We start from the raw sequence: 144,179 nt of genomic DNA, 5'->3' as shown, positions 1-144,179 counted from the left end.
AATGAACAGTTTTTAGGTTTAATTTTCAAAACAACTCCAAAATGGGTATTCTTTGGGTTTGCTGTAATATAGTTGCTTCTGAATGAGAATTGCTGTTGCTACTGACAAGAGATGGAGTCAAGATCCCTGTCAGGAAGATGCAGATCTTCATGTTTCCCTCCAATCCTACAGCTAAGAAAATATTTTTATTGAGTAAGCTGTTCTGGGCAAAGAGCTCTGAATCTTCTCCCCTTCCAGCACAAGCAAGCCTTACAGATGGCAATAAACAAACCCTAGTTGAGTCTGGACCCCATCAACCATAAGCTCAGTTGTGCAGCAGGATTCGCCTGTTTGGACAGAGAAGGAACCCTAATTCATCCATACTTTCAACCATTCAGTCACAATGCTCGTAAGACATTATTTCAAAGTGTAGGAAAGGAAGTGAAGCCAGTGATTCCTTTCAAGTCTCTCGTTCAAGCGAGTTGGTAGATGTTTCACTAGAGCTCTACAGTGAATCAGCAACTCTACAGTGAAAAGATTAGATATTGGTTACCTTTTGTCGGTATTCCCCAAAGGCGTGATAGCTCCTTTTCTGTCCCCAGGCTAGTACATAATCATCATCCAGTCAGAAAACCTGCATTATGTGGTGCACTGGCATGTATCCACAGTGGGATGGAGAAACCTCTGTTAGTCATACCACAGAAAATGCATCCGTAAGATAGAAGTAAGTTGTGAAAGGACTCGTGAGTTAGGAGCAATAAATAAAATGGTTGTTCTGGTACCTAACGCTGATTCATGCTCCTAAACCTCTCTACATTATCAAAATGTCTATTACACGCAACACATGCAAAAGAAGCATTAGGTAATACCCGCTCAGGCACTATAATAATGTACCTTTCACATCATAAGTTGGTGGCAGGAGAAGCTCTGAGCTTTTTGTCCAGAGCAGTGTATTTGTCAGACTACCCAAACAGAAATGTATCAGCAACTCCATGTTTTTCTTTCCAGCGCAGCTTGCTTAAACCAGTTCCTTGTGCTCCCTTACCATTACATTCAAATAAATTTCACAGACACCCCCCCGCCACCCCCCATCTCTATTCTTCTCATGTTGTGAAGAGTTTGCAGGACTGATTTCATGGGCTGTGCCTACCACAATCACATGTGCTTTCCAGAGGACTTCTGGGTTAGCCTCCAGAAGCCGCACGACTTCTCTCAGTTCATAAGGTATGAGAACAGCTAGTCTAGGAGACAGTTCTTCAGATGGCAAATGATTTTTAGTAAAGCTAATTCCCCCCAAAAAAGCAGTAGACAGGACACTAATACTTTTTCTACCTAGACAAAACTTAGGACTCAGCAAGTGCTTTGAATGGATGCACTCAGTGTTTCCACTGACTCGGACACCCTTAGCATGATCGCACTGGAACCAAACACAAATGTGTTTAAAATAAAATACAGAATGAGGCCAAGAAATTTAACACCTAAGCTATTCCATAGTACAATGAGTATTTAAATAGAAGCAAAAAGCCTATGCTAAGATTACAGCAGACTATTCTTATAGTCTGGTTTAATGGGATTACTAAACACAGTTCAGCTTAATTGTGAAGGTCCAAGTTGTGTACATTTTTCCTGTCCCATTTCCAGCACTGGATTTTACAAATTTCACATAAAGCATTTGCAACACAGAATTTCTTAGTAGTTTCTTGCTCTTCCACAACAGCACTATCATTTATGCGCCATATTGTTCCATTTCTCGCGTAAATGCATCAGATTTTCTTGCAATTTATTTTATTTATAACAAAATTTGAAAATATTTGACAGAATGTAAATGTACCTATACTAACTGGAAAGGATTCTCTATAGATGAGTGATGTCAAATGGTCAAATTAGCATTTCCTTTGTCAATAAGCATTTTCCAGTAGTATCTGCTACATTCCCTGTGATGTTCTGACAGTAACTGCTACTGAATCAGACTATAGGGTACAGGACATTTCATAAAAACAAACTGAATCAATTACTGCTTCTTGCATACGCTGGAGAAGGAAGTTTGAGGTTCTGTACTGATTCACTCCCAGTAGATGCCAACTCAAATACGACTGTGGTTGAAAAAGATTTTCCACCACTAAGGAAGCACAGACAAGTACTGCCAAGAATTTCTTGAGCTCTAAGTAAGCTATAAAATATATGCCCCTCATCTCCACCCTCATGCTAAACAGTCAGCAAATATTCTGGAAAAGTAAATTACCTGCCTAAAATGTAATTTTGGGTTGAGTGAAACAGTTAACAAGTTCAATCAGTCATTTCAGAGGACATTTTTTTAAGTGTATTGAAAGTTTCCATGTTTCTCCCCACAGGTTGAATTTTCCTGCTACTAGCAGTTCATCTAAGAACACACCGTTTTGGAACAAGTAAATAACAAGTGGCAGGTGTGACTCAGCCAACTCTAACTAAAACTGAAGCGTTACAGTAGCTATTGACAGATTGAGGGGAAAAATGGGAGAAAGCAGAGTTATGGTGATGGTCTCCACTAAGAGTCCTAGGGTTATTTCCATGGTCAGCAGATTGACTGACACAGTCAGGTCTAATTCACAGTAGGACTATAGCGGCAAAGGAGTGTGTTTGTAGGAGACAGAGAATGACAAGGCTATGTCAAGATCTTTGCACTGTGCCTGACTGCAGTATAATCAGTCTTGGTCAGTAATAATACCATCAGCTGTCACTGAGAAATAGCTGTGTTTTATTTCTAATGTGAAATTGGAACCTTTCAGATGTAGGCAATGAAAAACCCTGATGAATCTTAAGTATTAATGGAGTCCACAGTATTATGTTGCCCTTTCAAAAGAAGTCTAGATGGAGAAATTCTTGGTGGAGCTTGAAACAAGACATACTGACTAGGCTCCAGGATTGCACGTGCATGGTCAGCATCATCTCATGTTTTCTCTGTTGCTTACTGGAGTTCTTCTGATAAGTCATGTAATTTTGTTCCTGTATACCAACTGATCCAATATTTCAGTTGATTTAAGAATTACAACTGACGTATTTTATCTTGTCAAAGAGCACTTCCCTCTTGAGGAAAGTCAAAACTGGAAGTAAGGTACCAGAGGGAGATTACTTCAGTGCCCCTGGAGCAGGGAGGCCTGCAGGGTGCAAAACCCTTGCTTATCACTCGACATCCTAAGGACAATAGCAGGAGAGAAAGAGATATGGAAGCCATGAAAAATGCCAATCAAAATTTAGACCTTCAGTCAGGTCCAATGTGTCATACCAGTAAAGAACAGATTTTGACCAGCAGGCCGCTGCTCTGCAGCAGAGCACAGCTAAGCTACCAGAGCAGGCATAAGAGTCTGTGGCACTGACAAACCATGTAAGGTATCACTCACTACTGCCACTGGAAATAATGTCTTCAGGAAACTGCAATACACTGAAAAACTCAAAACCAAAAAACCACAGATGCTTTACCCCCCAAGAAGATTACTCACATTAGCGATGCAATTCTGCGTTGTATTTACAACCAGAATTTTGGTCACTGTTCAGACTGGGAGCCTGGAAGCGGCCGTGGGCTGAATCCTGTGAGCAGCATCACAAAATGCCTGAGCTGTGCAGTGCCAATTTACTGCGAAGCATTTTGCTGCAAGGCAGCAATAACATCTACCTTCCTCCCCTCCCCTCTCAGTTTTGCTGATAGTAGTTTTTATGCGCTACTGGATCACTCTACGTAATGACCCATGTTGAAATGATTAGGAAACAGTTCAGGTTTTTCTACAGTAATGACTGACACAATAAACTGTGTCTTATTTAACTGCTCCATTGTCAGAGCTTATAAATGTAACTTCCCAGAGCTGCCTTTATTTTTCACTACTTTTATTTCTAATGGCCTTAGCCAAATCACACGGGGATACTTCCAGTATGAATTAGAAACCTACTTAATTATTCTGTGGAATAATTCTAATATGCATATGGATGATGAAACTGAAGCTACAGGGACAAATTTTACCTCCATGTACCTGCATAGGATGCAAGGTGACTTGATGGAAACCACTAGGAGCGGTGTTGAAGGGCTGAATTTTAATGCATCCGCTTATTATTTTTGGAGTTGTTCTGTAAAACGCTACCTTTCTTTGGGCTAATCACGTATAACAGCTAAGCCCATAATAATATAATCATGTATGTCCAGTCTCAGATCTCCGTTTCACTCTAGCAGTCCTAATAACATACCTCCAACCTGCTCCACATTCAAAATACCCATCAGGGAACCTTGGGTTTCAAGCTGAGATCTGGTACACTTCTCTTTGTCCCCACGCATGAAGGGGGTTGGAGGAAGGACGGGGTCAGGCACTCACAGGGACAGCACTAATGACAACAAACAGTGCTATGTTTTCCAAAACAAAACACACAGAAGAAAGAGCCAACAGCCTCCAGGGCTGTGTTAGGCAGCGCATTGCCAGCAGGATTAGGGAGGTGATCCTTCACCTCTGGGGTACCTGGTGGGGGAATGAAGAAGATGGAGCCAGGCCCTCCTCAGTGGTGCCCAGTGACAGGACGAGAGGCAATAGGCACAAACTGAAATACAGGAAATTCCATTTAAACATAAGAAAAAAAAAATGGTTTACTGGCAGACTGGTCAAACAGCTTACCCAGAAAGTCTTTGGAGTCTCCATCAGTAAAGCTCACTGTCCAACCTGGTACACCAATACTTCAAGTATTTCCAGTGTATTTCATTACTACAAGTTCAGGTGCCAACTTGTACACTGAGGAGGAAGACAGCCAGCTTCAAGGAGTCGTGAAAATGGAATAAACCTTTGCAAAAATGCATGTTCTCTATTTGGCCACAGGCTGCTGTCCCTGTCCATGCCTCCCAGCAGAAGTCACCACAGGAATGGCATGCTACAAAACTGCTGGCTAGAGAGTGGGCTGACTTGACAGAGATAGTGATTATTATTGTTATTCTACAGGTGAAGAAAAGCAAATGCCCTTCTGAAGTTATTTACAAGCAAAGGTTTCCCTAGCTCACATATCTCCCCTCACAAAGTTGGCCAGACCCTTGAACCCTCCACAGCAACCAACTGAGCCAGGCTTGCAATGCCTGGTCAAACATGCCACGAAGCCCACCCGCCCGTAGCTGTGCCTCCATCTGTATCACTGACATGACCTGCCTCATTGCAGGGAAGGGGGATAGGCAGCTCAGCCTCAAAAATGTCCGCTCAGATTGTAGAAGTGGAGAGGACCCGGATGTATACAATTGCAGATAGATCATGCTGGTTAAGATGAACATGTCTTTTTGCTGCTACATGTTCAGGGTAGTTCCCAGGAATGGGTAGTGAGGGAAGGACAGGTTTGAGGGATGCAACAGCTGCTGGGGGACCAGCTTCACCATGGTGGTTTGTTTGTGGCCTGCTCGTTTAGGGATTTCAAACCCACCAAACTGAGATTAAACACCATGCAAGCAACCCTTAAATTCTCTTCTCTGATGTAGGACTTGAAAACTGCCTTCTGGGAAGGAAGCAAACCATAAACAGACATGTTAAAAATAATTTTGCTAATAATTTCACAAACTGCTAAGGAGGGATTCTTGTCTTTGCAGCAATTCTGTGATTTTAAGTTTCATATGCTGTGTCATTTTATTTTGTGGGTGACCTCCAATACTACAAAGGGTTTTAGGTGTGTTATTATAAATTTAAATCTGAAATGTGCTGACCTCCTTAATGAAGATGTCTATAGAGTTTAATGAAACAATTTAGTGCCTCTTTTCTTTCCTGTAAAAGGACCCTGATTTCTCACAGCTACAACAGACATCTAAATACAAATTGCAATTTATAATGCTGTTAAAAAAAAACCAAAAAAACACCACAACAACTTCTGCAAAATTTGGCCACATCTACAAAGCCTATTTCCCACAGTTTCATTCATTTAGAGGAAAGCTTGCTTTGGTTTTTTCCTGGTATCTTCCTGGATATTTGTCAGTCTCTGTGCCCACACTTGTGGGGAAAAAAGTGTATTTGGCAATCTCATGTCTTCAAAAAATGGTGGGCTTGCTTTTGCTCTAGAGCAGCGCCTGTGGTGGCTGGTGTATCAACTGGAGAATGCATAACTTTCTCCTGTGTAGTGCAGGGGCTAGCTCCTGGCAGGGGAAGAGAAAATGAGTAGGTCGTCCATATGTTTCTGAACAATCTTTAGGTCAATTCTTTCTTGCTGGCAGATGCAACTTTCTGTAGAGGACACTATCTTGGACAAAAGCTTCTGTTATTAATGTGCTAACTATTTTTTCCACCTCTGTCTCCTGCTATCTACTGTTTTCCTAAACCTTTTTGAAGCAGTTTCTTCACTACTGCTTTCTTCCAAGCAAGGCAGCAGAAGTCACGGCTGTCATGGCTGAGACAAAGTCCCAGTATCCCTCAGGGTGTTTATGGCTGAGACCATTGCTAATTGCATGATAAAGTTTCTCCTTGTTGAAGGGATTTTGTAAATCTCTGCCTCAGATTCTGTGCAAGGTTGCAGCATGGAGTTATAGTGCAGGTTTGTTATCCTTGGCAATGGGAATGAAATAGGGAAGAGTACAGCCTGTTTTCATTTTAGTGCCTTTTTAAAAAAGAAGTGTTAACAGGCCATTATTAGTATGGTGAAGGGCTCCTCTGAAGTCACACACAGATATGGTATTAACTGTGCCACTGTACATATAGGAATTATGATGCAGGGGACACTCTCCTCTACCTGTTGCTCAATAACCAGAATACTTATGCTCTGCCAGATCATATCTATGACACCTGTGAGCAGTGGGCCACCTTCCACACCTGGGTCTCGCGCATTGGAGCATGGTACGCTGGGATCCTGTTCTGCATGATGCAGTACCTTGCAGGAGTAGGCTGGCAAGGGGAATAGGCAGTCCTTGGTTCTGCATGGGCAAGACCTGGAATCATACATCAATATGACGACTCCATAGATTATCTTTAGAAAATAAATAAGTTATTATTTAAGTACTAATATTCATTCTTTGGACCCGTTGAGTGAGAGGATTGTTGTTCAGGAGAATAAGGTTGTGGATCAGATCTGTCCTGATAGACATAGTCTTGTTATGACTTGTTTTGTTTACCTTTACCCTTTTGTTTCAGTAAAGCCTTTGACACCGTCTCCCTCAGCATTCTCCTAAGGAAGCTGGCAGCTCATGGCTTGGACGGGCATACTCTTCACTGGATAAAAAACTGGCTGGGTGGCCGAGACCAGAGAGTAGTGGTGAATGGAGTTAAATCCAGTTGGTGGCCGGTCACAAGCGGTGTTCCCCAGGGCTCAGTTTTGGGGCCAGTCTTGTTTAATTTCTTTATCAAGGATCTGGATGAGGGGATTGAGTGCACCCTCAGTAAGTTTGCAGATGACACCAAACTGGGTGGGAGTGTCGATCTGCTGGAGGGTAGGATGGCCCTGCAGAGGGACCTGGACAGGCTGGACTGATGGGCTGAGGCGAACTGTATGAGGTTTAACAAGGCCAAGTGCCGGGTCCTGCACTTGGGTCACAACAACCCCATGCAACGCTACAGGCTTGGGGAAGAGTGGCTGGGAAGCTGCCTGGCGGAAAAGGACCTGGGGGTGTTGGCTGACAGCTGGCTGAACATGAGCCAGCAGTGTGCCCAGGTGGCCAAGAAGGCCAACAGCATCCTGGCTTGTATCAGGAATAGTATGGCCAGCAGGAGCAGGGAAGTGATCGTCCCCCTGTACTAGGCACTGGTGAGGCTGCACCTCAAATACTTTGTCTAGTTTGGGGCCCCTCACTACAAGAAAGACATTGAGCTGCTGGAGCATGTCCAGAGACGGGCAACGAAGCTGGTGAAGGGTCTGGAGAGCAAGTCTTATGAGGAGCGGCTGAGGGAACTGGGGTTGTTTAGTCTGGAGAAGAGGAGGCTGAGGGGAGACCTTATCGCTCTCTACAACTACCTGAAAGGAGGTTGTAGTGAGGGGGGTGTTGGGCTCTTCTCCCAAGTAACAAGTGATAGGACAAGAGGCAATGGCCTCAAGCTGTGCCAGGGGAGGTTTAGATTGGATATTAGGAAAAATTTCTTCACAGAAAGAGTAGTCAAGCATTGGAACAGGCTGCCCAGAGAGGTGGTGGAGTCACCATCCCTGGAAGTGTTCAAAAAATGGGTACAGACCCTGGCACTTTATTCCCTTACCATGGTTCCGGTTGCATACCTGCAGGGTAACTGGAAGGGGAACACCTTAGTGAAAGTCGTACAGAATGGATGAGGCTGGCAGGCATCTCTGGAGGTCACTGAGTCCAGCAATGCCCATTAAAGCAGGGTCAACCAGAGCAGGTTGCTCAGGGCCGTGTTCAGTCAGGTTGGAGACTAAGGGTGGAGGCTCCATAGCTTCCATGGGCAAAGTTGGAGCGTTTGACCACCCTTACAGTAAAAACTTTTTTCTGCCAAAGAGAATGATCCTTTGGCACAATGAATAAGCTGAGGTTGTAAGCTATTCTTTTTTGGTAAGATACTATGAAATTCAACAGAGAATGATCTGTTTTCTATAGAACTCTTAAATGACCCTATAGGAATCCACAGAGGGCTTTCTGCTGATCTGTAGAGGTTTTTAGAAGAAGTTTAATTTCTGTAAAGACCACCAATTCCACCCTTCTAAAATTCTGCAGGCCTCATCTCCTGGGGTTCATTATCCCAGAAATCCAGGTCAAGAGCGGTGTTCATCTACTGCTCACTCCAAACCTCAAAACTAACTGGAATAGGTACTCCATAATGCCTGCAAATTGCATGCTTCTCCACAGCATATTCTGCAGTTGAACAGATGCTCTGATCAGCATTAGTGTTACCACTGCAAGCACTGCAGGTGATACTCAGATTTTTGTTTCAACAACAAACCAAAACCATCTAATCTGAGCACAGCAAACTGCCACTGTAGAATTGTTCACTACACTAGACATTTTAGACATATAGACATACAACTAGACATTTTCCAAATAGACACAAAAAACCTAAATACTTACTTAATTTTTGCTGCATATTAATAGACTTTCAAAAATGGCTGATGTGAGCTTTTGATGCACCAGGAAGCTCGATCAGTCAGGGGCAGCCAAAATCACAGCTGCATTTGTGGTGCTAACCCTAGTCAATCATGCCACAAAAACCACAGGAGAAGCATTTTCCAAGCAGGGAAGGGCACTGTTTCTGTTCCTCTGTTTATTGCACCAGTGGCTGAGTCATCAGAACCTCAACAAATATTCTGTAATTAGAGTTGTTCATTTTAACAATACTAAAGAGCTCCAGAGAAATAGCTGTAAATATTTATTACCATTTCAAGACTGAAATACGTTTGCTACACTGCATCCTGCCGGTAGCCTCCTTGGAATGAACATTTCCCTCTAAAAGGAGAACTAACACTGTGAAGCCCTTTGTATAAAGCATCATGAATCATAACCAATTGAAGACTTAAAATGAAGGAAAGGCAGGAAATACCCCACAGTTGATGTACTGGACTGGGACTCAGGAAGTCTGAGTTCAACTCCCAGATCTCATGTACAGCTTTGATCTTGACACAATCAATGTGACAGGTGATGCCGTATCAGGGGCATCACTGGTGGGGACTCCTGTAGCTGAGGTTGCTGAATTCTTCCCGTAATGCCCTATTTTCACTTCCTTGTATGTTTGATAAACTGGAATATTCAAGAGGAGGTTTTTATACATAGATGATTCTTAAATCTAATTTGGAGATGTAGGGATGTGGCGTTTCAATAAAATATTAAGTTTTTTAAGAAAACAAAATTAGGGAGCAAGTGTGCTATTTTGTCCTCTCAAAAATTACTGCAGCTTTTTCTTTGAGAAATACAAGCATACAGATGCTTTGAAGCAGGGGTGTGAAATACAGAAATGGAGTTATCTTACTGTCAGAAAGGTGTCATTTACTATCCCTATGACTATCCAGCCAAATCTACTCATTACAAGACTCTGAAAAGTGACAGTTCACTCATTCTAAAGACCTGTTGGAATTTGGCAGCGTTGTCAAAACTCCCTCTTCTCAATGCGTACTCAAAATTAGGCCTTAGATTCCTCAAACTAGGCAGTCAGAAAAAGACAAGCCTCAAATTTGGTTTAAATTATTTGCATTAGCATCACAAACAACTCTCTTGTGGTCACTCTTTACATTCAAAAGCACAAAGCCTGTCTCAGCTGCCTTGTCCCGAGAGACCTTCCCTTTTCTGCGCTTCATTTTCCACAGCAGAAAACCTCATTCCTAGTGCTTGATCCATTCTTTATTGAAATAAATACTGAAATAAAAACCTTCAAAAGCTTAAAAGAATAAATAAGAAAAGACACTATGAAATTAAAGACTATTCTGTAATGTATAAGCATTCGAAAGGCAACCTTAGCCTACCTATTTCCAGACTTCTGCACCCTCTTTGCAATGTCAGTGCCATTCTGGTTATATGCTAATAAAACAATAGCAACAACAGGTACTCAAGTCTGAATCTTGTGCATTAAGGTAACAGCATTTGTTCTTTCCAAATATATGACCATAAAGGGGCAGGCGAATCATACAAGGGTAAAAATTACTAGTACAGTTGTAATGCATTAATACATCACTTCACATTTTACAACCCTACTGGTCAGGCCACTATAAATTTCATAGGAAATACACATAATAAGCAACCTACTAAACAAATAAACCTATCTTAAACTACTAACTATAGAATGATCCTTATTTACTTCCACATAACACATCAAATAAAATACTAATTTCACATTAAATAAAATAGTAATTTCTAGGAGACAAGAAATGAAAACCTTTCAGACAGATCTAGTTAAATGATTTTACTCCACAATTTGAAATGCTGTCTGGTAATACTATGCAAGCAAGAAAAAAAACTTAGTTATCCAAGCAACCATTAAAAACTCCTTACCTTGGCTATAATTAGTGCAGTTTACTGTAAGCTGTAAATTGTACTGATTACATTTGCAACTTAAAATGTCACCTCACCACTTAATTATCAACATATATAGTTTAATAATAGTTCATCTGTTTCATTTCTATAACAGGGAATTCTGCTTAATATATAAAGAAGACAATAGTAAATCATGATGTATCATTGTAGTGGTAGGACCAAACTGGAGTGCTGTCAACAGCAATTCAATAAAAACAGTAACATGGAGGCTTCTCCTACCTTGATCAGCCATATTTAGCAGTTTTCAGTGAATTAATAGCAAATGAATTCTGCTTGTGATGCAGGAACTCCACACTGGGCACACTTCAGCTGGTGAGAAGCTTCACGGAAGGTGCTTCGTGTGCCTCACCCCACCTGCTCGCTCCACCCACTGAGCCCACCCAGACACTGCCATGAGGAACAAGCTGCCTGAGAGGTTCAAAGAAACCAGTGCAAAAACAGGTATCAGATGTTAAGACAAAAAATTATCAGGTGTGTATCAAGTTCAGATTTCCTAATGCGATAAAATGTTAATAATAGTAACGCTATCAGTGTACAACTTGAGGCATTAGTGTAAACTACTCATATCAGAAATGACACTAATAACACAGTGAGTACACTGAAGGTGAGAAAAATCAACTCTGCAATGAAATCAGTAAGAGATTTCATAGCTGTATTTTGAAATGAACTCATTAAAGATGCAAAAAATGTAATGATTAGTGCTACACTACACATGATTTTCCCTTTTGATATGAATGAGTTTATTATACTGCACTTGTAGTCCAAATATCTGCCATAGCAATTTGATATAATTGTTTTTTCTGTTAATTTCATTAAATTACTTTCAGTGCTATAAGTAATAAAATGCTGATTCCGTTTCACTGCTGACTGACAGACACTGCTCAATGTATCTTGTTCACTATCAAGACTTAAACTACGCTTATATGGTTTAAAAGCTCTGAAAGTCCTAATCCAGCAGAACTGAATATGTTTCCTGAGCATAAGTAGCAGCCTACTTTCATGTCATGTTTTACGATATGTATTCAGAACTCCGGAGTCTCCCAAGAACTAGGAATGCCAGAAAAATAGAGTTTATGGAATAAATTCAAAGAGGTTTGATTAAAAAAATATTAGACTGGCAGAACAGAAGGCCTGTACTATCTCTCCTTTATGTTTGCACAATGATAATTGGAAAACAACCCAAAGCCACTGAGTTTAGTTCCCATGATCTCAATCATGTAATGCAATTTCAACATTAATGGAAAAGATTAATTAGAAAACATCCCATGCAGTTCCCTAAAATAAATTGGCTGTACTTATAGCTAGGAAAAGTGGAAGCCAGACATTTTCTCACTTGCAAATGTGTCATCACCAAAGAAAGAATCACTGGGGAAAGGGAGCAAAAATCAGTTTTGTGGTGCCAGAAGTAAGATGTTCACATTTTATTCCTGAACACTTGATTTAGGAAATACATTAGCTGGATGGCAAAAAATACCCATAGAGTCATTTAGGAATCTGAGCTGAAGAGAAGAGGAAAACTACTCCAGATTAAACTCAGAGCAGGGAAGAAGGCTTTGTACCATCAGCAGCAGACTGAACAGGACACAGAAGCATTATTGGCTGTTGGGGAAGGACTACCTTTCAGTCTGGTATTTGTACAGCAGTCAGTGGTAAGAAGTCTGGGTTTAGAGAGGTATATAATAAATAAATACAAATAAATGAATATAGTCAGTAATGATTCTCTATTCACTACCATGATCACTTCCATGAATGATAATTCATGATTTCAAAAATCTCCCTTTGCTCACCTTTCTTCAGGCTGAAGAATTTTAATATATTTCTTCCTCACAGAGCAAAGGCCATCAGCCAAGCATGATGATGGCGATGGAGACACACAGAGAGTTGAGCAGCCGGGATAAACAGAAGTGTTCACCTATCTCCTCTACCAAACGCGTCGCTGTTTCCATGCTCCTGTCACATTAATTCCATTACTGAGCACCAAGGAAAGAGGTATTAGGAGGCACAGGGAACTACCGGGTAAATGCACACATCCCTTCTATGGCAATGCACTGGTTAAAGCACACATGCAAAGCACGCGTGACACCTTTGGTATGAAATACTGCAGCATCTGCAGTACGCTGCTGCCTATTCCATACACAGAAGCACCCCATCCTCGGAGCAACACCAGCTCTGGCTGCGCGCGCGCGCATGTGTGTGTGTGTGTGTGCAACGTGCGCTGCAGCCGGCGTGCAGGGAGCCAGTGGCTGCGGCTGGAACGCTTCCTCCATTCTTTCAAGTTTTGCAACATAATTTCATGAAAGGGCAAACCAGCATGAGTATTTGCAGGTATTCTGCCCAGTCCTCGCCAGGCAGATGCCTAATGCAGTTGTGCATGGACGAATTAAAGGGTAGTTTGGAAGGAAGACAAAGTCTGGAAAAGTAAAGGAGCAGTATGAGGTTAAATATCCTGATAACATGAAGAAATCCTACAGGCAGTTCAATTTAATATCCTGAATCAGTGTCTTGCAGAGGTGTAATCCTTTGGGCATCCACCGGCCAACCTGGCAGAACAGCCTTGCTTCTCATTGCAGGGTGAAAGGCAAACACACATCTGTGCACAGAGAGCAAGGAGGAAACACGGCCCGATGCGCAGCTGCTGCACACTCATCCGCAGTTACAGCAGCAATCTCGGTATAACCAACCTGCGTGAAGCAGTGTGGGAGGCTCTGAAGTCAAATGCAAACCATGAGTGAATACAAATTTGAGGAAACAGAGACAGGGAAAGAGCTAGTTTCCATTTCTTTCATATATTCTGAAATTGCAGTGATTGTTAATCCATTAACATATAAACCACAGAGCCGGGCACCTTATGTCAGATCAAATATTCACGAAAACAACTTTAAAGCTATCACCTTCAAATAAACAGATGCTGGCCTTACAGAAACACAGGAAAAAAAGGAGGGACATAGAGAAATACATGCATTTGCGTACAAGCAATACATTGACATACAAACACACGTACATTTACTTAATATGCCAGTCTATCATAGCTACCAAAACATTCATTGCCATATGAAAGAGCAAGAAATATATATGGGCACATGCACGGGGCAAAGATTCTTGTCACCTATAAAAGGGCATTTGTGCACCATCTTGAGAGCCATAGGTCAGAGACAGAGAAGTAAGCAGCAGTCTTTGCTCACAGGCAGTGCTGAACAACCCAAGCGTATTGTATCAACACTGCTTAACTACTGCAAAATGAACATCGTTTTGTGCCAACTATTTTTAATTCTTTAGCATTAGCAACACGAAGGGCTGGTGCTTTTGGTATTTAACACTAAAGGCAGATATAGCTACTTTGAGCTGAACAAAAACTACTACAAGCATAACCTGCAATACATAACCTTGCAAACAGGCTCAGAGAAGCCAGTGCCTGCACAGATGACAAAACAAACATGAAACTAATGCAGCGCTTGGAACAATTCATCACGAGTGCCTCAGGGGCAGATTTACAAATGATGCATGTAAGTGCCTCCTAAGACTTGCAGGAGCTGCCAGCTATGAGAGCTGCCTAACACCTACTCACTCGAGAAGCCACCAGCCCCTTGAAAAGGCAAGAAAATTTCTGTGCCTAATTTACTCCAGTGATCTTGCAGGCTCCCGTCTGCAACCGTAGGCACATAAATGCTGTTGTAACTCTCAGCAGTTGGTGCTCTGGTACCTACTGTCTCACCGAAAATTACTGAGCGCTGCTGTCTGATGTACCCGTGGTACTTTTAAAACTGAGCCTTAGAGATCCTTGGGGACTTTTGAGTATTTTTTTCCTTGGCAGAAGGCCATAAAGGGCAAATGTGAGAAGAAATAGGATATTGTAAAACCTCAGCTTATGGCCCATGAATGCCTGGACATAAATCTTATTTGCAATATAATACCCACTAATGAATAGTATTACTCCAATATCTAAACATCTACTATCAGGACACAGGGAGTAACACTACAGGCTGCCGCATCAGTTTGTCACATCAAGAGAATTACAGGGACGTTTCAGCAAATTCAAAAAAGGAGTGAGTTCTCACTGGCATCCTCCCTTTTCTCTCTTGTAGCCATGGCAGCACCTTCACAAGCCCTGACCCAGCTACCAGGCAGTGATGGACAGGTTTTAATTTCATTCCAGGAGGCAGCACCTGGGATGAGTGAGAGACAGAAGCTTCCAAGAGCCTGACTTGCCATTTACTCTTAAGCGATTTCTGCAAGCTCCCACTGCAACATATTGCTCTTTTTGCACCAAACTTTAGTTCATTTCATCTTGTTTTACTATAAAATGTTAAATCATACTTTGTTACAATGTAAATCACTAATCTGAAAACTACAGATTGGACTGTGGCTGCTTTTTTTTTCTCTCCAAAGAAAAGGTTAAGCACCAGTGATCTGCATCACCTCTTTATGAGATGAACCCATAAACTTGATACTAGTTAGCAATTTCTGAATAATCCCTCAGAGAGGGGAAAAAAAAAAAAACCCACCCCAAAACTTATTTTCAGAAAGATGTTGCATGTTTGACACTTGATATCTGGACTGCAAGATACCTTGGAAGACAGAATATAATTTTGTGTCTTCTCTAAAAATGCGCCCTGAGGGAGTTTTTGTGGGTTTTTTTTTCTCTTTTTAATAGAATGTCAATAGCACTGGGGAAAACTGCTGAAAAGTTTCAGTTACCGCCACAGTGATAAATACAGGACCTTGAGCTGCAAGTGAGTACTCAGCAGGACAATGCACATGGAATTAAAGAGGACTGTTGCATGTGTATACGTGTTTGTATAAACAAGACTGTGTGCTGACAGGATTTTTGTTTCAAATAAGAAAAGCCTGGAGATATAGGACAGAGTTTTTAAGAGTTAATTTGTATTTCTTGGTACCTTCTTTTGGCTGGATGAATCAACGACCGTGTTGATGATGTGTTTTGAGTTGCACTTAGAGCGGCTGGTTCCATAGAAGCGATGGCAGATGTTTGTCATCGCTTTCTGTCCCTAAGCCCAGAAGTGGCTCACAGCTCCCTACTCAGCACCACAGCAAAACTCAGGTTTGCTTGCCAGGGTCAGGGCCAGGGCCAGGCTCCTTCTGCCACAATAAACCAGGAGTTGCTGGGGAAGGCATCCTCCTAGCACAGTAATCCCAGCTGCCCCGCCGATACCTTCAGAAGCCCCATCCCCTCTTTTCACCCGGCTCTCCCGTGCTGCCAGCTCCCACCACCCATGCCTCCGAGCCCCACAGCCCCACAGTGTACCCCAGAAACCCCAACCCTTCCCACGTGTTCAGATGGCAGCCCCCGGCCTGCCCCCCGAGACAGCTGGCTCCGACACATCCATCAGCTGGCTGATCGGGAGCATCGGGAAACGGTTGTTAAAGGGAGAGCATTTGTTATCAGCTCCCTTCCATCTTTGCAGGCACAGATTTATATGAGAGCAGGAAGAACCTGAGACGGCAGACATCTCTATCTCTGACAAACCTGATGGAAACCGGCCAAAGGATTAAAAAGTTACTGAGGAGGGCTGTATGTTTGTCAGTGTTTCAAATGGACTGGGAAAAGAAAGGAAGGTAAAATCCATTTCTTTACTTTTGTTTCTCTGGGAAAGCAAGCAAAACATTACAAAATGTTAGCTAGTGTTTCTTTCCAGTTGTATTGAAAATTGATGCATTTACAAAATCCCATAGAATTCAATAATATTTTTGTTAAAGATTTCTGCCAGCACCATCCCTTAGTGAATTGACTAAGGGAGGATAGCCACGTATCAGAGGGCTTTAGGCAGGCTCTGCAATACATCCCCGGTGGTTTGGGTATACCAAAATTCAGGGCCAGCGCTCCCATCCCTTTTCAACGGGTTTTGTGCCAACAACTAAGCAGCACGATCTGAATGTAACTCAAGAACAAAACGCTACATTTGTTTTGATCACATTAAAGTCAGAAGGAGCTATTAAAAGAAGTTGTAGCAGATGACTGGGTCCCAAAGAACCACGGGCAATAAATTCACATGGCAGTTTTGTTTCATAACTTAAGTCCTACTTGTTCTTTCTTTGTCTATTCTAATTACTCCCTGATATGGAATTAATGTAGAAATCAAATTAAATGCTCAGGAAAGTGTACGAATCAGCTGGCCTGAAAAAACACCTATTAAAAACAATTAGGTAAATATGTCAATTTAGAAATGCGTAACGTGTTTCTGCCTGAGTGGATGTAGAAACACAATGCCGAAATGGAAACTTATGATGCCAGGAAAGGAGCAGCCTCTCTGGGTCTTACGGAGATGTTTGATATGACCGTGCTGGTGGCCAGGTCTCGGTGGCCCGCTGCCTTCAGAGAGCATCCCTGCTTGCAGATGGTGCTGAGAAGAAATACATTCAGATCTATATTGCCTCTCCTGCAAAACCTCCCAAAAAAGAGCTATTACACTGAGATGGCTAACACTGTAAACTTGCAGCGGAGATATAGCACTGGGACTACACAGATTGTCCAAACTGAGTCAACCAAAGTTAACATACAGTGGAGATGAAAAATTGATGTTTTACACTGAGATTAACTCAGCGAAAGCAACAGCGGGTAGAGAAATAAGTCACAGTAAAATGGATAGGTGCCTTCTCTCTCCTCTGGTTTTACAGTGAGAGAACTAGGCCTTGATAACTGTTTCACAACAAATACATAAAGAAAATAAATGGTTTTCAATACAGTAAGATCTATGAACGTATTACTAACTCAGCATTGGTGATGCTCCTACAATTCATGAAGTTTTGGAAGCAAAATGCGCAATAACACAGATTTTAAAAGCCCAAGCTCATCGAATGTCACCACTGCCAATGCGGTGAACACAAATGCTAGTTAAAGTAAATGAATTCTTTAAAGCTGAGGATATGTTAGCTCAGTTGGTTAGAACATGGTGCTAACAACGCCAAGTTCACAGGTTCAATCCCTGCTTACTGCAGGGGGGTTGGGCTCGATGATCTCTCAAGGTCCCGTCCAACCCAAAGCATTCTATGATTCTATGATATGAATAAGTGTCCATAATTTTATCTCTTAAAGTCTCTGTAATCAGGAGCTGTGCAATAAGTGACAACTGCACGTTTAAACATGAGGTCCAGTACAAAAAAAAAGATGCCACCCTGCGAATGTTAATCTCTTTTATTCCAAAATATTCCAAAAGTATTTACTATTTCTTCAAGAAGCCGAAGAACCCCGGTTTCCCAGCTGACAGAATACAAACCCCCTAAAAGTGCTGGGGGAGCCACAGGAGACACTTGTTTAAGTGACTTCACTATCTCTTTTCCTGAATATTACTGTGTTTTCTCTAGCAAAGATAGCTTAACCAGCGAGCCTAAAAATACTCCTAAGAACAATTTTTACCACACAATGGGATATGTACACATTGGCAAGTACTTAAAAATAATCCCTATTATACCCCACTGACAAAAACCTGCACCAGAAACCTCATGTAAATGCCACTCTATCAACACTGTCAGTATATATTTTAAGAACAAAAAATAAACTCGTGCGTAAAACTCCATTTAATCTAAGTTTTCCAAATCATATTGCCACCTCAGTTATAAGAATCCACTTGTATTAAATAGAAAGCAAATAAAGTACATTCTTTGCTCCAAAATGAGATTATGCTTCCCTTTTAGACATGGAAATTATCAAAGGTGCAGTGGTAATATTTGTAAAAAATAGTTTCCCTAAGGAGACTGTGGCATCAGCTAAAATGGCCATCCTTCAATTGTTTACAAGAATAAATGCCAATATTATCATTGAGAGGAGTACTGATATAACAAAAGGCTTATAAGTGTTGCTCTGGTGGGAATAAGTCTTACTTCATGCAGGAATAGAGTAATAAAAGAGCATTACTTATAATTATATAATTGCTATCATGGTTTTTTTAACTTTTCATATGTTTAAATAGTATCGAAGAGGAAGAATTACATTCTTCTGATATTTAAAAGACTGTAAAGAAGGAAGGTGCTCTGTAATTAACAAATCTTTCTTTGCAGAAGTACACATTCAGTGCTTAAAGGGCAAAACCATGTTATTTCTACCAAGATAGGCTGGAACGCCCAAATATACACACAGATACTGAAAAGGTGGCATTTGCTGCTCACAGCAGCTTTCACGCACACCAACTGACTTACTGTTTTAAGAACCTGGTAGTTTACTAGTGGATGATGTGAGGTAAGAAGTATGCATTTTTTTAAGTTAATTACTCCCAAACGATTTTTCTACAAAAGCAAAGGGACCAAGAGAGACCACAGAGAGACCTAACATTTTATAAAAAGAGAAGCATGACTCAATATACTTGATTGTCTTCACTCTCAACCAAATCGTATTTGGATTTAAAAACAAAAAAAAGCATGAGTGAGAAGACCTAAAATACACTTATCACTGTATTTTTCTCTTCCTTCTAGAAAGAGAAGTCAACAACATCAAAACAACAATTACATGCCATTCTGAACTGAAATAAAGTTCGTAGTATTCCTGAAAATGTCATATCCACACAGAGCAGAAGCACAGATGTCTCAGTACTGCACCTGTTTGACTAATGCAGGTAACTTCGTACTCTCTTGTCTGGCCAACAATTATACCTACTGAAACAACCTGCCACTTATTTAAGGGGGAAAACCAGTTTTAAGAAGGCATAGATAACTCCAATATCGCACTACAGCTGTTTAGCTTCCAAATTATTGCTTACTGTGTTTTATTTACATTGTCCTAGTCACCGAGGGGCTCAGCAGATTAGCAGCACAACTTGGTGGGCACCTTAAAATGGCAACTTCAATTTGTTTAAGCACGCGCTTTAGGAGAGCATCAGTGTCATCCTATATATTTAATGCCCTCCATAACGGTTTTGCCTTTTGCCTTGGTCATTATTGTAGTACAAACAGGCAAAACTCCCCCTTCTGAAAACCCTTTTCCCAGGTGTATCTCTATAAACGTAGTGGTATTTCACAGGAGAAACAGCCCATACTGCAGACCCCACTCACAGATCAGAGACTCAGTCCACACCCGCTGAGGTCCCTGGGATTCCTCCTTTTGCTTCCTGCGCGAGCAGGACCACGCCAGATCTGAAAGCTAAGATACCCATGGCTAGGTCTAATTAATCATGGAAATACCCAAATAGTTTAAACAATTCAACATCAATATAGCGAATTTAGGCTGGTTACAATGATGTTAAGAATTTTTCTGTGTGTGCGTAAGTAGATAGCATTGATTTCAGCAATAATTGCCTAGAAAGACAATTTTAGAATCAAATTATCAGTTAAATAATTGTAGAAATTATACAGAGAGATTTCGTTGATTGGACAGTTGTAATAATAGCTACAGAAATCTATCCTACATATACTCTGCATAATATGCTACATTATTGTAGCCTACAGTTAATACTGTTGAAAACAAATCGCATTCCGAGAATATGTTCCTGTAAGATTATCTCTTCGGGGTGATTTTAATTATCTGCATTACACTGAAAATATTGGATATATTAAAATATCTGATAAACTTTGAATATTTCATACTTTATTATCTCAGTCCTGTTCCCATTATCTATTACTTTTAATTCATCACTGATTTTTCAAATGAGCTGTTGGCTTTTCAACAAAATACACACTGCCCAGCCAGTTCATCTAACTGGGATCAGCATTCTGCAGCGTGTTGGAGGACTGTAGTCTAATTTCAGATAAGCATTATATGTGTTTCCCTTCGAGCATTCGAAGAGTTTCATTAATTGCAGCGGCTGGCTTGCGGCCTTTTAGAGGACAAAAAGGAGATTAATATTAAAACGCCATTCCAGTCTCCCACCTAGGACACCGAGACCCACGCTGCAAAAAGAAGGAAGCCAATGTCATCACAAAAGGAAAACAAACCAACTGACATCTCACCCATGTGAAAACCAGCAGTGGAGTTTCCGTGGGCTCCACCCGGGCCAGGATTTTCACCAGTGTATTTCCAGCTCCCAAATAAATTATAGCAAGAAGCTCAAGAGGTCGAGCTCTATCTAATACAACCCTAACACCCCAACTCTTTAGCTGCATTCAAGGAATAAAGTCTTAACAGTGCTCACCTAGCATCCCATTACATCTGCCTGAAATACCTACAAAGCAAAGAGTATTAGACAGCTTGCAACTGGAAAGACGATTCAACGCAGTATGTTTGTCCCCTTCTCTTTACCTAATCCCTAATTCCCTCTTCTCTTAAACTCATTCCTATGCACAGCTCTCAGCACTTGGCTTGACAAATTGATCTCAAGTTTCAGCCGCACCGGTGCGGCCGGGAAGGCCGCGCAGCCCTGAGCACCGGTTGTGTGCAGACACCAGGGACACATGGACGTACGTTGACTTCCAGGTGTCTCCATGGCTGTTCATGAAACACGAGTAAGGTATGAAGCCCTCAGGAGAAGTGTCCCCTACAACCAAGTAGTGTTTGGCTTTCCAGGACCTTATTTTCCATGCATCTTCTGATAGTTTTTACTCTTTTAGTGCTAATTATTCAAATTTTGGATATTCTGTTTGTCCATACAGGAATATAGGAAATGCAATCCTGAACCAAACAGGATCCATCCACTCTCCATGAGTCGGTGCAGCCAGGCACTAACAAAGAGTGCACCAGACCTACATTTTGGGGGTTCTTAAAGTACCCATTTTTCTGGCAGTGAGTCCTACAGCTAGAGGGAGTGTGAAGCAGCATTGCCTGGTTTTGAATCAGGCTTTTTTTTTTTTTCTCAATTGCTGATTGTCCCCTTATTCCTAGTGCTAGGAGACAAAGCAAACAAAGAACAGTATTTATCTTTGTTCTATAATATTGTGACATTTAAACAGGGTAAATGAGAATTGTCAAATAGAGATTTTGATATTGCTGATGATGATGGACTGGATTAGCAGAGAAAGAATTTGATTAATGACGAACAAAAAGAGGATGGAATAATTATTAATGCCCAGGCATGAATTTTTATGGACAATGAATCACTTTAAATTAATTTTATATTTCTATCAGATTACAAATTCGATCTAATATTCTTAGATTTCAACGAGGCATTTGACTTTATATTGCACGATTTGATTAATAAAATATAAAATTAATATGGTGCATATGCAATAGATTTTAAATGATTAAATTGAGCAGCAATGCTTCTAATAGACTCCCGTGGGGACTGATTCTCAGCCTTGCACTCAATATTTTTATCAGTAACCTGGAGGAAGTCAAAACTATCTCTGATAAAAGTTCTTGGATAACGACTGGAAAGGTGATGAACAATGAAGCAGGCAGGCTGATGCAGTCAAGTATCAGATCACATATCTGGAAATAAAGACTATAGACCAATTTCACAGGATAAGAGTGTCTACAGAGGGGAACAATGATGAAGGGTTATGTCTACTAGGCAGACTGCAGCTTCCACAAGTAGGAGAAGCATTGTAGCTTCGGGGGTTGTTAATCTTGCTTCTCTCGATTATACCAAAGTCTGCAGAGTAGACTTACTCTAAAAAAAAAAAAAATAAATCTTGGAAGCAGACGTGAATAATCAGATCAATGGGAACTCCTACAGGAGTACCTTTAATTCAATTTTTACATACGGGGAGATCAGCACTACAACAACAAAATTATAATACATCTGACACTGATGTTGATGCCTGTTCCTGATGAACCAGGAATACCAGACCAGCTCTGGAGGCTGCAGTTCCAGAGGGACATCAGACTTGGCAAGACTTCAAAAGAGGACTCACAAGAATGACGAAAGACATGGAAAATATGCCTTTGATTGAACCATCTGAGAACTCAAAGCGAAAGGCATGACTTGATCACAGTGTACAAGTAGCTATGCATGGAAAAGAGATTTTGGAGCTCTTCAGTTGGGTAGATAGGGTAGCTAGAAAACACAGTGGGACAAACTCAGTTTTGAAACTATATACATTTCCAAACATGATAGTAACGCACTTCACCAATAATTGTGGTGAACTGCTCAGCCCCTGAAAAATTTTAATTAGGATCACATGGTATTTCAAAGGTTACCCAGAGCTGCCACATTTGTATCGGTCACTAAACCAAAGAGAAATCTTATGGCCCACCTTACGCAAAGATAAATTCGATACCATGGACTCTTTTGTGACGTAAATGCCTAGAAATCTTTTACCAACACAATTTTTTCCATGTTCTGTACTCCTTCTTATGGCCAAGCACTACCCTTCTCCAACCTGCACTATTCTTTTGGATGTGAGATGACCAGAGGAAATGCTGCATGTGCTCAGGAACAGCCCAAGCTGGTCAAGAGGATTTTTGTATATGGCTTCTCAGTAAAACATAAAGGTGTCTCAGAGCTCTTGGCAGGTGACAATCTGGTAAAATTCCTTTTGAAAATAACTGAATAATTTCACATTAATTATGTGACAGGACTCCATAAGCTTTTTATAGGTGTTTCATTAGCCAAGGAAAATAAAAGGTAGGTATCGAAAATAGTGCTTTTTTTAAATAGCAGTAGAGCCACAAACAGCACCCCATAAAATGTCTAATCAACGCTCCCATTTATTTGCCTAGCAAAAAACCACTGCCTGTAGCCAATTTAGAGCCCAAGCACTAATTCTCCAATAAGTCAAACTTTTCTTTTTAAATAGCAATGAATTTTGGATATCAAACCTGGCATAGGGAAACGTATTGATAAATTCAGCAGGTTGCAGCTTTGAAAACATCTCTGTTACAAACTGCTCTGAGCAAAAGCTGGGCAATTTCAAGTATGTTTATGGACTGCCAGTCAACAATGGACAGTTTTTTTCAAGTCTGCTTTTATGTGAATATCTAATTCAGCAGCTACACTCAGTACAAAAAAAAATAGAGTTTGAGACTTTCCGAGTTGGTGAGCATCAAGAAATTCAGACAAACCTAGCTGAGAATACTGAACCGCTACAACAATCAAGCCTGTATTGGTCTTAAAATCATTCAGCCAAGATGTTTTACCACAAGATCAGAGAAGCATTTTTAAAATTACAGTATCATGGAAGGTGAGACCAGAATATGCTAAATAAAACAAAACCCATCAGTTTTAAGGATTTCTTAAAATTACCCCTAAAAATTTCAGTTTAAAGACCTCACATCAAAGAGGTACTGCAATGATAGAAAACTGTAAAAATGCATTCCCTTTCTTAACTATCCATGACCCCTACAAAAATCCAAATTTTCATCACTGATACATTTATCTGCCAAAGCTACTATTCAGATTAAAAGAAAACTACACAAAGAACTAGGCAAGTCTGTAATGCTTTCTTTTAAATCAGCTTTTCAGAACTTCAGTGACGAACAACATCATATAATCTAAGTCACTTTTTTTATTCTCAAAACAAAGAACAACTATTTGGTAACAAACTGTTCGCAAGGATAAACTTCCAGTTTCAACTCTTTTCTTACCATGTTTGCATTGGTTGCTGACATATTTTGCTGGCCTCAGTTATTTCATTGTTTAAGAAATACCACAGAAAACTAATACATCTTTGTTTCCCATTCCTTTGGAATCTGTTTTTTGACATTTTAATTTCCATGCATTTAAGTGTTTAGCCTTTCTTTTGACTTACTAACACTTAAAAAATCTGTCTCTGTGAGTTACACATATTTATATAACAATCTTCTTTTGTTATCCTAGCTAGTAGCTATATAAGGTTTAATTTAAAAAATCCACACCTCTCAAACACAGGTCACCAATTTATTTAAAGACTTCTTACTTATTTTCAGCTAAAGACACTGCAGTGAGATTATCATATCACTAAACAGTAGAGTGATGCAGGATAGTTCTGTTGGGTTTTTATTACCTGGTATATGAATAGATTTTAATTTATATTGGCTTGCTTCAGGAATTTTTTATCACCACCCATCTGCATGAGCACTTAGGAAAACACATCAGTAGGTATATCGTGTACAAAGACTTTCCTAGAGAGCAACCAAAATCACTACATTCAACACAGAGACTTTTTAGTCTCAAGGAAAATGCATACACATGAAGGCAATTCAGGAGAAGTTTCAAAAGAAGAGCTACTGCTGCTTCCCCAACTGATGCATCAAACCTGATGATAATACCTGAAACCTGGAGAATATGCCCAGAACACTTACATTCTGTGTTTACACTCTTGCATAGTTTTTCCTCTAATTTCTCCCATGTATTCTTCCTATTCCAAGTCATTAGGAATCAACCAGGCTATTTCCCTTTAGAAGACCAACACTGGTATATTGCTAACAGATGCTAAAATGATAGACAAGGTATTGTAGACAGTTTCAAATCTACAGCAATGTGTGTTGGAGAAAATGTGGAAACAGGCACTGTCTTCTAAGTCTAGATTTTTATTTTTTCTATCTTTGAATGTTCTTTCATTTTTCCTTCCTTTCTTCCTTCCTCCTGCTCCCAGAATCCAGAAAGGAATTTTCACTGATTTAACCTCAAGATCAAACAGAAATATTATGTGTGTTACATGGTGCTATACACACTGTATATACCTCACACCTGCAAAAGTAATTGTTATTTTAATAACAATATAATAATTTCTTTTCACCCAAAAGGGGTCCATAGAACTTACATCTTCAGACTTTCCATTTTCTGCAATAACTCCTCTTTTTAAAAGGGAGTAGTCAAAGTGAGTCAGTTATAGCTGCTGCTGAGAGGCTCTTAAGAGCATCATCTGCGGTCAGAGATGCACTTCAGACACCTATTGGCATCGTATCTCCATTTCAGACTTACTGAACATTACTGGCCTTTCTTCTTGTGACAACAGTTAGGAGATGCAGATGTTCCCTTTATAGCCCGCTGCATGTATGTAGGACTGACACTAAAATGTCAGCTCAAAGCCTGGACTTTGCTCTTCTTTGCTTCTTTTTCCATTCCAGATCTTTTGTCACAGACCTTTCCAAATCTAAAACTATTGAAAGTTATGTTTAAGGAGGGAGAAGGGAAGAGCCTGCTGGCTCTTTTTGAAACATTATTTCATTAGTCTCTTGATAAACTCTGAGGATTAATTTATGGAATCTAAAAATCTTTACTGTGGATTCCTGGTTTTTGGGTATTTGGGTTTTAGGCAGGACAGGAAGAGAATGAGCGAGGTATTACTAAGCAATTTATGGGTGTGAGGGTTTAGGCTTCACTAACATCTGAAAGAGAAAGTTCACAGCGGTTGCCCATCTTCTGCTCAACTCCTCTTGGAGCTGCCAACCTAGCCTCAAACTGTGAATGAAGACGACAGTGTGAGAGTGATCACGGATGAGACCATTAACTGTAAAAATAAGTCTTTCCTATCTTTTACATATGTGATCCAGCCACGACTACAGAAGTCTCAAACGCTCTGGTGACAAGGGCCACAAAATGAAGCTGCTTGTCCGAACAGTGGATAAAGGATAATTTAGCCTAGTACGAGCCCAGAGACAGTCTCAGAGGAGGCTGCAGAGAAAGGAGATGTCTCACCCAGGCTACAGTGGTGCAAGTTCCTCATCTCTGGTCCTTTATACGGCTGTGCTCTCCCCTTCCCGAAGGCAGTCTCTGAACGAGCACCTCTCTCACTCAGGCAGGTATAGCGCTATCTGCCATGCTCTGACCCAATCTATTTTACCTGGATTTTTTTTTTCTGTTCTTTTTCTTTTGGTAGGAAAACTCCTGCACGCCTTCAACTCAAGTATACAAGTGTGATTTCCTTGAATTTTTTAAAACTAATTTCTAGAAGACGTGTTTGCCTTTTCTTCACGAACTTGACCCTTAATATTTGAGAGGCAATCTCAGGCACAAAGACCAGCTGTGCCAAGAATACTACAACTACTTCAGCAGCAAATTGCTCTGTGTGAGATGTACAGAAATTGTTTTCCTGTATCCTGTACTTCCTTTAACTAAACACCCTCACTGGGAATGTCTTTCTGTGGGATGTTTTAGCTGAGAAATGCCCTATGTCCAAAGCCCACCAGTGCTATCCCACCTTGCTAGTGGGAACACAGCGTCTTACCCGTGGCCCTCAGGATTAGCAGTAAACGCAGATTAGTTCAGTAAGTGCAGTAGTTCCTTCCTTGGACTCGGCAGAAGGGAGTTAAAAGAGTAAATAACCACTGAAATGCTCTTTTTTAATGAAATGTTGACATGTTTGGACATTGAAGCCTAAATTCATATGTAAATACCATCAGCATTTACTTCAGCAGAAACAACCATTCCCACATGACTAAGGAAATGCCATAAACAGAAAATTACTCACAGTCCCCTTCCTCTTGTTCATCAGGCTGACCTCAAGCAAGTGTAAAAGGTTTCAGAAAATAGTGCAGTGACGATTAGGAGTATGCAACAAATCCAATACACTACTGGATGACTGAACATGACTGAAAATAAGATTTAAAAATTCTTCTCTAACCGTAGGTCTCAAACAGCCAGTCAGCATTCCTTACAGGCAAAAACCAGACACCCTTCAACATCATTTGAGATACCAGTTGCTTACCTTAATCTACAGAGAACAGTTTCATCAAAGCTGCTTCAGTAGATATGAATTTAAAGTATCCTGTATCTCTATAAACACTAAAACCAGATTATTTATTATCCGCTAATGTGGGGAATAACTCAGATCCAGGAATGTAGTGGAAGAAGGTAACTTGTGACTGGTGGATCTATACCAAGTGTACTCATCAAATCCTCAAACCCTCCCAAAGAAGCATCTTTTTGCATGCTCCTGGTGGCCTAAGCTTTCAGCCCATGCTGTAGATTCCTGTTCTGTTTTGAATAAAATGAGTCAGAATTTGAACTTTTGACTGTTCTTTCACAGGGTATCTGAGATACCTGCACATACTTTGTTCTGTTGAGATAATCAGAGCATTAAAAGAGGAACGGGACCAACCTGAAACTATTAATTTCCTAAAATGCTGGATTGGTAATTCTGGAGAGCAACGACTGGAGGTGTAGAGTGCCTTTTTCCATGTCCTCACCAATTTCCTCAACATGGAGCTGGATCCAGGAAAGGGCTTGCAGCCCTCACGCCTGCGGCTGCTCCTTTGGCAATGGGAACACTGACCCGTATCGTTCCAGATGTGCCAGTTCTGGTGCTTTTTGTGGAGTTTCAGGAGCTGAGAGGCATTGAGTCAGTGCTCAGGTAGCTGCCATCCATCGAGAGCCATGGTCTGTAGGAGGTGGGACTGGCAATTTAGCAGCTGGCATGGAGCACTCTCCGAGTTGTTCAATCAAAGCTCCAGCTGCGAGAAGCAGCCACTGCGCTGGAGGTGTCGTTATTGTTTTCAAAATCATTGTTAATTAAGGTGAGATCTCACTGTGCTAGTGTTCAGCAAACACAGGAAGAAATGGACCTTTCCCTGACAAGTTTATCATTCAAACAGGCTACACAAACAAGCATAAAGGATGATGGAAAATGTAAAAGGCATATCTTAAGGTTTCTTAGAACTTTATTTCCCCGGCCCCCCACTGCAGCCCCTCTGATCAGTTGATTAAGCTCATGGGCAACACAGCTGGGAGCAACGTGCCTTCTCCTCTGTTTTACTCAAACAACAGAGCCGTGTGTATTTACCGGCTGAGAGATGGTCCACCGAGACCAGATCAGCTTTCAATAGCTGCCTTTCAAAGTCACACCCATTTCAGAAACTGCCTCTCTCTTCTTCCCCCAAGGAAAATGGTTGCCCACAGTTCACGCCTCTGGTTCACGAGGGAGTTTTACCTGGCTGGAGCACGGTAGGATCAACCCAAAACTGCACATTCCCTCTTTCGTTTTCTGGCTCATTACTTTTTCCTTTCTTGCAAGACACATTCAGTTTGACTGAATTTTTGCACTCATTCTATAATCCATCAGAAATCACAGTTATGTGCTTCTGATTCTGGTGGACAATGTAATTTTATTTTCAACCTGAATTCAAGCGGTGGTCCTGGGGATGACATATTGTGGAAATTAATGATTAACTCTGCATCTCACTGAGCAGTTTTGTATGTATCCAGCTAAAGAAGCATAAAATACTTCTAAAACTAAAAATAAAGCTTCTCATCCGCTATTTGAAATCTATCGGTGGTGAAAGTGTCCCGAGGCACTGACCCGAGGTCTGGTTCTGAGCCCCTAACACAGAGATAACCAATCTCCCTGCTCCCAACGCCTGGTAGCCCAATGCCTCATCCTGTCAGGATCTCTTTTCAGGGAAATCTCGTCCCTTGGTGTTGAATTTTTATTGAGCTCGAAGGCAATATTGTTACCACAGCTATTAAAAATCATCTCAGGGAACAGGAAACTTTTGAATTGTCTTCTGAAGCACTAGCACCAGAGTAAAACTTCTCTCTTTACCCTCCATGCCCCGAGTTCCCTGCTTCGTCTTCATACACAGCGATGCCGTGTTGCACATAAACCCAACAGAAGAACCAAGTAATTATCTGTGAGTGTGTATGTACGAACAGACGTAATTTTCCCATAGATGCAAATGTTCCCCAGTGGAGAAAGCTATGGTAAAAATGGCGCATGACAAATGCTCTTCCCAGTGTTTAATCCGCCACGTGACGCCAGCCAGGCTTCGTGGCAGTAGCCCTGCTGTACGAAGCAAATACATTACGGTAATAATCAGAGAAATCAGTGAAAGCATATTTGCTTAACAGAAATCCAGAATTACATGTCGACTGCCCTTTGTAAACATACAGAAGTTAACCTTCTTAGACAAAACTGATGTTCTTGACTGAAAATCTGGCTCTAGTACGTGTTTGCCCCTGACTCTAATGGGAGAGAGTATTTCAGTATCTCAGTGGGAGATGGAGCTTTCTGTGTTGATTGACACCCAATTTATGCGCTTTAACAATCATAACTAATGATAAACGCTGCATAGGACTAATAAAGTTTTACTTGCAATCTCAGCTGTAATGCTCAAAGCTCTTAACTACAACAGATTAAGTACCTTAACGTAACTACCTGATCGTCTAAAATTCCCAGGTAGTGCCTATTGGTGACAGGATTTTTCACCACGTGTGGTATGCACACTATCATTATATACTTTGGCTTGGCACTGTTGTAGCTTGTCACCTCTTTTTTTGCAAGCTGTAGGCTACAAGATACCTACAAATGTATTTTTTAACTCTATTGGATTTCCTCACTTAAAAGTGCTATAATGGCTGTGTCATAAAGACATACAGACCACAAAGGAAGAAACAGAATATTAGTGCTTTTCATTCTACTCTTGAGTCTAGTGATCAAGTGCAAAGAGGTGTCTTGTTGCACTGTCAGAAATACCTCGGCTTTTAAAATTCAGCTCTGAGAGGCTGGCTACCTCTGAGCGAAGATACGTTTCATAATTTAGACGTGGCGCGAGAGTGCATGTAAAACCCAGACTGAATTGTCAAGCACAGGTAAAAAATTAGCCATTCCTCTGATCACGGGTCAATTACAGAGCTAAATCAAACCGCAGTATTTACACGTTCAGAACAAGTCATGAAGTACGAGGCACTGTTCCACCAACCTACAACCTGCAAAGGAGAAACCTTATTATATCATGGCTGTAAAACTGACATCAATTGTATATGATTACTGTGCATTCACGTTAGCAGCTGTGAAATGTGGATCCACTTCCCTGCTCTTTTCTTAAATCCATGGGATTATTCTAGCCATCTATCAATTCCAGCCTCTCTCTATTATTTTAGCACAGCCTTAGAATTGTATTTGGCATCTGTATCTGGCACATACAATAACTACTGGCAGCAGTAATCACTTCTACATTGAGGTCACCGAGTATATCGGCTGCTGTAAGAAGTCGGGAGAGCGCAGAATACCACCTGACTCAAAAAGTCAAGGGAAATAGGAAAAACATAACCCAGAAATCGGTGGAGCGCTGCGCCGCAGTTGAGGTGTAGCGCTGGGCTCTCAGCAGAGCTTGCCCCCTCCTAACCCCTCCTCACCCTCCCCTCCGCGCCGCCACACACACACGGAGTCACTGGAAATGATCCTGCGGTTTAACAAAAGCCTCTGCCCGTCCCTCTTCCTCTGCGAGGAACAAGAGCTAATCCAGCCAGCCTGTCCCAGCGGCAGAGCTGTCGTTACTGCCGCGTTAGCCGGGGAGAGCAGGGAGGCGATCGCGGCGCAGGCTGCCTACGGGAGAAGGCAGAGACCCGAGCGCGCCGCTCCACAGCCGAGCCTCCGCTCGGAGAGCGGCCACAGGAGGCAGGGGACAATGAGGAAGAGCCGGGGCTTCCCGCCGCTCGCAGCGCCGCGGGGCACGGGGTGCCCTGGCGCTCAGCCCCTCCGCCTCAGGCGGGCCGGGGCCGGGGCCGGGGCCGGGGCCGCTGCCGCAGGTGAGGCCGTTCCGCAGGCGGCGGCGCCCCCCGCCGCGCCGCCCGCGCCCCCCGCCGCGCCGCCCGCGCCCCCCGCCGCGTCCCCCCCGCGCTCCTTACCCGCCTCGGCCCGGGCGCTGGGCAGGAGGGCGGCGATCGCCGCCAGCAGCACGGCGGCCCCGGCCAGGCCCGCTCGGCCGCCCGACGGCGGGCCGCTGCGCGGGGGCGCGGTGCCGGGCGCTCCGCCGGGCCCCGCGGGGCGCGCCCCGCTCCGCCCGCCGCCCGCCGCCCGCCGCCACATCCCCGCGCCTCGCACGGCCCCGCCGCGGCTCAGCGGGCGGCGCTGCCCATGGCCCCGCCGCGCCGGGCTCTAGAGCAGCGGCTGCGCAGGGAGGCGGCGGCGGCGGCGGAGGCGCGGGGGGCACCGCATGCTGCCGGGCGGCTCTGCCCGGGGCGCCCGCCGCGGCCGGAGGACGCGGTGCCGGTGCGCCTCAGCGGCGGCGGCGCGGCCCCTCCGGCTGCGGCGCGGAAGGCAGCTTCGTCGACAAAGGGCTCACGTCGCCGCCAGTCCCGGCCCCGCTCCCCGCCCTCCGAGCGCGGGGAGGCGGGGAGCGGAGGCGGCGCTGCCGGGGCCGCGGGGACCCCCTCCGCCGCCCCGCGGGGCGCCCGGCCCCCCGCCCCGCCCCGCCCCGCCCCGCCGACGGGGCCGGCGCCGGCGCCGGGGCCGCTGCCGAGCGCTCGCCGGGGAGAGGCCGCGGGCGGGCAGGGCGCTGTCCGGCGCCGGGCGCTGCCCGGAGCGGCGGCCGGGGCAGGCGGCGGGGGGGGAAGCCTGCCCGCTCCTCGCCCGCGAGGGCGCGTTGAAGGCCCTGGCAGCGCTCGGCCCCGATCCCCGCCCGAATTGTCGGGAGCGACTGCGCCCAGCGCTGCCTTCTAGGCGCAAATGAAGCTGCGCCCGCTCAGAGCCGTCCCGTGACCTGGCCAGACGAAAAGTCCTTCCCTGCCCGCCTCGGGAGCCGCCTCTTGCCGGCTGATGGACCTGCGAGCCTCCGGGCCAGCACATCTCCAAAGGCCCTGGCTACCTGGGGGGCCAGCGAGAACCTCTTCCTGGGAAGCAGCCCGAGCCCCGCCACAGCACAGAGCACCGCTGGCAGCGTTTCTGTGAGCGCAGGAGCAGCTCTGAGAGTGAAGGAGCTGGAGCGTACCGCAGGGGGTGAGCGGATGGCCAGCCACGGCCTCAGCCGCCCAGCGTGCAAACACAGGGAAGGTCGTCTCCTGTCACCCCTCGCCCGCACCCACTCGCTTGGTCACGCTCTCCCTGCCCGTGACCACGCTCAGACCTCCAAGCTGAAAGGGGAGCTTCAAGGGACAGAGGTTTGCCTCTGCGATGCTTAAAGGTACGCCAGGAGGCCAACCGCTACGTAAAATGGTTTATGGAGATCAGAGGTGAGCCCCAGCAAGAGGCAGAAGCCGCCTCAGCCGCCATCAGGCCAAACATCATGGCAGTTCATTTAGTGTTTTCCATAATTAGTATTTTCAGCAGAGGTAATGTGAATTCCTTATTCTAATATCATTTCTTTCCTGGCACTGCTTCCTCGAGTTCTTTTTGTTCCCAGATCATGCCTGTGGGCAACAGACAGTGACAGTGGGGAGGAGGAGCAAAGCGAAGGTGGGCTCGTGGCAGAACGTGCTCCAGGACCCCGAGAGCTGATTCGGAAAGGGCGCGGTGTCGCTTGCGTGTGGGAAAGCTGCCCTGGCCTCCCACCAATTCCAGCAGCAAGGAAGCCTTTGTTCTGATAAATTCTTAAAAGTCAGGTTTGAGGTAGCGCAAGCCCCAGCACGGGCGAGCCCCAGCTTCACACCCAGCTACTCGCAGCATCCCCCAAGTCCTGATGACCCATAATTACATACTTATCTGACGAGCTTAGCACACTCAGAATGTCACCGATACAATTGCTCCGCCACTAATACGTCCCATTTGTGCCGTTCTACTCACTTTTTCCTCAAATCACTAATTAATTCAATGCAAAATTAGCTTCCACATGATAACTACTAATGATTAGCCACAGAAAAAAGGTTGCAGTCGTATGATTATTACCGTAAAATGGAGAGCTTACTCATCATTCCCGTTCATGTAGGGCCAACGCATTTAGTGCAGGGCCCTCTGGTGGTACCTTTTGTTATCTTTAGGGAATCCTCTAAAACCTATTTCCTTATTTTCCTATTTTTCTAGGTTTTGTCACAACACAAGCTTTTTAATAGATCCATCATTAACTTAATTTTGACAGCACTTTTTCCTCATCTAGCTTTTAACGATTACAGTCATCTCTTAATTTTCCATTATACAGTATATACGTGTGTATTTCATATATAATACAAGTATTTTTTTTCCCCTAGCAGATTTAGTTGTTATTTCAAAGGATTTTTAAAATGCGTATTTTCCAGAGTGATGACTGGATAGGATCTCCTACAGCTTGTGAAAAATCACTGAAGTTTTCCGAAGTGACTGTAGTTAGCTACTTTCTAAACTTACAAGCCTTTCCCAATTCTGTTTGTCTCCATTGTCCAGAATGATAGTTTCAGCCTCTGGGGGGTATCTGTACATCCATACTCGGTGCCAAGATCTGCTTTCCTGCATACATGTTGTCCTCGAGCGTGCATGTGCTCTGTATACTTGATATCAGGTACTTTTTTTTTCTTTTTTTTTTTTTTTTTTTTTGCAAGCAGCACATGCATGTTGCCCATGGGTCAGGGAGGTGGAGTGTACGTACTTGTAACTTGGTTTTCTCTCAGCTATGGAATCCTTAATGCTAGAAAGTAGTCCAGATTCTAGAAGAGATGTCTTATTATGGATAAAGAATAAGATGCTCCATGCCAGTGAAGATCTACTCGTTGGCTAAGATGTATTGAGTATTTCTCCATAGGACCGGTATGTTTCTTGCTGGGGAAGAGTACTACTCTACCATGCTACGTAATGATAAACCATATACAGAGAGACGAAAATTCATGTTTGCTGGATTCTCCAACCATTGCCCCAGAGCAATAGGTTGACATCATCTGTATGACCTTGGCTGAAATGAGGAGTAAAACCTAGATCCAGAATTGCCTTGCTTGCAGTAGACCTACCACAATCATTCTGAGTCTTGCTTGTCTTCATGAAGAAAGCCATAGATGAGAATCTGATTCATGAATGAGAAGAGACTAGTGGCCATGCAGCGACTTCTCCATGACGCAGGTGGCGGGCCACCGTCTCTATCTTTGCAACAGAACAGTTGGCATTTTCATTTTGATGAATAAACAGGCCAAATTTATGAACATCTCACTCCACAGATACAACCACAGAATGGAGTCCAGCCTCCAGGCACCTCTACCAACAGGGTGTAGATGCCCCCAACTTGCCACTTCAGGATTTAAGAATCCATTCAAATGCGTTATTTCAGCCTCTCAGCATCAAGCTTCATTGTTCTAACAAGGAACAGTCAGTGCTGTTCCCCAAGACAGGGGCAGCTAGAATTACCGGAATCTGCTTAAGAGCATGTACCCAACTCTCCTAAGAGATAAAATGCACCTTCTTAGAGGTGAAAGGGAACAAGATATAATTAACATCACCCACCATCAAATCTTATCCATGATTTAATATGCCCTCCTGCACAGCAGGATCTCATTGGTGTCAGACACACCATTTAAGTCACGGTGTCAGTGTGGGAAGAGGCAGGAAGGGCTGCAGCATTCCTCCAGTGTTTCCGAGCTCTGTACCACACAAGACATGCATTATATGCCTATAAGGAAGTTACAGCTCTTTAAGCAGGGAGCAGTAGTATTCCACAACCCGACCAAAACTTTGACTCACGCTGCCTCAATTCATTACAGGAGCTGAAGTCATTGTATGCCTGAGTTGCACTGATTAATGCGAATCTACCATGACTTTCGGGACTGTACTACTTTGTGAGTGGTACCAAACAGTAGCTTCTCTGTTGCCTCCCAGAGACTAATCATCTCTCCAGCTGAAAACCTAAGCTAATTCATTGAGAAAACATTGCATCATCCTGAACCAGTTTGCCCCACTACAGACCTGTAGCACGCAACAGCTCCATTGACTCTCAAAGCTTTTCCTTGAATGAATCTGCTATCACAACTGCGGTATAAATTTGTCCTTTCCATTTAGTAACAAGGAAAATACTCTCCAAATTTTAAACCAGTATTAGTCATCCTAAATGACAGCTGAGAGGAAGGTTACTTACTGATAATTCTTTGTCCTAGTCCTATCCTTCCACAGGACGGGAAAGAGCATGGGGATAGTTGGACATTATTACTAATAGAAAGCAAGAACAGAAAGGACTTCAGAGACGGCGTATTCCCTCTGAAAGGCTCAGGCTGCCTTTCCTTGTTTGCTAGATGTTTCCAAAATCAAGAGTGTAAAATACAGCAAGATAGTGGCCCTATTTTCTATGGGTAATTATGGATATAGATACCAACAGTAATGCACTTTTAGAAGTGCTGTTCTTCATATGCAAGTTCATATAGACATATGCAAGTCTAACTGCAAAGAACAAAAAGGAAGCAGCTTTCACAGCAACAGAGGTGCCTGTGGCATTCGGACAGATGCGTTTTCATGTAGCCTAAGGCGTAGTGCTGCAGGAAGAGCTTTGCAAACAGTACGACCAACTTGCATTGAAGAGCGAGCAGCAGTGAAAGATCACTAACAGCAGCACCTCGTACTTAGCAAAGTAAAGCTTTCTGTCAATTCCGAAATAGTTTGCTATCAAAAATATATTGCACTGTCATTTCAGGCTTTTACATTTCATTTATGACAGCACCTTAAATATGTTAAGCACAGAAACCATGCCACTTCGTAAATATATATAGCCAATAGCCTGCTTCGTGACAGCTTCCAAGCCGCTAGATTTCAGTAAGCACTGTAACCCCATGGCAGAATGAGCACATTTGGCTGGCAACAGCACCGGCAAATGTGCCTTCCACGGACGTCTGGTCCATACCAGGCTGGCCATCTGGAGCCACTGACCGCGTGGGCCACCTGCGGCAGCGGGAGCACCTTCCTGCTGGCCAAGCAGCAGTGGCCACAGGCTTGCTACGAACTTCAGCAGCCGTGATGCATCTGCTGGTATCTGGGCCAGATAACCTTTTCCTAAGGTTGTAAAAATGGGGCAGCCAGAACAAAGAACCTTCGAGGTTTGGCTACAGTAAAGGCAGATTCTTAAGATCATCCTAAAAGCAAACCTTGAAAGTTAATAAAATGTAAAGTTTCAGAAAGAGCAGCAGCTTAGTCAAATGACTATACCAGAATTTTAGAGCCCTCCCATGAATTTCCATTGCCTTTACTTTAATCCAGCCTTGATGTAACACAGCAAAAAATGAAAGCCACCAAAAGTCATCTGCTGCAATATATATTTTAATTCAAAGTGAATCTCGACAGTAATACACCATAAATTCTTATTTTGACACTCACCAAAATAGTCACCTGGAAAACCCGCTTTTTGTGACAAAGTACAGAAGGCTTGGTCACATTTAAATCACTGAGAACTAGAAAGAAATACTATCGCAAACTGTAAGAGACATTACATCCATAAAAAATTTTCCCAGTCCTCATATTGTAATATTGCACAGTGCAATTGCTACATGGCGAACTAGTGTAGCATAGAAATCCAAAGCAAAAAAAAAAAAAAAAGCCACAAGTCTACAAATTGTTAAACAGTAACAGTTCAAACTTATTAATCAAGTCTCTATCACTGGGTATGTCTAGAACAAGTCTTCCTACAGCTTGCAGTGTGATTTAACTTTTACTTAACACAAACCAAGTTAATTAGCAGTAAAACCAGAAAATTTAAAAATTAAAACCAAAAAAAGTTAATACAGTAGCATATTTGACCAATAAAACACCCTGAAGTAAAGTTAAAAACTGAACACAAGAAATTAATATAAAATCTTGCAAATTAAAGTAATATGCAGATACGCAATTCTGTAGTCATGCAGTGTTTTATTTAAAAAAGGCATTAAAACGGTAATGTGTATAAACGCTTCTCAGAGGACGACTTTTTTTCCACAGAAAAGGCCCTCGCCCTGAAAGCTTTTTTTTCTGCAGATGGGCCCCGGACACTTGCAGTGACAAGAGTCCGTTCTCTCAGAGTGTATTGCAGGATGGGGGAAAAGTCCCCAGTATATACTGAATTTAAGCTGTGGCAGGATCCCAAATATTTGCAGACATTTCTAAAATTACAACACACAGAAAGAGCAGCAGATCTAATTTGGGGCGCATTTACAGCAACTTTTTCCTGCATACGATAGGATACTGTTGTGATATACAGATAATTGTGTCAATTTAAGAAGCACGTTAGCTCAAAACCTTAAGCACAGTAAAAAGAAAGTACAGTAAATACATTAGACCAATGAAGATCCCCATGGCCCCAGAAAAAAATGCAGTATTTTTTTGTAATCACAATACAAAACTCATTTACTCCGTTTGCATTGGTGATTCTTGGTGTGTCCATTGCCTGCAATGGAGTAAGCACCAAAAAAACGTCGCTTCCCAACACAAGGGAGTGAACAGAAAACTATCTGCTGGACCATATAGCGCAAGTTTGAAGTGGTAAGGTGGATATCCAATTTGAGCATTTTCTTGACTCCTTACATTTAGGCTTTATATATGTCGATAAGATTTCAAATTCATCAGGATACTCCTAGTTTCTAATGTATACTTTATATACACACACTTGTACAAAATGCATAGAGTTGATTACTAAAAACACTGAAACTTTTGGGAAAAAGTTAGGTTTCTTAATTTTCAGTGTGATTAAAAATGTACTGCTGGTATTTTTATTATTTTTTTATGATCTAATACTGTTGTATTTTAGTTATTACTTAAAAAATAAATCAAATGTAGGCACATTTATTTCATTCAGACATTCATTAAATAAAACACTGCTTGTGTTAGTGGAGTAAAGAAAAAGATTACCAGTTATAGCTTATTGACAGAGTTAAACTCAAATGCTTTGCACTCTTATTCCAGTCAACATTGCAAGGATTGTATTCCAGATTTTGTTTTAAAAAAAAGTTAAGTCAAGCCTGCAAGATGCAGCTTCTTAAGTGTCTACACAATGCCAATATGAAAACATAAAAAAAATTAAGTTACATCAATACATCCACTTATATGCAGTGATGAGTTCAAAGTTAATGGAGATAAAATACTGATGCAAATAACACACCCCAAAAAAACATATGCAATCATCTTCCATCATTTACAGTATAGTAGTTACGACACTTCAAACATGAAAACAAAATTAAAAAAAAAACAACAAAAAACAAACCCAAACCCAAAACCCGGCTTCTATTTCATGTAATTAGACTTGTACAGAAATTAGAAGGCTAAGAAAGAACTAGTTAATCACCTAATTTCACAGCTATCTGAAGTGGCAATCAGTATATAGCAGCTTATCTATGATACATTCAAGATAAATGATACAATTTATTACTTGCCCATAAGCTAAAACACAGCCTCAGCTTAATACCTTCTGTAAATCCCATCTCTACACTACAGTATACTTGAGGTCTATGAAAAAGTAGCTACCTTTTATAAGAAATGGATGATTAAGTCTTTGGTGCTGCAAAAGCAACTTCATTTGAACAAAACGAAAAACGAAAGAGACACACTTCCTAAAGAAAAAAGTAATGCAAAAAGCATGTAATTTACGTCCCTGACGGAATGTATTAAATAAGCAAACACCCGCAACAGGCTAAAACAAATACTATAATGTAAAAAGACTAAAATCTCTCCCATGCATAAATGAAAGATTGCACACAAAGAACTCACACCTTTTCAAGCTTCAATAGTAAATATTCTGCTACTAGTTATTAAATACTGCATGGTTTGCTCAAGCTAAGATGAAACCACATCACGGATCAATGAGCACTTGGCTTTTTCTTTCATTAGCTAGTCAGTCATGCCTACCGCACCTCTAAACATTTTATTATATCCAATTAGACAAACACTTTTAAAATAAACTACTTAGGTTGTATTGCAGTTCCATTTACCAGTATGAAATACTGGGTTGTGTGTCACTACTCAATAGCTACTGAATCAACTTTTCTTAAGCACTACTAAAATCTTGTCTTGAAGCTAGATCATTCTTGGGGAAAAAAGACAGCAAAATTTGGCTACAGCAAAACATGCTGCCTTCTCGATAAGGAAAACACACTCAATACTAAAATCATACCACACAAAACCCAAAATGAGCATTATGCTATCAAAAAATCAGCAGATCTGAATTTTTAAGTGCTGCAGTCCTCAACATTTATATATAAGTAATAACATTAACAACCTCAAATATTTAAGGCACTATGTGTGGGAACAGTTTACAATGCAGCTGAGATTATCAGGACAACAACATTTAAGAGCAATGTTTAGGCTTTTTTTTTGCCCATGCAAAAGACACATGCAATGTGAAGAACAACAGCTCAACTTTTAGATAAGTGACTCAACATTTAAACACCAAGATACGCAATACAAACAAGTTACTTCTACACTGTACTGCTGACATATGTGCATCTGTTGCTCTAGTTCTGTACACTTAATGGCTTCCCAAATGTAGACGTGTCTTGCACTAGTTAGAAGGCAATTTTATAAAAAATAGCAGGAGCAAAACCAGATTTCTGCTCCCATAAGTCACCTGTCTAAAGTTACTATATAAGAAGGTAACATGACCAAAGACAAGTTATACCAAATGTGCAAAACACATTAAAAGTGAGTTTTTTTAAAGCTCAGAGTTGTTTAAATTGCACCCAAGTCTACATGATTCAAAAAAATAATTTTCCTGTTGTGCCATGGCTAATATTTAATAAATACCATGTTTCTTCTTAAATCAAACTTCTGTGTCATTGAGCTTCCTCAATATACTGTACTTGAGTTCTCACATGAATGGATACTGGCTGAGTTTTGTTGGACTCAATGGAAATCCTGTGTAAGCAGGTGATGCTGCAATGTACGAATGTGGTGGGAAAATTGGTTTGTATTGAGTCTGATGAATGGTTGGGGAAGGTAAGAGACGGGGATTTATGCCAACTGGAACTTGGTGTACTAAACCACTGGGATGAGATATATTGTACGTTGGATGTTGTAACAAGGGTCTTGAGGTACATGGCGAGGCAAGGAGGTGGGCAACAGGTGCAGCAGTACTCAGGGGTGCCGACGACGGGTACGGAAGAATAGCAGGCTGTCCTCCAAGGTGGGTACTTCCAGAGAGATGCGCGTGCACGGTAGTGTGATTTGGACTTCCTTGCGGAAGGGAGAAAGCATGACCGGCAACGCTGGCTGGGATGTAAGCCTGCTGCCTCCGATGAGCATAGTTCCCGTTCCATTCCTGTGGCCCAGAGCCAAAATGCTGAACCTGTCCACACACAGAAACAGGCAAGTCTTAATATTTCTAAGTATAAAGAGAGTTTGATAAATGGAATAATGCACTAAAACTAGTCAACTTAAAATCAAGAGGAATATAGAGACAGGAATAATTAAATGCTTAAACAAACAAAAAAAAAATATTAGCTATTTAGATAGTAGCACAGACAGGAAATCTTGACAATAAGAGATGGTAAACAGAACACAAGTTATTTTAATGCTCTTGCAAAAAAAAAAAAAAAAAAAAAAAGATAAAATGCCATGCTGGGCTGTTTTAACAGAAATACCATGTATCACATGAGCAAGGTGCTTATTCCACTCTACTCAGCACTGGCTTGGCATCAATTGGAAGTGCTGCATTCAGTTTGGGCACCATAATGAGGCACAAAGAGGACAAATAGGAGAGAAATTTTAGAGGAGAGCAGAAAAAATAATAAACGGATTGAAAATATCTGAGACAACTAGGCAAACAGAAGTCTAGGGCTATGATCACAGGAAGATGTGGCAATCATTAACAGTTATAAAGAGAAAGACTAAAAATCAATTACTCCCATTAAATGATGGAGACTTCAAACTACACAGGGCATCTACCAAAGAAGGAAGGATCAGCATAAATTTTTTTAATGAAAGTAACATTCTATACTTTCTGCCAAGAGGCCGAGGAGCTGCAGTCATTGAAGAGATTAAAAATTAATACTATGCTGATCATATTAAGGTTTGCTTAGAATTAATTAAACCAATCCTTCTGCATAATCATGCAGAAGGGGAGATTGTGTCACCCACCCAAATGTTTCTTTCATTCTAAACTATTCAAGTCATTATTGGTAAATCCTCTTATCTACATATAGCATGCTTGCATTTAGTATTTCACTTACAATTTAATATTCCCAGTTACTCTGCAAGGCTTATACAAACAGGTACTGCTTTTATATTAAAGATACCTCCGGATATCTAACCAAAAGCTCAATGCAGCTACAGCTCAAAATTAATTAATTAAAAGGGGCTTAAACTTGATGTCATGTGTCAACTTCAGTTCTCAGCCACAGTAGACACATTTACTATGTTGTTGGGTAATGATAAAAGCAGCTTTTAAATTAACTTTGGGTATCTTCCAACATTGGATTGGACTACAATCACAACCTCCTCCCCCCCCAGCTTCACTGCCTGGCAGCAAAGGTAAGGAACAGTTGGGTTTGCTAAACTCTTGTCTCATCTCTGGATACTCAAACTACAAGCATTTTCATGCACACTACTAACAGAACAAGACTGGAATATACCCCCAGTTTTTCAACTGCACACTATGAGCATTTTAGCATTTGGATATAGGGGGAAAAAATGCGCTAACATATTTTTCATTTTGTCTCATGCTTTGATTTTGTGTAGGCATCAATAGTTTTCCCAGTATGGCTTTTCTATCATTTTTAAAAATAAAAAGTCAGCTGCTTTAAAGAAAATGACCATAAGTGAAAGATACTTATGACTTGCCCAGTAAGTTGAAATCCATTTTCAAGATTTGAACACTTCTGCAATCAAGTTGTGGAAAACCTGCAGTTGCCATTTACAGCAATTGAAATTGTGAGCATTCAGCATATTTGGAACCTCAAGACAGAAAAAATGCTTCTTAGATGTGATATAGATGTGTGTACACATACCTGACTGAAGTTTATATGTTGCTGATGGAATGCTGATGTCAGTTTTTGCTGACGGTTTCCTACAATAGAAGACTGGTTTATTCTTCCCAGGACAGACCGACCCTTTTTCAGTGGCTGGCACGTAGCATCTTCCAAGATATAAATGAACAATGTTATGCTTTCCTTGTCACTATTCTCTTTTAACAAAAGTTAGACAAAGTTTCATTTGCTTCAGCATACAGGGAGAAATAGTGAAATACTTAAGAACAGCACAATTCAGAAATGTTTATTACAGATTAAGCAGATATACAAGTAGGTCAAAATCTTCATATGCGTGGCTACTGAATAAATATTCAAATTTCTATTCTTATCTATTGGTATAGAAAGAAAAAAGCCACCCAAACTAACTTACCTGTATTCACTATCTGTTCATCAAGATGTAACCTGTTTTCAAGTCTCATTGGCGGTACTACTACCGTGCAAACAGCTGATTTGGTTTCAGGATTAACAGATGCTCTTGCTTCCTTATTTTTATTGGTATTAGCGACAAAGCCGTTTTCCACAAATGGGCTGTCGTGTCCTGAAGAGTCTGAAGTTGGGGAACCATCCACCGTATCACATCCACTCTCCTGATCATCATCTGACATGCTATCAAAAAATAAAAGCATTGCATTGAAACAAATACATTTTCGTAATATGGATGCATTTTATTAAATTATCACAGAAAACTGATGGAAGTGAAACTAATCAAAGGCGGATAAAAAATGTTACATTTTAATTATACAAGCATGGACATTCAGGTGGCCGTTCAATACTCAAACTCATTCTACCCGTTAATTGCAAGGCTCAGATAAAGGAGATAACTTCTACGTAAAGACTTAGATGTGTAACCCAACTTGCACCCACTTTGTAATTTATTTTTTAAAGAATCCTGTACTTATATACCACCTGAAGTTTAGATTTTTAGGTCAAATAAAAGGTTGAAGAAGATTATTTCGTTTCTTCCCGAATCAAAACATAAAGGTCTCCTGATGGTTATTACACTAGCAAAAGAGAACACACTGATCTAATTGTCTTCTAGAAATCAGCCACATCCCAGAGTCTGTGCAAAGCCATCCCTGGGGCCTGTGAGAGTCAGGATGGGATAGAGCGCGCTGAGGAAGCAATCTGCACACTAGCAGGCAGTTCCCTCTCATCTGCGTATCAACCACCAGCAGCTACACTAGACCTTAAAATTAGGTGTCTCTGAAGTTCCTCCGGAGGCCACTGCCTGGGCGTGACTGATAGCTTCTTTTTCACAGATTTAGACTAAGGAGACAAACACAACCCTCTATTTACACGGCAGCAATTTTGGCACTTGTGGTCTGTGAAATCCACGCTGGTCAAGTGGCGCAAACTCATTCATTCAACCACTGCTTTTACCAAAGCAGCTGGAAGGGGAAAGAGGTGGAGAACCCAAGTCATAACAATAGCCTTTGCTAACATTTATTGAAGTTCTACACTTGTATCAGAAGAAGAAAGGGCTGAGAAGATGGTAAATACCAGCTACCAGAAGCAAGACCATAGTCCAATCAGTGGAACCAGAACCAAATACCTTTTAGGCAGCAAGTAGTAAACAACCTGGGAAAGGAAACTAATTTACGATGAGGTATATTGCCAGAAAATATATTAATCTCATTCATGTATTATTTATTACACAAGCAAAAGGTATATCACAGACCCATCACCAACAACAACAAAAAAGAAATTTAACTAGTCCTCAACTGGGACTGTGGCAGGTATGGATTATATAGATAGCAAGAGACATCCTTCACTTAACGGAGCTAAAATGAACAGTATGAGGTGATGACTAAGTAAGTATAGATGCTAACAAAGTTCCTGGTTAGAGAGGATAGGCATGAGAATTAAGAATTTCTATAAACTAGAAAAACATGAAAACCCCAGTTTGTATTAAAAATTGGTGGAATGCATGCTTTACTTAAAACGTGCAAGTAACAGCACTGAATTCACTAACCCCTAAACATATGGTCAAGTACTTTGGTGATTTTATAACTAATGTAACAGGTCCTTATAGCATGGTGATTAAATTAAGACAATGTAAATAAAACCATTTACAAAATTTAGTTTTTTGTGAAAAGTACTTTGACGCTAGGAGGGCCAGCACAAAAACCTGAAGTCCGAGTCAGCAGAGCTAAGTAATTCTGAATAGTATAAGTAACAAATAGCGATACTGTGCCAACTACTGAGCAATTAATCATATTTCTACATTCTTAACTTTTGATTCAAGTTACTAATTATATGACTTACATCAAGTCGAATGCTAATGAAACCAGAATCTGACACACTCCTCTGATATTGACACAAAGCTAAATTACAGAAGGGAAGTGAATTACAGGTCAGTTCCTGGCAAATCAAAGAAAACACTGTAAAATGAAGCAGGTCTTTATAAAAACTTGTCTGAAGTTTTGAATGTTTTGTTATTAAAGGATATCATAAGCAGGACTGACAATGTTAACTATCAACCAGTAAGACTGCCTGACAGCCTCCCACTGTATGACACATCTTGTTACCTAAATCTTTACTAAAATTTAACCATTTGAATGGAAATTCTTCAAATGCTTCTAGTTATTTTCTTGTTTCACAGTCAGAAATGACAAATGGTTGAAAATAAGGCCAAGGAGATATACCTGGTTTAGTCCATCTATATAACTCTGCAACTTTTTATTTTAGTATCTCCAAAGTCCCAGAAATGGCAGAAATCTGCCTGGGAATATCTTCTACATCAAGTCACCCTAAAAAAATGAAAAAAATCTATCCATGTGCTCCGTAACTATACTTTTGTTGTTGGATCTAGCAGTTGCGTCCACAGAATGATTTGGATCAGTTTAGTAACCTAATAGAAAACTAATCCACCCAAAAACCCGTGTGACTGGATCAAGTGTAACATAAAGCCATAGCTAGAATAAACTTAAAACCTTTCCCTAGTCCTAGCACTCACCAGACTATACATGTCACCTCCTTAGAATATGCCTTCCCAGCCCTGGCCAGTACAGAGAATAACAACCCACTACACCTTTCAGTGTATTCAATGTCCAATACCGCAGAGATTTGTTCACTGAATCCAAAGATTTCAGGCCTTACAGAATACCAAATGGATGTCGAAGTTGTTCGTGCAAAAGTCTTTTCTCCCTGCTTTTTTTTTTTTAGGGGAGAGGGTTGTTTTTATAAAACCAGAATCATTTACACGTATAAATTATCCATTAAAAGCATCATTAATTCAGGCTGTGCAAAATTTACAACAAATAAAACTGCCTGTACAGACTAGCAGTTCCATTTCCTTGTCAATACACGCTGTGATAGAATCTTTAATTAAACTTTTTTTTTTTTCATTAAGACTCCAATCTTACTCATTTTGCACAACGAAACTGCTATGATTTTGAATCACTTTTCTATATAGAAAGCTATTTTACAGAAAATAGGAAGTGAACTGTGGAATAAAAATGGAAGAATTGGTCATGCTTATGGCAGCCGCAGGTTGCTTGAAAAACATGAATTATACCCCTAGGTCACCGAATTTCTATGGGATATTGGGTAAATCATATTAAACCAAACTTTTCACCAATACCAGCAACTATATATCCCAAATGTTTCTTGGTCCACAAACTCATATCTAGGAATCTGATTTGTAGAAATGCCACAAGTAGCTACAATTAAAGTGTCAGCATATTAGCACCAGAAGGGCAGGGACTGAAGTAAGAGGAAAAACCATCTGCAGGTGCCCCAGCCAGAACACCCCAAGCCAGTGGGAACTTCTGTGTCACAGGTCTGTGTTTTACAAGTGTCACAGAGATAGATGCTTTAGTGTCAAGCTCTCAGGTACTGTACAAAAAAAAATGCCATAAAATAGTTCAGATTTACATTGCATGTTTTTGTTAGAGTGGATTTTGAATAACGTGCAAAAATGAAGGCTTAAGCTAGACATCAAGCAGCGAAGACAAAAATACTTAAAAAGCCACTCACAGCAACAGTGTTCATATAAGTGAGGCTTATGTTTGGTAGCAGAAAAAAGGCATCAGTGTCATCAAAGATTACAAGATACACAATGGGAGAACAAGAGGATGTAAAAATTAAAGATGTTCTGGTAACTTCAAATCTGTCACATCCTACTTTGGCTTACTTAAGTTTGCAACCTTAGAAGATTTTTGTTCTAAAGGAAGTTGCATGCAACATGTTTATATTTTCTGCGTAATCATCATTCATTCATTATTTTAATAACTTCCAATGTAGCAAGACGGATCTGTTAGGAACAAGAAAAGAACAGTCTGTGCTGTGCAACTGTAAGCCAACAGATTAATTTTTAAATACACCATTTAGCCTCACCAGATGGCAACATAACAAAACTTTTGCATTTTTTATTATAAACCGAGTCTGCTGTATACTAGGATCTTTCTTTTTACTGAAAGGAGCACAGCTTTTTACCTGTTGGATCTCTTGCAAGGAGACGGACTAGACTGTCCCGAGGAGCTAGTACTCAGAGTGCTATCAGGACTGCTGAGAGAACAAACGCGGTCAATGTTCAGGGTGTTCTGGCAGGCTTCACAGTCAAGGCTACCTTTACACCTACCACACAAAAAGAAAGTGAGCAAACATAACATCTCTCATTTGTTCTTTCCGTATGCCACACACTTAGGCGTAATTATGGAATAAAAAGAGGTCAAATATTACAGAAGGTCCCTTAAATGTAAATTAACATCCAATTCCTTGTTTCTTTTACATCCAAAACATATTTTTAAACCTTTTCAGAGAGTTCTTTTGGAAATTCTAGACTAGACATGCAGTTTTTGAAACCTACTAAATGAATAAACTTTTTACTGAATCAATACTAAAACAAGTAGATAAAAGATTTTACTGCAACAGTTCATAGTCTTGAAACATTTGACAAAGTTTACATTTAAAATACAAGTTCCTCCAGTTCAAAGTCATTACGAGTAAAAATAAAGTCAAACATTAAACTTTTAAGCCCTCATTTAAAATGATACATGCTTCTTTGATAGCTTTGTGAAAGAAAACTCCTTTAGGGCACCACGCTCAGCATCTGCTTTTATACCCAAATGCACACCTTTTCATACTGTTAGAGAAGTATTTTTTACCCATATGTATGTAATGTTATGTACCGGATGCTACTGATAGAATGGTAACATTGACTATACAAAGCCAGAAAACTGATCTTCAACAAATAAATAGGGTAGGACGGTATTAAGCAAAAAAAAAAAGGTATGCTGGACCTAGAAGTATTCTGCTTTGACCAAATCTGTTTCAAAAGAATAATAAACTGTTTCCTGTTGCAAATGCCTAACGTATATAGATCAACGAGGTAGACTTTTGAAAGCATTTTTCACTTTCAAATAATATACTGCTACAGAGTTAACTTCTTAGTGAAATTTGATTAGAAGTGCATTGTTTGCCTTTTTCTAACTCAGCATAGCTACTGTATTTAATGAATCTAAGACAGCTATATTTAAGTAACACCTTAATAAAAGTAAACATCGATACTTACTCTCTCAGTGAATGTGTTCGTCCTATGTCATCTTCATCTGTGTCACTGCTGATGGTGATCACGCTGACTGCTGGGCTGGGGGAACCGGCAATGAAGATAGCCTGGCGCTGTTTGGTTGAAAGAGATGAATCAGGGTCCAGCCTGACCGATGCTTCACAACAGTTACTTTCCTGTCCTTCTGAGTTATGATTGTCCTGTGCTTCTATACAACTTATTCTCTTTACAGCCTTCAGGTTAAGTATCTTTGGAGATATAAAGGCTGAATTTTGGATATTGGTATTTTGTAACACATTGCTCCTGTGAAGAAAACACAGCATTTGACATTTAGTGAATCTCTACCAACAGACCTGAAAACTGTACTATTTTCAACAAAAACAAAGAAAGTAATGTAGGCGAAACCACCAATTTTCTAAACTAAAACAAAGAAAAACATGAAACAGAAAACACAGTCATAAATACTTGGCATATATGATTTCAGACATTAATTAAAAAAAAAAAATCCAGAAACATGCTAATAAGAAGCTACATTGCCGCATCCAAACTAAGTAATACTGAAGACTGAAATTTGCAACAACATTGAATACAATAGATTGAAAATCCCACTTTCCTATAAACAAAAAAAGAAACTAAGATCCCATTTGGGTGAAAAAGGAGCAAACAAAACCTGGCCAGATTTCCTGCAAAGATGGTCCCTGAAAACAAAAGCGGGTAGCCTCTGGATGAAATCCTTGCTTAAAACAAGACTGCTGAAATTGCCCTCTGTAACCCGTGCTTTCGCCTTTATTGAGCTTTATTTCCCCTTTATTAAGCTCCCACACCTTTGCAAATACTTTGTATGGCAGCGGGGCATATTTTCTTCAGCAAGCAGCTAAAGTATTTTTGGTCACCAGTGAAAGACAGACTATTCTTAAGACAACTGTAAGCCATACTTCAACCCTGTTATATAGTATCTATTTTTAGTTGTCTAAAGCTGATATATCCTCACGCACGTAAGTTTAGGAATATCTCATTAGAGCTACCTCAATATATTCTTATACCTTCCCAAAGGCTATAAAGACAACTTTGCTATCATGATAGGCACACACTAATCAACAGGAACTAAAACATCTTACTATTCCAAGTATTTTTCCATCTAGCCTGTATTACCGAAATAACACCGAAAACTTAGGGCAGAAAGAACAAATTTTCCCAAAGACCGTTTAAGTACAATTATTGCTGACAAACATGCCACTTTTACAGGCTATTCTCCTGCCCACTGAACAGCAACTGCAGATACGCTACCTCTGAATGTTAGAAATATTCTACCAACCTGTTCTGACACAGTTTGTTCCTCTTGGTAGCTGCAGGCTGAGGCCAGACGACATGTGCAATGCCCACACTAATTGGCTGAGGGGCAGACAAGGTTATCTGATGTGTTAAAAGAGGCTGCGGTATCATTGAATTGTAATGGGTGCCCTGGGTAATCAGCTTCCTGAGGAAAAATAAAGGAAGTTTGAAATTGCAAGTCATCTGCATCGCATCCGTAAATCTTGTTAAACCAAAGCCATTAAGGTACTGCACAAAAATATGCAGACTTACCCCCAGTCTCCAAGCCTCTGTGGGCCAGCCACAGGATCAGAGGCCAGAGATGTAGCAGGAGCTGCCACTGGCGCTACTTGTTGCCATGCAGGAAGCAGGATTTGCTGGGTCTGATTCGACCACGTCTGTCGTGAAGCAGAGGAGGTTTATTTCATGATGCAAAGAACAACTGAATTTACATTAGCTGCTTGTAGTTCCGCGCAAAACAAAAGAGGGACTGCAACAGAACTCTGCAGGGCAAAAATATTTACCAACTAATAATAAAACAAGTAAGATTTTTACTTTAAGCCAACCTGAGAAAGGATTCCTGCTCGAATGTGTAGTGGCTGAACCGCGTGGGCTTGGGTCACCAACGGAACTGCGTTATCCACCCTCAGGGAGAAACTGGTGGGTTTACTATGGTTTGTAGGAATTCCTATCAGGGAGAAAAACACATACCTAAGCTTTAAGCAAAACACCAGTCTTGCGTATATTTTCTGAGCAGAATGAAAACATAAAGGATAATTTTACAACATTTTACTATTTTTTCCTTGATGTGTTTATGATCTAATTCCATAATTTAGACCAAATAAATCAACACCTAAAAGATTTTTGTGCTATTATGTATCTGCACAAATATTTGATGCTGTAATTTCCAAAGAGCTGCCAATAGGTACTATTTGGAAAGTGGAACAACTTTGGCAGAAAGTTCTGCAAAGCTAAGCATTTCACTCTTCATCACGAGTTACATTAAAAGTATTCAAAAGGAAGCAGACAAAAGTAAGCAGAACTGAATTTCAAAGCTTCTCGCAGCTGACACCTGCACATCTCATGTTCTGTGTTTCCAGCTAGCAGAAACTCATTCCTCTTAGCTTTTATAGCTGGCAACGCCATATGTATAATGCCCTTGTTTGTTACCAGCTCTTTAGTGGGAAACAATGTAAAATTTTCTGTGTATGCCATCAAATATTTGCAGTAGAATCCATAATCCTATTCCTTTATCAAAATAATGCAAACCATAGCACTGTTGGAATATTACAAGAGCATAATAGGAAAAAGATGCATCTCGTGCTCTGTACAGATTTCATTATCATCACAGGAAACTAACAGACGTATAGCAATGCTGCAATGTTTACTACTAATAATAATGTTAAACTAAAATGAGAGAGGATTTTTTTTCAACAGATATTGCAACAGATCAGCTATGCTAGAAGAAAATACTGGCTAGGCAAATATACTAATTTCACCTTCTAACTACGCATCTCGTGCATTAGTCAAAGACTAAGTAATGGGTGTGTGGAGGCAACTACTAAAGAACTACTAAACTGAAGATTAAATATGGTTTGTTGTTTTGTTTTGTTTTTTTAAATCTTTACAATGAAAGACAAAATAAAATCTTCATCTGATATAATTCTCCCATGTCCTAACACAATACTAAGTTATAGCTATGCAGTCCAAAGCTTTTAATTTTGAAACACTGTTGACTAATTTTTTCCACGCAGCCATCTAGAACAGCAACATCTTAACTCTGCCAGAAGTACCGAGCTTTAGCACTTCAGATATTCGACAGAGCAGCCAAGCAGGGAAACCTTGAAGCAGTGCCAGATACCATTAATATCCCCTTCCCTTCGTGCCAGCAACTCAACTTGTCACCTATGTGATGAAAACAATATATTCTCTTCATTCAAGCTGTAGCAGAATTTAAATTTGGAAATTTATCATCATACTAAGAATACAGTATACAGATCACAGATAAAGCATTTGCCTGTACTGTTTCCTTTTCTATAATCACTTTATTCATCTGGGTATAATGAAAACAGGAGGGTTTTTAAATTATGGAATATGTCATTGTGTAAAGCATATATAGAATTTAAATACGAAATCACTTAGCCATACTAAGTGCTCAGAAGGAAGTCTGTATGAAGCTATGCATTTAGCTCATACAGCCTCTGACACTCTGCACAGTGAATACTTTCATGAAGCTTTCATGAATTTCTGGAACTCAAGATAGATGCAGCAGCCACAAACAACATTACTGATAAAGTCTGCCCTATCTGTCTTCATCTAAAGACTTCCTCAGCTCTAAGTTTAGGTTAAAAGTGGTTTGGGTTTTTTTCAGAGTGTGATTTCTTGAACTTCAAACTGCAGAGGGAGAACTACAGAGGAGTTCGAAAGTCATTCTTAAAAATAGCTACTTCCTACAAACTCCATCATTTCAAGATCTGATCTCAACATAAAGCTGAACCATGGCCAAGACAGATAAATCACATTTTTGGAGATGAAGACTATAATCAACTTAACTTAATAAGCAAAAAATATATACTACCTTCCCCTCTCCATGAATGACTTACTAGGATAAGAAAGGCTGTTTTTCATCAGCTCCTCTCTGATCAGCCCATTATAAACAGAAAAAAGAAGTTTTGCTCGGTACGTTCTGAGATCTAAATGAGGTTTTAAAGACTCCTCCAAAAAATAAGACCTACATTTGCATGATGCAAATGCATTTGTTTACGGAAACAGAGGTCAAGTGCATTACCATGTGTCCTTCTAGAGATGCATATGCTTATTTGGTCGTTTTCTACACTAGCATTTCCACCTCACAAGTCTTCCAAATGTTTCTGATAATTGAACCGTCAGCCAATTATTTCTTTCCATAAATACAAAATTGTATGCTTAAAACAATCTTATCCTTTGTAATACAGGAGAGTTCAGCCAAGCTGCCCTTTCCTCACAGCACGATGCAATCAACATTCTCAAAGATTTAGTTACGGGTTTTTCAGCCATCAGAAAGCTGCGGCAGTTCTATCTAGCATTGTAACCATAGGACAGTAAATGTGACACTGTTTACATAGGGCAGCCACATCCTTAAATGAAGCCCTGAGTTTCCAGATGTTTTCTTAAACATTCACTGGGAAGTCCAATTAAAAAAAACCCCAACTTTATTATCCAGACAGATGTATCACAAGAACGGTTACATTTTCTTATCCTCATCCCTAGGATACCCTAGGAATGTAGTTGGGGGGAGGACGGACAAAACAAAACCAAAACCGCAAAGCAACAAAACAAAACAAAAAACCCCAAGTAAACCGCCACAACTGAACCAACAAACAAAAAACCCCAACACACACAACCACCAAAAAAGAAAAAAACCACACCACCAAAAAACCCACCACAACACTGATACTCCCCACGTCTTCCTTGTTTCCTCTCAAATTTAGTTCAGACTACCCTCCTTTCTTGGTTCACCTTCCACATTGTGTCCCTCTACTTTATCCAATACAATATATATAAATATATATATGCACACGTATACACATATCTATATGTGTGCGTGGTATACGAAGATGGGCTCTGGATTTTCTGCAGATGATGATTTGCTATTTCTTTCAGAAAGGTGCAATGTATCAGCATCTGACTCACATGCTAATTTTTTATGACATAATTAAGTTCTTTTAACTATACAGCTTAAGTAGATATAATGGAAAACTCGATTACTGCTAACAGACAGACAGTAACGCTCATACTTCAGGAACTGTAACAATTACACTTAAACATACCTTGAATAGTTGGAGGACATATAATCAATGCCTGCTGGAAAACATCACTGCAACCAAACTGAGCAGTTCCTGCCTGCAGTGGTATCCCTTGGTGCAAAACTGAATGGGCAGATGCAGTTAATGCCTACGGAAACAGATTCAATACAGGCAACATTATAACTGTGAACCTAAATCTCTCACACACTTGTCTGTCCCACCAACTTATATAATAAACAACTAAAGTAACTCATAAAAATTAAAATTTCAAATACATTTCACAGGCAGCAATCCCATTTGGCCACCGGAGGGCACTACAATACAGCACTGCTTTGCTACGACAATGCCAGTTTTTAACTTAATTTTGAAACATACTGAATTCTAAATGGTTCGTTTATTTGTTTAAGAAAACATTAGGAAAAAAATAAGAGTAAAAGACAGAAGATTTTGTCACTTATTAGATATACTTTTTCAATTATGAAATTAATTAGAGAAACTGCATTAACAGAACTTATAATTTTAAAAAAAAATGGGTTTACCTGACTTCTTACTGGACCAATTTTGGTAAAGCTTGCAGTCAGATTAGCTGCACTGCCTGAGGCAACTGGTCTCATAAGCGATGTTTTATTGCGATTACTTAAGTCATACAAATTTGATCTGCATTTGCAAACATCCATGATATGAAAACAGGACTTCACTCTATCAAAACCAGAAAGTAAGTTGCTTTAATTAGAACTTCATGTTGTTAAATGTATAAAACAATTCCCCAGGACAAGGGAAAAAAAAATAAAAACCAAAACAACAACAAACCCATAGTTCAAAGCCCACAGTTCCCAGTTTCACAGAATGGCATCATACCCAGAAGTAGAAAAAAGAAATACTGCTATTATTATGTTCATGTCAAGCCTTTGTAATGCATATTTTAAAATCAAGAAAAATACTGCTATTTCCTGCTCCTTGTATCTAACACCATTTTCTAACAACTGCATACAAGCAGGAAGGATAGTAAACTAAATGGACAGAAAGCTCTTTCTTTCAGTGAAATGCTTGCACTTTAGGAAATCCGCAGTGAAACACAAAATTTGAGAACTGCAAGAAGACTTTCAATACATTCTGTATTAACCAATGCATAAAAGAAGGCATCTTAGGTGTTCAACTCAAGAGGAAATTTCTGCCCTAGCTCTCAATGACTGACAGGAACTAAGGCTCTTCATATTTCCAAAAATCAAGCCCAAGTTTCTGCAGTGTTGGAATTTTATCAATCATTTCATCAAATGATAACTTAGAGATCTATTGCTCTAAATGTTACTTTTCAGAAAAAAAACATAGTCAGTTTCCTTGACCAAGTAGATGTGTCTAACTTGGCAAGCACTTAAAAGAATTCTGTAAGACATTACACAAATGATAAGACAAAAGATTTTTCTCTCTGATAGCAGATGAAACAACACTATCATACACATGAATCACTACAACAGAGACTTAAAAAAAAAAATTTTGTGTGTTACATACTGGTTGCTATGAGGAAAATCAAGGAGGTGCTTCATGGTAACAAAAGAATGGTTCAGGGTCTCAGCTGGAGTGATTCTTAAATCGGCATCGATCAGCAACATTTTCTTCAACAGACTGACAAACTCCCTCCTATCTGCCTTCTCTGCCAACAGGTCACTTCCTTCCAAATCCATCACCATGTTCACCTGGCATTGAACGAAACAGTCAGAAAGAAGACGTGCATATTGGTTTAACTCTTTCTGTTATTGCTTTCTGCTATAAAATACTAATATTCAATGATTTGATCATGTGGGGCAAGGTGAATTTGCTAGCTTGTCCCAGTACGGTTGGCTTGGAATTGGTGACTTTTTTCTGCACACACACTGCTCCCCTTGCACCCTCCCCAGCTAAAAACCCCTGAAGGCTTTATTCCAGTCTGGGTCTTGAAATTTAAGAAGTAAAGTTTGGGATAGATATCTTTATATGGTCTAACTTAAACTACAGAGGTAGTCTTCAGAAAAGAATTTCAATTGTATTAATGCCCATCTTGCAAAAAGATTTGATTCTCTTTTCAGGATATGGAAGAGAATGAAAAATTTCCTTTTGTTTGACTAGAGAGTTACAAAGCTAAAGAAAAGTGCAGAAACAGTTTTGTTTTTTTTTTTAAAAGGAAAAAAACCAATTATATTCAGAATTATATTGTTAAGATAGCAGAATTATACTGGAAATTATACAGTTAAGATAGCAGGATCTATACGCATTCTTTTTTTACCCAGAATGGCAGACAAGGTAGAAGAGAAAGTATACATTATGCATAAAATTAAAGGGTTCCCCTCACCACAAGGACAAGTACCATTGTCTAACACAAGCAATGACAAAGGAAGGTCTTTATAAAAAGCCCAAAGGACTGACGTAGCTAGACGCTTTCCTCAGAGCAACAGATACAGAGAAAAATGGATATGACTGATATACAATAAATAATATTCTAAAAGGTGTTTATTTCAAACTAGTAAAATGTTTTAAAATCACACATTCCTTTTGCAAAGGAAGAATGCTTTAATACTCACATGCACTATATCATCCAAACTGTTGAAAATATACTTTCTGGCTTCTTTAGACTTCATACCTGTCTCTGCCTCGTGCTCTTCCAATGTCTCAAAAAAGAAAAGGAAAGCTGAGTTCAGAAGTTAACCATAAAGGACACTTACAGCTACAAAGTAACTTTACATATTTATTGGCCTAATAAACCTGTTTTTTTTAAAAATAATTAATATTTCAATTGTACATTTGTATGCTGGTTTGCTGACTACTTTCATCTTCTAAATCAAAATACAAGAACTACTGAATTTCACGTCTGAGTGATCCCAGTACTGGATTACAATAGATGGTTTGTAAATCACACAGGAAGTGCTGAAAGCCTAGCAAAACACCGTTTAATGAAACTCTCTCATGTGCTTATGTTCTTATATATCACAGGTTTTCTACTACTTGTATTTTACACGTTTCCTCAGACTCAGACTTTTATCTCTAAACAGCACCAACATCAAATCACTGTAAAAAAATGAAACAAAAACCAGGCAGGTTCTGTTCAATTTCTCTTTGCTTTCTCTTTTCTTTTGTTATTTTTAGACTTTTATTCCTTTGCATACACAACAGTTGGTGTAAGTATTTTAAATAGGGAAGTATGAAACACAGAATTAAATCCCAGAGAATGAGTGTGGTCACCTATCAGTGATTTATGAGCTGGAATACCACTTTCTGTTACAATTTTCCTCCTTCAACACAGACAGCACCAGGAGGCACGTTTGGTTTTAAGAGTCCATGTTGCAGGAGGCAAGGCAAGACTGCAGGGAAAAACTTTTTTTAACACACAGATTACAGAAAAGTTTCCACGATTAACTTCGACAAAAACTGCAAGTAATGACCAATGGTCTGTACCAAAACTCCTTTCTTAACCCCAAAACCAGCATTTAGTCTGCTGTGAGAGATTTAACCTCTGAAAGGTAACAGCTTCGGAAACTGGAGAGGGCTCTTTGCATCAAGAACTCATTCGGGTTCTCCGATACAGAGAGGCCACATGTAAACTGTCACCTAATGATCAACTGCCTGAAAAAACAGAAAACTGGAATAACCAGGATGGTGTAATCGGAGAATCCTTACATAACGACCCGGCAGCGCTACGGCAGGGCAGCACCGGCCTCGGCCGCTCGGCCCAACGCGCGCCGGGGATTTACCAAGTTGCTGTGGAGTTACGCAGCTTGCGCCCTGAGCTCGGCAGCTGATTTGTTACTGCAGACGTTTTATGGCAATTGTAACTGTTTCCTGACTCCCCAAGTCCTCTGTAAATTTGGTGAAGCGGTGCCATGAAGTGGTACAATTAAAAAAAAAAAAAAATATTTGCACAGGAAGTTAAAGCTCTGCTTATGGCCAGTGTGCAATAACGTTGCTTAAAGAGAAGGAAGGCGTGCAGACCATGAAAGTACATTTTTTTAATTTCGTCTGCTTTCATTGTATTGCAGCTTTCAGCCAACGAAGACTGTTTCAGCACAAGATCTGAAGAAAGCGAGCTGTACACAGTCATATTGTTTCTTAATGCCCTTTCTCCTAGGAATTTCTGGTCCTGAAGACACTTTTGAACAAATTTTGACAGAGCAGTTTGGGCCTCAAATTCTTTAAAGTGAAAAGCAGTGACTGAGCCAGAGATAAAAAGAACTCATTTAGTGCCTCTGGATAGAAGGTTTAATCTGAATTCAGTGCTCGCTCTCCACCTGACGCGCGTGCGCTGGCCGCCCAGCCTGGCAGCTGCACCAGACCTGCCTTTGGGCCAGCCGGCGGGGAGGGAACGTGGGCGTGAGCTCAGAGCACTGGTTTGGGGGAATGGGAAAAATGGAAGGGACACAGAGTGGGGACTGAGAAAAACCACAGGAGATGTGGAAAGGAGCTAACAATATCACCGTGCATCTTGGCCTCTCTGGCTTCTCCGGTCACAAAATAATAGCCCGTTTTCTACTATATTACACTGTTTACCTTTAATCTCCAACTAGAATATGGTGCATCCGTTTCTCTACAGAAGAATCTTGCAGTTTTCGTTCCCATGCTCAACAACTGCTCTCCTGGCAAACCTTGAGTCTGTGAAATGTAACGAATCTGAGGAAGGAAAAAAACCAAGCATGGGAAATAATTTACCCGTGATTTTCAAAATCTGATTTCACACTGTTAAGAACTTGTTATTTCATTTAAAAAATGGCAAAATGAACCACCCTCAGAGCACCATAGTTCGACAACTGCATCTTACACAGGAGAGAAACCTAATCCTGAGCGCTCGATACTCCTCTCAGAGAAAGCCATACATAAACAAACCTCTGAAGTGACCTATATAAGCAAGCTTTTAAAGTTCGGTCACAGAAATGAGGAGTTGGGGAGAGTGGCTGTTATTACCTCCTCAACCCATTCAAATCCCAAATGTAGTATTTTCATTCTAAACAGGAAAATCAGCAGGAGTGCTTTACTTGCATACAGAAGTTTGATGATATTTTTTGGCGCACTCTCATTATGCAATGCTGTAAAAATCCTTCCCGCTTGCCGTTTCCAGTGCGTCTGTCTTTTACACGTCTGACACACCTGCATTTCAAGCAAATGTTCCACTTGGAACGGGAGTGTGCGTACAACCTCTAGGCATCCAGCAAAAGATACTGTCCTTGTCTCAGAAAATCTGCTACTGAATGCGATGGGAATGGACAAGCTTGATGCCCAAAATGGCCAGATGCTCTTTTCCACTGAAATGATTAACATGCATTTATTTTAGAAGATAATTTACTTTGCATTTTTCATTACCTTTCTTAGAGTTGATGATACAAAAGTATTACCTAAAATAGTTAAGATTCAAGGCTTCAACAGAAATCTGTTGAAACAACACGTTACGATGTGTTTTTAACTACTGTGCATGCAATGTTAACTCACTGTACAAGGGAGCAGCTATCTCAGAAGTAATACTTCTTTAAAATTAAAGAAACACCTTCAAGAAAGATGAACTGGAAGAATAATTGCCAATGACTGAAAACTGAGCTTGTTGCAGGTTGGGATGGAGGCAGTACGGATTCCAGCAGCCAGGGCTGAAGGTCTGAGGGGAGCGAGGGCCGGAGGGCGTTGGGCAGGGTCCCACGCCACACGCCTCCACAGACGGGCTGCTGGTGTGGGCCAGCCCCTGGGAAAGCTGGAGCAGCCAGGGAGTAAGAGAGAATGGAAGAAAGGAAAAAAATCAAAAGGAGAGAGCAGTGGAATACACCCAACCAGAAACTGGGAGGTAGGATGAATTCAATGGAAGACAGAGGACTTGAGAGCTAGGAGCACCTGAGAATAGAAAAACTGGTGGGCAGTAGAGAGGAAAAGTACATGCGAGGCTTCTGCTGAAATAGAAGTGACAGACCAAAGTGGAGAGGAACTAAACACAATGCTGCCAACTTTCAGTATTTGGTATCCTCCATAATTCCCTACATCAGGGAGTAAAGAGAATCCCACTCTGACTAGAACTCTTTCTAGATCATTCAGTTGTTTTCTAAGCATATTATAAAGCCTTAGAAATTAGGAAAAGACAATGCATGTATTCAAAAATTTAGCTATTAAGCACCTGTGCCTGTTTTTAATGAGTATTAAAAGCACAGAACACATAGCTATTTTCCACTGAGAAGTACAGCTGTCACTGGGTATAATCACAAATGAATATAATAACTAAGAGCTTCCTTTCAAGGGCTAGCATGTTGGTTGCCACATGCCAGGGGGACAGGGGGGAAACGCAGCACAAAGCCCTTGCCTGTTCGTTTACTCGGTGACACACACCACACAGCAGGAGGAAAGGAATTTCCTTGGGAGCCATCTCCTATGACTGCTGTATTCATGAACACTGAGGAAAACCCTGAGTGAAACTTGTCTGAAGCAACTTTTGCAGACCTGCTTGAGCACCACGACAAGGCTGACTAAAGCAAGGTAATTCCTCCTGGTGCAGAGGAGGTTACAGCTCCTCTTCCACCATGACTTCTCTGACATGAAGAACAGACAATATGCTGGACAAGTTATTAACTGATGCTTCCAGCAAACTTGAATGATACGTCTGTCTAAATGTCTTTTAAACTCAGTATTCACTTGTAAAGCAAGCAGAACATCTTATGGGCATCAAGATTAACCCCTAATCCACGTAGTCCTTTGCATTAAGTAGAGCATCTTGGAAGGTGGCTGTCATTGGTGACAATGCTGTTTACTTGCACTGTCCGGCAGCATCTAGAGGTTGAGCCATGTTGGTCCTGGGCCTACAACAGCAAGAAGCAAGTGACAGGAATACGAGACAGCCAGGACCCGGCTGTCTAAAACTGAGAAAAGATGAGCCAACGAGCACTATGAAGGTAAGTGCTCCACACACCATACTAAACTGCCTTCATCTGCCTGGGTTTCGTACATGGGAACATGGCTGCAGTGCAGCAGGGGAAAGAAGGTCTTGTCTTTTCAAATGAGACCCTGTATTATTCTGAAAAACCATCCTCATAATCACAAGATTGAGCTTTACGCTGTTACTGCTCTCTGTACAAAAGTCAGAGGCTCACAGCTATGTAAGCCCGTTGGCACATGTTAACAGACTGGGCTGCTGCCATCATGACAAATCACAAGTTAATTTGAGGAAAGAATCAGGACATGGACAGCATTCTCCACCATTCAAATCCCTACTGCATCGGAAGTGACTGAAGATGTGGTCCAAAGCCATGTTCCACATCCAGAAGCAGCATCTGCCTGTGTGTGAGATCATGATCAGAAGGACAATAAACTGGGCTTACAGGTCCTTCCTCACCCACAGCAGCATCCCTTTTAACAGCTACTTAACAGCAGTACAGGGTCAAAAGTGAAAGTCATTTGGAAAGTATGTATTTTGGCACTTTTTTTGAAAGTCCAGATCTTCTCCTGCAGTTTCTTTCAAAGTAAGAGGTAAACAGATTTGCCAACTTTTTGGAAATTTTTGAGATAGTATTACAGCATCTTTCCAAAACGAAATGCCTTCATTTTTCCTTAAAGAACATAATGAATTATATGGTCATTAGCTGTTTCCTCTTTTGTTCTCCATTTTAACAGCAATACCTTACGCAAAGGTCTTTAAATGCATCAACCCATGTTCCACTCATAGCTTACTTCCTACCCATGAAACACTGAATTTTGTGTAAATGAAGGAAACTGAAATATGAAATGTTACCAAAATCAACACAAAAATCAATATATCCCCGACAGTGGTTTTAACAAAAGGATTTTTAGAAAAGTAGGTCTGATCTGTAAGCACAGGGAGCCAAAAGCCCACCACAGGAAGATCAGGATTTGAATAAGCTGAACAACATGATGGAGGAACTGCCCCTGAACTGAATGCTGAATCAAAGATGCAGAAGTTAGTAACAAGCCAGTGCTGTTACATCTGGGATTTTCAGGAGATTTCTTCACTTTCAAAGTTCAAAACCAGGCAGGGATAGTCAGAATGCTGATTACATTCCTTCAAAATTTCCACATTATGCTAGAAAATCAGACTTCTCCAGAAAGTGTTCTACATCTTTCATTAGAAACAACTTTTTTTAAGTCAGCTCACTAATGCCAATGGTGTCAGCAGTAGAAAACACCAACAAAGCAGAGGCACAGCTTCAAGCTTTACCGTTGCATATGTACAGTATTATTGACAGTTGATTCTCATTCCTTGTGAAGTACAGACTCTCAAATCTTTGAGCTATGCTGGATTTCCAGAAAGCATCAGGAAGTATTCAGAAGGCAACTAATCCTGACATCTGAACATTCATTCCAGTCAACCCCATTTATGGCAAGTGAAAGAAAGATTACAATATAATGATAGTGGCCATAAACTTTGGCTTCCATCAGAAAAAGCAGCTTCAATACTAACATTTATTATGCAAGACAGAGGAAAAAGAAAAAAGGAAAAAAAAAAAAGGACAAATTGAACTTTGATTCAGAAAAGCAGCACAATATACAGTTTCGTCTCGAAACAGGATTTATGTTTCTAGGACAATCAATAAGACTAAATTAAAAGCATTGAGCAGACTTGAAGAAATACTACTTAATAGGGGATCTTTTTAACATTTGAAATCCTGGATTTAATGACCTGAAATTCTAGAAAGTGTGCATATGCTTGTGAAATTTATTCTACTACCTGATCATATTCCAGTGCTCCTGGGTACAGTGGCCATCCAAGAAACAGCTCTGCAATCACACACCCTAATGACCACATGTCTATGGCTTCACAAAACGGCAATCCCAGTATGATCTCTGGTGCTCTGCAAATTAAACATGGTTACTGAATTTTTTTCCTTAGGGGAAAAAATGTAATTCAACAATCCAACATGACAAAAAAACCCCCAAACAAATCTGTTATTTGACAACACAGGCTAATTAATTCAAATAAAATCATAACATCAGAAATTGCATTTTTCTTTATCTAGATAATCTGTGGTAAAGTTTTGCAGCTCTGAATTTTTTTTTTCCTACAAGTATCAGTTTGCTACGTACATGAAAATAATTGGTATGCCCAAAAAACAGAATGTCACTGATTCAACATTTTTGCCTTTCCTCCAGTATATCCTGAATAATTCATTCACTCAATGTCATATGCCTGTAACTACATTCTAAACATAATATAGTCATTTATCTCCAAAACAAACAAACAGTTTTATCTGAAAATATACTCGCACACTTCCCAACTGGACAGTACACTTAAAGCTATTTAAAATATCAATTTAATTACATAACTGCAAATCCCTTAATGCACTCAAATCAGTTCAATGTGATCAATTTTTAAATCACTTAAAATGAAACCATTGCACTTGCTAAAGAGACCAGGTTTTATTTTTCACCTAAAACAAATGTGAACTATTTAACCAACAGTATTTGAATTTATTTCTGTATTCAAGAACCAGAAAAATTGGTATTGACACAGCTGCTGAAGGGCATTTAACATTTCTGTTCACGTGGAACAAAACTCAAGTATTTCACAGATATCCATTTTAATTGCATTTGTTCTTTTTAAACCTTCCCTCCCAGTTCATTCAAGCTATTAACCAAAGGAAAAAGAATTAAAATATATCTGCAGCTAATACAGCAAGAGGCCTGGAGACGTAAAGTATTATTTAAAGCATCATACTATAAAGTGATTCGCTTTTAAAACAGACAATCTGTTGTTAGCTTAACGTGCCACAGAACAGTAGGGAGGTGGTTAAAACTAACAGGGTAACTCCCATTGCAGCTGAGCAGAACAGTAGCGCTCAAGTGACCAGTAACACGCTGGTGGGGAAAATCGCGGTTGTAAAAGCTTGAAAGTCTTATGCTTCAGCACATGCTAGTGTATCATACTGACATTCCACATACAAAACAGAATCTCCGAACATAGCAGATATCTACATATCTCATCTTCTCCTCTGACATTTACCTTTACCGACATATTCTTTTATTCACCAAAATGTACTGGATGGGGAACAAATTCCTATTTTCATGCTACATTGGGGCAGACAAGCTATTTTGTAGTATACAGTAGACCAAGAGCTGAAGCATCTCCATGCCTTTTCGCAAGGAACAGTTAGCAGAAACTGTACATAGGCATACTCCAAGCTCCAAGGATGCACGTTCACCACCGGGGAAGGACTCCTGATGCTCTGCCCCATCCCTGACCAGTGAAACCACACAGGCTTCTGCTACGGGGAAAATCTGAGACTTTCCACAGATAAGAAAGTCTACAGGACAGGATATTCGGTTAAATATTTATGCACTTTCCATTCATGCCAGCGCTTCAGTTCTTCCCATCCTTGTCACAAACTCTTTCGGATGCGATTATATGAAGGATGAATCTTGTCACACTCGCGGTGAAACTGGAGAGGCTCAGTTTTCCACTGCCTTCAAAGATTTGGTTACAATAAACTTCTAGGGATCAAACGTAACATATTTTTGTAATGCAAGATCATGACACTGCAGTAAGTATTAGCTAGTTTTGTTATTCGAGAAATAAATTTAATATATCTAGATGCCGCAAGGCTAGAAATAGCCGTAAGAAACGTCTGCCTTCAGCCGCTGGCTGGGTGCCAGCCTGCGCACGGTTGTTACAGATCTCTGTTAAAATACGCTTCCTTTTGTTGGATTATGTTACAGCCCTGAATAGTTAATGAATATACACACAGCCTATGGATATAGGGGCTTTAACAAATGCTTCTGCTAAAATAAGCTCTTTAAAACCTCTTACATTTACTCAACGGTTAATATGCGCACTGTATAAAAATAGCCACAGTCGGTCAGTCTGTCGCTTGTCTCTTTTGAGGGATAGGATGGCAAATAAAAGAAGGATAAGGGTAAATAACGATGAAAAAAAAAAAAAAACAAACCCCAACGTTTACTGTATTTCACAATATAGTGATCTCTTACTTTTTCATGGGTACCACATAGTTCTGCAATACCAATGAAAAGTGCTACCACGTCTAAGGAAAAGGGACGTATTTAAGGAGAGGCAAGACCAGTCCTCCTCACTTTCCAATGCCTGACCTACCATCTAGAAAGGAAGAGGAAATATATAAACGTGCTCCCAAACAGGGCTACCTGCATCTCACTCCAGTACAGTGAAAAAAATAATTTCAGGCTAGCTTGAAGTGAGGAAGATGAAGAGCCACTGCTCCACAGATATGTCAGATTCGCTGCTTTTCAGGTTCAACATCTCCTACCATGGCCTCATACTGGCCCTTAAAATGGAGCAACTCTTCCACAGCAGACAAAGTTACAAGAGAACTTGTACTGGGTTTGATTATGTTTAGATTGGTTTTAACCAGCTCAAATATTTTTGATAAAGGAAAACAGTTCGTGAGTGGTATGCTCAAAAGCACTTTTTTTCCCCCTCTCTCCTTCTTTTAAACTTCCAGTTAAAATCTATTTGAACAGTTGGGGAGGAAAGGGTTGAAGAGGAGGGAGTCATTCTTCAATTTTTATTTTTTTAAGATGATCCACAGCTCTTTTTTCATGTAAGAAATATTTTTACATAGAGCTTAAAAGGAAGGTATTCCCTTTCCTAACTACAACCATAGACATTAAATTAAGTGGGAGGAACTCCAGATGTCCTAACACAGTCACTTTAACATCAGATTACTCAAAAAAGACTGTAACTTAGTACTTCCCTCCCTCAAAACACCACACACATACACACACTACTGCTGGGTATCTACTTCAGATGACAAGATGCTCAGTAGACCAGAAGCTACTGTAGGCCCCAACTTGGTAAATAGCATCTGTTTTCCCCTGCCAAGACATCAACAAGGAGAACACCAGAATTTTCTAAACTTAAGGATACCAAATCTTACTTAAACATACTTAAATGAAATTAAAAGCCAGATTTTACAGAGAGCGCATTTCCTTCATATCAATGTTAATTTCTTATCAACGTGAATTAATCATTAATTTTTATCAATGTTAAACATTAATTAAAAGAATTAACAGAAAACTTTGTTTAGAATGTTAAAAGCAGTATTACTACAATGGAAAGATTTGCTTTATTAAGTAACAATTCCTAGATTAACACGTCTGAAATCTTCCTTTCTGGCTTGACACAGCACAGCTCAATTCAACTGTCTTGAAGCAGAATTTTCAACTGGAAATATCTAAAAAGATTAAAGACGCAAATGAATAGTTGCTTCAGCTGCTTGTTTGGATAGTCACATGTCTATTTCTTACATCACTGACCACGAATATACAGATTATTCTGTAGATTTTTGTAAGCTTATGTGGAAAGACACCACACAATTTGTTCTGTTAACTTGCTTAAGGACCAGAACATTTCATAAAATAATTTAGCTTCAGCATGTTAGCCAGCTCAGAATGAAGCAACAAAATAAGCACATTTGAAGAAAAGTGAAATAATTCCTTGAGGGAGGTTTAAAAAAAACAAACAAGCAAGCAAAAACTACAAAAAAATCAAAACCCTAGCACACTAACAGAAAAATTCTTCCAACCTCTACACTGGGGGAACAAAGAATAAAGAGCAAGAATTAGCCATATTAAAAAAATAACTCGTGACAAAAATTGTAAGAAGTCAAGCTATTTCTAATGATCACTACCTAGAAGTCTTTGGTCAGAAATCCAGTTCAGAACAAAAGTTAAATGAAAAAGTTAAAATACAACAGTTAATGTACATAATAACAACTGAAGAACAGCATAAAACGGTATGAACAGCAGCTTCCTGGAACTGCTAACTTGATGAAAAATTCTGTTGAATGCACAAATAATTTCTCAAATACGTTCCCACTGAAGGTCCTGTAAAAATTATACATACCCCCTCACATATCAAGGAAATGAGATTAAAGACTGAGCAATTTTTATTTCTATTTCTCTTCTGGCAGTATGAAAGGGTCAATGTATCTACTGTCTACCACATGCCATTGTTTTATTTATTGACCACCAGGTTGCCACTCTCCAGATGAGAGAACAGTATATAAATAGCCATCCTCCCCTCATGTCTCCCACTCCTTTCAACACATCCACATGATTTCTCTCCAAGACCAAAACCTTTAGCCACCACCTACAGCAACTTCCATGACAGAAGCTGAAGGTAACGGTGCCATATGAGGAACACGGAGCTAATTCCTCTCCCCAGGTGCTACTGCCTACTCCAAAGATGCTGGACGTTGGGAATGCTACTATATCATCGGCAGTGTTGCCTCTTTATTACAGGTTTTGCAGTAAAATTTGTTCCAAACAGGCATATAAACCGTATCAAGCCATTGTGACCGTGCAATTTAAAACACACTGAATAAGAATTTTAATACTGTCTCTCCGTAATTTTTGGCTTCTCTATATTCATATAGTTGAAGGTAAATGCAGGCAGCATTTCTAATATGAGCATGCGACACAATATTTATTCTCTTATCATATAAGCCAAATATTACTACCCCTAATTACCACTGTTCATTCTGATAATGCCTAATACTTCATCTGCTCAGGATACAGCACACTGTCATCATTATAACAAACACTTATGCAAAGAAGTCAACAAAAGGGTAGGATGTTTATCTTTTTTTATTAATGACTCATTCAAAGGCATCTCATGGAACAAAAGAACTCATGTAAACTAATCCAATTTGCAAGCGCCCTAGTCAAAACGGATTACAAACCTGACAATAACACTTTTCCCCCGCCACTACCATTACTAGCATAACACAAGCATACACTTTATGAAAGAAATAAATAGACATGGGTTGTGAGATGTGTAGTTCTTCTAAAAAAAAGGAGGTCTAAGAGAAAGATCAGATGCAGTGAAGAAGTTAATGAGAGATGGTAATGGGCATTCTAATGAGTATTCTCATGTACAATTAATTTTCTTCAACTACCAGTCTTCATCATGAATATGGTGGAGTGCAAACCTTTCTGTGAGATCTGCAAGAACACAGGAAAGACTCTAGGCTAGAGGGATCCAATTCAAGGTGGCAATACTCAGAAAAAAAGCCACAGGCAAGTACACTTCAATAATCTGAAGGATGCAATGGGAATGAACCACGTAATGCCAAAATCTGTGGATGATAAAGAATATAAAGAACAGTTGGTTCTCTAGTGCATTTGTGATGGACTTCAGAAGGAATTTCAAACATGCAATTAGATCAACACAAAGACAGGCAGTAGAGCATACATGGTGTATAGTAAACCATAGTGAAAATTAATGTACATTATTCATTCATTAATTAATTACCCGTAAGAATTAATAGGTTATAAATTAACCAACTTTCCAACAAAAAACACCCTAGACAACTTTACAGATTACTCGAGAAAAGTATTGGGAGCAAAAATAATCAGGATATCAGTATTTATTTCTAAAGGACAAAGACATATCGAAAATTATTGTGTCTTATATAAAACTAGTGATATTCCCTCACCTTGAATAGTGTGTGTTCACTTTTGAATTCTGTGTTCAGTTTTGGTCACCCCCATCTGAAAAAGGATACATCAAATAGAAAAGACGCAGAAAAGGACAATATAAATTAAAGACTTGAAGAGACTTAGGTACAAGAAGAAACCCTGGTTAGAACGATAAAGCTTCAGGAAAGAATGAATGATCAATAACATTTCTCAAATTATATATAAAATAATGGAAGAGAAGCAACCAGGTGTTTCCAATGCCCTGCCTCACTATAGAAGGCCAAGGAACCCCCCACCCCCTTTGAGATTGAAGACTGATGTAAATATAAAAGTTTGGGGTTTTTTTTTAAGCCAGGATACAATTAGCCTTTGAATCATGGGCTACTGTTGAGGTAAAAAATATTAAGGGTATTTAAGAATGGATCAACAGAAAAAAGGTCCACAACAGCTCTAGGTTAAACAGTAAGGTTCATATCAATGTACAATAAAAACAGCCATCAGCTGTGGAGAGCTGGAAGAAACTTGCATCAGAAGACACTGAAGTGCAACCTTCTGCTGTGGTAAATTTTCTCCAGCGAGAAAATACCAGAATACATAGACCACGGATCTGATAACATATGTATCTCATTTCCTACATATTAAAATCACCATTGATGTACAAAGATACAAGCTACTCAAGCAAATCCCTTGATCTAAACCAAAAAGTCTCTACAATCTTCTTCATGGTCAGAATCATTTTTATTCATAATGCCATTTTGTTAGAATAAGAATTATGTCAACAGAATTTATAGAAGTCTTTAAAAAAGTCGTGTTACAGCTAAGATGTTCACTTGAGCGATTTCTTCCCTAAGAACACTTTCACAGTTGAATTGTCTCTTGCTTTTAAGCCCACTGAGTCGTTAGAATACAGATCGGTAGTGTCATGTGTTAATGGTCTTTGAAATGCAAGTACAGTACACTATGCCAGACGACAAGCTTTCCTCCCTGTCCTTTGAAAGGATTGTTGCTGTAAATCTATAACGCAAAACTGCATTACAGATTTACATTCACAATCCTGGTTTTTCTTGTACAGTTTTCTAGTGTTCTTTTAACTCTGCTATAATTAGGCATTAGGGAGCACATAACTAGCAAATTCTGAATTTTTGGGTCAGGTTTTTTTTAAACTTTAAGAAGGTAAGAGGATTTAAACTGAAAGCAAAAAATGCAAGTGCTCAGAAAGACTCTGGAAACATTAGTTAAGCTGAATAGGGGCATCTGTGTCTCTGAGGTGGCAGTAAAGAATCAAAAATATTGCTTTGCAACTTAGGGCTATGTCACCATATATCACAAAACACAGGGAGAGCAAACGTGTTCGAGAAGATATGAGAAGTTATCCCCTCATTCATAATTTCATTCCTCCTTTGAAGGAGTTTGTGCACTAACAAAACTCATGTGGCAAGCGACAGCGAAGACAGGAGGAAATGGGTCACCGCATCTCCTGTAAACCTCTACGGCCGCGGTATTGCCGTGCTGGTGTCCACAGCACTGCGCAAAAGGAATTCTCATTTCCTGCTAGAAAAAGCATCATTTTAGCATAATAAAACCCGTTCACAGAACCATGCAACGTTCAACGGCTAGAAAGGACCTACTTAATATCACAGCCTTCCACTGTTATACGTAACGTACAAGACCGACATGCAGCTGCCAGTTTAACTTTGAACCCTGATCTGACCTTCAGAAGAAGACAGGATTTAAAAACCTTACACAGAGAGTAGCCCAAATATGTAACTACTTACAAAAAGAAGCAATCGCTGCAAAAAGAGTTAATTTGAACATAGGGCTCACAACTGAAGGGGGAGGAAAAAAGACAACAGGAAATCCATCCAGACAAATAACAAATAAATCTTAGGTAATTTCATCAAAGAAAACAAAATTACAAGCAAACTGTACCAGCATTCTTTCCTGAAACTGAAAAAGAATTCTGTTTTGAAAGAGCCATCACAAATTTTAAACTAATACACCTTCTCTTACCACTTAGGAGTACAAAAGATAATAGATACTTAGTTATTCCTTTTTGATTTTTTTCAGCTGAGAATAATAAAATAAGTGACTTCAACAGATTCTTTCCCACTTATTCACTATCTCTAGTGAAATGAAATGTTGATCTTATTAAAACCAGAAGATGTTTATGCTTCTGCCTTTTCAGGATTTCGTTTTTCTTCAAAAAGGCTGCAACCTACCAAGTGATTTACTTATGCACTTGATATGCTAAGCAGTTTTTGAATTACATGAAATTTAAGCAAAGCAGATACTGATGTAGCAATATAATAAAGAAAATTGTGTACAGAGAAACTCTTCAGATGTTTTATCGGTAAAGTCTGCAACTTAATACATTTTATTTATACTTTAGGTATCAAAATGTCAATATTCAAAGCGTCAAATGAGATTACTTACCAATAACTGAATTTTGACAATATCCTTTGTGGACTTGCGCTTGTATGCTTTACTCTTAACTGTAAAACCACCTTGCAGTGCTTTATCCTTGAAAGAGTCGAAGGCTGCAGGAGATGGTTGCACAGGCATTGCCCGTGTCCTCACCCGCAGCGGGGGAGCGGGCTCTGCCTAACCATAACCACCGCGCTCCGCACGTACCCACAGCGTCAAGGTGCCGAATAAGGCACACAGTTCGGATGGCACACCGAAGTCACCCGTGACAAGGAACCCCCTTCTTCTCAAACAGGTGAGTTTCCTCATCTCCTGCCTTCCTACGGAGTACGCAGTTGAGCGTGCAGCCTCCCAAATCCCGCCCCACAGTACAGGGGCTTATAGGCTGTTACACGTGTGTATGTATACACACACACAGATGTCTAAATTCCTCTTTTGCACATCTTGTATTAGAAAGACCCAGACACCCTTTCTTCTGCAGTTTTGCAAGCAGTCATACTAACTTCCTGAGCTGCAATAACGGCCTACACATCTCGTCTAACAAGATGGTCTCTATCGTACAGTGTATTGTTCCTGGCATGCCTCCATATATGCTACAATGACCTTCTGGGTTTGGTTTTTTTTTTTCCTTTCTTCTTTCCTTTCTTTTTACTGGGGCAGGACGAGAGGAAGGATGGGAAAGGAAAAGAAGCAACACACAGAAAATGCAAACATCCAAAATCTTGTGCCAAAACAAAAACCCAAGCTGAGCTGGTGAATTGTCCAGGTTATTTTTGAAGAAAACCTAGCTTCAAATTACCTTGCTCGGAAGAGAGATAGAAGTTAGGGCAAGCACAGGTAACTGTGGAAGACCACGGACTGAGGCAGGTGACAACCACAAACTGGCCTCCACCCAAGGAGAGGATCAAACACCAGCAATGACTTCCAGCTCTGAACAAGCATAAGAGAAAAATAAGAACAGCACAGTGTGGGAGATTTCAAGGCCTCACAAATCAGAGATGCCAGATCTTAATTCCCCCCACCCTTTGCTTTGTTATTGATGATTTTGTGGGAATATCAACTTCTAACTCTGTAAGAGTCTGCACAGACTTGCAGTGCTTAAATACACCAGCTGAAGAACAGGTAGGGAGTTACTACAGAAGAGTAGTAAGCGTGGCAGTATTTGCTTGTAGCATCCTCGTCAAGAATAGCAAGACCTTGTTAAGTCAGTTTTGTGTGAAGGCTTCTTATGCTTTCACCCCTGATGATGACACTCCTACAGCTGGACTGAGGGTACAAAGTCATGGTGGTCCTGAAGAAGCAAGCAGCCTGATCCCGCCATAAAAACCCTACCAAGGCACTCCCACCAGACACACGGGAACGGAAAGAGGTAGCAGTTTCTGATATGACCAATTAGCATGAGGATCTCTCTTATTTATTTGTATTTAATTGGATTCTTGCTTTGGCTTAGTTCAGGTAAAACACCAAAGAACGCAAGGATCAGCCTTGAGAACTGCAGCTCAGCCCCAAGAGCTTGATAAACCATGAAACTATTTGAAATAGGTTTCTAGCATACATCCATTGCACAACAGTTCTTCAAGTACGCATACTGCAGTAGAAATGAACAGGCCATACAGATACCTGAGAAGGTAAGAAAATCTGCTCACATCCTCATCCACTGTGAAAAGCTTGGGGTTTTTTTTACTGCTGATGTATGCCCACCTGGATGATGCAAAGTGATATTCTGATGAAATATCGCAACTCAGACTGATAAATTTTGACTTAAAGTTACATTGTTTGAATTATAGAAAGCTCACCAAAAATCAACAGAAATATTCCTGAACAGGCAGAGCAATGTCATGTCATACACCTCTCTGACCTCCAGATCATTCTGTATTCATATGAACTAGTATGTTTATCTATTTACCTTCCTAATAATGTTCTACGTAGTATTGGAATAAGGCTTTCACAGTCTATTATCCTGGCTTGTAGACTGAAGGTTGTTGCCCATGACACAATCCTGCCCTCAAAGAAAAAAAATCATCATCAGAAAAAAAAAAAAATTGTAATTTGAGAAAAATGTCAGTATTTTCGTTACAGAAAATTTATGTAGTGACACTGGATTATAAAAACATTGTCAAATTCAAGAATCAAACACTGACAACATGACATCAGGATAAATAGCTTGTTGAATTTATTTTAGAAAAGAAACAAGCAAAAGACTTGTAAGAAAAATGAACATTTAAAAAGAATTATATCAACAGTGACATTCGATCATTTAAAATGCAAATATTCAAAGCATATACAATTAAAAAAACCAGTAGTGTCTAGCAAAAAGTCAGGTACTGATGCCACAGCTCCACATGGGAGGCTCATGTCCTGTTCACCGAATAAACAGAACACCAGAATCCATTTCACTTTGGATACCCCCCTATAGAAAGTATTATCCAGTCACTTCATAGCTATGTCAGCTGCTAAATGGGGGGTGGGGTGGAAGAATAGAAACATTACAAGAAAATTATGACAAAAAACAGAGCAGCAACTGGGGCAGGTGGGTTAACATACATGAAATTAAAACTGCTTTCTCAAGGTTATACAAGTAGAGACTGTTGGTGAATATTTTTAAACACTTCTAGGTTCTAAAACTACTGCTAGATTCATACCCAACAGATATATGGCTGGCACAATGTCTTACTGGGACCTGTTACTTCCATACAACAACGCAGAAAAATACACCCAACACACAGTACGCACCGGTGTTCAGCAACCTGAATTTTAATTTGTACGCTGCAGTAGTAATTTATGATGCGCTGGCAAGTGAACTGATGGCTGACCTGGTGAGTTTTTCCCGTACAAATTTCTATGGTAAGACCCCTGGTGTAAATATTACACCTCCAGAACAAGTCATACCCTTACCCACGGTTTAGCGATCCCACTAACATAATCATGGGGAAATACTGAAGAGCCTAAGCTTCAGGGTAGTATGGAAAGTCATCTGTCAATGTTCTGACAAAACTAAGAAATTACATTAGAAAATTTAAAAGGTTTTTTTTTTTTTTTCCTCCCTGCTGAATTAAACCTATGGACTGCTAGAGAGGAAAAGTACACAAGTCTATTTTGGTAGGCTGGACTGTAAGACTTCAGCCTTCCAGTATGTCACATCACCTGCTTGCCACTGCACTGCAGTCTGCTGAAAGAATCCATATGCAACGGTCCCTCCGTGTGCGCCACCCCAGCCTGGAACCCCACCAGGACCAGTCTGCTGGTTTTTCCTTTTTTGTTCTCCTTAGATACTTTTTCCTCTCTGCTTTATTCCTGTTTTTCCTTCCCTGGTATCCCATTTTAATTTATTTGTCCTTTCCTGTCGAAAGGAGAGCCTGTCTATTCTTAGAAGAGTTTTGGAACCTAAAATAAACTGCTTAACTATGTATCTATTACATCCAGATTGATGTCATATCAGACCCTGACAACATGCTGCAACAGGAATGCAGCTACAGCAAAGAACCCCAGCATTTCTGCAAGCTCTGCTTTGCAAAGATTTTTAAAGTAACATTACATACAAAAATGTAACACACTCTACCCAAACACTAAAACATAGGGTAGGGTTTTTTCCTATTTATTCTTCTCACTACGTAAATGTTGATATCATTTTTAAAGCAGTTCTTCCCTGATATCTAATACTAAAGCCCAGACCCTCTACCACCACACTAAAAAGGAAGAAAACAGGGTAATCGGATTACACTGGGAATTCTTTTTAATGAAGCAGAATGTTATAATTTTTGCTGTCAGAGCAAATTAATGTTAAAAACAGGTACTGCAGTTTAATGAAAAAAGATAATAATGGGATCTAGATAATAATTGGATAATAATGGGAGCCTTTCATCCGAGTAAACCCTTTGAGTCCAGTCCAGGACACTAATAATTGTGAGCAGCTCATTATTTATAGCTAAAAACTTCATTCTGTTCCCAATATAGACAGACATTCACGTTAGAAAAAGGCACACTTGTTGACAATATTAACAGAAGCAGCAAGGATCAAATAGACAGGGAACTTACCCCTCATTTAATGAAGTGCTACTGCTCAAATAGGGCTGTAGCACACCGATTGCTCAGTGCTTTGAGCTGGTGTTGTATAATAATTTTTGTCTCCAAGAGAAAAAGGAAAGATAGGCTATCTTCACTGGTCGCTATTCCCAGTGTACAGAGAAAATACAACACAGAATTTCACAAGACTCTGCAAGCCACTCTGCTGACAAAGTGTCAGGAGCAATAAATATTTCCTGAACTTTAAAAAATAATAGCAGTAGTTATTTCAAGAACACAACCATCCTTTCATTTGCACTATTAAAAAATGCATTAATATAATACCAATAAAGATTATGAAGCACTCTCAAATATGTCCTGAGAATTGACGTATATACCACATAAAATCCATAATCCATCTAAGTACCATACTATGTCAGGGAGATATTCTACTTTCAACTTTCAAATGACTTGCACCAAAATACAAAACCAAAACACACCAACTAAAAATTTATTCAAAACGCCAATGACTAACAAAAATTGCAAAATAAAACCATTGGGAAGTCTGACTATTTTGCATGTGATATAACCTTTGGCCAAACCCTGAACACTGCCCTAAAGGCTAATGTATTATGAGAATCTACACAGCAGGAGTATTTTCTGGGAACTCCTACTCTTTGAAAAGATGAAAGCTGAAGTTCAGTTAACAAATCTCATATAAAAAGGTATTTCTGATTTCCTTGGATATGTGGAGAATTCACACTTGTTTTGTTTCCAGCATATATGAATTTTCCAAGGAAAAAAAAAAAATCCTCAAACCAAAGTGTTGCCTTTTCTTAGTCCCAGGAACTATTTTTAGCTTATGTTGTCACACCACAAATTGATAGGACAAACTTTCAAAGGCCAGCCCTGCGTTACCGCATCGCTTTTTAGTAAGGCTCCCAACACAGGCCTTGCTGTGCCTTCACTAACAGAGTCAGTACTTCCTTCTGAGTCAAGTTCATTAAGTGTTCTGGGATTTTTACGTTGTGTTTTTCACTTTTAGGAAGAAGTCAATCTAAAAATGTAAGCGTAACCTGCGTACGTTAAAATTGGGAGGGGGAAAAAAAAAAATCTCTTCTTGAAAGAAAAAACCCACCTCCCAAAAGCAGCCCACTACTGCTCCATTTCAGCATGTCCCGAGTTTGCTACCTGCAACCTGAACAGTCCCTGCACACACGCGCGCTTCTACCAGTGGGGGAAATCCTTGCGGTTTTCTTCTATATTCATGAAGTTCCTGTAGTTCTTTTTGGTCACTGACATCAGCCAAAGATCATAGGTGAAATCAGACAGGACCATTATCATGAGCTCAGTGGGATTTTTGTGTAACATGAATTTCCCTGAAGGCAGTTTGTCTGAATGTTTTCCTTGGGAAATCTTGATTTTAAGATTGACAGCAGTAGAGTCAACTTTTTATTGACTATACATGAATAAGAAATTATATTATCCATGAATAGGGTAGCATAAACTAGCAGAAGCAGAGCAACATACTTAACAAAATCCTTGGCAGTAATCCCACTGACAAGACAGACCTATACATTTCTTTAGCATTACTCAGGAAGAACTGCTGTCAACCAGCCTTGAAAAGGCTCTATAAACAACATATATGTTAACGATGCTGCTGGGACATGAGTGGCAAAATTATCCATTATCAAGCAATTGCTGAGATGCTGGAATACTTGAAGCCTTATACAGAAATAACCTCTTGAGAATAAATAGCTGGAAAAAAGAACAGCATCAGCTCTACATCAAAATCAAAACAGGAGAGACTTAGAGGCTAGTAATGTAACCTTATGAGGAAAAGAGTCCATTAGAGCATAATGATAAATAAGAATACTTTCCTTAGTTGCTTGAGAACTAGACTAGATGACAGTGACAAACTTTTTATTATTTTCTGGCTCTGACGCCGCAAATGCCCTTAAGCAAATCAGCTTGTACTATGATTCAAGATTACAGATTTTTAGAAAACATAAATAACTAAGAATAACCAACTGGGAAAGACATAAAACCCAGCAGACATCCAAAAAAATCCCAAAAGCTACATTTTTTGAAAGAAATTTTAATCTGAAGATAAAAATCACTATAGGCTACAAAAAGTATATCAATGACTTAACAAGTCTTGGTACGGTGCTATGAGTACCTAAAGACAAAAAGATGCTTTGGTGAAGTACCAAGAAAAGAGGTCTTTACCTACACTTAGAGGCCTCAAGCAACTGTCTTCTGAAATAAAAGGCAAGATGGTCCTGTTCCAAAACAGAGATCATTACATTCTGCTACTATTGTATGTTCTCCAACGATGGTCAATGTAATACTACAGTGTTCACGTTAAGGCTTATTAAGCATCACGTAGCAATAAAGTGCATTACAATTCCTAAGTTTTCTCCCAAAGGTGGATACAATTCCCTAGAGTAAGTGATCATATATATTTTTGCAAATTATAATCCTAACAGTGGAGCATACTTACAGACCTGCTGCAGTTAAATCCGACGTAAACAGGTTTACATGATTTATAAAACTACAGGTGTGATGGTTTCTCAAAGATGCCAGACCTGTTTCTAAATCTTTCCTATTATTTTAAACATGACAAAAATAGACTTACTATCAATTGCATATGCCTGATTTCAGTTTAAGTTCACATGCAGTCCACACGAACTGGGGCAGATGACCGGTTGCCACTCACTTGCTTCCATTATCTTTCCAATATCAAAGAAGCTTAGTGAGCTATCAGGAACACTAACCAACCACCTAACAAGCATCATCAGATTTTATCTGCCAAGATCAGTGGGGAGGGGGTGGTTCAACTTTGGTTAATTAGCTTCATCAGGGGAAAAAGGAAAACAAAAAAACCCCACCTACAGTCAACCTCAAACATCTGAAACAAAAAGACTGTGCTCAAATGTTTTACATCTGGAAGGTTTAAGGACCTATATAGCAGCATCTTTTAATAAAGAATGGCATGGCAATCTTAACAAGGCATGCTGTTACCAGCTCTACCAACTTCAAGAGAGCTACCGAAAATAGGCTTTGTTCCACAGAATAAGCACATACCTCACTGTGTTGTGCATTTCTTATCCCCCACTGGTGCCAGTATACCCACTGAAATGAGAGACAAGTGAAATAGTAGAGTTTCTTTGTTTCACTCTTCAGCGTAGGAAAAAAAAATAACGTATGTTAAAAATCTATGAATTGAGAGACTGACATTACAATAGGAGTTAACTGAAGTCAGTCATCATGCATTTAACCAGCTATCTTCTTCCTTCTAGTTGATTTGAACCATTAACTATCGAACCATTCCCGTACGCCCAGGAGGAGAAGAGGATGGGAGCTGAACTGTGTTCAGGGGAACTCTACGGTGAAAACTGACCCCTGGAGACACCTACTTATCAGGCAGGTAAAGTACAGAGCACTGGCTTCATAAACTTCTCCAAATCATCATAGTGTCTAAATGCAAGCTTGCTATGATTTAAAAAGCAGTGTATAAAAGCAAGCATAATTACAATTGTCATAATGTTTGGTATTTTCTAAATAGTAAATAGGAATGGGCAAAAACTAGCTGACAAGTCAATGCTTACACTATCAACACAGCTTTAAGTAAGAATGTTCTGAAATAAATACCACCCAAAGCCACTGCATGTGCTACTGCTTCAATAAGGAGTTATTGCTGTGTCATAACCGTGTCAAAAAAAAGAAATCACAAAAATATTGAGGCAATGTTTACAAGTTGCATGATTACTTTAAAGGTAATTATTTAGCTAGAACACATGACTCGTATTTCCCTATGAAAGGCTCTCTACTTAACTGGATTAACACGCTATTGATAGCTAAATTCCACTGCTGGAGGCTACTGTCAAGTCATCATTTCCAGAACAAACCTATAAGCTATTTTCTTTATCCTGTGTTCGACTATTACAACAAGCTCATCATGAATTTGCTCCCAAAGTGCTCTAAAAAAAACGGCTGCAAAGAACATTCAAGAGATGCATGACACAGGATTACCTGTTCTAATGAAATTAGACCGTACATCAGTCATAGGTTGGAAGCCTAAATACATTTGGCAGCCAACTAAGAAATTAACATCTAATTTTTCAATACTGTTTTTTTTAGTTTAAAGACGATTCAATTTTGATGCTGTGAAAATTGACTATTGCCTAGAACTCAACTCCCAGATGATTTCTAGGGAAAGCAAATCCAGCTCTGCATTGTCAGCAAACATTTCTCATGAAAACGTTTATGTTTTTCCTATCAAAAGCAACACTCACAGCTATGTACGCTCACTTTCTCCACCCACTTCTTAACACACACACGATACATAGGAGATTTATTAATACATGGAGAAGTAAGCTAGGAGAGAACAGAAGTACCCTACCTCAGAGCAACATTTCTTGCACAAACATGCATTCAGGGTAATGCCACTGCAAAACATGCCTTGTCCTGCGCTGCTCACCGTTGCAGAGCCCTCCCTCGCCCTTCCATTTCTGCAGGATGGTAACACAGAGGTACAGCAAGGAAGAGGAACTCCTGACCCCTCCATTTTCATGCAGTCACCCAGACCCATGTCAATACAAGCAGAGCCTTCATTTTTTTTTGTTACCTCATTCCATTTGTAGCATCTAACTAAAATCAGTAAGAAGCAAATTTAAAGTGGAGTCATAGTTTGTGCTTCCCACGAAACAGAATCGATTTCCAAGTTAGGTTTAGTATAGCAGCAACAACAAAAAACCACCCCAACTGCTTCCCAACTGGGGAATTTTGAAGTCTAACTTCCTTCCTCCTCTCCCAGCAACATTCCTTGTTTCCTGATGTTAATAATGCCGGGTGGGAGACAGAGCACAGGCCTTCCTAATGAAGGGCCCCAAAATGTCCTTAGGAAGGGCCAAAGGGGAATAACCAAAAAGGTTAAAGTACACAAGGAACACAATCCAAAGAAAACATTTTCGTTAGGGACAGGACAGGCTGATGTGCCAGCCACAGACAAAGGACTCAGAAAACAAGTTACAGTTCCCTCATTCTGTACCAGCAAAAAGTACCAGCCTACTGCACTCGAACAGAGCTGCCTGGAAAATTTCATGAGACCATCTTTCTGACACAATTTACCCTGTTTTCCTGGGCTCTTGCCTGGTTCAGCAACTTCAGCAGCCAACCATCACATTTCAAAGCATCGGTCACTCATGCAATAAAATTGTCTGTGGCACCACAGAGCAGCTCCTCATCAGGACCTCTTTCTACAACAAATACAAAATCTGTTTCATAAAACACAACTGGACTGTGGAGCTCCACTGCTGGATTTGGCCATTCCAGAAGTGAATGTCTTTCAAAAGGTGCAACAAAAAACCACCTCTAATGTGCTACTAGACACAAAAGGTCCAACCGAAGGAAGCTAATGAGCTCAGGCTCCCAGCAGCTAAGAGAATACACTAGGAGCTATCAATATAAATGTACCTTCTTTGCTGCTTTGTCTTTGCTTGGGCTCTCACTGTCGGTCACTATCAGACACTGGATACCGACTGGATCTTTGATCATTCAGAGCTGGTTTTATATTCTTCAGAAGGTTATTAGAGGCTCACACGTGTATTCTGCAGCCCTTTGCCTCATCCTGCCTTATAGTGAATGCGTTATGTTTGATATAGGAGAAATAATGAGACTAAGCAAAGGAAGAATCCTCCTTTACAAAGGACAGGATATTGTACTGACATGTAGGTCTACTTGAAATACATTTGCTGCTTCAGAGGAACGTGTGTCTAAAAGTTATTTTTATTTTTGCAAAATGTATCAAAAACGTCACCCCTAAGCACGCATTTGTCAGTCGTGCAAATTCCACAAGTCAGGTTTCAAAGCATGACAAAGTTTTCCTATTTTTCTTAGGCAAGTCATGCGTAAGCCCAATGAAGAAAAAAAGACGACAGCTAATGAAAAAAACCCATTGGAAATTTAGTTTGACTATAAATGACAAGTACAAAAATGAAAAGATTTTCTTTAAAATCCATTTTAAATTAAAAGTTAAGTTTCACAAAGAATAAACAGAGACTGTGTTTAACCACATCATAGATTAATAACCTAGGGAAATGGGTATTAATCCCTTTCAGCTACCAGTTCTTTAGTAATACTTAACAGTCCATTCAATGCAAGGAAAAAAAAAAAGCTATAAATAGAAAATCTGACATACAACAGATTTAGGAAGAAGAAAATACAAGATATTTTGACTTGCAAAAGAAAACATTCTTAATTGCACATAGTCCCTTTCCAACGACTCCCTTCGCATTCCTACTTCTTTTGCACACTAAAGGTCTACCATGCCACATCGCCTTGAGCCAGCAAGGAGCGTGGGAAGGGTCCAATTGCGTAAGATGTTATTAAGGCAGCAAAGCTGGCTACTTAACTGAAGATGCTTAAATACTCAAAATGATTACACAGATTAGCCAGCGACTCTCAGACTGGAGAGCTGCCTACCTGTGGCGTAGTAAGCTGTTGTTCAAACACACCCTCTCCATGTGCATTCTGCATTAGGTATCCGTGCCCCAGGGGCTGATGGTGGGAGACGCTGAGCCTTGCATGTTTACCACGAGGCAGAACAGGACTTACCACTACTCCTGGCACACCCACACGCTTCCAAGCAATGGAAAGGTTCCCCAACCACAGAACTAATTGTGGTATATCAATAAGGTAAGTAGGTTCCCCCAAAAAAGTTAATTTACAGGCATAACGTATTTTCCCTTGTGGTGGGTTGACCCTGGCTGGATGCCACCTGCCCACCAAAGCCGCTCTATCACTCCCTTTCTCAAACTGGACAGGGGAGAGAAAATATAACAAAAAGCTCGTGGGTTGAGAGATAAGGACAGGGAGAGGTCACTCAGCAATTACTGCCATGGGCAAAACAGACTCCACTTGGGGAAAAACAGTTTAATTTACTACCAGTCAAATCAGAGTAGGGTAATGAGAAATAAACCCAAATCTCGAAACACCTTCCCCTCACCCCTCCCTTCTTCCCGGGCTCAACTTCACTCCCGATTTTCTCCCCCTGCTCCCCCGAGCAGCGCAGGGGGACGGGGCATGGGGGTCGGGGTCAGCTCATCCCACGCTGTCTCTGCCACTCCTTCCTCCTCAGGGCAGGACTCCTCACCCTCTGCCCCTGCTCCAGCGTGGGGTCCCTCCCACGGCAGACAGTCCTCCAGGCACTGCTCCAGCGTGGCTCCTTCCCACGGGCTGCAGCTCTTCCCCAACTGCTCCAGCGTGGGTCCCCTCCACGGGGTGCAGCCCTTCAGGAGCAGCCTGCTCCAGCGTGGGTCCCCCGCGGGGTCACAGCTCCTGCCAGCAAACCTGCTCCAGCCTGGGCTCCTCTCTCCCCACGGCTCCACAGGCCCTGCCAGGAGCCTGCTCCAGCGCGGGCTTCCCCCGGGCTCCCAGCCTCCTTGGGGCACATCCCCCTGCTCCGGCGTGGGCTCCTCCCCGGGGGCAGGGGGATCTCTGCTCCCCCGGGGGCCTGCATGGCTGCAGGGGCACAGCTGCCTCAGCAGGGGCTGCACCAGGGGCTGCAGGGGAATCTCTGCTCCGTGCCTGGAGCCCCTCCTGCCCTCCTCCTGCACTCACCTGGCCGGCTGCAGAGTCCTTCCTCTCGCATATTCTCACTACCCACTCCAGCTGCAGTTTGTATTCCACTGGGGTTTTTTTCCCCTTCTTAAATGTTAACACAGAGGCGCTACCACCATCGCTGATGGTCTTGGCCTTGGCCAGCGCCGGGTCCATCTTGGAGCCGGCTGGCATTGGCTTTATTGGACATGGGGGAAGCTTCCAGCAGCTTCTCACAGAAGCCACCCCTGTAGCCCCCCTGCTACCAAAACCTTGCCACACAAACCCAATACATCCTTCAGAGCAGAACAGCAGGAGCTTGAGCTCCTAAGGATACCTAACAGTACCGATATCCCTAAAGAGGCATCTACTCAAGATGCTGCAGTTAAAGGACAGGGCCTAGCAGAAATATGTGAAGAATCCCACATGGCAGTCCTTCAGACGTCAAGCACCAGAGTGTATTTTAGAATAATCTGGGCTAATTTTAATTTTTGAGATACTTTCTCATAGGCTCAGACCTACAGAAGTCTGGTACAAAATACTATATACTAGTTAAAGCAAGTAAGACATTATAAAAAATTTGTTCCTACAAGGGAGGGGGGAAAAAAAAAAGCCAACCCAAAAACACCACCACACCAACAGGAGAAAAATTAAATACAGCAATGCACTGCTCTGAGAAGACAGCCCTATAACTGCAGGTGTATACAGCTACAGTTATCTTGATGTGATTCTGAGCGTGCACTCTCTTCCTGTTCGCCAATATATTTTTGGGTGGACATGTCTTTTGCTTTTGGGGGTTTTGGGCTTTTTGTTTGTTTGTTTGTTTGTTTTGTTTGTTGGGTGGAGGGGTTTTTTGTTTGGATTTTTGTTGGGGGAGTGGGGGGAGTGTATAGGTGTTTTGTCTTGGTTTTTTTTAAGTAAAGTTCCCTGCCCTCTCCGCGTAGTCTTCTGTTCTTCTTGCGGTGGCAGTGCCAGTCGTGAGAAGCAAGCATTGAACAATGAGCTGGAGAGAGAACTAAGAACACAGGCTCTTAGTAAACATCAGGAAATTACTTCCATTTTAGGAATCAGGAAGCTTTTCACACATTTCTCCACAGGTCTTGGTGCCAGATTCTGCTGAAGAAGAGAAGCTGCTGTCACGCCACACAAATGTGAACAACCCCTGGACTTAAATATACTTTGTTGTTGCTGTTTTTTCAGGTTTGTGCTACTTCTCTCCCCAGACAAGAACGAACAACCCTAGATCTCTATTTTGTCTTCTGTAACATGCAAGGGCATCAAGCATATTAGTTAGTCCAGAGCTACGCACAGACTAGCCAGATGGCTAGCACAAAACAGCAAGGATAACCACCAACTTCTTCCTCTTCGCCTTGCAGGAATCACTAGTTTGAATCTTCCCTCTGCTCTGCGGCTGCTGTTCATACTGCTGGTATTGGCACCTTCATGACTTCCATCTGCTGTCAGATTTGAAGTACTTGAAAGTTTCAGTGGTATTGGGACAAACGCACACTTACGTACATTAAGAAGTCAGCCAAAAAGCTCAGAAGTCAGCCTTGAAGTTTTTCCAAAAAAACCCACTAGATTAGACCCATCCAGCATCCACCTTATTTCTTATCACAGGAGTTTCTTGCACTACCCATTTCAGAACCGCAGCTGCGGGCAACCAAATGTCCCCTTCACACTGTCCATCTTCAAAAGGAGCGCTTTCATTTGTTCTCACATCTCACCACTGGAAAGTTACAGATGCAGCATACACAGAGAAACTTCAGGGATTTATCTGTAACTGTTCTCTAAAGATTAATGAAAAAGTCACAGAAACCATCCGAAGAATCTTTAAGAGGAACTACACTGACAGTCTTGTGCAGAAGAAAAATTAAGCTACATCACTACAACTTAAGAACTGAAGAATGAATCCACTCAAATGACTGCCATTAAGCTGCCACTAAGTGACAGAATACTTGTACTTTTTGATTTGCTAATACACACTAGCCTGCGTACTGCCTTTCATATTTGCTTTCACCTCAAACCGTGTAAGTCAGTTGCTTGACAAAACACTAAGTCTGTCTCACGAGAGAGAGAGTTTTTTAAGGCACAGCCCCAGAAAAAAAAAAACCTAAGATAAGGGAAAAAATGTTTGAAAATATCTTTACAAATTTCTGAAGCAAAGCTGAAATCAAAGCACAGCAGCAAGGGGAAAAGAGTTTTTGCAGCTGATTTTATGCATGCTTAAAGACACACAACCAATGCAATTCATGAAGAACAAAGACTGAGGGCATGCATGTGTGCAATGCATGGCAGGGGGACGCATAAATAAAACACAACTACACCACCATCTATAGCAGCCTTTCACGTTATTTAAGCAACTAGAAATTAACACACTAGCTTTCTAAAAGGTACACATTTTGTCACGCAGTCCCTGGCTCCCCAAACAGCATGCGCTAGCCCCACTGCTGCGCAACGGCACTGGCAGCAACCAGGCAGCCCAGCCCCACGCCACCACCCGCTCCAGCGCGGGCAGGCGGGTTTCTGGTTCCTCCTCTTCCTCCCGCTCGAGCACCACACCAGTTCCCGTTCGCTTCTGCGCCAAGCGTAGGGACTTGGCTCTTCAGGAGCCGTCCTGAAGATGCCCGACGAGCTGTTCCCTGGTGCATGCTGGAGCGTGCCACCGGCAGACGGCATCACCTACGTCCCACAGCGCAGGAGCACTGCTCCTTCCTTCGCAGCGCTCGCCCCTGCGGCGACTCAATGCGCCTCCCCGAGGCGCCAGCCTGGCACCCGCCACCAGAAACGCCTGGAAATCCAAAACAAGCACCATGTACAAACCGGGAAATTGCAGGTCCCCTGGGTCAGAAGGGGGAACAGCACTAATTACAAAGTAATTAACTTTTAGTAGACATTTAGTTCTGTCAGTAAGGGAGAGGAAGGGCTGAGGTTACTGTTCTGCATTTGGTATTCCTAACTCATATAATGCTGTCTTCTGTAAAATGGTTAAAGTTGATACAGATTATGTATCTTGGGGGAATATGACCTATATTCACCGGTTAACTAAATGATTTAACAGGTATTACACTGGCACTATTTCATACAAGCCTGCAAGAGTCAGCCAGTGGTCTCATATAAGCTTGATCCTCCACGCACACAAGAATGAAAATGCTCCAGTGTCAAAATACAGCTACAAAACAGGAAACTGCATACAGACAGACATGACCTCCATCCAATCTAGTAATTCCGCGTTAAATATCAGACTAAGTTTTGGGGCTTCTCTTAATTTGACACCGGATACCTCTACATTAGAACGGGGGGGTGGAGCGGTGTTGGGGGTGTTGCTTGATATCATTTGTACGCAGGCTAATAATGACACTACAGATAGAAATAAAAAGGTGTTTCTCATATGTAAATGCTAATAATCATAGCCACGTAACCTCAGAACAACCAGAGATGAAGTGAAATAAAATTAGTGCTAATGAGGTTTAGGCAATCCTGAAGTTGTTCTTTCAGGAAGGCAACTGCGTGGCTACAAACTCTCCCAAACGGCACGTGGCACCACCCCACGAGCAACCACCCCCGTGGGACAGTAGTTCAGAGGGCAGGGTGGAGTCCTCGGGCACTAATGACACACGCCAGTTCCTGATTATCCTTCCGTGTAATAACCTACAGTGTTGCATTCTTCCCTTGTTAAATAGCTGTCAGTGTCCTAACTTTTTTGGTAAGTTTTTAACAGCTGAACAACTGCTGTCTATACTAAACACCATGTTAAATAGGAAAATTACAAGGAGCAAGATAACGCTAGGGACATAAGTGGCATTGGTCATGAAAAAACAGGTGTGTCTCAACTCAATGAGAGAAGAGACTCATATAGTTCATCAACTGGTAAGGCAGAGAGACCAGTAAAGAAACAGCATGAAATAAACTTCAGTACCAGTTAAGCACTTGACTTTTGTTAGTGCCTCTCTCTACAGAAATTACTGAGCAAAATCAGATGGACATCAACTTTAACTACAGAGCTTTCCCAGCTACTCTGCATGTACAGGAAAGCTTTTGATTTAAGAATACTTTCTTAGTGGGAGTTGTAGAAATAATTCAAGGCTAGAGGAAAACCAAAGCACAGTAAGAAGCCATACCGTATAATCTACAAATTATATCCTCCTGTTCTACTTTCTAGGGCTCTTGTTCCCAAAAATGCTGAGGCCCTCTGCTCCACTTTTAGCTACTCTTCCAGAGAGGTAAAGCGTCCAAAACGGGCTGCATCTCCACAAACCACTGTGCCCAGCGCGGTTGTCTCATGATGGAAATGGCAAATACATCAGTGCATGGACTCCATCCTGCCACCCCTCGTACTACTGCCAGAAACAGAGGAGCCACTGGAGATCTCTTCAGCCCTGCTGTCACCCACTGGGAGCGGCCAACGCAGAATTCATTCATCAGGTAGCTCTCTAGAAAAGCCAAAGACCTATGGCACCGTAAGACAAAGCTGAAACCCTATGAACTACAGACATTTTACTGAACTTGGAAACTTGGCCATGAGGAAGATGCAGAAGATGTTTTAAATGCACCTCAGAAACCATTGGGGGGGGGGGGGTGGGGGAGGGTGGGCATATGGAAATGCTGTTGAAAATTTCAATGTGTTAAAAACATGCATAGCCAAATAGCATACTTTATATTAAGAAATACACAACAGATCTTGAGCTAAAACAGCACTGGATGGCAAGAAGTGAGAGGTTAATTATCAAGAGTGAGAAAATTAACAGCTCAAAATTTTAAACATTAAATTAAAAATTAAATTAAAATTTTAAACATTACTGGGGTTCAAAAAGGCACTCAGCACAATGTCATGTGCTATTAGATGCTTTCGACATCAGACCTTTCTGGCAAGTATCATTAAGTGCTACTACCAATTTGTGACCTACAGCATACCCTAACAACTCAAACCAATTTTAAAAGTAAGTTTTTCAGTTGATAAAACTACAGTAATATGCAGTTTAAAAGCTTCATATAGTGTTACAGGTATATAAAAGCCTTTTACATAAGTGACGTAATGCATGCAGTTTTTCAGAGAAGTTATGAAATACACATATCCAAAAGCTATTGGGGAAGTAAGTTTTATTGAGAGAAAGTAATAAAAATAATGGAAAAAAATTCCAATTCAATTCCTAGAATCAATTTTGGACAATTAAAAGACATTTTAAATTCACATTAATTTGGAACCTGCAACATAAAAATAAAAGAAAGTTCAGTTGTATTCTGTATGTTTTTATATACACACACACTGAATACTGATATTCTTGCTAAAGGAACAGCTCTTTTTCCAAGATTACCTATATGTACTACACTTGAAACAATAAAGCATACTCTCATGAAAGATTTCATCATGAAGTATCTGGTGTTTTTAAATGTTTTGAACACTTAGTATTGAATGATTGACTATAAGGGTGAGAACCTATCATTCTCAAAAATATCCAACAATGCAATGAAAATACTGATAAAAATTCAACTGCAGTGCAATTCTGAATTAAGGGAACCACGTAAAGAGATGATACTTTGCGAGAGATTGCTGCACTGTTCAGCGACAACAGAAACATCCTTGGTATTTACAAAGGGGAAAATGGCAACATTTACCATAGTCCTTAGAGCACAGAACAAAATTCCACAAACATCTGATTTTTAGCACAAGAAAGCTTCCTGGGCATGCAAACTTCACTGGCTACATCTCAGTTGCCCACAAACAGCACAACCGGCAAACTGCTCTGTTTTACTGCTTTAGGTAGTTTTAAATACGGTAGGCCCAGCACAGCATACACCATGAAGGTAAGAGTGAGAAATTCGGAATCCCATGGAGCATTTGACATGAGTTTAAGAGAGAAATGAGAACAGGTTTGACTTGCCTGCTCTGAATATACACTGTGACTTTTTTCCCCCTCAAAGAGTAAGGGCTTCATAACTAGGCTCCTGCACTGCTGCAATCCAGATGACGTAGCGCATTTTGCGGAATACGTAATAATTTATATTGATAAAAAAATCCAGATATCACCCATTTCCAAATGAGCTATTTTTAATAATTTCTCCTTGAAGTACATATTGTGCACTGAGAAAGACATTCTGGTCATAATTCTGAATTTATTTTCATGCTACTAAACAAAGCTTAGACTTCTGGAAGCACAAGGACATTAAATGAACCCCAATGTGTTCTGAATTTACTATTGTTTAAGTGGGCCTTCACTAAGAAACGTGGGTGCAGTTGTTTTTCCATTACTTAGCAGGCAAATGGTCAGATTTTGGTGTTAAGACACAGGAGCTGAAGTCCACTTGCAGTCGTACCATGCCATACAACAAGCTGGACAACACCGCACGGATGGAAGATGACGCTTCCCACCATCCATCTTCTGTAGAGGCTTAGTACTACTAGCTTGCGCTTCTGCCCACTTCCAACAACGAGCACGTGGGACAGAAGGCCATAGCATTGCCCCCTCTCCCACATACTTCACACCTATGCCTGGAGGGAGATTCAGAGTTTTACTAAATGCTTCACAGGGATAAAAACGATTTTACTTTTCGCCTCACCAGCACACCCGAGTACTACTGGTTTAAATTAAATTATGCCTGCCCTTTAATCAACTGCTGCTGCCCAATTACCAGCAAACCAAGATTTTTAAGCACAATGATACTTCACATGTTCTTAAGGTAACATCATAGTTTCAAAATGCAACTGCTTGAAAATCTTATCTGTGAAATGCTTCTGGCTTGCTTCCCCCAGCCCGCTAATCCAATTACACTTGTTAGAAGGTATTTTATTAGCAGTCCAAACAAAAATCCCTCCAAAATACTAGCTAGCATCGTAGCATCAAGGATCAAACATACGGTAGAAAATTTGACAATATGGACATTTCGGGCACCTTATTTTCATATGAATTTTAATTTTACTGAATTATATCCCCAATACTTATTTTTATGTCAGACACTTCTACCACTTTCCAATTAATGCCAGAATTCATAATAGGGTTTTTTCTTGTCACTGTTTTGTTTTTCCAATCATGATAGTATTTTATTGCTGGTTTTGGTCTGAACCCACACAAGCGTTAAATGTTCTAAATGTGCCCACATTATCTATTTGCACTTGTTCAACTTGCTTGATTTTTAGATCAACTGAGGCAGTTTGCCTTCTGCGGCTAATGGGATGAGCCCCCAGCTGTGGTACATCCTCTCCCTTTCTCAGGCTGTGTCAGCAGAGTAGTGGCTTGGCCAGTCTTTGTGTACTCAACTGCATAGAAGACTTCGTGCCCCATGCGTCTGCTTCATCCTCTTCACTCGTGTTGGATGCCATGAGCTGATGCAGAAGGTAGTCTTCACCCACAAAACAGCTCTCCTTCGAAGACAAGGATGCCAGATGGAAGAGACAGGGGCTGATGTATAAGCTCTGCTTTCAATCATGTTGATTTAGATCTAGTACTACCTGCTCTTACAACAGAAATAGACAGCCATATTTTCAAAACAGGCACAGTGGGAGCAGTTAGAGACAATATTTACAAATACAGCATTGCAGCTACCACTGATATTTTCTGCAATTAAGATACATACATATTAAGATATTGGGTATGATGAACAAATCTTTGTGACAAATACCAGTGCAGTAAAAAAAAGGATCACATTTCAGTAGATCTGTTTTAATGTGTGAAAAATAAAAGCTGCTTCCCAAAACTAACCCTGACAAACTTAAGTTTATCATTCAACCCCAAAACACTGAAATACATCACAAAACAAGAGCTCTTTCTCCTTCAAGATTATGAAAGAATTTCCCTTCTGTTCAAACCAAGGCAGTCTAAAGACTAAGAGAACCATCATCTGAACTCTGATTTAAGTTGTTGCTCCTACCATCACTATTAATTTGAAATCTGGGCTGACGTTATTAGAATCTCCAGCAGGTACATGGCACCTTCAAATGCTTCGTGTGTTATCCTGGTTTATGTTACTTGGAAAATCTCTAGCTCGGAAAAATTACCAACTTGAAGCCTGGCCACCATTTCATCCACTCTCATCCCCACAATACTCCTCTGGATCCTCAGAGACGATTAAAAAGGAAAAAAAAAGAAAAAAAAAAGTTGCAAATCTATAGTCACCCTGCAATTCTTTTCCACAGCATGGAAAAAAACCCCACCAAACCCAAAACCACACAAAAAAACCCGCAAACAAACCCCACCAAAAACCCAAAACACCAAAAAACCACACCACTACCAGAAAGTCTACTCTTTATTTTCTGCTTCTATGAACAGAGACTAATAAGGTATTAGAGATCATGTTATGTTGACTAGAAAATAATAAGAGAATTGAAACTACATTTGTTATCAAACAGCTATATAAACATGAAGTTATGATGAGCTAAGATTGCCACTCCTGGAGGGTACTTATAATGGTTTTGGTCCTGGTAATCGTGAAATAGAAGTTTAAAATAGGAATTCAATTAAACAATTAATGAACACTATGCAAAAAGTGCAAACAAAATCTTGCCAAATCAATAAAGCAATCTGTTTGCAGACACAAGCCACAAAAGCTTATCTTGACATTAAGTTCTGTTTGCTCAGATAAGAAAATAAACCAGCAATCACAGCCCTGCAACTTTAAAGGGAGAAAAAAACGTAAGCGGCCCAATTCACTTGTAAAAGCAATTCCTTACATTATCAAGACTCTTTTCTTATATATACCACTGACAGTAACCATGCCCACAAGTACAGCAGCTGACTTTGAACATGCTGACCTTGAGCAAGCAAATGACCTTAGCAGCATGTACTTCTGGCTTATTTCATTGCAACAGCAAAACAGCCTCACCATCTATAGTAGTCTAGAGTCTCTGGCCACCACCCCTGACTATTTTAAGATATCCCAATACACTTCAGTGATGCACAGTTCAAAGTGATAGAATAACATCTGCTAGTATGTTGAAGTGCAAGTTGTTTACAGAGGCATTTTTAGCTTGTTCTCATACTGCGCTTCCCTGACAGAAAACTCAATTTATTAAAAGAGCTTTGCTTCTCATTTAAGCATCTAAAGCCAGAAATTTAAAAAAAAAAAAAAAAAAAAAGCGCAAGAATTTTAGGCATTGTGAAAGGAAAAAAACCAAGACATCCCACTCTAGATAAAGCTTATTTAGAAACTTCAAGTATGTGACAGCAATGGATGGACTTGAAAAAGCAGTTGCTTCCTGAGATGTCAGTTTTGCACAACTTTTCCCCTTGGTCAGCCCTATAAAGAAAATCTGTATTAGGACAGGTGTTTATACAAGTTTTTAACTGATATTTTAAACATAAGTTATATGTTGATCTGATGTTAGAAGATAATCAACAAGTTACTCAGATACAACGGATGTGTTACTGACTCATAATACCCATCCTCCTGACAATCCTAACCTACAAAAAGAAAACATTCAATTTAATAAAAACACTCTAGGGAGGTACTGTCAGCCTGTGTTCTCTGCAGTCCCTTGAGTGACAAGGACTACATCTAACCATGTTACAAGGGCCAGTGAGAAAACAAGCCTCTCCAGGAATTTACAGCCACAAGAACATTTTTCTAATTTTGAAAGAATGTGTGTAAGAAAGAGGGAGAACAACAGATCAAATAAGTTTCATAAATGTGAGGGGAAAAACACCAAGCATAAGTTGGTGGTTTATTCTGAAACTAGGTATGAAGCTGAAAAAGTCATAAACAAAAAGCTGTGCTACTGCAACAGCCTCAGAGCACACACACAGCCCTCGCTACAGCACAGCCCATGGGCAGTAATTAAGCCACAGAACTCAATTACTTTATTCTTTTCTCCAAACCCTTTAAAGCAGAAGAGATCACACCGGATCATATCACTTTTCCGAGCTGCAGCAGAACTGGCTGGCTGAGTAAAAGCAATGTCAGGACCACAGGACACAACGATTATCCTCCATCCTCTCTGATCCTTCATGGGTGAGGAGCGTAAGAGGAGGAGAGGGGGAAAAGCCTGCTCTCGTCCAACAGGAATACATCCAACAGTGATTTTTCCATCTCTCTGAGCTCTGCTGCAACACTAGCGACATTTGGCATTTTGTCTGGAACAACTCTGTTGACTAGCAACTATCCTTAGTTGGAAGGCTGGAGGGAGGATATCACTGTCCGATTCAGGAATGAGTTGACTCCACTGAGTACTTCTACTCACATCGTTTGCTCTTCCTTATGGGCACACTGCTGAATAGCTAGGATCATATTTTACTGCTGTCACCAGCAGAGCAGAAAAACGTTTCCAAGCTACGAGCGTCCCTTAATAATTAGACACCTCCCATTCTGCCAGCATCACTCAAGCTGTCCATCAGCCTACCGCAGGTTCAGCTGGTGCCCCGTTTTATGTGGAGATCAATTATACTGCTTCCCATTCATTTTATTTTCCCAAACTAAAGAGCAGTTTGTGCATGGACCCCTGGATGCCAAGACAAGCATCCTTCCATCAGGAAATGGAGTGCTTGCTCTTGAAACATATTTTCAGTAAAATTTCCATCTGTACTCTAACAGCACTACAATCTGACACAGTATGATGAAGCAGATGTTTTCTTGGGAGACAGGAGGCGAAAGACAGGAAAGGTAACCAGTGGGGCAGCTACACAGGCAACTGGAGGAGCGACTGTTCAACTCCCTTCGGAGGCTGTGCATAAGGAGCACGCAATGAAGACACTCACTCCTGCACCTGCAATGGCTACTGTTAAGTCCATGACATTGCAAGGAGTTTACAAATGATAAATTTTGTAAGGTTTACTTAAGTCTCATTTTCAAAAGCCTGTCTTTTAGGAAGACAGCCCCAAATTTAGTCAACCTGACGGTGACTCCCCTTGAAAAAACAATTAAGCAATAAGTCCTCCCAACCAACAGCAAGCCCTAGAAATCACAAAGTTCTGCAAACACAAACACTGCAATAGCTCTCCCTTAGTGATCTACACTCGACGTGCAATGCAAACGTGGCAATGCATTTCATGAATTCAGTTCGTGTTACAGCCAAGCAACAAGTGGGAGAAGAAAAGTATTGGAGAAGGAAGAGGCTTCATCATTACCAAACCCTGCCACGTGTTAACCAATAGATGGAACTACGCATCCTCTAAATAAAATATGACCCGCTCTGAACAACAGCCATTGTTCAGAATGGTATGGACGACAGCGATGTGCAGCAGGCATCGCTAACTGTAATGTGGGTATTAGCTAACGAGTAAAACAGAACTCTTCAACCACTGGTGTTGCACACAGCTATTTCAAAAAGGGGAAATTATACACAGGTTTCAACAGAAGTTTCTCTGGGAAAAGAAAAAATCTCTCCTGGAGGGAGTACGAAAAGAAAGAGGAGGTCTGCTGCGAAACCAGCCCTAAAGAGTTATCTCTGAATGCAAAACGCTGAGAAGGCCATTGCTTCTCATGGCAACAGAAAGGAAAGTAACTCGGCTCCCTGAAGCAGATGGGCAGGACTACCTTGACCATTTCAGATCACTCAACTCTTCTTGTAGGTTACTGCTCCTTGGAGCCTGCCACTTCAAAGCTACTCATCTCACACCAGCTTCCCTAAATACATATAACCTCAGGAAAGAGGCAAAGCAAAGGAAAACGACTTCCAGAGGAAAACACCATGCCCTGGGAAAACTTTCTGCCTCACCAGATGAGCACAAGACACCAGATTTAGAAATAAAATAAATATGTTGATTCCCCTCCTCCACAGCCCACACCATGTGATGAGGGGATAAGAAACTTTCGATTTTGGATGTAACACTCCCCTTTTCATGATTTGGGGCACAGCTGACCAAAAGGACGGCGACATACTTACCATACCATTTCCATATATGACAAAAGCTTGATCACCTCCACTGTAAGGGTTTTTTTATTTTCAAAATGTATACACTGCGTAGTTATTTACCTACTTAAATCACTCATAAAAGGTCAACAGTCTTAATGTGTGAGGCCAGCAGCAAAGAAAAGGCTTCAAATACCAGATCTCTCTAGCCCACCGCTATTAAAATCCAGACCAGCATAAAAACAGCATGTAAGCACAGACATTGTCTTTTAGGGAAAGAGTATTCAGAGTAACATTTCATCTTTAAAACAAACAAAAAGTAATAAACTGTGACTTAAGACAGTGTGCTGTGGTTAGTATTTATTCATATCCATACTCTAATTTCTAGCAATACATAACAGCCAGGAGTTTCCAAAAGGTAATGAAATGTCAAAAAGTACTTTTTATACTTGTTTTAACCATTTTTCTTACTTTCTTTTTGCTTGACAAAGCTGAAACAGAAACAGGAAAACATCCAATCGTTATCTCTACATCCAGTTCATCTCCATTTTTCTACTTGTCTACAGGCTTTTAAAATTCAAGAGTACTGTAATATCTGCAATAGTCATCATTATGTCACCTCTTCTTCTGCTACAGACTGAGGTAAGTAAGGTAAGTCAGCTCATTATCCATTCACCTGGCTGTATTACATTCCCTGCCTTAAGTCCTAATCCTCTTATTACTTATTTTTCCGATTCATTACTCACTTCCTCTTACAGATGTAAAATACTGATACTACCATTCAAAATAAACACCGTAACATTAGACTTTGTGGTGTTCTCCATTTGCCCAATAATTAGCTTGTGACAGTGCCATGAACAAAAAAAAAAAAAAGTGGTGACAACGTCAGGGAGAAAAAAACCCTAACCTTTATCTTTATTCACTTTTGTAAAATTTCTTTATGGGTTTCTCTTGAGCATTCAACACACGCCTCTACAGATGCTGGTGGGCATACGCTTTCCATAGATAAAGCGCAAGTCCTATTCTTGAAAACAACCATGGCGTAAGTTAAAAGTGCTGCCAGAAATAACAGTTCCTCCCTTCTCCCCAGGCCACCTCCCTCCCTCCTCCACAGGCACTTGGGCAGACGCGGGGTGCGCAGAACAAGGGCCAGGGACGGGGGTTACTATCACCCCCGGAGCAGGACGGCACCAGCACCGTAGGGTTGAGAAGCAGCATCCCGATGCTGCGGGATGCAGCCCTGCCTCCTTGCAGCCCTCTCACCCTACACCATCGTTTAACAGCATTTCATTCCATCCTTTTCTAAGACCTCTGATCATAAAATAGTAATTTAAAACCAAAATGCTTCCGCTTAATACCTTTTTCTTTAAATTCTTGGGCCTGGCTGAGTGCTTTTGCACATCAGAAGAGGCCGGGTTCACATCACATTGAGATTAATGGGATATTCCCCACTAAATATAAGGTTATTTCCTAGGGAAAGGTAGTGTGCTGTGCCCGTCATTTGCTGAATCAAAATCCCATGCGCTGTCATCTCTGAACAGACAAGGATCCCCACTGGTAAGAATTACAGGTAAAGCTCACGACAACACACGCACAGCTTGCACAGAAACAATTTTCAAAGACTGTATTAAAAGAATACAGATGGGATCACACTAATAAAAGAGATGCTGTAAGGAATAAGCATTTTTTAAAAAACATTTCTAATTTGAATTCTAATTGGATTATTTGAGCTTGAACCTTCAAATAAAAATCTATTTAAACACATGTTTTCTTGCTAAATAACCTAAACAAACACAAAGCACCACTGAGTTTAAGGGAAGAAAGGAGAGGAAAAAAAAAAAAAAAAAAGAAAAAAAAAAAAGGTATTTCAATGTCCCAACTGCTGCTTGATTTTTTTAAAGGGTTTGTTTCAACATGTCACAGTCAAACAAGTCAAACCTGCACTATCATTCACACCCTCTTCTAATACAAAAAACATTTAAGTACGGTTATATTTTATGAAGTAGCTCCTTATTTGATTGACAAGAAGCACAATCTCTTGCAAAATAAATTCCATCTCAATACAATACATGCTCTGAAGGCCCTTCTCATTCCTTTTTAAGGCTTTTCTCTTCAAATTTCCCTAGTATCATCTATTTTGAGACCTTTTTGATCAAAACTCTCTGTTTTCTGATATTATTTACACTAGTCAGGTGCTTCCAAAACAATAAAAAGAAAGTTTGAGAAACTGCATGTCAAGCTACACAAAGTTAATTTGAATCAAACAACTAGTAGAGAGCTATGCGTCCACGATGAAATCCAGCATGCTAAAAACCTTTTCAGAAGTAAATCTTTTCAGAAGTAAACTTTTTGTAGAAAATAATTTTGAAGTATAGTATCACATCAGCATCTCCTAAGGAAGCTGGTGGCTCTTGGCCTAGGCAGGTGTACTCTTTGCTGGGTAAAAAACTGGCTGGGTGGCCGAGCTCAGAGAGTTGTGGTGAATGGAGTTAAATCCAGTTGGCAACTGGTCACAAGTGGTGTTCCCCAGGGCTCTGCTTTGGGGCCAGTCTTCTTTAATATCTTTATCAATGATCTGGAAGAAGGGATTGAGTGCACCCTCAGTAAGTTTGCAGATGACACCAAACTGGGTGGGAGTGTCGATCTGCTGGAGGGTAGGATGGCCCTGCAGAGGGACCTGGACAGGCTGGACCGATGGGCCGAGGCCAACTGTATGAGGTTCAACAAGGCCAAGTGCCAGGTCCTGCACTTCGGTCACAACAACCCCATGCAACACAACAGGCTTGGGGAAGGGTGGCTGGAAAGCTGCCCAGTGGAAAAGGACCTGGGGGTGTTGGTGGACAGCCGGCTGAACATGAGCCAGCAGTGTGCCCAGGTGGCCAAGAAGGCCAACAGCATCCTGGCTTGTATCAGGAATAGTGTGGCCAGCAGGAGCAGGGAGGTGATCGTCCCCCTGTAGTAGGCACTGATGAGGCCACACCTTGAATACTGTGTCTAGTTTTGGGCCCCTCAGTACAAGAAAGACCTTGAGGTGCCGGAGCATGTCCAGAGAAGGGCAACGAAGCTGCTGAAGGGTCTGGAGCACAGGTCTTATGAGGAGCAGCTGAGGGAACTGGGGTTGTTTAGCCTGGAGAAGAGGAGGCTGAGGGGAGACCTTATCGCTCTCTACAACTACCTGAAAGGAGGTCGTAGTGAGGGGGGTGGGCTCTTCTCCCAAGTAGTTAGCGATAGGACGAGAGGAAATGGCCTCAAACTGCGTCGAGGAGGTTTAGATTGGATATTAGGAAAAAATTCTTCATGGAAAGGGTTGTCAAGCATTGGAACAGGCTGCCCAGAGAGGTGGTGGAGTCACCATCCCTGGAAGTGTTCAAAAAACAGGTAGATGTGGCACTCTGGGACATGGTTTAGTAGGCATGGTGGTGTTGGGTTGATGGTTGGACTGATGATCTTGGAGATCCTTTCCAACCTTAATGATTCCTAGTTTTACTTTCATTAAAAAATAATCCAGCCACCAAGACAGGAAACATGACATTACTACCTACCCTTAATTGTTTTAGTGGTGGACTTGGTAGCGTTAGGTTAATGGTTGGACTGAATGATCTTAAAGGTCTTTTCCAACCTAAATGATTCTATGAATATTTTTGAATGTACATCCACAAGGAACCCCACTTACTCACGCTTCAGTGCATGTCATGCAATACAAGTATCCAAAATGCGCACAAGGTGCCAAGGAGTTGCACATTGATCTTGCCAGCATACAGACCTGTTCAACCTAGTAAGCATGTCAAAATTCTATGTAAAGTATAGGTGTGAAGGAACATCAACCCAGGTAAAACAAAACTACAGCTAAAATTCGTATGTAGGCAACTGAATAAGCACAACAATGCTATGTCTAATGAGCCACAAGTTTTCACTTTCAACATGAACAGTTGTAAAATATTTAAAATTTTCTTCAAATTACTCATTGTCCTAGTTTACTGGCTTTTTACTGAATTCGCAGAGACAGGCAATACCCAGGACATACTATTGCCAATGATGCAAAGCAGAACTGAAAAAGGTCTTCAGTCAAGACAAGTTCAGCTTATAAGGAAAACAAAAGTACCTCAGATGCGAAATACTAACAGCTTTTATGTGTCACACAGGTTGGATAACTATACAAAGAAAGGATTAGAAAACAAAATCAGAAATATACCTCCATTTTGAGGCCAATGGAGAATGCAACCATGTACCAAAATCACTTTAAATGCCTGCCTGGTATCACCTTAAACATTTAAGTATCCTATCACTCACTAACTCCAGAAGTTCACTGAAGTCCACAGCTGCTGAAGAATTGAGTTTAAGAACTAGGCAAAATATTTACAAGTGCTGAAGAAAAACAGAGGCATTTACATAATCCTTGGCAACAGGATATAAAAATATGGCACTTCTAGTACACTGTCCAGCTGCTTACAGAAAAAAAGCCATCATGTTAGGAAGACAGGAAAAGCATCCTAAGTGAAAGCTAATTTTTTTTTTTCTACTTTCCTTTTAAAAAGGCTCATCAGAGGTCTCAAAATAACAGTGATGACTTCAGAGTGCAACAAAAAACATACTTCTAGAAAAAAAATAGCACTATAAAAACATTAAAAGCAAACATTCACATTTAGAATGGTAACCAACCACTTAATCTTAGTATGGCCTTCATTCTTAGATGGTCCTTATGTTTTCCAAATTATTCTTATTAGTTATCTGGAAGAGTAATTATTTAAGCCATTAACTTCAATAAATGCTAAAACCTTGCTCCATTAAAAGTTCAAAACAAAGTAAAAGACACCTACCTGTAATACCGAGATTGTAAATAGGTTGAACAAATAGTCTTTGATACATGGCTGGCAGACCCAAAATCTATTACTTTAACTCGGTAAGGCTGCCGAACAGGATCCACCAACATAATGTTCTCTGGTTTGAGGTCAGCATGGATTAAACCCAGACTTTTTAATTTTTTCAGTGCAGTGGCCACCTGTTGCAGAATAGGCCGTATTACTTTCAGTTGCAGAGGGCTGAATTTGTTTTGTTTCAGGAAGTCGTATAAATTCTGTTCCAACATCTCAAAAACCAGACAAGTATGGTTACGATGCTGAAAGCATTCGTACGCTCTCACAAAGTTAAATTCATCAGCATTTTCAGTACTTAGTCTCGCTAATATGCTCACTTCTATTTGTCCTTGGCGTGCATATGAAGGATGATTCTTCAAGATTTTGATTGCCACAATCTCATTTGTCCCCCTTTTCCAGCACTTCACTACTTGTCCAAAGGTCCCTCGCCCAAGGAAATCAAGAACCTCATAAGTGTTTTTCACAGAGCACAATACCTCATGCTGTACTAACTGGTAATCTCCATCACCGCTTGTACCATTTTGTTTTGAAGTTGCAGCCGTTGTCACAACCGTCACTGGGTTTCCTACGTTAGTTTGCAACATTGCAGGCAGGATGGACAGTTCATCGACAATCTGCATCGTGCCGTTTTGATTATCCAGCTCTTCGCTCTTACGCTTCAATCCACATCGCTGGGGTCCTTCCAGGATATCTGATCGGCTTCCTTGCGTCCCAGTCCAAGGTGCCTCTAACTGAGCTTGCTGCGCCCGCGCTGCTAACACTTTTGTAGCACCTGCAATATTTTTTAAAGCAACAGCATTTGACTGCAACAAAAAGTTCTGTCCTCGAGGTCTGTCAAATGGGTTTTTAGTCTGAAAGTACGTACTAACCCTGCGGGGAGAAATTCCAAAGTTTTTACCATTCACATAGATTTGTGGGTAGGTTCTTTCCTGGTACACACAACTGCTTGGTTCTAATTTGAGTTTCTTCACGCTACAAAAGGCACTTGACTGGGTTTGATAAACATATGGTGGATAGACCAAGACTTGTGAGGCCATACCTACAGAGGGAGAGAAAAAGAAAAAGCAAATGAGGATCTTGCATTCATATTTCCAAGCTCTGCAGCAGCTTCCTCTTCAAAAAAAAAAAAAAAAAAAATCAGGACACGAGTTTATTTTCCAAACGAGCTAGCCTAAAGTTATTTCGTATTTAGGTTCTTATGGGCAATAGCAAGGTCATCACTCCTTACCACCCATGCACACTCTTCAGCACACAAGGACTGCAGCAGCAGGTTACAGCAGGAAGCGTTTTTGCTGGTTGCACAGGGCAGGTCTGAAATAGTCTGCAGCAGGCCACTACTAGTAATTTTTCAAGTGGGGGAACTACCTTTGTGCTATTAAAAACTCAGCTTTCATTTAAAAACACCCAGCATTTCTACGTACAAAAGTACCGCAGTGTTCAGTAACATAAGTTAAATAACCAATTCAAATATTTGTCAATGATGATGTAAAATAACTTAAAAGCTCTTAATTGTGAGCTGATGCTACCTGTTACACAAGGTATCCAACCTACTCATCATAAACACCATCAGACTTCTGAGAGCAGACAGACAAATGACACAACTGCCACTGCTCCAACAATTTCACCATGATGAAAGTGAAAGCAATCGGGCTGTCTGATGGGGCTCAAAATACCTTAGGGGCATGTGTATGTTCATGTAAACAATTGCAGCTTTCTGGGTAAATTATGATGTACAGTAATCTAATCCATTCACAAAAGGCAAGTGCTTTCTCCGAGTTATATACTGTCCCACCACAGAATTTTGCACATCAATGACACAGTTGTAGGGGGTAGAAGCACCATCTTTTTTTCCCCGCCCTTCAATTCAGATTTGGAAACTAAGTATTATCCTCATATGTTCAGATATGCCAATTTCCTGAGTTGTTGGGCCATAGAAACCTGCACTCTAAGGTAACCTGTTAAATTAAGTAAGTATAATACTCTACAGAACTATAAAATATATCCCTGATCAAGATAATTTCTGAAAACTAGGATAATTGTAGACAGAGAACCGACGATGACAGACTTCTCACAGAAAATTTATTTTCAAGTGAATATGAAAGGAAGAATATATTTATATATATATTTTTCCTATATTCTGCATATATTTTTCATTTATCTCCTAATAATTTTTTTCTGCCAACACAATTACTTCCTTGCCAACAGAGAAGTGAAAGTTAAAATTACCCATAGTCTTTCATTCTAACTTTTGAATTCCCAGTAAGGCTGAGATCAAAATTTCAACCTAAATGAATTCACCTTCCTTGAGGTCATCACATTTTCAAAAGGCTACACCCGCACAGCCTCTCAGAAAGAACACTTGCACCTCGGAAATGGGTAACAAAGAAGAGTTTTGCACAAGAGGAGGCAGTTTGCCAGCCCAGGAAGCCCCCGAGCACAGCAGCGCCGCTCTGCATAGCCCGCGTGACAGCGCAGGATTAGTCTCGCTGCCTCCCCGAATTCACCCTGACTCGGGACGCTAGCTCTGCAGAAAGCAGGGCCGCAAGACCATCCAGGGTCACGCTCCACACCATACCTCCCATTCCCAGACACGAAGCGGAGCACACCAGCACAGCATCGGAGGGAGGAGGAGAACGGCAGCAGTACCTGGCCTGCACACAGGATGTGGAATCTCGACTCCACTTTAAAATGCGTAGAGCCCATCTCTCGGATGCTGCATCTTCTGGCTCTTGTCTCTGCACTGACCCTGCTGTGTTGCCTTCCAGACCCGTCAAACACCAGCCTTAAACTTTTATGGCACATAACACTAAACACTAAGAAAAAGGCACTGGATGGACTCCAGTGTAAATGACTACAAGGTTTCAGGGACGTTATGGCTTATACCAATAATACTTTAATTAAATCACTTTTTCATACCAAGCATATGAAGATTCTGGCAATAGGTATTTAAATCAAAGATGAGTCCATAAAACTTGAGCCAGTCATTGCAATGACAGATCAAACGAAAACTAACCAAATGCCCAGCACAATTATTCTGAAGCTGTGATTTATGGAAATTAGCATTTAAGCATCTTAAGAGAGATTAAAATAATCATGCCATCACCATAGTTTAGCATCCTATAATGTTTTTTGCCCTACCAGTAAAAGAAAATTTCAAAGCCCTTTCCTTTCCAAAGCTGTTTGCCCAGAGCCAGACAATGTAGAAAGCTGGAAATGACCAGCAGCCAGGTTCTCGCGTCACCAAGCACTCCATAGTGTGTAGCTCCATAGCCACCGGCCTCCTGCTCCATGCCAAGGACTTAAGAGTAACTCTCAACCTCAAAACGCTGGCAAAAATTCTCCAAGTTCTTGAATTCTCTCCTAAATAACATACCCCATTACAAAGTGCCTGGTGCACAGCATAGGCATATTACTGACTACGGGACTTACCCTCTTTGCTATACTATTTAAAGGAATCATTTATCCTGATCACATTACTTAGAGCTCCAAAATCAACCCTCACCAACCGCCCTGGAGCACACACACATCCAAGCTTACTGGGACCTTCCAGGGCCACCTGCACAGCTCAGGCCAAACCAAACCTTCCGTCAGCAGGCTACCATTCTTCCAGTTCTTCTGGGACAACTCAAATACCAGATTTGCCACATTTACTCCAAAGACACTAAAGTTTCCAAGTAATATTTTTTTTCTTAAAAATCTTTTCACAGTTCCTCTTAAAAAAAACTCCACTTGCCTTTTCACCAGAATCCCCACTTAACGCCTTTTTCACACACGTATGCATGACAGAAGTAAAACATTCAACCTCAAAAAACTTATACACTTTAAAAGTAAAGAAACTGTCCCTTTTTGTTATCGCACAGTTTGCAGACAGGAGAGTTCGGATGCCCAGCGCCACCTCTGCGACTCAAGAGTCTAATGCAGATGACAAATCTAAATGCCAAGCAGACCCAGGAGCAGGGACAGCTACACCACTAAGCTCCTGGGTAAAAACAGGTCCAGCATGAACAGCCAAAGCTGCAGTTGCTGCTCCTTCCAACGGGAAGGAGTCTGGATGCCTGACCCATGGGCAAGAGCCCTGCCAAACTGCAGCAATCCCAGCGGGTCCATTCACCTCAGATCTGCGGTAACCAAACAGCGAACATCTTGCTTGGTTTAACTTCTGGAGAAGGTATCTGCCTGTGTACGTGTGTCGCCAAAACTGACAGTATGAAATCAAGACGATCACTTTGAAAAAGCAGTGATAAACCTACACAGCAATTAAGGAGGTTTTCTGAAGACAGGACAGCAACCCAGTGGCGGGGAGTGGGACACGGACACAGTCCCCTAGCATGGCCAGAGGACCACTCAAACCCTTACCCCAGCCTGTTGGGACCACTGGCATTCAAAAATGTCTAAGTTCTCTACAGCTCACACTATTCAAACCAGTCCAAAAGGACTGGAAGGACATAGTCCCAGCTTTCTCCTTAATATTAATTTCAGTTGGACGAGAGAAACTAGGCTATCTTTATCATCATTTGGGCTTTCTGTACTTCTTACAAGCTTAGCTCCAGGACCCTGAACTCCAACCACACTAACAGTTCTGTTCTCAGATAAGAAGTGTTTATCGAGTCATTCTGAGAATATTTTTAGCAACTCCAAGAAAAAAAAAAAAAAAAAGATTAAGCACTATATATAAAACAGATGACATACACTAGAAGAACAATCTATGATGCAATCATGACAGACTGAACTAAAAAAAGTCAAATTTTACTCTGGAAAAGTAAAAATGGTCTTAAAGTTCTTGTATGAGCATCTAATTTCTTAGCTTCCCCAAAACACTTCTCTCTTACCCTCATAATTTTTTTTTTTTTTTTTAAAACGTACACTCCAAGATGCAATCTCATTTGGAGAAGCTACAGTATCTTCATATAACCAGTGAATAAAACACTTTTATAGGTCTTCCCATGAAACAGGAACATTAAAAATCCTGCAGCATCCTACACTTAGACTGCTTAAAGACCTCTGCCACGCACTCATACGCGATGCTCAGAAGATGTTCCAGACAGAAGCACGCTCTTTACTGTACATTAATATATCTGCAACAAAATATACCAGAAGAGCACGTAACTATCCAGTACAACTAGCTGCTGGAGGTCTTTGCTTTGAGAAGCTAAGTTTATCAACAGAACTGATTTCCCCCAACCCAGATGAAAACCCACCCCCACACCCAGAGAGCAGAGCTGCACAGCAAACCTTAAAGAGAAAGGGAAAATACCACGACACCCTCTACTCTAACAGCACTGCCATGTTGTGGGGGCTTTTTTGTTGGTTTGGAGGGTTTTTTTGCAGTTCAGGTGGTGGTTTGTTTTGGAGGCAGGATTTTTTTGTTTGGTTTTTTGTTCCTGTGGTTTTTTTTTTTGTTTGTGGGGGGTTGCCCCCCCTTTTTTTAAAAAAAAAAACAAAACCCACACTATTTTGGGGGATTCAGGTTACAAGATAATCCTATGGATAGCAACACTGGAAAGAGTGAAGAGTTACTGTGTTGCAGGTTGGGTTTTTTTTAAGCAGGTCTTCTGGTTAAAGAAAATAGTATAATGCACACTGTACCACAAAGTGGGTCTTTACCCCCTGCCTTGTCACGAATCATTTCACTGAGCTTATACATCTTTCTGCACATTTCTTATCCAGACTACTTCTGCTTCCCGGTACAAACTGAAGCTTGTTAATGTATATACAGTCTGACAAGTCCAGCAGCACAGTAAGAGAGGGATGTGTAGAGTAAAGCAGCTGGTGCTAAAGGAAAGGGAAAAAACCTCATTCTGTGCTCATTTCAGGGAGGTTACTTGAGCCTGAACACTCACGAGCAGCTGACACACATCTCCCCATTAAATTTCATTTAAAATCAAGTCCAAATGTGTGCACTACAAGACCACTCCAGGATGCAAACCAGAGCAAACAAATTCATCAGAAGACGGGCTGAAGAGCACAATCCCCAGGTGAAGTACCAGAGGCAGCCTCCGGCTACTCAAGTAGCTTCAGACTGCATTTTCAGTTTTAATCTCAGAGAAGTCTGTCCATTCCCCCTACGCACATTTTTAAAGGCTCTTCTCCTTCCCCAAGTGCAAGATGGCCACCATCACTTTGCTCCAGCGCAGTGACCGCTCCCGGGCACACACAAGCTGCAGCTGGCTCTGGAGATCTCCAGCTTGCTTTGCTCCGACGCCGAGGTTGCGGCACGCCGCCTCACGTGCCAGGTGCTGCTACTGCAGGGGACGCGGAAGAGAAAGCCCGTCTCGAGACACCTACCAACAATTATTACCTCTACATAAGGTCCCTTTGAAGGAAATGAGTCTTCCTGGCTCTCAGTTTGAAGCAGAGAGAACTGAGAAGTCTGCACTTGACTTACTAAATTATACAAAATGTGTGAATTTTGTTCAGTTAAGACTGTGAATTCTGTGCTTCTGAAGAAAGTACGAAGTAATTTAGTAAACACATTTTAAATAAATCCATTTAAATAAATGAATAAACATGTTTTCACAAAGTAATGACAATAAACAACAGGTGCTTCATAGTTTGCCCTCTCCGCCCCCCGTCAAGCTTCTCTCTGCAGCAACTGAACAGAGAACCATGAGGACATTGCTCAGCGAAATGGAGCACCTCTGGTAACATCTTGCTAATGTTCACCTAACTGTAACAATGCTCTTCACTAGATCCTTAAAATTGTGTCTCCGGCCTTCTCAAGCAGTCCTAGGCAAATTCATAAACATGACCAATCTGGCAGACTGTAACAACCTCGAAAAGCACAGGCTGTTCCAGGCCTGACCACCATTAATAATTAACTATATTGACATTTCCTCATGACAGAGTGGGGGGGGGGTGGGGGGGTGGCAGAGTAACTAGTTAGTAAGACCACTGCAGCAGAGCTGAAAAGAAATTGCCCCACTACACCCCCAATTCTTCTGCAAAATAAACAGCCCCTTTTAAAAGCCCCAAAAAGTGCAATCACTACGTGGCTGCTGTTGTAGTAAAATCCCCAGCAGGCGAAGCCTAGCCAGTGGCAGCCATCTAATACTATAGTTACAATTTAACTCAAGAAAACTTGTTTTCCAACTTCCTTCAAGCCTCCATCAGTGAGAACCGGTTCCAACACACTCGCACACCTTCTCGCAGCACAGCTGGGCACCAAGGGAGGCTTTCTAAAGGCTCAGTAATTTCCAGCAAATGCACAATTTGAGCAGCAGCACTTATGAATTATTTTATTTACATTATGCATCACTTTGAAAATACTGTAAGGATACTGTCAGTTAAAAAAAATTGTTTCTTTTTATAATAATGCCACACAACTTTTCAAGTTACTTAGCAAATAAAAAGCTGAATTAGTTTCCCTCTCCTTCCCCCCAGAAGAAACTTTATTATTGGTAGTAGCAGCACCTCTATGTTATTGTTTATTTTGGATACGTAGCTGAACAAGCTGTACTGATGCGAGCGCTTTCATACCCGTGAACTGTTCACCCTGAGGAATTCCCTTACTCCAGCTGTACAATTCATAACAATTGCACTGGCAATTGAAGTATCTCGCAGTTTATAAAGGAAAACACATCTATAGAAAGCGCAAAGAGTTAAGAGATACAAGCCCAGGGAATCCCAGCCCCCCGCCACCTCGAAACCGGCTCTGCAAACAGATCTCTGACCCCTGGAAGGGAGGGAGCGGAGCAAAGGAGAAAGCACCGAGGTGTTCCAAGGAACACGTGCCATACGAATTGCTTCCTCGCACAAGCACGGAGGCAATGCCGGACATGACCTGCACAGGCACACGCTCTGCCACAGGGAACAGCGAGATGCACAGGCGGCTCATGCTAGCTCACGAAGAAGCCAACACCCGGTTCTAGGGGTAGCAACCACAGACCCAGAACTTTAATGACAAAAGCAATGGTTATGTTCTTTGATTAAAACACATTTCAGAGCTCAGGAATTTTGGCCCATCACACACACCAACAAAATTAAGCTGAGCCGATGGTAGCCTTTGCCTGACAGTCCTGCACGGATCAGTGGCCAAGGTTGAGGCTGGAAGGCCAGAGGTTGGTTCCAAGCTTGGAGAGACTCTTAGTGAGAAACAAACAACAAAATGATGCAATTTTACAGTTGTAAAATGCAGTTACTACCTACCTAAGAGAAATGTTACAAGGCTGACTTCAGATTTGCGCCACATTGGAGATTTTTTTTCTAATCAGACACTACCAATGTTCTGTTTTCAATTTCTGGTATCAAGGCAAGTTCATTTAAGTGTGGTGCAAACTAGTCTCAATTGCACCATTGTCTCAATACTTGGAAAAAGAACTAATGCTGTACACTGACCACAAACAGATTTTACATAAAATATCAGAGTGAACTCCTATGACTCAACGCTGTCACTTGTACCAGTAGCAGTACTGAAGAATACAATCGCTATATTCATATTTTCCACAAATATCAAAAGCTAAATCTTGCAATGCCAATATGACTGCAATCATAGTTAAAAAGACAAACAAAAAAACACTTCAAGCATTTATTTTTCTGCTGGGCAAGAAGCTGTTACGCAACTGAAAAGAAAGCACAAGCAGCTCGGTATCGGCTACCAACCCTGAAAGAGAACATGCTCTCCAAATCAGAATGTGCCACCATCAACACAAACAGCGCATTTCAACCAGCCAGGGCTTTTCCAGCCTAATCTCTTCTTTTAAAAGACTAATTCTTTCTGAACCTGAAAACAGTAGGCACACTGAAATAAAAGTCCGTAACGGTGGTGTTTAGGAGAGCCCACAGCTTCGGATTCTGCACGATGGTATGGTGCCGAAGGATGTATTCAAAATACTGCTACTGTTTGTCGCTCTTCAACGCAGTAAGAGGGATGAAGGCGAGTAGAGAGGTAGCACATAAAGCCACACTTTTTCCATCACTGTCAGTATTTCCAAAAAATGCTACCACCTTACCTAAAGTAGAAATAAAATTTGATAGAGGGGTTTAGCACAAACTGCCTGTTGGTAAACCACTTGTTCAAATGCCTTTTTTAAAAAGAAAAAACTTCCTAAACAAATGTGTATGCCATTTTCCCCTCTTATTTCCAGCCATTTTATTTTGATTTCATTGCTTAATTTTGCATTCTTAGTCTGGTGGGCTTTTTTAGAACTAGAAGTGGACCAATCCAACTAAGAAATTTATTTAGTTTCATTTTGGAATAGTTCTAGACAATATCAAATGGTGCTCCTGTAAGAATATAAATCTAGATGGCTACTTTCCCCATTGCTACTTCAGCTTTGTTCCTTCACCGCCTAAAACTTAGTATGTAAACCAGAATGGCTGGTATGCCAGAACATTGCATGCCCATGAAGGGATCCTACTTACATAAAGTTGATTCTTCACCAGCTCCTCTAAACTACTCAAGGGGGAGGAGGTTTATTCAAAATTACCTTTCATCCTTTTAAAATAAAAAATTTTCAGCTAGACAGAGGACACATCAGTACAGCAACATAAAACTACTGTTCTACCCACAGGACTTGCACATTAAGTTTGCAACAGCACACACACAAATAACTCCTCGAGCTCACCAAGTCTGACATGTGATGCAAAAATTTGCAAATCGGGGTCTACTGTACCAAGAGAGCACAGTTCAGGAGGTGCATAAAATTGTTTCCCACGCACTGAGAATTACCTAGCAGTAAGTAACATTTGAGTTAAAAGTTTCCCCAAATACATGAAAAATCATCATCACTTTTCCAGTAAGACCAACAAGAACTTAGTTAACAAGCAGTTACTGAGTTGCTAAGACAGCATGCCTAGATCATATTCAAATTCCTTCTACAACACAAATGTTGCAGTAAATATGAATTCCTAGCCTTTTTTCAAATCTGACTTAATTGTAAAAAAAAAAAATAAATACATCTAGTGCAACAGACTTCTCTTGATTTATCTTTGAGTGCTAGAGCCATCAGTTCATTCACTTCAGCTATACCCAGCAGCAACTTTCAAACATATACTGAGGTATATACACACACACACCCCCCCCTCAGTAAGTGTATGTTTGGAAGTTTAGAGATATATATGTATATATACACACAGACAGAATGAGAACTCTTCAAAGTCCTAGTTTTTATCTTTTTTAGAATACAAATTCCTTAGTTAAAGCTTTGTTTTAAATAATATTTTGCTTTTACATAACAAGTGTTTTTTTCTTTCATTGTAAGCAACATCATGAAGATAATATTGGTTGCTTACTGAAAATAGTTGTATAAATTAAACGTGGTGTATGCAGAACAAGAAAGAAAGAAGGGAGGGAAAAATAGCTGTTTACCACTTCTTTCAGATTTCTAAAGACATGGAGGAAGCAGCATTTCCTAGAGGCAAAAATCAGTGCATTAGAAATGCATATTCTCCCACAGAAGGCTCAGCCTTCTGCCTCCAAACAAATCAGTAATTGTAATAACCTATACTACAATGTTTCCCAAAGCCACCAGTGCAAGAAATTTCTCCCTCTCCACTATGCAGAACTTACTGATTTAACTATACAGAAATATGTGCAAAAGGAAAGGCAAGATTGCATGCAGCATATGACCCCGCTAGCTAGAGCGTAATACTGAAAAATGTACGTCAGTTTTTCCTCTGTTGTGTTTCCTTCCACATTTAATAATCTTTCTATTTGTAGAATAAATAAACTTTTAACATGCACTCGTTTTAATCTTTAAAACAAAGTTCAGACATCTCTTCAACCGAGTTTTAAAAACACATTTAGTCTCAAAAAGCACTTGTCACCAAGAGCTCCCAAAATATTTCTCGAGAAACACTCCCACGATGCCCTCTTGCAGGGTTCAGAGCTGCCACAGTCAAAGGAAGAAGTTAGCCCATAGCATCATTTCAAAAGCCATAAAGAAAAGGTGTTAAAAAACCCCTTTAGAGTCTCATGAAAGCAATCTATTCCTATTAGGCTGAATACCAATTACTTTCTTGAATCAAAAAATAAGCTGATATTAATAGATAAGGAAAGAGGAGACGAAGAGCTTTTTTCTTCTCCTAGGAACAAAGCCTGTTCCTTCCAAAGGGCTTCACAAGTAGAATCCCAAACACCAAAATTCCCATATTAAACAGATTCAAGTGCTGAAAAATAAAGATCTTGTGAGGCCCTCCTCTAAAACTATAAATAGTTTAAATCTTAAAAAAATAACTGTGGAAACTGTCTCAACTACAGACAGATAGATTTTAAACATCAAGCAATTCTAATCATTTAAAAAAAAAAAAACCAACAACACAGAATAATTGGAAGGAAAAGGGTAGGAAGTAGCAGATGACCGAAGTTTCTAGGAAAACACAGGAAGGAAGAGGTTTACAAGGCAACGATGCACATTAACAGCTTTTCAGTCAAAGAGGCAGAAACACATCTTACAAGAAACAAGTAAAAAGCCTTCTGGAAATTGTGCAAGTTCCACCAATTGTTGTGTACCAATACAGGCAAAGCCTGCACCATACAGAAGAGAGGGGAAAAAAAAAGAGTACATTTTACTCAGACTAGTGGAATAAGGTAAAGGTTAACACACTATTTTTTGTAAACACTGACAAAGGACCAAAACAAAGTAGTAAACAACAGAGACTGGGGAAAAGTGAGAGAAGAAGTGTGTTTTCCTATCTATATATGAAAAAGTAAATTACTCTTGAAAAGTAAATTACTAAGGTTTCAGATAAAATCGTGCTTATAGATAATTTTTATGAATACCTGATGCTAGCAATTACTTTTATCTTCCAGAGGAAACTTAAATCCCCAGGGGGAAAAAAAAAAAGTTTCTTTGCTTCCCTTATAATAAACTTTGTATCCATCATCAGGATTGAAGTTTGTTTTCTCTCTGCACTTTTGCATTTATATGACAAACTCCTCATTCAGACCTTGAGCCTATGCTAGCTCCTTTCTGTGGGTAGGCGCTTGTTTCAGTTGATACCAGAAGGATCAGGAAAAGGTTCAGATGTCAGTTCACATGCAAAGACCCTAGGGAGCCAGCCTGGAGGGATTTGGTCACACTAATAAAAGCAGCAAACATCTTTGCAATGAAGACACTCCAGCCCCACACAAAGCACAGCTGCACCAGTTATCGCAACCCCAGCTGAAGCTGTTCTACCTGCAGTTTTCCTGCCCAGTGACCAGTTTTGCCATCTCACTCTATTGTGCTTCAAGACATGGTTGGACTAGATGATCTTAAAGGTCTTTTCCAACCTCAACGATTCTAAGACAAGGTGAGCACAAGGTGAGGAGACCCACTTCCATGCCACGGTTCGTCTTCTACCCAAGAGTCAAGTGAAATTAAAGTAAAATTCCTAAAATAACCCAAAGCAAGTTTTCTTCAAGTACAGGACGCCACTTGCCCCAAGGCAAGGCAACAGCCAAGCTTCAGCTTTGTGATAAAAACCTTGTCTCACCCAGCAATTTAAGTTCTCGAAGATCTCATGCTTTGGAAGTTAAGTGTCCCCGTCACATAAAAGCAGCTGCAGGACAATACAGTGTAGTAACCTAAAGGAGCACAGCCCCCAGTAGAGAGAAGGGTTAGAAATGCTCAGGTCAGTGGATTACAGGCAGTGGACAGGCATGGAAAGAGGCTGCGAGCATCTCCCACCTGCAGTCACACCGTCCTCTTTTAACCGGGACGTTAAATGGGACTCTGCACAGGTATGAGGACCTGAGCTTTCTTGTCCCTAAATTTTCCACCACTTATTCTGAATGGGTAGCTACTGTGATGCTGTACATACTCAGCAAGTAACTTTTATACAAGTATGAAGGGATTTTCATTTGACAATAGCTGACTTTTCACATGAAAAGCATGCATCATATTTAACTTGTAATATGCTTTTTTAAAAGCACTAAAATAATTTTCTAGAACTGTTAAATTATTTTAGCAAGAATGGAAAGTCACATGAGTTTAAGATTACCAATTTTAAAAATAGTTTTTTTGATGGGAGCATCACTTAACATGCAATAATAATTCTCTGTACATAAGAATCCAATTACTTTTTTAATATTGAGATAGTTGCTGTAGCTTTGATCATACTAAAAATATACGAAAATATTTCTTATATCTGTTTTGTCTTTGGATATGGGTCTTATTTTATTGCTGTGTTTTGCAGCTTAACATTTTTCTCAGCTTCATCCTGTTATACCCAAATATTGTAAGGCACAATAGAGCTTATTGTGCTCTATTGTATGCTCTAAAAGGCCATACTTCCAAAAGGAATACTTTCTAATTTTTCCTGAAAACACAAGGTGAAAAAAGACTGCACAAGAAGTTTCCATAATGCTGGGACTATTAAATACATAAAATTAATAACAGAGGGAGAGATATTTTGAAATTAAACTGATTCCAAGTCACTGAATAAAATAAAAATCAGAACTACTTGAATTGACTCGCTTAAAAAACACTCCAGTGTTATTTGGCTCTTCTTTCATTTTCAAGCAAAATTGCTCAGCTAGAGATTAAGCCTGTTTTGACAGAAAGTTACCCACTCCGAAAATTTGAGTAGAATATTAAGACACTATATGAAAAAAAAAGTGACATAATTTAGTGGTGGACTTGGTAATGTTAGGTTAATGGTTGGACTGGATGATCTTAAAGGTCTTTTTCAACCTAAACGATTCTATGATTCTATAATGTGAAAAAATACTACAAAACTGTGCAAAGATTATCGCCAAACTGCATCTAAAAACAAGACACACCAATTCTTGCCATCTTTCCCAACATTCACTACACTGAAATAAAACAACTGACGAATTGGGGGGCAGGGGGGAGAGGACCTACCCTGTAGGAAATATGACACTATCAAATAAAGGCACAGACTAAAATCCACTTTCACAATTACATGTTGTTCCTCTGCTCATCTGTCACTCAAAAGTTAGTGCCTCTGAAGAGAAACAAAGCTTCAATTTCTCTAGAAATCTGTAAAAGAGAGATGGGCTCTAAATTAAGTTGGTCTATAGAGGGAGGCAGGGGAAGCCAAGAACAGGTAACAGGATTTTCCAGGCTTTATGCTTCATTACAGGTTATTTCAAGTCAAATAGAGGGCATTCACTGCCCGTAGAAGACAGAAAAGGGAACTATATTTAAAGCAACTTTCAATAGCTAGTGCTATAAAATGGGTTAGCAATAGGTTAACATTGTTATTTAAGGCATACTGCGCGCTCATTAGTCATCTCTAACACACTCAGTGCTCATCCTTGCCGGTTTCTTCGTATTTGGTTTCACATGCAACCCAACCAGAGTTCTGAAATACAGTTTCAGATACCTAGAGATCTATCTCATCTTTCACCCAAAGGATGAGCTTTTCTTCCAAGACCTGGATTGAAAGTAATAAATATTTTCCACTCCTCCTCCGATTTTCAGTCAAGAGATCTGAATAAGTAAAAATAATATTTCAGTAACTTAGAAACAGAGACATTAACTTAGTAAAAGTTCCCCAGCATCGAGCTCAGCTCTTACTTCCCTTATTTTCAAAGGCAAGAAAATTTAATATTTAGACCAGTTGAAAACAAGCATTTGACCAGCTCTGAGTTTGCATAACCCATCTACGGGAGCTTCACAGTTTCAATAAAGAAATGCTAAGGATGTTTTCTTCATCAAAGTAATCCTATGCCAAGACTTCTGAAATACTCCTGTAACTGCACTATATCATCATCAGGGAATTGAAGAAACTCAGAATACACAAAAAAGTACAAACAAACTTTTTCCAGGTATGAAAGGCAGATACTATTTCACAAAATTCAACAGCGAACGCGTAACTGAGGAGCGCCGGTACCGCCATGAGGACATCCTACTTCCACGATTCTCCTTCCCTCGATCGAGTATCACCAGTTGATCCTCAGGCCTGCTCTACCCACTTCATGCTCCTGTTAGTCAGTGGAGCAGTTTAGCTCAGCTGTAATGCTTCTGTATACAGAGGGAAATAATTATATATTCAGTGAAGTAGGGCTTGTCTAACAAAAAAAATTTAAAAAGCACTGATGTTCTCTGCTTTTTTCCACAAAGTTCTGTGCAGAAAGCAATACTGCCTACAGTAACTATTCTGTATGTGCACAGCAGTCATACGCCGCAGTACCTTACAGACCTCGCACTGCAATACCGAAATGCAGCTCAACTAAAAGAAGTTTTCCTTCTGTAGTTAACATTCCTCTGAAATATACGTTTGGCCTCAAATGACAGCACCGTGCCCATTACCAATGCTCTTCTCCCCCCCCACCCCCAAGAAAGCCAACTACAAAATTCCCGTTTCAAAACGCACCGTTTTGTCAAAAGGATCTTTGTTGCTATAATCAGCATACTGGCAGAATGGAAAACACAAGGAAGAGAATATATACTGTTCAAAAGAAAACTATTCTAAAAACAGGAGTGCAATCCCTCAAAATAGTACAGAGAGGTACACCCCTAAACAAAGAAGCTTGGGGAAGCACAGCCTGATGTTCCTACCTGTTCAGGTTGGGGTTTTCATGAGAATTAAGCATAGTTAATTCTGTTCTACCCAGGAGCTGGCAAGCTAACACTCTGCCTCTAAAAGTGCTGCTCAGGCTCCCATCCCCTTTAACAGACGCAATCAATCTGACAGACGCTTTTTGAAAAGTCACCTCCAAAACATTTGTTTTGAAGCAACTGCTGTAAATTGAAGCACGCAACAAGAAAAGCAGCTCACACAAATTCTAATATTTCTATCAGTTGCATCAACTTCTGTAAGATGAGTTGAAAGTTCACCTCTTCCTCCCCACACCCTGTCTTTGTCTCTGGCATCTCGTTATGCAGGAGCCGGTCTCATTTCCCGTTTCTGTAGATAGCTGTTTGAAAGATAGGAGGGTGGAAACATGCAAAAACAAAAAACCTCAAACAAAGGAAAATCACAGGCACCGGCAAAAACCCCAGGTCAGGGGCAGCTTCCCGAGCATTTTTTTAATGACACTTTATTCCAGCTGATGGAACCTCTCTGATTACAAAGTGTCCTCAAACCCAGAGAGCTGCACACCACCACCACAACCCAAATTAGAGCATCTAGCCAAACATATCTGTGGAAAAAAAAAAAAAAAAAAAATTTACAAGCACAACCGATGCCACACCCTGAGCAAGCAGCAGAACTTGCACTACAACAGAAGTGCCCGGTAAGAAGCACACTAAATGAAAACTCCATCTAATTCCTGTTTTACATGATTATAAACATCATCTCACCATGCGCTACCATAAATGGTTCGCGGCAGCGTAGATAAAGCAGTCACCACTGTTAGATCAGTACCCCTTTTCTCCCGGTAAGTCCATGTTAACACGTTGCTCTACTTATTTGCGATCTCACCATGCCACTTCGTAATACAGTCTTGACCTATTTTCCAGATGCTTAATTAATCTCTTTGCTGGCTGCCACGCTTATTAGACAGTCACTGTGTGAATTTTAAACTTAGCTTATAGAAACCTTTAGCAAATTAACTCTGCTATGGAATATCGTTATGTCAGAAAGTAAGTCCTCAGACTCCAGCTAAGCTTTGCTACTCTGTGTGAAATCAATCAGAACATCAACTTTTTGCAAATGATGTAATGGGAGGTAATACTGGGAGGAAAAAAAAATAATCACAGAAATAGGCATTGTTATCAACAACTGCAGCTTTACTTAATATAATTGTCTCTCGTGTTAGTAACACGTTTTCCCACAATTTAAAGATACAAAAGTAACTGACATAAACAAGGTTATAGGCAAGCAGGAAGATGCAAAAACATCAGAGCGCCACATAATTTCTGGGAAGGCAAGCCTGGGAGTCTCAAAACAACTTACCAAGTTAACAAAAAAGGAAACCATCGCAGTTTTTGGCACTGACATTTTAAGTCAGACGCAACAGTTACTAACAAAAGTATAGCCTCAAAAGAAAGATATTTATATATATGTAAGCACACAGTACTGACAATCCAGGGCTTCGTGTACATAAAAATTAAAAAAAAAAAAAAAATCACTATTTCCTACAGCGTTAAACACATGCAAACGCGTCTGCCAGTTTTATAATTGCTACCACGATGAATCAAGACCCAGACCAAACCCAGCACAACCCTGCTGCAATCATTGCGTTAAAGCCACCGGCGATAACCCCCCCCCCGCGTTTTTACAGAGCTAGTTCTTGGGAACTGACCAAATTTTAAAGCGTCAACTTCCTTTCCAGTTGTTTTTATTTACACCGGCCCCTCGGCACCGTTTGCTGCTCTCCTCGCAGCGCAGGGCAGGGCAGGGGGTCCCGCGGTCTCGGGACGGGGCTGGGGTCCCGCCGGGGTGCGGGGAGCCCCCGCGGCGAGCGCAGGGCCCGCACCGGAGGCGCCGCCGCCGCGCCCGGGCGCCACCCGCGGGACCCCCGCGCGGCGCGGGGAAGCGGCCGCCGGCGGCCGGGCGGCCCGGGCGCACCATACAAGGCGGCGGCCGCGGGCCGCCCCGGAGGGGAGCGGGACACCGCCGGAGCCCGCCCGGCCCCGCGGCCGGTAACGGGCGAGGCGGGCGGCCACGCCTCCCCCCCCCCCGCAACCCCCCGCCGGGCGGCGGTGGCGGCCTCGCCCGGCAGCCGGGGCCGCGCCGGCAGGCTCGGGCGCTTCCCCGCGCCGGGGAAGGGGAAACTTCGGGGACGCGGCGGAGCAGGCGCCGTCGAGGGCGACGGGAAGGCGAAGCGGCGCCGCCCGCTCCCCGCCGCCGGGCTCCGGCAAGGGCAGCGGCGCGCCGCGCCTTCGCTGCGGGCGGCAGCCGCCGCCGCGCTGGGGGGCAGGGGGGTAAGGTCAGCCCCGGGGCCTCGCCCCGGAGCCCCCCGCGGGAAGGAGGCGGAAGCCGGCGGCGGGCAGAGGCTGCGCCCCTCTCCGCCCGCCGCGGACGGCCCCGCTCCTCTCCCGGCCGCTCACCTTCACGGGTCGGGCCGCGCTGGCGTCCGAGCTGGAGCTGCCGCCGCCGCCGCCGCCCTGGGCATGTTCCGGGAGCGCCCCGGGGAAGCGCCGCTCCGGCCGGGCTCAGCCCCTCACCCCCGCCGCTCCTGCCGCCGCCGCCTCGGCCGCTGCCATCTTGTCCTGGCGGCTGGGAGGGAAGAGCCCCAGCTCAGCCCGCTCGGCAGCCCGGGCCTCCGCCTCATCTTCCCGGGGAGGGACCCAGCCCGCCCCCGGCCGCCGCCTCCTCCGCCTCCGCCCGCCTCCGCCGCCGCCCTGCCCGCGGCGGCCTAGCGGCGCCCGCCGCCGCCCATCGCCCCGGAGCGGCGGGACGAGGCCCCGCCGAGCGCTGCGGAGGGGGCCTGCGGGCCGCGCCGCACCGAGGCCCCGCTCCGGCGTGCCCCGGCCCCGCGCCCAGCCTGCGGGGCGCTCCCGCCGCCCGCTCCGCCGCCCGGCCCGGCCCCGCGCCTCGGCGGCAGCGGCAGCGCCCCCGCCCGGCCCCGCCGTGCGACGCCCGCCGCAGCCGGGAGCCGCCCCGCAACGCCGCCCGCCGCCGCCGCCGCCTCCCCCGGCGCTGCGGGGGCTCCCCTCGCCCCTCTCCTCCCCGCGGCGGGGCCGGCCCGCAGCCGCCCGCAGCCCTCGCTCAGCCCCGGCGCCGCAGGTAACGGCGCGCTTGTCCTGCCCAGGCACCGCTGAGGCGAGGCGGGTGCGTGGCCGTCGGCTCCCCGCGCAGAGCTGAGCGGCGGCGCCCAGGCGGGACCCTCTGCCTCTTCACGGCCCGCCGGCCGTCCCCCCGGGCAGCCGTGCGAGGACAAGTCGAGGTGCTCCTCCCGCTAAGGCTCCCCTGCCCGCCTCGGTCTGTCACCGCCCGGAGGAAGGCAGCCTCGTGCTTTCGGAGGGCTCCCCGAGGAGCACCTGCAAAACACCTCACAGTCCTCCAGCGACGGCAATCCTAACCATCAGACACGAAACGGCGAGCTCTTCTTCCCCATCTCATCAGCTGCCAACTCCCGCAACATCGACAGATACGTAACATGCACCATGAGGGAACTGGCGTCAGGGAAAAGATCTGAGTGCCAAGACCTGCAGCGTAGCAGATCGCAATGTGAGAATGAACATGTGAACCCCAAATTCGCTTAACTGAGTGCTCTTGCTTTATAAGATGAAGAGACTCCCCTACCCAGCCCTGAAAAACACCTGTGAAGCACCAACCTTCTAGAGCCGGTCTGCCATCTTTCCCTGACGAGCAGTCCCTGCCACGTTAGCCAGATGCCATCAAACACACCGCGTGCTATACAAGTAACAGGATGGAGCAAATGGAATGACCATTTTGTGCCCCACGTTACAGTTCAGCGTTTTGCCTTGCGCAACTCTTGACAAAATAACAGGATACACCCTCAGTAACAACATGCCCCTAATATTATACATCACTTAAATATTCGTGGTCGGTTGTAGGACTGGTCAACATCTGCAAAGATCATTCTTGACCCTAAATAGCATTTAGCTGATGTGGGGTGAAAAAGGAGTTACTGGTTGCCTATAAAGTAGTTAGCCCCAAGATGAATCCTTGGCTGCAGCTACAACTGGACATCACATGTTTCTCCACCTCTTGCCAAAAATAACCAATAATTTCTTTATTTACTTGCACAACTACGTGTACTCTCCTATTTTTCCCTCCCTACTTGTTCCAGTATTTGCAACGCGTCTGCTTGATTTTAACCTTTACTTAGGTCCAATCCTTGTAACAAAGATTGTTAGGATGCTAACTGAGAATTTGAATTAATTAATTGGGGAAGACAAAATAATTGTACGGAAGTACTAAAACCTAACATTGGAGTTACTATTGTAACACCACCAATACTCAGTCGTGTAAGTAATGAGACACATAATTTCAGGGTGGGGAAAAATAGGTGGGTGTCAATGTCAGTAAATTATAGCTCTCAAGAGCCGCTCATCACATCTTTTGCTTACTAATTTTATAAATATTAATCAAGCTTCTTTTCACATGTCTCCTAAAAAATAATGTCCTACAGAATTCTTCAGATACACATTTTATTAATATATAATCTACTTTAAAAGACATTACATGTTGATAAACATTCTTGTTGATTACTTAACCATACAAACTCCAGAATGACTTAAGAAAATAAAGCATTAAGTATATGCTGATTCAATCTGTAAGTGTATTTCATCCACTAATATAAATTGGCATACATGCCATCCCAAATTAAACGCTTGTGATCTACTGAAGAAAAAAGATCCTCCTTCTCAGCTACTAACTAGTCTCGACATATTTTTTACAGCTGTTTTAGGAACTATTTCTAGCAATTTTCTTATTTTTCACCATGCAACTTCTTATAGTTTGATAATCAAAACGATCCAAATATGGCTGTAAACCTGCATGATACTGATCCTCTAAAAATACACAAAATTATGAATCCAATGCTCACTGACACATTTGTACTATTTTCATCAACTTTAAGAAACAGATTTTAATTTAGGTTTAGAAAAGAAGACTGTGATTTTGGGGTGATTAACCTCTCCCGCTACACTGGTCTCTCTCTGGAGTTTGGTTACGTCCGCTAAATAACAGAGCCTCCCAGAACATCTCACCACTGTCAGCTTTGTCCTCATGTTCCAGTTTTTGTGAATTAGATCAAGCTAGACTTCCACTCAGCCCACAACAGGAGTATCATCAGCGTGTAAATCAAACTCTCAAATCTCTTCGAAACTCCTTCAGTTGCTTTTGTGAAGCATAGCATCTCTCTGAAGATCCATTACTTGTCCTTACTTGGGAGCTGTTTCGATTAAAGGCTTCCTTGTGCTCAGTGCACGTTTCATCAGACTTTTAGGACTGAAGGGCCCAAACGACACGAAGGGTCCAGCTAGTGCCGTTGCAAGCTGAAGCGCTGAATCTCCTCCTTCAGTCAACTACTCGCAAGGCTTGCTTTGGCCACGGAAGTTTTTAACTACCCACAACATGCGGTAAGACAACATAAGCTGTATCAGCAAGTTTAAACACCCTGATGACCATTTCTATCAGAGGTTAAATACAGCTGTGTCTGAGAAGACCTCACATGATTTTTTTGTCATCTGAAAAACAGTAAACGCTTTCTTGTCCTAATTTTCTCTCAGCAGGTACATTTGTGCTGGTAGGCAGCTGAGGGGTTAATATGGCAACTCCTGTTACACCTGTAAGTGATGTGGACTACCGATACCTTTTGGAGGGGAGTGTTCCGTTTCAAAGTACTTAAGTAACTCAGTGGAAGGAGGCCCATGTCATTTAGATTCATTTATAAACTTCAGCATTGAAACACACACCACCATAGGCTCTTTGTTCCTCCTTTTTTCTGTACCTTTGCAGACGATAAGCCGTAGTCAGGTGCGAGTGCTCAGAGTGGAAAGAAGAAACAGAAGTTACAGAAGAAGGTATTTCCAATAGGCGCAATCTATTATGCAGCAAAAAGAGATAATCTGAAGACAAGCGCAGGCTAGAAGCTTTTGGCAGCACACCTACCAATGACATTTTGTGCTATTTTTGTTATCAAAATCCCAAGCGTAGACACAGACAGAAAATGCCTTGGCTAGAACAATTTGTTTTTCTCATCAAACTGCTATAACCTATATCATCAAAACACTTTTTACAGCCAGTATGAGTTGTTTATATCAGCTGGACTGTTACTTCTTGAATGAACTTGAGTCCTGAACAAGGCTGTGCTATTAGAGCTGCCCAAAGGAGCAAACCCCCAAAGATAAGGATGGGAGAAGGCAAGACCATAGGGCTGTAATTCCATCCACCAGGCCCCTCGCTCAGGTGCTAATAACATAGGGTGCAATTGCATGAAACAGCAAGCCACGCTCAAAGTTCATCACTGTGAAAAGGTGAGAGAACTGGTGTCTTAGAATTTTCTCCATCTGCTCTCCACACAGCCAGTTAAATTCTTCCCATGATAACTCTCCATTGCTGGTGTTGAATCTCCCATTTAGCAGATTCAACTCGCCCAGCAAAAAAGGGTTTTCTTGGGTGAGCTGCATCAGCTCAGGAAAACACTCAACGAGTGTCAGAGCTAGCACAAGAGGAAGGCAAAGTTTTTCCTTGTCAGCTAGTACGTAGAGCTGCGCAGACTTCACTTCAGTTTTCTGGGTATGAAATTATGAAATCCAAACAAGCCAGAAGCTTGCTGGCTGGCAACGCATTGTTGTGACCACTGAAGGTATCCAGGCTGTAGTCACCTAACCTGAAGGGTACGACCAGCAAGTACAGATCAACACAAGGAGGGCGGAATGGGGAAGGTTCCACTTTTTTTTTTAAATTTTCAGGCCATAGTCTTTAGTCTTTCCCGCAGTATTTAGCAATATCTGTTAAGCAGGGAATTAATTCGTGGTAGGATTTCAAATTATAGTATTACTTTACTGTTTTTAACATCAGCTGAAATATTTTATGTTTACAATATTTATCCTCCCAAAACAGAGATAAGACTGGACAAAGTTAACCATTTTTTTATCCTTGCAATTGCTTATCTAAAGTATTTTTTTTAACTGATGTAACTGTCACTGAAGTATGACTTGTATTATGAGATACAAGCATTCAATGTGATGCATTTGGATAAAAACTTTTTGAGACCCAAATTCCTGCTGAAACCTGTAAAGGGATCAGAGTTAAACTGATAAAAAATGCTTTTTTAAAACATAAAAATTTAAATTTACACTTTCCACTGATTACCATCACATTCAGATAAACATAGTTCAACGTTCCCCAGATCCCCTCCCCATAGATTTGTTTGCTAGACATAGCCAAAATCCAACCTTCTGTTGCTGGGCATAAATGGAAAATTACTTTCAAATTTAAAGCAAACACACACTTTGCTCTTTTTGCAACAAATGGAAGGTCAGTTGAGAAGCACTGTATTTCCACATTCTGCTTGCCTGTCTTTCTGCTTGTTTCTTCCTCAGCCCTTAAAACCCAGTTCTAAGGAACCTCCCACAACATCCTGACATTGCTATTTCAAATTCTACCAAGTGTTAATGGTAACTCCTAGGAAATTAACTTGTCTTGCATACAAAGATAATGACAGGGTGACTAAAATGGTAAGTCTTAGGAAACATAGAAGGAATCTTCAAAATCTTTTTGGTATCATGTAGATAAAAGCTGGCTGACTTGAAATGAACTGCCTCTTCTCGCTTTGTAATGAATGCTTTCCTTAACAAAAATGATGAACAGCCAATTTTGTGCAAGGACTTACAGCTTTCCAAAAAAATTGCAAGTGCTCACCAAAGAAAAAAACAGCCTTGAAGAATTGTTAGGTTATGTTTCTTCACTGAAAAATCAAAACAAACTGCAGGAAACCTCTGATGTTTTCTCCGATGCAACCCAATAGAAGGGGATTTGAAGAGTTGGTGCTGAGGACCTGCTATCCATACTAAATGAATACTAACATCCACTGACGGTTGGACCACATCTTCTGGTTTAGTTTCACCCAAAAAGAGTAAAGTTTGTTCATTCCAAGGTTGCTCTGCGTTGCAACCAAAGCATAGCAAATTAGGATTCACAAGAGGATCTCCTCAGAAATGCACACCTCATCCAAACTAAAACACTAATCACCTTGTTTTTCACATCACAGAAAGGCAGTGTGACTACACTATAGGAGAGTGACATTTATGTATCAAGCAGCAGAAAAAACACAGAAGTGGAAAAATATCAAGGGCTTATCTTGAAATTACACAAATAATCACTAGTCCAATTTAGGATATGCATAAGGTTGGGTTTTTTTTTTTTAAATAATTTTTTTCAACCTTACTGTTCTTTTAAGTGCCACAGTTGTTGAAACAACCAACTGGGACAACTATATTTAAAAAAAATGGCACCCTGCCAATTACCACAGATGATTTTGTTCAGGGATACTGTGAAATGCTTATTTCTCTGCTTGTGCTCATATTACATCAATAAGTGTAATTTGACAGATGCTTCATCACTGTGTCTTAAACTATGCTAAGTTCTTGTTCATATTTACAGAGGACCATAAAGAGTTAGAGTAGTGCAATATTCTACAAGGTAGTTTGAACGTCTTTACTGGATCAGGTAAATGATAATGCATCATGATATTGTATTTTTCAGTCTATATATTAATTTCAGTCTGTTTTTCCTCTTTGTAAGAGCCACAGAAGTAGGTCGTTCCTCATGAATGCACCTTAGGACATCCACAGGGAAAGGTGTATCTTGATGAAATGTATCATGATAATGTAAATTCATAGTTTGACACTGTAAATTTTCTTGCAAGAGTCTTTCTAACCAGCTATTTTCTGTCGTTATTAGCCTTTGTGGCGTCTGAGTGTCTTTCATGTAAGTATATTTAACATTCACATTTTTCTTCTCTCTTTCCAGCAGGAAAATAATTTGAACTGATTGTTAGGATTAACAAATGTTAAATGTGTACAAAAATCCAGTATGTTTCTATTTTTGAGGCACTTGGCAAGGCCAAATACAATATTTTACAATATCAGAATATTCCACAACAGATTATGATGATGACGATTCCACCTTCCTGGCGGAAAAGGACGTGGGGGTGTTGGCTGACAGCCAGCTGAACATGAGCCAGCAGTGTGCCCAGGTGGCCAAGAAGGCCAACAGCATCCTGGCTTGTATCAGGAATAGTGTGGCCAGCAGGAGCAGGGAAGTGATTGTCCCCTGTACTCGGCACTGGTGAGGCTGCACCTCGAATACTGTGTCCAGTTTTGGGCCCCTCACTACAAGAAGGACCTTGAGGTGCTGGAGCATGTCCAGAGAAGGGCAACGAAGCTGGTGAAGGGTCTGGAGCACAGGCCTTATGAGGAGTGGCTGAGGGAGCTGGGGTTGTTTAGTCTGGAGAAGAGGAGGCTGAGGGGAGACCTTATCGCTCTCTACAACTACCTGAAAGGAGGTTGTAGCGAGGGGGGTGTTGGTCTCTTCTCCCAAATAGTTAGCGATAGGACGAGAGGAAATGGGCTCAGGTTGTGTCAGGGGACGCTTAGATTGGATATTAGGAAAAATTTCTTCACAGAAAGGGTAGTCAAGCATTGGAACAGGCTGCCCAGAGAGGTGGTGGAGTTGCCATCCCTGGAGGTGTTCAAAAAATGTGTAGACGTGGCACTATGGGACATGGTTTAGTAGGCATGGTGGTATTGGGTTGATGGTTGGACTGATGATCTTGGAGATCCTGTCCAACCTTAATGATTCCTAGTCTTACTTCATTAGAAAATAATCCAGCCACCAAGCCAGGAACATGAAATTAATTATCACTCTAGCCTTAATTGTTTGAGTGGTGGACTTAGTAGTGTTAGGTTAATGGTTGGACTGGATGATCTTAAAGGTCTTTTCCAACCTAAACAATTCTATGATTCTATGATAAAACTGTGAGTATCTGATATAATCTGAGAAAGATAACATCCAAGGCAATCAATGAAAAATCAGAATTATAACATAGAATCACACTGACAGATTTAAAAAAAAAAAGAAAATGCAGCTTTAAAATTGCCAGCATTAAAAGCTACAATTAATTTTGGAGCCAAGTAGTAAAAATCATACATTACCAAATTAATGATCTCAAAACATTGGAAAAAAGTATTTTTACTTAACATAAAAAGTTAAAAACACATTGAAACACTTTTTCTATGGAAGAAAAAAATGACTTTTTAAAATAAAAAACTTATTTCAAACTAAAATTCCAATGATAATTTGTAAAATCTTTAATAACTATATTGTACTTTTTACTGTTTTGAAATGAGCATAATTTCTGCACCCTACACTTGAGAATATTCATAGGGTACCATCCACTAATATTACCAACCATTTCATTTTTACAGTTGAGTAATCACTTCTGTTTTTAGTGACTGATACATTGCAAGATCAAGGGTTGCAGACAGATGAACACCACAAATGTTCCAGCTGACCTCACTGTCCAAAATGCATCATTCCTACAAATAAACGTCATTAAACATAAGCGGGCGGTCAAATTACAGAATTAAAACATAATCCTGCGTTACTCAAGTGAGTAGTTGCTTATTAGCAGGTCTGTTGAGTCCAGGAAAACTATTTACTTGAATAAAGATTTCTGGGGTTGTACTTTTGGGACATATTCCAAGGCCTTTTAAAGTAAATAGTCTGATTAACCGACTCCTAGTTTAGGCTGATGTTTTATTGTGGCAAAGAGAAGCAGCTGTATATTAATGGAGAATATATCACTCTCCTCCACAAACCACAGCAGACAGGAGTGAAACCTAGTTTAACTCTGGCAGGCACTGTATCGCATCCAAGCCTATTTTAGAATTAAATGGAAGGCGGCCTCGTTGCTTGGGTCCCTCCAATCTCACTGTGAAAGCACTTGAGGACTGAGCCAGGGCTTTGCTATCAGCAGCTAGAGTCCAACCACATTAAAAACAAAAAACAAACCAAACAAAAAACCCCCTTTTGTTGCACTGGTGTAAGGTCCTGTTACTAAGCTGTCTGTGGCACAAATCCTTCCTGAGAAGCAGTTTTACCTGAGTCAATTTGCACATGGCTTGCAAATGTTCACCTACACCTTCCCTTAATAGTTTAATACATCAGGAACTCATCCATATGTTTTCCTACTTTTTAAAAGCAGGTATCTTAAAGTCTTCCTTATTTTCCCCCATGAGACATCAGTAATGAAATACCAGGTAAAAATATCTTCTAAAGATTTGAATTACCACATTAGAGACTGTCCTCCTAGAATGAACAACAGAAAAGGCACATTCTAATTACATGAGTTATGAAACCAGATCAAACCATTGTAAGGAAAAAACCATTTCCTTCTTTAGCAAAGAACATATTTTCCTATAAATGTGTTTATTCTGAGATACAAATTTTCTAATGAAATTTTCCAAATGTTAAAAAACTAACTTGTGCTTATTTTTCCTTTCTTTTTCTGTTCCAAACCAGTAACAGTCCACATGTGTTCCAAAGGCAAAAGTGATGTTCAGCAGTAGTTTAATGAATTGTTTTGACTGAGTGAAATACACCATGCCCACTCCTAGTAATGAGACACTTGGCAGAAAGTATCACATCACCAGAACAATAGCAGCAGGCTGGTCATTACGGTCCACAAAATACTATAACCTCTGAGCAATCCCTCCTCAAACAATGGAGGGGAAGATAAGGTAACATTTCTACTTAGCTAACTGCATGCGCACTTGGTGGTGTCGGTGCTTTAGCCCGTAACGTTTTAAGTTTATGAGCATTTTAATCATAGGGAAAAAATGATAAATATTTTCATTTGCTTTTTTTAACATACTGTTGTTAGTAAGACTTGAAGTTTATGTTGTTTTCTAACTTCGATTACGAGACTTTTCATTAAACAACAAATGTTTTAGTGTAGAATACACTAAAATATCACCACAGCATCAATTTTTGAAGGCGACATGCCTACCCATGTAACATTTTAATTAGATTTGGGGTGAAGGCAGACAGGAAATAGGTTTGTTTTTCTGGCTTTATCATCTTTTGATATAAGTACCCCTCTCTTCTTGGAACAGAGAGTACAGCCCTACACATGTATGATGTGATGTTTAAAAGAAGATGACAGAGCAGAAGTGGAAAAGAAAATGGCAAATCTGTACCTATAAATAAAAACATAGTCATAGACATCATGTCATGCTCAACACTACAATGAACAGCAATGAGATACAGTAGGTGAGAAAATGAAGGGACAGAAACTGCAAAGCATCAAACATCATTGCTACACCAGGAAGACTGAGCCTTGCTGTATCATGATGAGATTTTACTGCATGTGTACATACGAAAGTTTTAACGTTATCTTCAGAGTTTTGCAACAACAATGCAATGATCTTGCTGTAGCTTCTCTTGGAGGGGATCACAAGTAATGGAAGAATTGCACAAGAAAAGGACACGGCATCAGTCTCAGATGCTATTTAAAGGACTGAAAGTCTCAAGAAAACAGAAAATTGGAGATCCTTCTACAAATATGTTACTTTTGTCAGCACTGTACTTGTGACTTAGAAAACACAGTTTCTACAGTTCTAATATGTGCATTTTCAGATTTTTTTTTTTTAAATACAAACTGCATCTCTCTTAGAATAAGATAATGAACTGGCACGTGTTACATAAATAGTGTATCTGCCAGGGATTAAAGTACTTCCATTCATATATCTTGTGCCATATTTTAAAAAGGAAAAGGTGTACAGCTATTCTAGACAAATACAATTTAATAAGTGTAAATTTATTTATCCTTTTCCTACTTCAGTGATGAAAAGCACCTTTGTAGACTTATTTTTCTATATGCATTTTCTAAAATAATTTAAAAGTAAAAAATACAAATCTGAGAGTAGCCAGAGCTTTTAGTTAAAAATATGCTTTGTTACTCAATTGAATTTATTATTTAATTTCATAAATGTTAAACACTGTAATCTATAGTTCTTATTCTGGAAAATACCTCAGAATGTGTTAAAAGTGCATCCTGTGAGGAAATATATCACCTATCACTCATGTTTCACAAAAATACCTAAAAGCAGCTCAAGGTCATAGCTAAAAGGGCAAGTGTTAGGGCACAGACTGAAATACCCCCAAATTAAGGCATGAAAAAGAGCAGAAAAAAACCACTACTTAATCAACAGGTATGGACTTTTCAGCCAACCTGTCTACAGAGTAAAAGCAACACCATTTAATTCATTGAACGTGTTTTAAGGTGTTTGGTTTTGAGCCGTAAGTACTTAGTATACACACTACAGCCAGTTTTATATCTGTTCTTACTCACTTGTTTATCATTAATACTTAAGCAGAGATTACAAAACAGGGAAAGGACAGGCACAGGCCTTGGGAAGCAGCGGCCCAGGCCATGCAAGTGGGGTCATTCCGTGGGGAGCAATCCTGCGGGTGTCCCCACACGACAGAGGTCCCAGGCGGACGGAAGGTCTGTGTTCAGCACGGTCTCCATGGCAACAGCGGAGGGCTTGGCACACAGGGTACCACATCCTATGCTACAGTCAACACACAAAAAAGCAGGCCTCTTACTAGTTTTGCTCTCCTCCCTATACCTCATAGAATTTCCTTTTATACCTAGTTTCCTCTTTGTAGTTGTTAATCACACAATATGATTATTATCGCCACCAGTGCTATTAGCCATTAATCCTAATATATTCAGGAGCAGGCCAGGGGATCGGCAGCATCAGGGCTGGGGATAAACTTTCTAACATCTGACTGTAGAAAGGAAGCTAATGGACAGTTACGCGCAACACAAGCAAAGCTAGCTAAATGAACTCCTGGTGCAAATCCACTATGGTCAATAAAATTATTTCTAGGATAAATAGGGCTCCAGATGCTTGTTGATTACTGAAGAAAATTTGCACACTGAATATTTTATTTATCAAGTTTCTTACATATACAGCTATTAGGATCAATGCTGGAGTAATAGTAAAAGTTCCATTTTCCTTCCAATATCTCCTGGTGCTTTGTGTGTTATAACTACCACATAAAACTTAATAAAATCATGTAATGCTTAAATTAAATTACTAATTAACAGGAGTTAGTGGAAATACACAGAATATTAGTATTAATTTTATTAGACATGGAGACAGTAATATTAGCAGAGTAGCCCAAATTATGGACCAGAATTTCATCGTCAGGAGTCACCTAAAATATAAAAAAAAATGATGGCTTTTGAATTAAATCTTACAGAGCTTGCTATCTAAGTATCAGACAACAGTCAACAGATGGATTCAGACAGAAAAAGGGGGTATACAAGGAAAAAGAAGACAATGTTGGCCAGAACTATAGGCAGAGTCGTATCAGAGCACCAGCTGCCTGCCTGCCTCAGGAGTCCTTATTTCCTGAAGGAAGAAAGTTTGCCAGTGCCAGTGTTATTCATTATTGTAGGGCTGCCAACATTTTCCCTCTCCTGAAAGACAAAAATGTGTGTAAAATGTAAAGCCCAAGAAATATAATACCAGTCTCACTGAAATCTTCAAAAAGTACATCACTGACATGGGTGGGATCAAGATTTTACTCTGGTATTTTCCTATTTCTTCAAGTGCTGATTACATGTGTGCCAGCATACCCTCAAAAGCCAGTACTTGGAGATCAAAATTTACTGAGAAAAGGACAAAAAACCACTACCAACAACAACAACAACAAAAACCCAAACAAAAAAAAAATCCAGACCCCACAAAAATCTGAACTGGATTGTTAGTGTGGTTCCATTCATCACTACATGCCATATAAATATAGAAAATATCTTTTTATAGTCTGGCATGATGACAGATATTTACTTGTGAATTTAAAAGCAGTATAAATATTTTTGTTTTAACACATTAAATGTAACTATCAGTCATCAAACATTCTTTACCATTTAAATGCATTTCTTTAGCAGATGCAAATTCATGTATTATACTAGAAACTAATAACTATTTCACAGCAGGGTATGAGTAGCTCTTCATTCATTTTTCATTAAATAGTTGTCTCTCTTACATGTGTGAAAGATTGCTTTAGCTGCTTATATAAGGCTTCTAAGCCAGAATAACATTCCACTCAGCAGATGATACCAAAAAGCACTAGTTTAGTTCAATAATTACTACTTTAACTTTCTCATGTTTCAATTCCAAGCTCAAAATATTATCTTTAATTAAAAATACAATAGGAAATTGCTTAGTTATCTAGTTCTTCAATGTACTTCTTAGTATAAGGTACTTAAAGCTAATTTAATCACTGTAGCCTTTGCACTAAGTGGTGCTTAAAAATGAGCTGGTTAACGCACGTCCCTTAACCGATTTGCTTTATATACCTAAGAAAAAAAATCAGCTCGTAGCTGTATTTCTGATCTGTGATGGAATATCTTGATTGCAGGAATCTGGTCATTTATCCTTCTCCCCTTTCATTTCAGTAAGTATATCTTTCAACAGTAGCCTCCGAAGTGCCTTCTGGTCTAGCAGACTCTATCATTTCTAGCATCAAATTGCATTTACATTGTTTACAATGATTTTATATTGCCTTTGGTACCTTAGTACCCTCACTAAGTGACTGTGGAATCAAACTTATTCACAAAACATCTTTGGCAAAGCTCCTTTCTGAATAATACTTTTCATTTAGTTTCTTTTCGGAGTATACTTTTTAAAGCTTGATGTTTATTAGACAAACAGTAACGAGGTTGTGAGCCTCCCAAAGTGATTTATTTTTGAGTCCTCTTTCTAACCTTTTAATTTAAATCTTAATTTGCAATTAGTTTAACATGAGAAAGTGAAATCTATTTTTCACTCTAATGCTAAGTCAGTATTAGCTCAGAGAATTATTTTATCTGAGCTAGAGAATATATATTTTACCATTAAAGTATTCTGTGGCAGGGAATATATCTAATGCTGCTTAAAAAGAATTCATTTCAGTCCACAGAAAACTCACAAAGTCCTATTTCAAAAAATCACAATGAGAAGTCCACTTTTTTTTTTCCAGACACCTTAAAATAATGTTGTCTCTCTGTAGTCCTTCTCTGTGTACTGGTCTTGCTTAGTTGATGCTAATGGGTACCTAGAAATGAGGTAGTTAACACACCCCCTAAAAGGTTTGCTTTAGACATCTGTAGAAAGATTCTTCTACCTAAGACACATCAAGACAGCCCTCAGAAGTGATTGAGCTGAAGTATATTGGAAAAAAAACCATGATTTAAATGCAACAGTTTCATTACACTGCAACACATTGACATTATTTATTACAAATATCTACAAAATCCCTACACTGTCATGAATCCTTCCCATTTAGTTGAATCAGTCTTTCTTAGAAGAAAACCAGGTTTGATCAGTATTTCCCAGAAAGGAATGGTAAATATTGCAAAACTGCTGAACCTTATCTAGGTGCTAATCAAAATAAAAACTCTCCTAATATTCTATTCTGTAAGAGAACCTTACAAATATAATCCCATCCCTGGCATTGGTGATGTGCAAGTATTGCAAATTGTGTGGTGTGGTTTACGGTTTTGGGGTTTTTTAAAAAAAGAAAAAGGAAAGGAAAAAAAAAAGCTGTTCCCTCTTCCATTGATATTCACTCCCCTATTAATAATGCTCTTGAAATGAGTTTGTCTCACGAGGCCAGCTGGTACATCTCATCCCACAGCAGGGAGTGCTGACTGACAATGCCTCAATACCAGTTTCTGACCAAGCAGTGGCTCAGGAAAACCATGGTTGCTGCCAATCATGTATTCCGCATGTTGCTCAATTATCTGAAATGCTTCTTAGCAGGCTGGGAATGACACCCATCAACGACAGTGGATATGGGGAGCTGCACCCCACCATCATCTAGAAGACAGACAGAAAGGGAAGATACTCATGCCCCGGAGCTTAAGCTCATCTTTCTCTTCCTAGCAGCAAGCTGGTGGGTTGTAATTGTACCATTTTGCCAAAGACTTTCCAATGTTTTTCAAACTGTCCCCTTCAGTCGTGGAATGAAAGGCATATGGTGACAGATTTTGCAGTCACTTGCAGAATTTCCTCTCACTGATGTTGTTTCGATGCAGAGCTAAACCACCCATGGAAGTGTCCACAGTAGCTGTGGTGTTGCTTTATGTCCCTGATGGTCCAGCAACACAGCAGGACCGACAACAAGCCAAGGAATCAAAGAGACACAATGGAAAAATTGTGCCATTTTTTCCCCATCGGAAAGCTTTATAGTAAATCCACTTTCCAGTTAAGGGAAATCATAGTGCTCTGTAGTGGTCTGTCAGGAAGTACAAAATCAGCTGTACTATCAGCAGAGTTTTGATTTTCTTTGAATGAGATTATATTAAACTTTACAGTTAGCTCAGCCAACACTGTAGAAATTTAACATTGTTAAATTTAATCCCATTTAATCATTTCTTATCCTATATTAAGAACACACTTCTCCTGGGCTGCATGATTATTTTTCCATTTCCAGAGCTCTCCCTCCCACACACTCAAAGGTTAAGACCCTTCCCCTTTCTCCTCGTGAGCCGTAATTCTGATCGACTCTGGGAACTGAGGTTTCTACAGCGCAGTTTTGTGCCACTGCCATCACAGCCTCCAGTGCAGAGGTGTGCCAGGGCACGCGCTGTACTCCAAGACCGTGTAGCTGCTGGAATGGTCCCCGAGGGGGCTGTCAGACAGAAGCAAACTGGCATAGTTCTCATCTTTCACAGACACCAACCCAGCTCCTGCTTTAGCTTTAGGAACGGGAAGGCTGTACAGGTACCATTTAATCACCTGCGCTCCCCCCTCTTCTCTTCCAACTAGCATTCTGGTTTGTCTTTTCCTGCGCATTTTAGAAACAACTACGATATTAACTGATTTTCTATTAAAGGGCACTGTATTCTCAGAGTTAAATTTCTATTATAATTAAGTTTTATTTTGGTTTGGTCTGGGGACATAGGAGTGGCTAACCCAATTCGCTTTTATAGATCATATTAGATGAATCATAGATGAAGATGATAAGTTTCTTAGGTCAGTCAAGGTGAAACAATTTCAGACATAATACCTTCTTATAGAAGAAACAAGACTTAGATGACTGTTGAACAAATATTTGCAGTAAATTCTAACTAACAAATTGCACTGCAGGACTAGTGAAAACAGAGACACTTCCAGATTTTGTGCTGCATGTATCACATCAAATATGAAGCCTTGCCCTGACATGTACAAAGCATTGTGTAACAGGATGAAATCCCAGTGCTGATGAAACTCTGATTACCACCCACTGAAATGCCCAATTCCTCCCATGCCTTTTTGCATATTTTTCCCCCCATAGTTGGCTGAGCCATCTAGCTATAGTCCTGAAGTGTCCATTTGTTAGTTTCTGTGTCTCTTGGGGGGGTAATAATTTTTATTTCCAGTACAAATTTTTATTTCTCCTCTGTTTTTTCCTTTCTTATTCCTGAAGAATGGCATATTCTGTCGTTAAAAAAAAAAGTTTGACATAGAATATGAGATAAGGAACACTAATTAGTGAAATGACTTCAACATATGTACTTTAAATTTTTCAAGTTTACACTATACATTACAAAAAAAAAAAACTAGAGTAGATCAACTGGCCAAGTTATTTTGTACTGATGGTACTGCAAAAACTCATTTTACAGAAATAAAATCACAGTTTCACAATGTGATGAAAAAGAAAAAAATTAAAGGTTGGCCAGAAATATCGATAACATATGCTTTTTATGAAGAGCATACTGCAGGAACCATCTCATGAATAAGCATCTAGTCATCCTTGTTAGCACATATAGATGCCTACTTGCCCTGTGACTTAACATTGAAGGTCAAATTAAAAAGATGTAATACATCATTTGCTGAACAAAACAGAAATTATCCATATAAAAAGTTTATTATTAAAAAGACTCTTAAGAGAATGCCAACATTGATTTGAATTGACTCCAGATGTTACTCTGCTTATTTTCTGGAAGGTTGTAAGTTAATTCAGTGGCACTTTGGCACAAGAAAAGTATGATGCAAAACCGAAACCAGAGTAATAAACTTTGACAGAAAGAAGACATTAATAGGAGCAACCAATGACAAAATAAACTGTAGATCTAAGCGATGGCTAATCAAACCTAAGAGGATTTACGTAATTAATCCTGTGTTGCACAGCTATCCAGATTGCTTTTCCGTCCAATCCATATTGTAACTACTCATTACTTACTCTTAGCTTTCTAGAAACAAGTGACATATCACATAACAAGCTAAACTGTATTACCTATTTTTGAACTGGTTTACTGTACTACTGTTTAAGCAGCTGGCTAATGCACTGCAAAAATAGATCCTGAGCTCGGAACTGTTTGGAATTAGGTTCTTTTTTAAATCAGAAACCAAATGGTAACAGTAAACATTAATTATCTGGAGAGCTGCATTTGCCTTTAGAAGGGAACCTCTTTTTTAAAAACCATTATGGAAAACGAACTTTATGTCTGCATACCTCATGTTTGGTTCTGAGTTCATCAAAGAAAACATACAGGCTAACAAGAAGTGTATTGTCAAAGAAACCCAAATGGTTACAGTTTAAAGGCTGCTCTAATTGATAAATTTAAAATATCTGACAGAGAAGCTTCAGAATGTGGCAGGTGTGTCTCATGTATAGTTTTACTGTCTAAGTAAAGCAAACATATGAAAAGATTAAAAAAATAGATTAAGTGTTTTATAAGCTACTGCTAGCCTACACTAGCCAGCTGAAGGCTTTAAATAATTTAATCCCTTCAGCAACTGCCAGTCCCAACTGCAATACTGAAACAAGGTCTGAATTCAGTTTGAAACCCAACAGGTGCAGTCTAATACTGCTTCCTTAATTCAGCTACTGATCTATGTTTATGCTTGTAGAGGACAGCATATTCTTAAATTCACCATGGCATTAATTAAATTAGTCTAAGTGCCTCTTGGTTTATCCCATCTTCTACTATCAAATTTACCTCAGACAGTACTCTGTTTCTTTCCCCTCCCCTCTAGAAATGCTCTTCATGCCAGACGGAAGACAAAGAGTTCTCAAAAAGCTTTTAAAATAGGTTTTTCTTTATATATAACTTATATAAAAATACAAAATAAACCAGGGAAACTGAACAATATAAAACAGTTAATACTGATTTTATTAGCTTGGATTTTAATATTTGGAAGTGGAAGGAGGTATATAAAGTTAATGGCAAGTGAAGTATCTAATGGCACACCACCGCTTGTACTTGGTCTTGTTTTTGGACAATCCAGGCAATTTAAGTTGCACCTGATACAAATATGCTATTTCTCATTTTTATATGCTAATTATTTTTACAAACATTTGCTAGTAGCACAAACTAATGCATATGGCCAAAAGTAATAATTGACCAGAAAAAACAGTCAAAGGAAAAAAGCAGCACTACTATGAAGCTTCTACCAACAGTAACGGATGGGGTTCCCCCCCCTTCTCTTTCAAGTTAGGGACAGTTTAACAAAGCACAGGAAAACGCTGCTTAGTATCCTACTTCCCACAAAAGTTTAAAGGCTAACCTATATTTTTCTCCAATTACAGGACAAGAGAAGTGGAAACTTCCTACCACCTCAGTTCTTTCACTCTGCCAACAGAGCTGGAAGATGAGACAATTCAAGGCACGACTTCCTTTCCCTTTCTTGCAGCCTGGGGCGTGCTCATACTTGGGATGCATACGGAGAATTTTCTCTCTCAAGCAATTGAGCGTCATGTTTGGAATATGCAAATGAGAGGACAGCATTACCTTTTAATGCAACTTTAATTCAAAATTTTTGCATGCTAAAGTAGTAAGGCACTGGAGTAATGAAGCCAGCTCAGATAGCAGACCATAATTCAACGTCATTCGATCAATCAATCCTATAATATGCCATACTAGTTACATGCAGGCTTATGAAAATGAAAACAGATTAAATGTACACTAAACCAAAGTATTTTCCTAAATCCCAAGCTGCTCAAGATATTAATACCTAGCTAAAAAATGCAAAGATTGTCATCCATAAAAAAAAGTCTTGTGACTACAAGAAGAAATGAACTCTGGTGCACCAGCACAGATTTCAATTTACAATAATTCTATCAGCACGTGGATGAATAATACACTTAAATATATTAAAAGTATCTTTGAAATCAGATAGAACACAATTATTTCCACAGTTCTGTATATATGGAATGCAACTTTTAATTATTAACCAACTGTTCTTTTGATTATGTGAAGTAATACAGGCACTATCCAGTCTCTATTTTAAAACTGAATGTATTGAATTGTACACTTTTGTTTCATAATTCATCTTAATGTTGACATAAATCAGTTTTATTAACATTTCAGTGTGTTCTCTGATCACACTTGTACTTCAAAGCACTGAATGAATGAATTTTTGGAGCACAAAGCAACCCAAAGTGAATTCAGAGCTAGTGATACAGCTCTACCACTTAGTTTATACAAACCTGAAATTTACAATTTGGGTTCCAAACCATCTATTCTAGGATTATGACTTCTGAAAAAGGAAAAGTCAGGAGGTGGGAAAATTTACAAAACACGGATGGTAGGAAGGCTCAGTCAGTGATAATATCTGTATTCCAGTAACAAAGCCCAGTTTTAATTCAGAAATCCCTATATATCAAGTAACTTACAATATTTAGGGTATATGATTTTATTCCTGTAAAATGTATTTACATGAAGTCACATGAATAATCACTGCCTAAGAATTCCCGGTGTAATCTTCTGGGATTAAGAGTTTGCAGAATCAGACCTTTGTTAAATATTTAATAAATACAATGCTAATTGATGCTCAAAAAAAAAAAAAAAAATCCAACCCAAACCCCCATGGTATTGCAGTAGTAAAATACTATGCTACTCCATGGAGTTTTGTGGGAAAAGTAGTGCTTTTATGAAGACACTCACTCCCAGAGATAGCCAGTATAAGAAGGTGTGTGAAAGCTACCATGATACAGACCTAGAAACTAAATCAGTTAGCCAGACATCCAAAAGATCTCAAAATAATAATAAATAGTGGGTTAGTTCAAATTCCAGTCTTTATGTTTTTAAAGTTCACTTCTTTGTTCTCTTTTCTAAAACAGTTGCTCAAAAAAACCCTGTTAAACTAAACTTATAATGTATTTTTCAAGAACAGCAAAATTTAGGAAAAAAGAAAAAAACAAAACAGCTGCTGTGAAACTTAGAAGAGACTCCTAAGACAATGCCACGAAGGCATTGCAGCCTTTCCCTTCTATGTCCTGTAGAGATATAAATGGGGGATAGAGTCATCTTGGTCCTCTTGTCCATCCCCCTTCTGGCAACATTTGTCCCCAGGTGTACACACATAGCAGGAGAAATGAATACACTTCTTCTTGCCTACTTGTTGCGTGAAGGGTACATGATGCTGCGGATAGCTCTTAAACCACCTGATGCACAACAAGTGGGCAGAGTCTGGCCTCTCATCAAAAGCAGTGTTCCAAATCCATTCTTCTTTCTGTTAAGCTACTTCTGCTTTATTTTGCTGTTGATTTGTCTGCAGAAGAGTACTAATTCAAGACAAAAAAATAATACTAGTTGCTAGAGGCAAGCACAATCCCGAAATACACAGCCTGACTTTTCCTCAAAGTTCTGCCAATGTACAGCATTACTGACTCGCAATGTTTCTGCTATTCGGGTCCTCAGAAAACTCAGAGAAGCTGCCAAGCTGTGATGATACAGTGATGTGGACATATGTCCAAAACCACTCCCATGCATGCTGCTTCGCTATATTGCATAATAATGTAACTATCCTTTTACTGCATCAGGATTATTTCCTGAAAGCCCCTGTCTTATCTAATCTGGAATCATTTAGTGTCAGTAAGATACTTTGGCCTTCATCGTTCCTTGGATGAGCATCAGCTGGTCTATGTTCACTATTTACTTGGAAGGCATCACAGCCTGAGAAGTCAGAGCAGTTTAAGGTTATGCGGGTGGGAATGCCCTGCCCACTGTTGTAGTGTATCTCTCTTGGACCCATTTGACAGTATTTTGGACTGTAAAAATTTCTATGGGAACAGATAAGACTTCTCTAGAGATTCCCAATTTCATGACAGATATTTGCCACAAATCAAAGGACGGCTCCAAATTGGCAAATAATGTTTGCCTTTGTGCAGCATCTTTTGTTCAAAGCCTGCAAATAATGTTCAAACACACACTCATGTATTTTAGTAGACAGAATTTGGCAGAGAAGCACAGCGTAGAGAAATCCAGCCCTGCCCTGCTTGTGCCAATGTGAACTTGATCACTAGTTCTTTGAAGTGAATAGTGAAGTCTCAAGTGTCCACTATACCTCTGTAAATAGAGTACTTATTATACAGGTTAATTAATAGCCTTGTTTTATGGACACTGGAAATAAGATTAGTAACCCACTTCCTATTCTGTTTGGGTTCCATCCTATGACCAGTCACCTCAGCATGACTGTCTTAATCTAGCCAAGTAAATGATAGGACTAACATTTGTCACCTGCAGTTTCTTTTTCCACCCCCTCCAGAGGAGGAAAAGTTAATGTTAAAAGAACACCTCTTGCACTTGGGAGAGAATGCGTTTAGCTTTGTGCTAGCTCTTTGTTACTGTGAGAATTAATTCCACTGGCAAGCAGCAGCCCCCTGTTGTCAAGTGACTGTAAGTGAAACATGGTGACACACAGAACTTAAGTAGTGGTCTACATCCAGAACTGCATTACTGCAACCGAAGATTAACCTAAGCTGTGCAACTTCGCATGTTAGCGTGGCTTTGGAGCCTATAGCTCCTAGTCACCATTAATAGATGTATGATGCAGCACACCCAGGTTGTGTATTTGCTCATTAGACTTTCTTTGGGAATGAAGTATCACTGATTCTATGAGCAACCCTCCCCACAAAACCCCTTATAGTTTCTTCTCACCGTGACACAGCTCACCAGATAGTTACTACATATATAATTTTCAGCAGCTGACTAATATAGCACCCACTCTATATGAACACACGTGACCACTCTGAATTTCTCCTGAGACCCATCACATAGTGACCACATGGCTTTTGTGAGTGCTCTGCTCTCAGTCCAGCCAAACCCACCTACCACGCAGCAAAACCCTGCTAAGAAACTAGCACAGACAGAAGATTTTTCTGAAAGAAGTCTTGGTCACTTGCAAAGTGTGGCAGAGTAAAGAAAACTTCAAATACTTAAAATGTAATTTCGTAAGTATCCTTTATTAGTACTTAGGCCTATTATTTCCCTCCCCAATTTTCCCTCAAGCTCATTTTCTAATTTTTCCTCTTCAGTGTTTGTACTCAATTCTATTTCAAGTTATGTATGTAGGGTTTTAATTATCTTCTATTTTGGAGCATTAAAAGATTCTGAATCATCCCACCTTCTGGGAGATTAGTAAATCCAGTGATTACCAACAAAAATGCTGCTGAATGCCAATTATCCATGTTAATTATTCAATTAAAAAATATGCTGGAGCCATCAGCAGGACACTTCCATTTCATGGTTGAATAGAAGAAAAAAAAATCTTTCAAAATTGCTCTAAAGTAATCATTTTAAAACTTCTTTTTCAGAGCTAATCTTTCCTCTGTACCTACATGCTGGTACAATAAAACCTGTGCATGGAGGTCAATGGATGTAGCAACCCATGCAGAATCATTCAGTAGATACGGAGGCTTGTTTTGGACACCCCACTAAGATGAAGCCCTCATTCATACCAATTTTTTGCCTTTCTGCATGTGTTTTCAGTAGAATGCATTTTATTTCTGCCTAACCTTTTTAGACACAAGGATGCTGCCACGTGTGAGCAACCTGACACTCTTCTGGTTTCAGTATTTTAAACATACATTTATGATCACAAAGGGAATTTTTAGCCTAATCAAGCTTAGGACCATCAGTAATTCAGTCTTTAGAGTGATTTCTCCTCTTTCTAGCACTTCTTGTGCATCACCCTTCATTTTTCTTCCATTTTTTAATCTTGATTTTGCATTCAGAGTGCCTATATGCCATCTTATCCTCTGGCTACAGTTGACTGGACCAAAACCTGGTTAGCTCTATGATGACTGAATAAGCTGGTGAGGAAACCCAGCAGCAGGTGGAAGAGTAGCCTGGGATAGAGCCCTTTCCTAACAGATATTTACAGCACAGCCAAAGCACTCATTGAAATATGCTTCCTCCCAGGTCTTTCAAGCTGGTCTTAAATTCATATATGCCCTCACACTTCATCACCTCGGGAAATTAAGCTACTCTAAAACTCCTCCAAATCCTAGTAACAAAAACCTGGGTGTATTTCAAAGGAACCTTTCATTTCTGGGATTCATTTGTGGCCCCTGTGGAACAAGCGTTAGGCAACATACATGTTTGCCAAAACAAGCAATCTTGAAATTAGCTAACCCAACAAGCACCACTACATGAAGATCTCACATTACTTGTCTGAGGTTGCCATTATCAGAACATTTAGCCACTATAAAGAAAGATGCTCTACAACACAGGATTTGAGCAGAAAATACAGCTAGAGGTATACCTGTATTAGGCAACAACTTGCAAGGTTTGCCTGCCTTTTATACCTTCAGAAGGATTTTCAAGAGGACTTTCAAATGGAAGGCACCATAGCCCAGTATCTACACGTACCCTGCTTCAAGGAAAGGTAAGAGCAAATAGGTTTTTTTCCAAGAGATGGTGTATACAGGAAGCCTGTCAGTGCCTTGTAATTCCAGTTACATTCTGCCCATCCTACCAGCCAGAGCAGTATGGATGTTAACACACAAAATGGGCTCTGGGGAACAGAGCAGATAAATGGTAGTCAGCTGTGCATGATGCAAATGAATGGGTCGGGGATTACCATTAAAGGGACCTGTCATACATATTTGTATATATAAATATACACATATGCTTTAAAATATGAAACAAGGATGAATATATAAGCTTCAGACTTTCTATTTTCAGGTGCATTAACATCTGCTGTACAGACACAAAAAGCCAAAAAGGTTAAACAAACAACTATATGCAACTTATGACTTAATATGAGAGAACTGTGTCTGCTGCCTGTCTCTAGGGTCTGTTCTTTCATTTGGGGCTAACTGAAAAGGTTTCTGCTTCCTATCTATTTATAGTCATATGTAAAAGCTGTGACTTCAGCAGACCACTTCAATTATCACAACCGCGCCTCTTCAGAACAATACAGTTGTACCCTTCATTGGGTTGCTCTGCACCTTTGTGCGGCTAGCATGCACAAAACGCTAGTGCTCCATGGAGAAATTTCTCCACATAAAATAGAGAAATTACTCTTCCCAGTCCAACCTGGGAATGATTCTGCTCAACCTTCAGAATCAGACTTGACAGGTAAGAAGACTGCCATTTGGTAAAGCCACCCAGCCATCAGCTTCATATGGGCTCAGGTCAGCTGATGAGCAGCATTTCTATTCTCTCATACCTAAAGCAGGGCACAGAAAAGTAACATAAAATCCAAATATTTAAAAAACCTTTAAGCAGTCTTTTTACATTACAATTTCCATCCTCATTTGCTTTTGTCAGTTGCTTAACTTCAAAAAAAAAGGGGGGGGGGGGTGGGAATTTTCAATCCAGAACCACTGTGTATGTGTACGTAGATGCCTGACACACCCAAGTGACTTATTTTTATGGGAGTTGCACAGTAGTCCTTGTGTTGCCTCAGTAACAACTCCTACACTAGGATACTTGAGGAAACCAGGGCACAATTACCATGGCACGTATTCTGTAGTCCAAAAGCTACTTCAGTAGTGTCTGGGAGGAAGCTGTTTCCTTCTTACCTTGACATTTACAAAGAGAATATGAAGCAGACCCTGTCACCCATGACACATGTGCAAATCCCAGTGCTGTGTAGAGCAATGTGACACAGTTACTGGTAAAAACTATACCAGAGAAATGACCAGAGTACCTGTATTGGGTTTGGAAGTTTTTTCCTAAATATATTTTTTTTTTTTTTAATTCCTGTCTGAATGCAATTTATTAACTCAAATGTTCTGTAAGGAAGAAAGGACAGAAAAAATGAAATAAAGGGGGGGAAAAAAGAAGAAAAAAAGAAGTGTTATGAGCCTTTAGAGAAAACAGGGAAGATCATAGAATCATTTAGGTTGGAAAAGACCTTTAAGATCATTAAGTCCAACCGTTAACCCAGCACTGCCAAGTCCACCACCAAACCACAGCCCTAAGTGCCACATCCACACGTCTTTTCAATACCTCCAGGGATGGTGACTCCACCACCTCTCTGGGCAGCCTGTTCCAATGCTTGACTACTCTTTCCATGAAGAAATTTTTCCTAATATCCAATCTAAGCGTCCCCTGACACAACCTGAGCCCATTTCCTCTCGTCCTATCTCTAACTACTTGGGAGAAGAGACCAACACCCACCTCACTACAACCTCCTTTCAGGTAGGTGTAGAGAGCGATAAGGTCTCCCCTCAGCCTCCTCTTCTCCAGGCTAAACAATCCCAGTTCCCTCAGCTGCTCCTCATAAGGCCTGTGCTCCAGACCCTTCACCAGCTTCGTTGCCCTTCTCTGGACATGCTCCAGCACCTCAAGGTCTTTCTTGTACTGAGGGGCCCCAAAACTGGACACAGTATTCAAGGTGCGGCCTCACCAGCGCCGAGTACAGGGGCACAATCACCTCCCTGCCCCTGCTGGCCACACTATTCCTGATACAAGCCAGGATGCTGTTGGCCTTCTTGGCCACCTGGGCACACTGCTGGCTCATGTTCAGCTGGCTGTCAACCAACACCCCCAGGTCCTTTTCCACTGGGCAGCTTTCCAGCCACCCTTCCCCAAGCCTGTAGCGTTGCATGGGGTTGTTGTGACCGAAGTGCAGGACCTGGCACTTGGCCTTGTTGAACCTCATACAGTTGGCCTCGGCCCATCGGTCCAGCCTGTCCAGGTCCCTCTGTAGAGCCTTCCTACCCTCCAGCAGATCAACACTCCTGCCCAACTCGGTGTTGTCTGCAAACTTACTGAGGGTGCACTCAATCCCCTCATCCAGATTGTTGATAAAGATATTAAACAGAATTCTTTAACTCCCCAATACCGAGCTCTGGGGAGCACCACTTGTGACCAGCTGCCAACCGGATTCAACTCCATTCACCGCAACTCTTCGTGCTTGGCCATCCAGCCAGTTTTTTACCCAGCAAAGAGTACATCTGTCCAAGCCATGAGCAACCAATTTCTCCAGCAGCCAGGATCTTTCAGATCCTGCAAGGAAAATATCCCAGCTCAGCATCCACTAGATTAGTGAAGTTTTACATGTTCCCAAACAACGTTCTGGATTTCATATGCTGACTTGCTAACTGAGCTAGCCCATAGTAAAGAAGAACTGGTGAGCTGCAAGCATACCATTGGTAGCAAAAACAGCAATGAAAAAAGCAGGACAGATGCTTTATGAATAGGGGAGATGGATGTGACAGGCTTCTCAAAAGCTGTTAGGGAAAGTTTAAGTATGCAAGTAAACAGGCTAATATGTCTTCTAGTTTTACCTTTTTGTTCTTTGTAATTGGAACCTTCTTTACAAAAGCAGTTTACTTCTCCCCCTACTCAAATAGCCTAGAGGTGCCATACCAGTCTGGACTGAATGCCCCTCTTTTCTTTTTTTTTTTTTTTACCTTTTTGCTTTTCTGGTCAGGAAACAGGCAGAGGATGCAGGCCAGACGGCAAATTTAATAATGATTTTGTGATTTTTTTCAAAGATAGCAAGTTCCTAAAAAGATTTGAAGGGTCAATAGGTGTCAAAAATACAATTTGCTCTGGAACAACTACAGCACCTCTTCACATTTTTACAGTAATCGTTAGGGACAACAAGACATTATTCTTGCAGTTAGGGGACAAATGCAACAGTCTATAGAATCTGATAGATCTGATGTACAGAAAACAGCATTGCACTCAGAACAAGATGGCTACCTCAAATATACTATAACCCCATTTTACAGCCAAAGCTCTGCAAATTACAACAAGTGGTTCTTTAAAGCAGTCTGCTAGTAAGATCTTTGTGAGCTTTACAACTAACTTCTCTGGGATCAAAATTTAATCCAAAAGACAAGGACAATCTAAGGAAAAGAGATACGGATGCAACAGTCAGTATGAAATGACAGCCATGTGGAAAGCACAAACTCTCCAGATGGCATGCTTGGACTTTTTCTTCCTTTAGTAATGGTGACCCCAGGTCTGGGTGTTGTTTATTGTATTTTTTCAAATTATACTCCAATTTTAACCAATCATTACTCTTTAGAGACAGATTTGACTGTAAATTTCAGTGGTGGTTCAAGAGTGCCTATGGTTTGAAGGAGGGAATCCCTTCCTTACAGAGACAGACTTCAAAACATTGAAGATTTCAGCTTTGAATCTTACATTTTTGTATTTACAAAATTGCATAAAGAGAAAGCAAAGAAGGGCTATTACTCTTTCCTTACCCTATCCTCCCTCAAGCTCTTGGTATCTGCTTTAGCCTATGGCAGATTTAATTCTTACACGTTTTGACACGGCATTCTAAACATTATTTCAGACAATTTTTTCAGCATGTACTCTTTTTAATAGAAACAAACCGCATTAGTCCCTTAAAAGAACTAAGCAGAAGGCCAACTAATGAGATCTCCTCTTTACCCCAGTAAAAAAATCTGGACAACTCCTATAAAGGATATTCTATAGTTATCTATGAATACTCATCACAGAAAAGTAACACAAACCTTCCTCTGAATTTTATCATTTTGTAAGTGCCTAAAGTATTCCCTTACCTTTTTGTTCTCAGAATATAATGGGAAAATGTATTTACTCAAAGTCTTTCTAAAATACAAAAGAAATTACTTTAATTGAATCCTATATATTCAGATAATCATTAGGAATAATATTTTTTCTGAATTCACAAAAATAAAAGGTAAAATAATGTCTCTCAAAAGAGTTGCTCATTTCATTCCTCTATCTTACATTATTGGAATTGCTCAGTCATTTGTTGTTTACTGTAACTCAGATGTCTTACTGAAATAGATGGCAATGCTACCAGAAAGCTCTTGTCAGATGACTCTAAGACAACATGCTATATCAGCTTAGATGTATTTAACTTACATCCCACATTCAGTGTGTTTTCTAGAACCCTATGTCAAGTAACCAAAATATGAGAAAAACGTATAAGCAATGCCCTGAGTATACAGAAACAACAGCATCAGCCCAAATAGCTCCTTAGGTCTGTCTGAACTAGAATGTATTTTAACATTATGAAATATTTTAAACAGATTTAGAAAAAAACAAATCTGTATTTCCAGATCCCGGAGTGAAATTGCCTTTTCACCCAGACACCTTATATCTGGGTTTTATAAATGCCTTTGTTTATGTTGTTACCATCATGTGCTGTATGTCCTCCTTTTTAACATGAGTTAAATACAAAAATCAGAACAAATGAAATATAGCTGGGAAAGAGAAACTGCAGTTGTTTCCTCAATGTTATATATGCATGTAGATATAGGCATTTTGAAAAGCTGTATAGACTTTTGAAATGTATTTAATCTAACTAGTTAGTTCTCTCAGATAGCAGTGCTTCTGTTTGAGTATTAGTGACAGATGCTCTAACTTTTAGGTACAAAGGAGAGGGATAAAACAAGCCTTAACAGTTTTTAATCCATAGCATTCTTCCGAGGGCTTTGAAAAGATGAGTAAATATGGTTTCAAAATCTATCATGATTATAAGGGTCATTTACCACTGTATTTAAAACAGTGGCATTTTTCTTCATTACCTCTTGGTATTAACTTACATTTCTCACTTTTCTGGTGCACATAGCAGCGTGGTCCCCTACAGACTTGAATATGTTCGGAAAATAAAAGATAAGCAATGATTTGGTAAATAGCTGAGGCACGGTTCTTTAACACTGGTAACTAGTACAGAGAGCTAGCTTCTGCGAGAAAAATGCAAAAAAAAAAAATCATTAATTTA

At 40.7% G+C, this 144,179-nt stretch overlaps 1 protein-coding gene across 1 annotated transcript; it reads right to left on the bottom strand.

Moving 5' to 3' along the window:
* Positions 1–39,929: 39,929 nt before the first annotated feature.
* Positions 39,930–98,954, bottom strand: HIPK3 (homeodomain interacting protein kinase 3). The gene is made up of 15 exons (XM_075712395.1): positions 97,861–98,954; positions 61,514–61,637; positions 57,355–57,474; positions 55,395–55,481; positions 54,349–54,533; positions 53,379–53,538; positions 52,864–52,987; positions 49,621–49,742; positions 49,328–49,452; positions 49,059–49,220; positions 47,750–48,046; positions 46,672–46,812; positions 42,605–42,840; positions 42,214–42,341; positions 39,930–40,553 (listed from the first exon to the last, which is right to left on the bottom strand). Exons 1-15 carry the CDS (start codon positions 98,952–98,954, stop codon positions 40,077–40,079), a joined length of 3,582 nt encoding a protein of 1,193 aa, XP_075568510.1. The 3' UTR covers positions 39,930–40,076.
* Positions 98,955–144,179: the final 45,225 nt, after the last annotated feature.

Source organism: Pelecanus crispus, chromosome 6 (genome assembly GCF_030463565.1).
Source record: "Pelecanus crispus isolate bPelCri1 chromosome 6, bPelCri1.pri, whole genome shotgun sequence".
Taxonomy (NCBI): domain Eukaryota; kingdom Metazoa; phylum Chordata; class Aves; order Pelecaniformes; family Pelecanidae; genus Pelecanus; species Pelecanus crispus.
The sequence above is the reverse complement of the archived record's forward strand: the minus strand, read 5'-3'. Positions and strand labels throughout refer to the sequence as shown.

Excerpts from the sequence above, each read along its gene's own strand:
- HIPK3 (XM_075712395.1), bottom strand. The coding sequence starts at position 98,954 with ATGGCCTCACAAGTCTTGGTCTATCCACCATATGTTTATCAAACCCAG. Across the intron at positions 57,475-61,513 it reads GAGCACTGGAATATGATCAG|ATTCGTTACATTTCACAGAC; the intron begins GTAGTAGAATAA and ends TTCCTTCCTCAG. Across the intron at positions 49,453-49,620 it reads GAGCAGGAATCCTTTCTCAG|ACGTGGTCGAATCAGACCCA; the intron begins GTTGGCTTAAAG and ends GCTTCACGACAG.